This window comes from Elephas maximus, chromosome 3 (genome assembly GCF_024166365.1).
Source record: "Elephas maximus indicus isolate mEleMax1 chromosome 3, mEleMax1 primary haplotype, whole genome shotgun sequence".
Lineage (NCBI taxonomy): Eukaryota > Metazoa > Chordata > Mammalia > Proboscidea > Elephantidae > Elephas > Elephas maximus.
Genome location: NC_064821.1, coordinates 89698258 through 89842436, shown reverse-complemented (window position 1 = coordinate 89842436; position 144179 = coordinate 89698258). Strand labels below are relative to the sequence as shown.

Below are 144179 nucleotides of genomic sequence, written 5' to 3'. Positions count from 1 at the left end.
AGGGGAAGAGTGGAGTAACAGAGGGAAGGGCAAGCATGCAGGAGGCCCTGATATGGGAAAGAACTTTGCTCTTGTTGGGAAGTGACAGGCAGGCTCTGGGGGCTGGATGAAGCTGTAAAGGAGAGTAAAGACGGAGGAAAACACAAGCTAGTTGCTGCTGAGCTGTCTCTGACTCATGCATGCCCCGAGAGTGTCAGAGCAGAATTGTGCTCCACAGAGTTTTCAATGGCTGATTTTTTTGAAGTAGATCACCAGGCCTTTCTTCCAAGGTGCCTGTGGGTAGACTCGAATTTCCAAACTTTCGGTTAGCAGCGGAGCATGTTTACTGTTCACATCATCCAGGGACTGCAAAGGCAAACTGAAAGGGACCTTTCAAACTCATGCTAAGAACTTCAGATTTTAAAAGTGATTGGAAGCTGCCCAAGAGTTTAATGAGGATCTATTGAATGACTAAAAGAAGGGTTCTAGGGGCTCTCAGTGAAAAAAGCCTGTATCTTTGTGCTCTAAACCACTTGGTTGCAGATCTCTTTTGAGCATGTCTCCCTGCTTTTCTTCAGGCTAAACTCTCTGCCTGGAATACCTTCCCCAGGCTGTTTTTCTGCTCAGCCCAGCAATCTAGCTAACTCTTTTCCTAGCATCATCTGCTCCAGGATGCCTTCTTTAACAATTTAGTCACCCATGCTTCCTCACCTCACAGCCCTGGGCATGCCATATGCACAGTTATTAACTGTTCATACGTCAGTGTCCACCCTCTCTTCCTCCAAATCACCCCTTGGAACATGGCAGGAGTGAGGGGCTGGCACCAAAAAAAAAAAAACCAATTGCAGTCAAGTTGATTCCAACTCCTATAAGGGGGCTGGAGAGGGGGAAATTGCAGAATCTTCAGCAGCGAATTGGACCTGGACCTCCCCAATGTGGGACTGGAGTTGGGCACTACCTCCTGCCTGCAGCAAGTGGAATGGCAGGCAGAGCAGGAAGAGAAGAAGGGCTAAAAAAACCCAAACCCATTCATTGCCGACAAGTTGATTCTGACTCATAGCGACCCTGTAACATAGAGTAGAACTGCCCCATAGGGTTTCCAAGGAGCGGTTGGTGGATTCAAACTGCCAACCTTTTGGTTAGCAGCTGTAGCTCTTAACCACTGTGCCATCAGGGTGGAAGGAGACCCCTGGAAATAGATCAGGCCCACTTTGCTTTTTCTGAGATGCAAAGCACAGAAGGCTGAGCTAGAAGGAGGGCCTGTCCAAGGTGGCCTGATGTGCTGGGGTGGCGGAGCTGGGGTTGTGAACAGGAAGGAGGAACTGAGCGCTGATGGAGCCACTGCTCAGAGATGAGGACACAGGGTCCAGCTTTGTGGGGCCGCTGAGGCCTGAGTCCAGTCGCTGGGCCTAAGCCAGGCCAGCAGAGGGCCCCAGGCTGTGTCTGTGCAGCTGGGGAGATGAACACCCTCAGCTGGGTGAGGACTTCCAGGGGGACAGGGACCAGCCTCAAAGCCAAATGTTCACCCACACCCCCCGCCTTTTCCGGAACAACTTGTTTTGCTCTAAAGCTTGGGACTTTGACCCTGGAAGTGTGTTTCTCTCCTGTTGGTCACCTGATGTCCTTCCTGCTTATTCCGCCCCCCCTTCACTCTCCTCCCCAAATCATCATTCAGGAAGCCCTTGCTGTTTCCCAGGTTCTTTGGTTTTAGGGAAGATGGGGAGGCTTGAGTGAGGGAGGCAGAACTTGGGACTTGAGGACTGATGGGGGAGGCTGGGGGGGACTGGCTTGACTAGGGGGTTACAGCAGTGACTTCCTTACTTGCCTCTTCTTGGATCCCTCTTTCTGGGCTTCTGGGACACCCCACTCATCTGAGTTTCTTCCTTTTGCCTCCTCTTCCTTAGCGTTGGGGTTGTGTCCTTGTCCCTCCACTCCCCCCACCCCCCGCCTTTCCCTGAGCTCTTCCCACTGTGTACACACTTCCTGGGGAGGCCATGCACTCCTGTGCCTCAGTCCACCACCCCTGGGCCACCAATGACTCCTGATCTAGCTGTCTGCTCCAGATGGTTCCCTGAGCTCCAGATGCGTGGATCTGAGGACTTTCTGGACGTCTTCCTCTGGTGGGCCCACAGATATCACAAACAAAATCCATCTAGGCCTGTAGCTCACCAATCCTCCCCAGCCCCCAAATGTGCTCCAGCTCCTTCCAAGGCACTACATCCACCCAGGTGCTCAAGTCAGAAACCTGGGAGTCACCCTCAGCTCCTTCCTCTCCCTCACCACCCACTTAAGTGTCACCGTGTTCTAGCAACCACGTCCTATCTATTCTACCTCCTAAATAAAGCTCTAGTCCAGTCCCGTGCCACTCCCCAGGTGCAGGTCATGTCATTGATTGTGTGGCTATTGTAGCAGCCTCCCTTCTTTCTCCACTTTTTCCACTCCCCTTTCATTCTTTATCTACACTGTGTGCTGAGGCGTTTTCTCAAATGCCAATTTGACCAGGTGACTCCCCTGCTTAAAACCCTCGAAGAAGGCATCAGTGGGTGTTTGCAAAATTAAACCCTGTTCCTTACATTCCAGGCAGGAGCCCTGGTGTACCGTGGTTAAGAGCTTGGCTGCTAACCAAAAAGTCAGCAATTTGAATCTACCAGCCACTCCTTGGAAACCCTATGGGGCAGTTCTACTCTGTTCTATAGGGTCACTGTGAGTCTGAATCAACTAGATGGCAACATGTTTTTTTTTTTTTTTTTGGATTTACATTCTAGTCAGCGAATCCCTGGCTGTTCATTAACACCTACTGTGCCTACTCTAGCCAGACTTTGTGCCAGAAGATTCTGAGGACACCAAGTGGGGGGAGGGGGGCAGGGGGCAGAGGAGCAGGATATACATGCATGGGAGCCATCACTCAGTTCCAAGCAAAGTTCCCTTAGTTCAGCTTGAGATATCCCACCTTTGGATGGTAGTGGGCCCTCCTGCACACACGTGTGCATACACACACATACAGCAAGCAGGGAGGAGGTGTGATGTCTGAGCACTCCCACTGGCAGAACCATCCCAAATGGTAATTGGTGGCCTCCTGGTGGGAAGGCTGTGGAGGGGCATCCTGCTGCCCTTGGGCTACTGGCTTCTGGGAACCCTCCATCTCTGAGACTTTGCCTCTAGTCTGCCTGGCTCCTTTTTTCTTGGTGTCTGTGGAGCTGGACTTCCAGCATCTTTGGCCTCCCGTACTGCTGGGATGGGGTGGGGCAAGAGGACCCAGCATGACCCTTTGCCTTAGGCCTCCACAGGGACTTGGGTCATTCTCAGTTCCTGAGCTGGAGAGCCTGATAGGCTGTATGTGATCCTTGGAGATTTTTGCCTCTTCTGAAGAGTCTGACGCCAGGGCCTCCCATTCGAGGAATAGTGAGCCTTCCTCAAAGGTGCTCCCAGTTAGGAGGGTTGGGGACTTGGAGATTCTGGGCCACCTGGGGGGTTCCTTCCTTCACTTCAGCCTAGGCCTTCAGCAGCAGGGCTGAGCTCACTACTTCTCTGGCCTCTGATGGATGAAGATGGAACAGAGGGTATAAGCTGGGGTGTGGAGGCCTCTGACCAAGCCCTGATCTTGTCTGAGGGAGGCCTTCCTGGGGGACTTTATAGAGGGAAGCACGTGGTGCTTTCAGGGACCACATCTGGGGTCAAGAGGAAGATTTGAAGTGGGTAGAGTCTTGGTCCATCTTTGGGAAGGCTGGGGCTGGGATCTTCAGGCCCTCGGTGATGATCACCATGGGAGGTGTATTTTTGGAAGTACTGGGTTTGGCCAGGAGGGCACATAAGACAGGAATTGTGTCCCAGGTGGGACCCCAGGGCCTGGCTTGGCTAAGCAGCGACAGGAATTAGGTCAGGTGCCAGGGAAGTGGGCAGCTTTGAGCCTTCCTCAGGCTTCTGGGGTTTTCCCCATGCTCCCTGAGCCAGAGAACACATTTTTTTCATCCCATTGTCAGTCTTCCAATAGGCCGCGCCCACTGGGCTCATTCTAAACAGGAGGTACAAAGTGTCACTTCTTTTCCAGACCCCAGCCCAACTTCCAGGAATGGGGAGCTCAGACAGAAACACTGGGAAGGGCTGGGGCTTGGAGGTGAGGCCAGGACTCTATCCACATCTTCCTGGTCTGTGGACCCACCTCCTTAGCCAGACTCTGAAAGATGACCTCGAATGCCAGCTCTAGTGGGCTGGGCACCGGCCAGGGAAGGCCAGGCCCCAGCAGGTTATTACCATGGGAGGGAGGGCGGTTTCTCTCCCTCCTCCTCCCTCCTTCGCTCTCTTCCTTACTAGCTCCTCTCCTCCAGGGACAGACCAAGCCCTCGCTGAGCCCAAGCAGACACTGAAGACAGACAGCCACCTACAGCTACAGCTGCTGCCCAGACAAGGCGGCTGGACGGAAGGCCCCAGGAGCTGCCTGCAGCCATGTCAGCTCACAGCCTGCTCACTCTGGGTCTGCTCATGGTGGTGCCACCTGCCAGCTGTCAACAAGGTAGCACAGGACAGGGCCAGCACTGGTGCTGTGGTGAGGAGAGGGCTGGGCTGGGCACTGGTATCTCAGGAGTCCGTAGGGGTAGTCTTTTGGGGGTGACACCTGTAGTTTGGGGTAGGGGGAGGAGGAGCAGGGACTGAGATAGTGGGTAGAAAATCTTCAATGGTGGAGCCAGGTTTCTGTCTGAAATTTCTTTTCCATGTGTGAGAAACAGGGGCAGCAGGGAAAATGTCGGGTTTAGGATTTGGGGGAGGAACAGGAGCTGGGATCCAAGCCCCAAGAGCAGGAATTGCCCTAGAGATGGCTGGGTCCTGAGGACAGGAGTCAGGGGCTACAAAGAGGGTGGGAGTGAGGTCCCAAACAGAGTTCACGCAGCCCTTCAAGGTCATGGCTTGCCCCAGGGGAGGAGGCAGTGCTCTCAGGGGTTTCCTGTGGCTTTGATCTAAGTCTTTGTTATTTTAGCTTCCTGGGCTTGAGGGCCAGTGCCCCAGTGTGGCCCCTGCTATCTACCTTAGCTCTTTGTTCAGTTCTACTCTATCTTGCTGTGTGGCCTTCAGCAAATCACTGCCCCTCTCTGAGACTCAGTTTTCTCACCCATAAAATGAGGACAATAAACCCCACCCTGCCCACCTCCCAGGGCTGCTGCCCAGTCAAGGCCATGGAAGGGCTCTGTACATGGTGAGCACCACACGCTAAAGTCTGGTACCCATCCTGTGCTGTCATCTGCAGCCAAAGTCTGGGGACTGCAGGCGAGACTTGGGTCCAGGGAGGGTTGTAAAGGTGCTTCCAGAGCACCCTGTCTTTTGCTTAGGTGCCCTGAGCTCTCATGAATGTCTGCTTCCAGTCTTGGAAGCCATCTGGGGAATTGAAGACCAGAGGGGTTGAGTGATTTGTGCCCGTCACACAGCAGAACAACATGGGACAGGACCCAGGCCACCTTTCTCTTGCCTCAGGCTCTGCCCCTTGCTCCATGTGCTTACCCAGAGGCCACCTGGAAGGAGGAGCAGGGGACTGCGGTCCCTGGTGTGTCTGGAGGTAGTCGCTGCAGGGTCTGGAGGAAGCAGGGAGAGGTAATCCCTAACTCCCAACCCTTGAGCAACCACTGACCTGAGGAAGGATGGGTCTGAACCATTGTTTCCTTACAGAAAACAATCAATCCAAAATGCTGCTTTTTTGGCAAGTATGGAACCCAGGGTAACCACACACAGTAAGCTATGTTATGCCTGAAGATAAGTGAGGTGTGACCTAGCCACAGGGCAGAGCTTCCCAACTCCTTCCTCTTTCCAGTACCTGTGAAACTCAGAGAAGCTCAGAGAAGGGGCAGGACCTTCACTGCAGCAGGAGAGCTTTAGGGTAGACTTAAGGAAGGACTTTTGAGCAGGAGTGAGGCAGAGTGAGGTTTTTGGTCCTCATCCTGGGCCCTTCAAAGTATGGAATGCCGCTAGGGATGAAGGTGGTTTGGCCTGGAGGCAGGACCCCTAAAGAGCTTCCTGTTGGCCTCTGTCCTCTCCTGGGGCCTCTACCTGCTGCAGGTCTTTTCTCTTGAGCTGCCTCAGGCTCAAGAAGCACAGTGATGCCTGGGGAGAGAGAAGAGCCCTTTTGGGTTGTCAGTGGGCTAAGGGAGGAGACTTCTGGGAAACACTGAGGATTTTGGGTGGTATCAAGGGCTCAAGGATCAAAAAAGCAGAGAAAGGGCAAGACAAGGTCTTGGCCTGGTTTCTGCCCTGGTCCTCTGGGCACCCAGCTGGGGGAGCAAAAAGGGGCTCAGCTTTTGAAACTTCCTTCCTACCCCCAAGACCCAGAGGAGAGCTTGCCCCCATCCTGTATTCCCTTTCCAAAAACATCCTGCCCCACCTCTCTCTGGGCACGCTGGCACCCCAGCTGAGGAGCCCCACCTGCCTCACACTCCCACAATCTCCCCAGCACTGAAGGGACCTCTTGTTATAGAACAGGATCTCCCAGATGCCAGCTCAGTGTGTCAGCTCTGGAGGGCCCCTCAGCCTGCTGGGAGCCAGGAGGAGGAGGGGAGCCACTCTGGGCTGGCAGGCCTAGGACTGCCCTTTGGTCCATGGGGCCTGGGCGCTCCCAGGGGGGCCCTGCATGTGACCTGGCCAGTGTGGTCGGGAAAGAGGCTCTGAGTTGGCCTGGATTTCAGACAGTACCCTGAGGCCTGTTTCTTCCTGGAGCCTCTCAACCCTTCTTTGAAGGCCTGTCTTTCCTCTGAACCTCCTTCCTCCAAATCCCTGTCCTTTCTTAAGCTCAGTGGGGGTCAGATGGGCATTCATTCTCACCCTGTCACTCCAGAATGTCTCCTCTGGTCCTGGCAGCCTGCTGATGGCCTCCTCGGCCCTTGGGGTGTGAGGCCGCTCTCTCTCCCTGCTCTGCACTTGCAGTGCCCCCTGTGGCCTGCCTGCTGCAGCTCACCCTCTCCCCTCTCCAGGTCTGGGAAACCTAGAGCCCTGGATGCAGGGCCTCATCGCTGTGGCTGTGTTCCTGGTCCTGGTTGCAATTGCTTTTGCTGTCAACCACTTTTGGTGCCAGGAAGAGCCGTGAGTGCTCCCTGAGGGCCCTGGGGGCTGGCTAGCCCTGAGCAGGCAGGACTGGCCTCAAGACCAGCTCTAGTCGAAGTGGGCAGGGCCTCAGAAATCCCTGAGTCCAGTCCTCTCACTGTGTGGAAGGGACAATGAGGTCCAAGGTCACAGAGTGAGTTGGCGATAGTTGAGACAAGAGCTCAGACTTGCTGGCTTCCTGACCTGGGCCAGAGTGGGCTCTATGGTGCCCATTCACTGCAAGCTTTGGGGTAATGTCTTCTCTTCCCACTTCTATCTGTATAGTGGTGGTAACCTCTGGAAAGGGAAGTCCCACCCTTCTGGAGAGTCAGCTACTGTGTTGCATGCTGGGGGTACAGTGGGGTGATGGGACAGACACACCCCTGCCTCACAGGCTCTTAGCCTGGAAGGGAAGAGGGACATGAACGTGCAATCATGAGCACAGTTATTGCTGCTGAAGAACAAGTACAGAGTACAGTGGGGGGCCTGGCCTGGTCAGGTGGTCAGAGAAAGCTGTCCTGAAGGGTGAGGAGGAGCCAGTCCTGGGACAGAGCCAGGTGGAGAGAGTGTTGCAGTCCCGGGGAAGAGTACACCTGGGGTGCTGAGTTAGGGGCTCGGCTCCAGGGATGCTGAGTGCAGATGTGCAAGGATAGAGGGTAGGGGTGGGGCTGAAATCCAGCCAGGTGTGCTGGGGCAAGTTGCACCTATCCAGAGGGGAATCTTTCTAGCCCTCACAGCAGCCTGCATGGCTAGCTTAGAAAACCCTAAGCAGCTCAGTGTGGCTGGGGGTGGGGTGGGGAGAGGGATGGGAAAGGCCGAAGATGAGGCTAGCGATAAGGCAGAGTCCAGGTCAAGCAGGGCCTTGTATACCAATTACTCAAACTTTAGACTGTATTCTTAGTGCAACAGGAATCCATTGAGGTTTTTAAGCTGTTTCAGGATGAGATTCAGGATTTAGCAGAGCCACTCTGGGTGTCATGCGGTGGCTAAATAGGAAGGGCCAGTTTGCAGGCCGGGGGACCAGGGAGGAGGCTGTGCATGGGGCCAGAAGAGAGACGACTGTAGAGGTGGAGAGTGGCGGGAGAGAGGGAGACAGGTCTAAGAGCTGTTTAGGACACCCCGGGAGTTGGTGTATGCAGACCACAGAGGGCAGGAGGGGAGTGAGGGCAGGGGTGACATCCAGGTGTCTGACTGGGGAACCACTCATTGAGACACAGAACTCAAGAGGGGGAGCAGATCTGGGGGCAACTTCTGAGTTTAATTTGGAACATATAAAGTCTGAGGTGCCCACAGGTTGGCCAAGAAACATAAGGATCACCGGTGACCTTCACAAGGGCAGTTTAAGGGGTGGTGGGGGCAGAGGCCACACTGCAGTGGGCTTAAATTCAAGTATGAGGTGAGGACCTTTTGGTTGGAAAATGCTACCTTTTTCCACTGGGCCGAGCTCTGCCTTCAGTGGCCGCTAGTCTGTTGGCTCCTATTGCCCGAGGAAAGCCCTGCAGAAATTTGGGGCAGACACTGAGTCTGCTCTGGGAGCTGAGCTGAGGCCAAGATGGAAATAGCAGAGGGAGGCTGGGAGGAGGTTGGAGAGAGGCTATGGACTTAGGATAAGGCTTCTGCAAATCTTAGGCCCAAATCTGAGATGCCACCACCCCCATAAGGCAGTGGGAAAGGTGTGAGGTTCCATGGGAGTGGGTCCCGAATCAGGCTGCTGACAGGGGTCCTGCTGGAGAAAGCTGGTTCTATGAAGGGGTAGCTTCTGCCCCTTGGGTTTGTGAGAGCCAGTTCCTGGAACAGGGCCTGAGGGTGGGGTATGGTTGAAAGGTGAAGTCCCAGGAGTCCTACTGATGTGCCCTGTCCCCAGGGAGCCCATGAACACGGTCATGATTCTTGGAAACAAGGTGGATGGGATCCTGGCAGGGACAGATGGAAGGTACTCCTCGATGGCGGCCAGCTTCAGGTGAGGTGCTGGCACAGGGCTTACCACTCGTGCACCAGGGGCCCAAGGGGGTCCTCATACCAGGTGCTTCTGAGAAGAGGGCTGGGGAGGGTGGGGGCTCATGGTGGTGGGGGGCCAGTAAAGAGGGAGGGTTCAGTGAGGGAGGTGATTGGGCTTTGTGAGGACTATAGAACTCCAAGGAGGAGGAAATATCAGTTTGGGGACAGGGCTCAGTAAGGGCTTAGGACTTGGTGGGGGAGAGGCTCACTCAGTAGACTGGACTCAACAGGGGAGTGGGTACAGGGGTCAAAAAGAGGCTCAGTGGGGGAAGGGGGTTCAGTGAAGGGATGAGTGGGGGACAGGACTGTAAGTGGGGAGGGGACTCAATGAGGGGAGGAAGGTCAGTAGGAGAGGGGTCTTGGACGGAGATGGGGGTTTAGGGAGGTGGTGCTGAGAGGCCTCTAGCCTCAGGTCATAAGACTAGATGTGGTTAGGGGAATTCCCTTCTGGGAGTCAAACCTTTATTCTAGAAAGTACTGATCTCACAAGTGCAGGTTGGGGTAGGGAGAAGGGGATGAGATGGAAGGATGATGACTCCCTCAGGCCCTTGTCATCCTCTTTCAGGTCCAATGAGCGTGAGAATGCCTACGAGAACACCCCTGAGGAGGAAGGCAAGGTCCAGAGCACGCCCATGTGACCCCAGCTCTCCTGGCCCCCTGCCCTGAGGCTCCCAGGCATGTGTGATTGATGCTCAACTCCACCACCTTCTCTGTGCAGAAATCTACAGTAAGGGGCTGGCTCCCTCCAATCCCCATGCCAGCTCTACCCTCCCTGAGTTATAGCAGCCAACCTTGGGGCTCACACTGTGTTCAGGTTGGGGCTTGGCTGTGGCCCTGGGATCTCCCAGGGGGACTCCCACTCGATTCAGAAGAGCATTCTGAAGAGAACAGTCAGTCTAGCACCTTCCATTCTGCCTCACATCTGCCCAAAACTGTGGAAATGGCCCTTATTTCTATGAAATAAAGACTTTTGTACTTCTGGGGCTAAGGCTCCCAGAAACAGCCCCTCCAGCTGCCAGTGAGGCTGGGCTTTGCTTCCTAAATCTGAAATGGAGCGTCTGTCTCTTCTCATGTCTGAGCGTGCAAGTGCCCACGAGTAGGAGTGCCTGCTATCTCATGTGCATGGGATAGTTGGGGAGGCAGGAAGGCCAAGGACAGGTGAACCCATCCCTGACAATACAGTGATCCTCGCCATGCCAGGCCAAACCTGCTGTTTGGCCAGAGCAGTCCAGTGGTCCAGTCCAGAGTAGTCAGGAGAGTTTCCTGGTAGAAGGCAGGTCTGATGTGAGCTGATTCATCTCAAGAAGTGTCCCCAGGTTCTCTTTCACATAAGTAGGGCAGGAAAAGGCCATTAGAGGCTAGGGGACCTCTCCAGGAGGCCTCATGGGGCCTGGAACTCAGCTCCTCTACCCCTTGCTCCAGGCAAAGCCCATCTTACAAGTCCTCCCATCTCCCAAGACTGACACACTCTGCACGCCTGGCATTCTGGGCAGTTCCTCATGCTGCAAGTGCCCTCCCACCCCCACCATGCCTCCATGCTGCCTGGCATTGTGGTATAGTCTAGAATCATTTCTCATTGCTCCAATTCTATCTTCCAGCCCCACAGCCCTCTGGCTGGGCCAGAAGAGAAGAGTCTTGAGCTGGGACTCAGGGAGCCAAGATTTGAGTCCCAGGCTCCCTGCTGACTTGCTGTGTGACCTTGGGAGAGTCAATGTCCTCTCTCAGCCTCAGCTTTTCCTCTGTGGAGGATTTGGTCAGTCTCACCACAGTGCTGGAGTGCAAGCCAGTTCTGACCAACACTGCTGACTCTCAGTCTTGGTTGGGGTGGTGGCCAGGACACTGGGACTAGTGAGAATGAAGCAGGAGGGAGATGAGAGGGGAGTCATGATACCCCAGCTGGTGACATGGAGGCCCGTTGTCTCTCTGAGACTGTCGGTCTTACAGAAACAGCCTCTGTTTCTCTTTGGGGTGACAACGTGAGACAGACTCACCTAGGAGCATTCCCAGATCTGGAGGAGCAGAGCAAGAAGGTAGGAGACAGTCCACTTTATACCAAAGATCTCTTTCTGCCATCTGTCCCAACTGGTCACAGTGCCCACGCTTCACCACTATGGCCATTCCTTTGATGTTCCAAGGCTTTGACCATATACCCTTGGGGGAGATCCACCTTAAATCAGAATTATCCCCTCTCACCTCACTGGGAACTGGGGTGCAGACTGCAGCAGAGGGAAGACCCCTGAGCAAGGAAAGCGGGATCTTTGCCCAAGGCCTCCCCCTGCCTTGCTGTGTGACCTCAGGCAAGTCGCCTCCCCTCTCTGAGCCTCAACTTAAATTATGGCTGTTTGTCTTGTGATTCCTACTCTAAACTTTGGCTCACGTGGTTTTCTGTTACTGATGGCTTCTTCCCACCTTTGCCAGTTTAAACTCTGCCTATTCCTTTTTCTTGGCATAGCTAAGGCTCTTCTTTGTCTGTGAACTATTCCTTGTTTGGACTAAGAGTAGAGCTAGGCAGCCAGCCATCCCAGCTTCTCACTTACTGAAGCAGAGACAGAGGTTCCTGCTAAGGTGCATCCTCCCACCCCCCACTCCCCCCATTTCTTCCTTTCCAGCCTCCTGATGTGGACCTTTTGGTTTCCTAGATTTGATTCTTCTTGCCCCCTTCCCTCCCACCTCTGGCCCCTGTTGCTGGGAGGGAGTGGGGGATGTGGAGCCTGGACTCCTCCCACCCCACCGACACGACAGGGCCTGGCCTGACCTCAGAGCTACCACCCACCTCTTTCTTGCAGCAAGGTGAAACCCAGCCACCCACACCTGAGGTTTTACCAGGAGGGGCTTGCTCCTGCCCCTACTCACCTGTTTGCTAGTAGCCATCGTCCTGCCCTGGTTGCTGGGGCTGATCCTGTATCCTGTGTGTGCGGGGCCTCTAGGAGCCTCCTTAACCCCTCCTCACGCTGGCTCCCTCAATTTGGGCAAGACCAGGACGATAGGAAGTCTGGGGGTCCCTGCAGGGGTCGGCTTGGCCCCCTACCCCCACCCCAGCCGCACGCTCCTGCCCTGACAGGGGGTTGGGAGCACGGAGCTGCCAGCCCCAGAACCACCGGAGCCCCCTAGTCCTTATCGCTGGTTCCCACCTGCCAGCCCGGCCAGATCGGGGAGGGGAAAGGAGGCTGGGCCCCGGCCAGGGCGGCCGCCTAATGACCCTCCCGGGGCCTAATCTCAGACTGGCAGCCGCTGCGAGGCGCACGCTCGCTCCTGGAGGAGACTGATAACGCACCAGCTGGGCCCCCTACCATCTATCGGGGAAGAGCAGCCAGTCCCGAGGGGGCGGTGCTCAGGGGGCCTGGGGAGGAGGAGCCTCTCGGCCCCGGGCGGGGCGGGGAGGGGGCGGAGGTGAGCGCTCCTCCCCGGCCCTGGGGGAGGGGAGTCCCCGCTCCTTAAGTGACAGACAGAGGCGGAAGGACCTTGCAGGAGCCGAGGGCTGGGCGGGCAGGTTTTCTCTCCTTCACTCCTTTCTGCTCCTTCCCTGCCTTTTCTCTCCTCATTTAGAACCTCTCCCAACCAGTCCTGGTGTTTCTCAGCCTCTCTCCCTGCTTCCCAGCCTCCTTTGAGTTTGTCTCTTGGCCTGTCTTTTCATCTCTGTCCTCTCCTCTTTCTCCTCCTTCCACAGAGCTTGGTGCCCATGGTTCTCTCTCTCCCCTTGCTTCCCTTCTCTTTTTCCAGCTCATTCTCCCTGTTGCCCCTCCCTACCTCTCCCCGCCCTTCCAGGCTGCCCTTAGGCTCACAAGACTAAGGTTCAATCCCACCTCTGCGACAAAAGCCACCCCGTGGTTGGGAAGATCCCTTGCCCTCCCCTCACTGGAGTCTCACTTCTATGTGTTGTGCAGCAACTGTCTCCTGCTGTTCCCTTCCACCAGCTCCCTGGGAATTGTCCTCATGCTTCCCAAGGCCCAAGCTCTAGGACCAGGAGGTTGTCTTACTGTTAGAGGTCATTCTTGCTCTTCCTGGACCTTTCTTTCTTCTCTCCTAACTAAAGCGTGTGAATTTCACAGGGTTACTTTATAGGTTACACCCAAACTCAGTCATGGAAAGCCTCCACCCAGGGCTGCACAATTGAAGGTAGATTGCCGCACTGCTTACTTCAGCTAGACCTGAAGAGGAGCTTGCAGCCTGGAATTGGTTTCCAAAAGAGTGAGAGTTCTCTCTTATTTCCACAGTCTCGCTCATTTTAGGGCAAAGTATCAAGTGGTCAAGATGATTTTCAAAATTACTTCACCAATCCTCAGAGTAACATGAGCAGAAATACTGCTTGCTTATTGTGCATCAAGGAGCCAAGAGATCAGGACTCTTCTTCCCCAGCTTGGGGTGGAGTTGGAGATGAGACCTGAGTTACACACACTCTGCCTTGTCCTCTTGGACCAACCTCACAGATGAGTCAGATGGCTGGAGCAGTCAGAACTTGCTCTGCCTTCTCACTCCTTAGCTTGGCTCTCTGACTCCTCCTCAGTCTGGTCCCTGGCACAGTGGCTAAGAGTTTGAGAATCACACAGACTCTTGCAAATTCCAGCTCTGCATCTCACTAGCTGTGGGACCACCTAGCCTTCAGATCCTCCCTTCCCTTGTCAGTGTGTATCTTCCCCGTAGGGTTGTTGAGAAGAAATAGAGATAATATATGTGTTATTATCGCACCTGAGACTTGCCGGCAATCCCTTTATGGTCAGCTTAGAAATCTCTTTTTCCAGAAAGCTTCCCTCCCCTCATCCCTGGGCTAGAGACTTCCTCTGGGCAGCCGCAGCCTCTGCACTTCCATCTCTGTCGGCGCCCCCCTCCCCATCACGTTGTCTTTTTTCTTGTCTCTGTCCAGCCCCAGCCCCAGGTCTGGGAGCTCCTCAAGCATAGGACTCGGGTCACATCCCTCTGCATCACCAACACCAGGAAAGGACAGGGCTGGACTCTGAGGAAGGGAATCCCAGGGAGGGGTGAAGAGACCCAAAGGAAGGGGACTAAATGCCAGTCAGCTGTGCAGCTGTGTATCTGTCCATACTTCTCAAGCTTGCACAGGTGCACACACACGTATTCTCCGTCTCTCTTGGTTTGAAGGTTCTGGGGTCAGTGATGAGCCCCCTTGAGCATCACTGTTCCCTGCAGCCTTCAATTTCGAAGGCTTCTTTCCTTTTGTCTGCCTGTAGCCTTGGCTGCCACCTGGTGGCTACATACTCTGTAAAAAGGGCAGATTCAATAGTCTTTGAACTTGTGCTTCAGGTGGGGCTCTTCTTCCCAACTGCTGGGCCCAGAAACCTCTCTGTGGCATGGCCCCAGGCACTCCTCAGGTTGTACCAGCACCGCTGGTTGGTCTTCTCTTGGGCTTCAAGAGTAGCTGGGTCTGCAGTGTCCCCTCCTTGTGGCCCAGTGGTCAAGACATGAATATCACAGGACTATTTAAAAAAAAAAAAAAGTTTTTTTTATTGGTGAGGGCCAGGCTTGTGGGGGCTTAGGCATCCTGGATCTGATATCACCTCTCCTCTTTTCTCAGAAGTGTTCTGGGAGCCCAGTGGCTTCTGCCCTGAGCTCTGGGACCCTGTTTCCTGGAGAAGGTCCCTGGGTAGCACAAATGGTTTGTACCTGCCTACTAACCTAAGTGTTGGCAGTTCAGATCCATACAGTGGCACTTGGAAGAAAGGCCTGGTGATTTGACACAGTAAAGTTTACAGCCAAGAAAACCCCATGGAGTAGTGCTACTCTGTAACACGTGGAGTGGCCATGAGTCAGAATAGACTTGATGGCAATGGGCTTGGTTTGGTTTTGGTTCCCTGGAGAGCTGCCTCCCTCCCCGGCCACCCCCCACCCTTCCCCACCCCTGTGGAGAAGTAGAACGGAAAGATCTTGATGAGAGAAGGGAAGGGCCCAGTATGATCCCTTATTGCTCATGAGCAAGTAGGAAGATAGTGGAGCCGGGGACACACGTTGGGCGTGCAGGTGCAAAGGTGCCCCGCTTGCTCTCTGCCCACCAGGCTCTCCCTGCATCCCGGTTTGGGGTTGTATCCGCCTGGAGGAAGGGGTGTCTTTTTATAATTCTCACAAAGGCACTGTATGGACTAGTGGAGGCCTGGGTGAAGCCATCACTGAGAATGGCGGCTGCCAGGGAGGCACCAGGAGTGCGGGAGGATGGTGGTACGTTTGTGGCAATGTGGAGTTTAGGAGGAATTTGTGGGTGGTGCAAATGGTTGACGCACTTGGCTGTTAACCAAAAGGTTGGAGGTTCAAATCACCCAGAGGTGACTCCAGTGAACACAGCTCTGCTCCAACTCACATGAGGTCCCCATGAGTCAGATCTGACTCAACAGCAGCTGGTTTTGGGGGTTTAGAAGCACGTGGGACATCCGCAGGGAATGTACTAGAGGTGCAGTTCGATGTGCAGTTTAGGTCTGAAGCTCGGCTGAGCAGTAAGCAGCTGAGCCAGAGATTTTGCCTTAGAGTTAGGTGCCCACTGGGAGGCCATATAGCAGGGAAGCTAAGCGCCCAAGCCTGGGTCAGGCTGCCTGGATGCAGCACAGCTCTGCCACTTAATACTGTGTGACCTTGGGTAAATCACTTCAACTAGCAGAACTCCAGCTTCCTCATCTATAAATTGGGGCAATAAATGATATCTATTTAATACGAGATGTTGTGAGGATTAACAGAGATAATACACATGAAACACATAGAATAGTGCTTAGCACACAGTTGTTGTTAGGTGTTGTTTTTGACTCATAGGGACCCTGTGTAACAGAGTAGAACTGCCAACCTTTGCTTAACTCTTGCACCACCAGGGTTCTTAGCACACAGTTTGTTGTTGTATGCCATCGAATAGATTCTGACTCATAGTGATTCCACATTACAGAGTAGAACTCCCCCATTGGGTCCCTTAGGCTGTAATCTTTATGGGAGCAGATCCCTAGGTCTTTTCTCCCTTGGAGCCACCAATGGGTTTGAACTGCCAATCTTATGGTTAGCAGATGAGCACTTAACCATTGCACTACCTGGACTCCTAAGTACACAATGTTAGCTGCTGTTTCTGTTATTACTGCTACTACTATTATTATTACAGGATGAACTGAATTGGATGCAAGACTACAGTGTGTCAGAGCTAGCATGATCCTTAAAATCATTTAATCCAATTCACTAATATCACAAGGAATCTGAGTCCAAGGAAGGAATGATACCTGCCCAAGACCACATAACCAGTTGGAGTGAGAATCACGCTAGAGGCTCTTTGTGGCTGATGGGTACAGAACATCCTGGGTTTATGTGCTCTCCTGGACCTCCCAAGGCACCAACATAATGGAGCTGGTTACACCAGTTAGTTCTGCATTGTTGAGGTCGGGAGAGTTATACACATGGACATTGTAAATGAATAACTGGACACTTGGCTTGTCCTGGAGCCCTTGTGGGGTAGCATTTAAGAGCTATGGCTGCTAACCAAAAAAGGTTGGCAGTTCGAACCCACCAGCCGCTCCTTGGAAACCCTATGGGGCAGTTCTACTCTGCCCTACAGGGTGGCTATGAGTCAGAATTGACTCAATGGCAACAGGTTTTGGTCTGGTGGCTGGTTCTAGCTATGAGTTTGGGGGTGTAGGTTGGGGTTAGTGAGGACAGGTGCTAGAAATGTGGGAAAAGGGTCAGGGAGAAAAGGAAGCTCCAAGGAGGAGATGGAAAAGGGAGAGAGAGGCATGGGGAGAGGCTGGTAGAACGAGAGAATCCTCCAGGCCCAAGAGCTAGTGAGCTGGAACACGAAGCTGGGGGAGTGCCTTTCCTCAAACCCAAACACAGTGGAGATTGGGGTGGTTGGTGCTTTTTACATGGAAGCTGATGGCCTACAATATGGCATACAGGATACTTTGTGATCAGAACCTCACAGTGAATCTACCAGGTGATATAACTGGGTCCATTTTTTAAGAGGAGAAAATAAACGCAGACTCAGAGAGGGAGGTGACATGCTTAAGGTGACATAGCCAGTTAGTTGCAGAACTTGGATTTGAACCCTGGTCTTCGGTAATTCTATGCCAACACGGGCTTTTCTGTGGGGTGTGTGCATGTGCACGTGTGTGCGTGTACATGTGTGTACAGAGTGGGTGGCTGAAGAAGAAAATAGAGTGTTGGCCATTGTTGCAGAGCTCACGATCTATTTGGAAAGATATATCTGGGAAGATGGAGAGGGAGTCCATTGACTATCTAAGAGGAATGGTAGACCTTTGCTGTTTCCATCCTCATCCTTCCCAGTAGCTTCTAAACCACCTGCAGCCTTGTTTTGACCCCAACATTCTGTTGAGACTGTTCTGACCAAGGGCCCTGAAGTTCTGTCTTCTTGTTGTGAAATACAATGGTATATTTGACCCTTCTGCTCTCAATATAATAAGATAAGAGCCATTATCTCTGACCACTGGCCCCCAGCTCACCTGGATCCCACAGGCCTGTGGGCTTACCCCAGAGGTCACACCACTCTGAACTCCACAAAGCAGAGGCCACATCCTTCTTGTTTTATCATAGTGACCAAATGTCCAGTAGGCCTGGAATACGGGAGATGCCCAGTATTTGTTGAATGAATGGCATGGAGATATCATAGGGTTGATGTGAAGATTAAACAAGTTAATACATATAAGAATGTGTATAGTAGACAACGAATGAACAACCCAAAAAAACCAAAACCTGTTGCTGTCAAGTCGATTCCAACTGGCTGCTAACCAAAAGGTTGGTGGTTCGAATCCACCAGCTGCTCCTTGGAAACCTTATGGGGCAGTTCTACTCTGTCCTATAGGGTCACAATGATTTGAATGAGCAACAGCTGTCATAATTTTCCCCTTTGATTTGCCTGCAATTTCTTGAGAAGTCACAAGATGACCACACTTGAGGCTCCCTGTGACTTGGTCTCGTTCTTCCTTTCCAGCCCCTATTTGCCTAGTTCGTTGTCACACACTCGTTTGTGGTGGCGGTCAGGTGTAAAGCCATCGTATGAGGCCCGGCATGCTGTAGACCCAGGACCGTCGTGAACAGTTCATGTTCTGTCTACCGACCTCCGTCAGCTCACCCCTGCCATCTGGCCCAGCTGACAGCATTAAAAACTGGTTTGTTGTAGTTCGTTGCTGTTGAGTTGGCTCTGACTCATGGCCGCATTATGCATAATAAAACAAAATGTTGCCCTTTCCTGCGCCACCTTCATGAGTGTTGCTCTGCCTGAGTCCCACATTTCAGCCATCTCATCAAATCATCATCTCATTGAGGGTTGCCCTCATTTTTGCTGATCCTCTACTTTACAACTATGATGTTCTTTTCTAGAGACTGGTCTTTCCTGATGATGACTACAAAGTAGAACAGCTGAAGTCTCACCATCCTCGCTTCTAAGGAGGATGGTTGTATGTCCTCTAAGACTGTTCTTTCTTTTGGCAGCACACGGTATATTCATACTTTTTGCCATCACAGTTTGGATGTATTTACTCTTCTGTCTAAAAACCAGTTTACCTTCCCAAAGATGCTTCTTTAACTGGGAGAGTCTGGAATTAGTCTGCAACCTGGCTAACCTGGGTTGGGGCCTAGTCTTGGTTGATGGATCACTTGAACCCATGGGGCTCCCGTTTGCCTAGAAAGCACAGTCTCAGCCTCTCCTTCGCTGAAGCCCCTCTGTGCCCTTGGTCCTCTTTTTCTCTACCCCAGTTCTCACATCCCAGCTTGGGCTGGACTGTGACTGAGGGCCTGGTTCCTGGCCACTTCCCTTGGATCCTTGCACTCTGAAATAGCCTATAGTTGGGTGACCCTAGCCACTGTGCCCCTTCCATCAAACCTCTGAAGCAATTAACATTCCTTAGGACAAACTCCCAGGAGTGCGCTCACTTCATTGAAGAATATGAGCTTTCTGGGGCTCTTATAAGATACATGCTGTCTGTGTGTTTCCCTAAGGGTTAAATTCATTTATACTCCCTCAAATCCACTACAGTTTAAACAGTGCAGGGGATTCTGGTTTGCTTTGAGGCCAAACACTTTCCAAAAGCTTGCCCCTAAAAGTATGTATTCCTGTTCCTTAGCCTTTTCCTGCATTGCTTGGAATGTCTACAATAGCCACCAGATGGCAGAGCTTATACAGCCCCTGAGAAGATCACCGCCAGGCCAGCAACTCCCCCTTTTCCTGGGCAGAGGGGAATCTGCCATGGCTGGGGGCCTGAGTAGAGTGAACATTGATGGAAGCCCTGGAGAGATGTGGGGGTGACCCTAGTGGATAGAGCCCTGGGTGGAAGGTCGACTGGGGCTGCTTGTCCAGGGCTCATTGCTCAAGTGAAGGGTTCTGAAAAGGGGAGCCAATAAAATAAATTCAAGAAGGGGATGAACTATGTAACCTTGGGATAGTTGGTTTTTCTCATGGAGCCTCAGCCACAGAGGCTGCGTTGTGGGGAGGGTGTACTGAGAGAATGTGGTGTGGCAAAGAGGAAGGAATGGATGAAGGCTTTGGGCTGAACAGACTTGAGCTAAATCTCAGCCGTGCTGCTTAGTATGCAAATGATAGATTCCTCTTTTTAAAATAGAGTCACACTAGCCCAAAGCATTAAACCAACGTTTGCCCCAATCACAGGTCCACGCCTCTCTTTATAATGGCGTCTGGTGGAAACCACAGAGACCTGAGATTGAATATGATCAATCCTCAACCCTTTAAGTAGCCAAAGGATGAAGAAGAATGAATATCTTAGGTGCATATTGCTCTTTTGGGGTTGCTTCTTTTTACCTCTATAGCTACACTTGATGTTAACTTTAAAGTCACGTGTAAATGCTGATGGGAAGAAGGGGTGGGTGGCCTAGAAGGTGCACAATATGATTTGTTCTGGGATCCCAACTAAGCCCTACTCCATAATTTCCCATTTTTGCATTCTCAAGGAGCCCCCAGACACCTCTGACTTTTGACCCTTAGGCTCAGAAGACCAAGGTTCAATCTCACCTTTGCAACATGGTACCTGTCTGGCCTTGAGCGAGTCACTTCTCTCCTACGGCTTATCTCTGAAATGGTAATAATAATAAATATCCTAACCCTGTCATAAAACTAAAGGAGACTGGGTGGTGCAAGCTGTTTGTGATCGGCTGCTAAAGGTTGGCATTTCAAATCCACCCAGGAGCTTGGATGAAGAAAGGCCTGGTGAGCTGCTTCCACAAAGATTACAGCCAAGAACACCCTATGGAGCAGTTCTACTCTGTAACACATGGGGCCACCATGAGTCTAAACTGACTCGATGACAGCTAACAACAACATCATAGAATTGCTGTGAGAATTAAATTAAGATCATTTGTGTAAAAGCATATTGTAGATTTTAAGATGTTCCTCAAAATATGAGGTGTTTTAATCAACACCTCCTTTCTCCATGACCTTTAGAGTCCCCTAACCCTGTGCCTCTTCCTGCCTCCTTCTGCTGTCTGTAGAATCATATATTAAGTTACCGTGTACATTGGAACCAATGTTTGAATTTCCTGATTTTTCCCACTGCTATATTTATCTGAAACTACAGAGGTTGTTTAAGCTTTTTTTTTTTTTCTTATTAAACTTTGTTTTAATGGGTCTAAAAATTCTGTGACAGATTTTTAGTTTTCTTGTTTCTGTTTAAAAAGTACTGGTTTTAAAAACTAATAACTTAAAACTGCCACACAAAAAAAGAAACAAATTGTCCACAAAACATTCCTTTCCTTCTGAAGGTTTTATGATGTGTTATTGTCATTAACCAGTCTTTCACTATTAAACTTAAATGGCCAATTGAGATGAACAGTTCTGAGACCGTTCTTCCACCACTGATTAAGACTGGGGTGGCAGGTGTTATGGGTAACATTCATTTAGCCTTCTGAGCTTTCTGAGTAGGCTTGGTGACCTTGCCAGCTCCAGCAGCCTTTCTGTCCACTGCCTTGCTGACACCTACAGAAACTGTCTGTTTCATATTACGAGCAGCAAAACGACCCAGAGGAGGATAGTTAGAGAAACTCTCAACATACATCGTGCCAGGAACCATGTCAACGATGGCAGCATCACCAGAATTTGGGGCCATCTTCTAGCGTCTTACCAGAACGGTCATCAATTTTCTCTTTGAGCTCAGCAAACTTGCAAGCAATATGAGCTGTGTGACAAGCCAGCACAGGTACATAGCCAGCACTGATTTGACTTGGGTGAATCAGGATAATCGCCTGAGCAGTGAAGCCAGCTGTTTCCATTGGTGGGTCATTTTTGCTGTCACCATCCACAGTGCCGCAAGGAACATCTTTGACAGAGATGTTCTCGACATTGAAGCCTACATTGTCCCCATGCAGAGCTTTGCTAAGAGCTTCATGGTGCATTTCAACAGACTTCAGTGGTGATGTTGACTAGAGCAAAGGTGACCACCGCGCCAGGCTTGAGAACACCAGTGTATACTCTGCCCACAGGGACAGTGCCAATACCACCAATTTTGGGAGGGGCAGATGCAGGGCCTTGTCAGCTGGACGTGTTGGTGGCAGGATGTAATCCAGAGCTTCAAGCAGCGTGGTTCCACTGACATTGCCATCCTTACAGGTGACTTTCCATGCTTTGAACCAAGGCATGTTAACACTTGGCTCCAGCATGTTGTCACCATTCCAACCAGAAAGTGGTACAAATGCTACTGTGTCAGGGCTGTAGCCAATTTTCTTAATATAGGTGCTGATTTCCTTAAGGTTTCCTCATCTCTCTTCTGGCTGCAGGGTAGCTCAGTGGAATCCATTTTGTTAAGACCAACAATTAGTTGTTTTACACCCAACGTGTAAGCCAGAAGGGCATGTTTATGGGTCTGCCCATTCCTGGAGATACCAGCTTCCAATTCACCAACACCAGCAGCACCAGTCAGGACAGCACAGTCAGCCTGTGATGTTCCTATAAGCATGTTTTTGATGAAATTTCTGTGTCCTGGGGCATCGATGATGGTCACATAATACTTGCTGGTCTCAAATTCCACAGGGAGATATCAATAGTGATGCCTTGCTCACTTTTTGCTTTCAGTTTATCGAAGACCCAAGCATACTTGAAGGAGGCCTTTCCTACCTCAGAAGATTTCCTTCTCAAATTTTTTGATGGTTCTTTTGTCGATCCCACAACATTTGTAGATCAGGTGACCAGTAGTGGTGGATTTGTCTGAATTTACCTGTCCAATGACAACAATGTTGATATGGGTCTTTTCCTTTCCCATTTTGGCTTAGACTTTTCAAGTTTTCACCAACACCTGTGTTCTGGTGGCAAACCCATTGTGAAAAAGCAGATTGTACAAATTTTAACACTTGGTTACAAAACAGACCATTCCTTTTTTACTAGACTTTCTTTTAGTAATTTTCTTAATACTTTCAGATATCTATTCTTCCATATGAATATTTTTTACATTGACTTTATATGTATACTTTCGAATAATATTATTGAGGTATAATTTACAACCAATAAACTGCACACATCTAAAGGATAGCATTTGACATATAAAAACAAACAAGCCAGTTGCCGTTGAGTCAATTCCAACTCATGACCACACCATGTATGTCAGAGTAGAACTGTGCTCCACAGGGTTTTCAATGGCTGATTTTTCAGAAGTAGGCCTTTCTTCCACGTCACCTCCAGGGGGATTTGAACCACTAACATTTCAGTTAGTAGCTGAGCTTGTCAACCATTTGCATTACTCAGGGACTTCGTTTGAAGTAAACACCGGAGCAATCACTGCATAATCAGAATACAGAACACTTCCAACCACCTGAAGTTTTCCCAGCTATTTTTCATTAAAAATTTTTATTGTGGTAAAATATATGTAATAAAATCTCCATTTAAACAATTTTTATCAATTTTATTGGGTTTTAGGTGAAAGTTTACAGTGCAAATTAGTTTCTCATTCAAAAATTTACACACAAATTGCTTTGGGACATTGGTTGCGATCTCCACAATGTGTCAGGACTCTCTCCCTTTTTCCCTTTCCACCCAGGGTTCTCTGTGTCCCTTCATCCAGATTTCCTGTCCCTTCCTGCCTTCTCGTCTTTGTTTTTGGGCAGGTGTTGCCCATTTGGTCTCCTATTCATTTTTCTATTTTTTTAAATTAAAAGAATTTTTTTTTATTGTGCTTTAGATGAAGGTTTACAAAGTAAATTAGTTTCTCGTTAAACAGTTAATATACATATGGTTATATTGTTTTGTGACATTGGTTGCCAACCCCATGATATGTCAACACTCTCCGCTTCTCGACCTTGGGCCCCCCATTACCATCTTTCCTGTCACTCCTGCCTTCTTGTCCTTGCCCCTGGGCTGGTGCTCCCATTAAGTCTCTCTTTTTTTTTATGGTCCTGTCTAATCTTTGGCAGAAGGGTGAAACTCAGGAGTGACTTCATTACTGAGTTAAAAGGGTGTCCAGGAGCCATACTCCTGAGTTTTCTCCAGTCTCTCTCAGACCAGTAAGTCTGGTCTTTTTTTGTGAGTTAGAATTTTATTCTACATTTTTCTCCAGCTCTGTCCAGGACCCTCTATTGTGATCTCTGTCAGAATAGTCATCGGTGGTAGCCAGGCACCATCTAGTTCTTCTGGTCTCAGGCTGACGGAGTCTCTGGTTTATGTGGCCCTTTCTGTCTCTTGGGCTCATCTTTGCCATACGTCTTTGGTGTTCTTTATTCTCCTTTGCTCCCAGGTGGGTTGAAACCAACTGGTGCATTTAAAATGACCGCTTGTTGTGTTTAAGACCCCAGGCGCCTCTCACTGAAGTGGGATGCAGAATGTTTTCTTAATACATTTTGTTATGCCAATTGACCTAGATGTTCCCTGAAACCATGGTCCCCAAACCCCCATCCCTGCAACTCTGGCCTTCGAAGCATTCGGTTGTATTCAGGAAACTTTTTTGCTTTTGGTTTAGTCCAGTTGTGCTGGCCTTTCCTGTATTGTGTGTTGTCTTTCCCTTCACCTAAAATAGTTCTAGTCTACTATCTAATTAGTGAATACCCCTCTCCCTCCCTCCCCACCTTTGTAACCATCAACGAATTTTTTTTCCTGCATTTAAACTTTTTCTTGAGTTCCTATAATAGGGGTCTCAGACAATATTTGTCATTTTGCAACTGACTAATTTCACCATGTTATGAGACGTTTCACAGGTTCAATGTTGTTCTTAATCATTGTGTAGTATTCCATTATGTGAATATACCATAAGTTATTATCCATTCATCCGTTGCTGGGCACCTTAGTTGCTTCCATCTTATGCTCCTGTAAACAAATGTCTCACATACTTCTGACATGTTATCAGGAAGGATCAGTCCCTGAAGAAGGACATCATTCTTGGTAAAGTAGAAGGTCAGCAAAAAAGAGGAAGACCCTCAATGAGATGAAATGACACAGTGGCTGCAACAATGGGCTCGAGCATAATAAGGATTTTGATAATGGCACAGGACCAGGCAGTGCTTTGTTCTGTTGTACAAAGGGTTGCTATAAGTTGGAACCAACTCGATGACAAATAACAACAAAAAGGTGAATCAAGTATGGTGATAATTTTTTTTGGTGAAACCTTTTTGCTTTCTGAGTAAATGTCATGTTCAAGGTAATGAACAGACAGAGAGCAAAGTTGTATTTTATTCTTGGCCACCTTGTGACCCTTTTCTGCCAGAGCTCCAAGAAGATATTCTGTGTCCTTGATTGACTTGTAATAGCTGATGAACAGAGGAAACAGTCATCAACATTGTATAAGAGTAGAGTCACCTGGGAATTTTAAGCTTTTGAAGTTTGCCTTTGGGCTCTGGAAAAGCAGATGGGGGCTTTGGTCAAGCTCTGGGGTAGGGCTGTCCAAGTACACTGTTGATTGTTCCAAGTGAAAGCAAACAGGTATTCAGAGTCAGGTTGTAGTGGTATACTATTGAATGCTGAGTATAAGTCTATTACTGTGGAGTGGAATCAGTGGAATGGTAGACAGTATAGTATTATGGTTTGGCACTAGTGGATATTGAGGTTTGACAATCTTGCTTATGACCCACAAGTCTTGGATTAATCAGCACTTCTTGCCATTTGTCTTCTTTACTGCTAAGATTGGTGTATTATGGGGACTGGAAGTTGGGATGAGGAGCCCCTTTCCTAAAAGTCCCTAAATAATGGGTCGTAGGCCATGTAGGGCTTTAGGCTTGAGGGGACATTTGAGGAATTTAGGAAGAGGCATAGAAGGATCCATTTATATTTTTAAAGGTCCTGCACCTCCAGTATGCCCTACATCTGCAGAATTTCTTATCCAAAGCGGAGTTTGAAATCTTTGCTACAAGGCCATAGAGAGAGTAATCTTGGGTGTTATCAGGAATAAGGGACACAAAAATAGTCAATGAACACAGAGTAGACAGAGAAAAGAGGGAGAAGATCAGAAACTTCATGCATTAGTCCCTCAGGGGTACATTGCATGTGAACGCCCCATTTATAAGCAAATTGCATCCCACCAAGTTTACTGGGGGTAGTGGAGCTGTGAAGAAAGTTGTGAGGAGCAGTCAGAGGTTGTAGGGAAATGCCAAGGGGTTCTAAGAGGGACAAAACATGTGTTAAATTATTAAATTCCACCACTGGCAAGGTGAGGAGGGGGATGAGAAAGGATGTTGCATTGATAGTGGAGTGGGTTGCTCCTGTGTCAATTGGAAAGGTGACTGGATGTCCTTTCAGGGTAATTTGTACCTGAAAATTTGAGGACTGAGGAGAGCAACTTCCGTGGAGGGGAGTCATTGTTATTCCTTGGCATTCAGTGTCTTTCTTTCTTCCCTTTCCTTAAGAGTGGGGCATTCCCTAATCCAAAGTCCCTTTTCCTTGAGGTATCTACAAATGTCTCTATCAATATGAGCGGGTGCACCTTGAGACACTTGTGATTCCTTTTCAGGTTTCTCTGTTTTAACTGTAGAACCATAAGCTTGTGTTGTGTGTTTTTGGACATGTTATCCTCATAATGTTGGGCCCAAACCTGAGGTTCTATAATGGGGGCATTTTACTAATTGATATTATTTTTCTGGGGCGTGTCTCACAATTCTGATATTAATTCTTTGTTAGTCATTTGCAGTCATTATACTTTCTGATGCTTGGTTTAACAGCCGTACTTTAATTTTTCCTCCAGCTTCAGGGATGCATGAAGAAAATTTGATCCTTAGTATAGCTCCTTGAAATAATAACTGAGAGAAGGTGTCCACTGCAGATAAATGAGCATCGTTCAGGGGCTGTCATATGTTGCTTGCTAATCTAAGGATGATGCTGGCATGCTGGACCAGGTTGTTAGGACTGTTCATTGTATAAACTATAATTTAAGACCTGCAAGTGCACGGAAGAATGGGGGCTAGGCCTGTATTACCTTTTTGCTATTGATTCCTGACTTAACTGCATTGTTATTTGAGACCAGAACCTGTATAAAATCAATTTTTTGAGATATTTTGAAAATTGCTTTGCAGTATAGGATGTGCTCAACTTTTGTGAATGTTAATTGTACTTTGATAAGAATGAATTCTTTCTAATTTTTGGATACTTTGTTCTATATATGTCTTTAAGTCAAAGCTGTTAATTTTGTAGTTCAAATCTTCTACATCTTTACTAGTTACAGGTCTAATAATATTTCATCGAGATGCATTGAAATGGTGGATTTATTTCTGCAGTTTTATCAGTTTTGTTTTATATTTTGAGGCTATTTTTAATTTGCTTACATATTTAGAATTGTTACATCTTCCTGGTGAGTTGAATCTTTCATTTATTTATTTTTAAATGCAATGACAGTTTTTTTAAAATAATTTTTATTGAGCTTTAAGTGAATGTTTACAAATCAAGTCAGTCTGTCACATATAAGCTTATATACACCTTACTCCATACTCCCACTTACTCTCCCCCTAATGAGTCAGCCCTTCCAGTCTCTCCTTTCGTGACAATTTTGCCAGTTTCTAACCTTCTCTACCCTCCTATCTCCCCTCCAGACAGGAGATGCCAACACAGTCTCAAGTGTCCACCTGATACAAGTAGCTCACTCTTCATCACCATCTCTCTCCAACCCATTGTCCAGTCCCTTCCATGTCTGATGAGTTGTCTTCGGGAATGGTTCCTGTCCTGGGCCAACAGAAGGTTTGGGGACCATGACCGCCGGGATTCTTCTAGTCTCAGTCAGACCATTAAGTCTGGTCTTTTTATGAGAATTTGGGGTCTGCATCCCACTGATCTCCTGCTCCCTCAGGGATTCTCTGTTGTGCTCCCTGTCAGGGCAGTCATCGATTGTGGCCGGGCACCATCTAGTTCTTCTGGTCTCAGGATGATGTAAGCCTCTGGTTCATGTGGCCCTTTCTGTCTCTTGGGCTCATAGTTGTCGTGTGACCTTGGTGTTCTTCATTCTCCTTTGATCCAGGTGGGTTGAGACCAATTGATGCATCTTAGATGGCCGCCTGTTAGCATTTAAGACCCCAGACGCCACATTTCAAAGTGGGATGCAGAATGTTTTCATAATAGTATTATTTTGCCAATTGACTTAGAAGTCCCCTTAAGCCATAGTCCCCAAACCCCCGCCCTTGCTCCACTGACCTTTGAAGCATTCAGTTTATCCTGGAAACTTCTTTGCTTTTGGTCCAGTCCATTTGAGCTGACCTTCCGTGTATTGAGTATTGTCCTCCCCTTCACCTAAAGTAGTTCTTATCTACTAACTAATCAGTAAATAACCCTCTCCCGCCCTCTCTCCCTGCCCCCCTCGTAACCACAAAAGTATGTGTTCTTCTCAGTTTATACTATTTTGCAACATCTTATAATAGTGGTCTTATACAATATTTGTCCTTTTGCCTCTGACTAATTTCACTCAGCATAATGCCTTCCAGGTTCTTCCATGTTATGAAATGTTTCACAGGTTCGTCACTGTTCTTTATCGATGGGTAGTATTCCATTGTGTGAATATACCACAATTTATTTAACCATTCATCCATTGATGGACACCTTGGTTGCTTCCAGCTTTTTGCTATTGTAAACAGAGCTGCAATAAACATGGGTGTGCATATATCTGTTCGTGTGAAGGCTCTTATTTCTCTAGGGTATATTCCGAAGAGTGGGATTTCTGGGTTGTATGGTAGTTCTATTTCTAACTTTTTAAGAAAATGCCAGATAGATTTCCAAAGTGGTTGTACCATTTTACATTCCCACCAGCAGTGTATAAGAGTTCCAATCTCTCCGCAGCCTCTCCAACATCTATTATTTTGTGTTTTTTGGATTAATGCCAGCCTTGTTGGACTGAGATGAAATCTCATCGTAGTTTGAATTTGCATTTCTCTAATGGCTAATGATCGAGAGCATTTTCTTATGTATCTGTTAGCTGCCTGAATTTCGTCTTTAGTGAAGTGTGTGTTCGTATCCTTTGCCCACTTCTTGATTGGGTTGTTTGTCTTTTTGTGGTTGAGTTTTAACAGAATCATATAGATTTTAGAGATCAGGCGCTGGTCGGAGATGTCATAACTGAAAATTCTTTCCCAGTCTGTAGGTGGTCTTTTTACTCTTTTGGTGAAGTCTTTAGATGAGCATAGGTGTTTGATTTTTAGGAGCTCCCAGTTATCTGGTTTCTCTTCGTCTTTTTTGGTAATATTTTGTATTCTGTTTATGCCTTGAATTAGGGCTCCTAACGTTGTCCCTGTTTTTTCTTCCATGATCTTTATTGTTTTAGTCTTTATGTTTAGGTCTTTGATCCACTTAGAGTTAGTTTTTGTGCATGGTGTGAGGTATGGGTCCTGTTTCATTTTTTTGCAAATGGATATCCAGTTATGCCAGCACCATTTGTTAAAAAGACTATCTTTTCCCCAATTAACTGACACTGGGCCTTTGTCAAATATCAGGTGCTCATATGTGGATGGGTTTATATCTGGGTTCTCAATTCTGTTCCATTGGTCTATGTGCCTGTTGTTTTACCAGTACCAGGCTGTTTTGACTACTGTGGCTGTATAATAGGTTCTAAAATCAGGTAGAGTGAGGCCTCCCACTTTCTTCTTCTTTTTCAGTAATGCTTTACTTATCCAAGGCTTCTTTCCCTTCCATATGAAGTTGGTGATTTGTTTCTCCATCACATTAAAAATGTCATTGGAATTTGGATCGGAAGTGTGCAATGACACTTTTTTACCATAGATATTAGTTTGTCTAATATTAATATAGCCACTCAGATTGTCTGCAGTACTTTTCTGGCATATATTTATCATCCTTCTACTTTCAATGGAGTTCCTGGGTGATGGAACAGGTTAAGCACTCCATTGTTAATCAAAAGGTTGGCAGCTCAAGTCCATCCAGAGATGCCTTCGAAAGAAAGGCGTGGTGATACACTTCCGAAAAAGCAGCCATTGAAAACTCTATAGAACACAGCTCCACTCTGACACACATAAAGTCATCATCATTTGGAATTGACTTAGTGGCAACTGTTTTTTTTTGGTTGTTTTCAATAATTCTGTGGCCTTCTGTTTTGTTGTTGTTGGGTACCGTTGAGTCAATTTCTGATTCATAGCAACCCCGTGTGACAGAGGAGAACTGCCCCGTAGGGTTTTCTTGGCTGTGTGTAACCTCTACAGAAGCAGATTGCCAGGCCTTTGTTTTGCAGAGCAGCTGGGTGGATTTGAACCGCCAACATTTTGGTAAGCAGCCAAATGCTAAGTTGTTGTGCCACCGGAACTCCCCCTTGTGTTTTACAAATATCTTTTTGTAGGCAGCCTGTAACTGATACTTAAAAAATCCAATTTGATAATCTCTGAGTCTTAATTTGTGAGTTTATTCTACTCACACTCTTTAATTATTGATATATTTATGTATGTTCCTATCACCTTACTTTATGCTTTGAGTTTGTCCTACCTTTTAAATGCTTTTTTTTTTCTTGTTTCATACATGTTTTTGTGTGATGTATTGAGGTTTTTGCTTTTTTATGTTCTACTTTTCCTCTGCAGGTTTGGAATCTATACATTTTATTTCTATTCTTTAGTATCTACCCTTGAAATTTATTTTGCATGCTTACAGAGTCTAAAGTTATTTTGTGTCTTCACCCACCTGCCTCTCAAAAGATACATAGTCTTAAAAAAAAAAAAAAAACCAGTTACCATTGAGTTGATTTGAACTTGTGGCAACCCATGTGTGTCAGAGTAGAGCTGTGCTCTCTAGGGCTTTCAGTGATTTTTTGGAAGTAGATTGCCAGATCTTTTTCCAAGGTGCCTCTGTGTGGACTTGAACCTCCAACCCTTTGGTTAGCAATCTAGCACTGTTACAGTTTACAACACCCAGGGATTCCTACATAGCCCTTAAAAAAACTTAACATAGCCCTTCCAAACACTTTAATTTCAATCACTTAACTGTTTAACTGCTTAGCTTTGCTTAACCCAATGTTCCCCAAATGAATTTTATTATGAAACCCTTTCCCTTTCTAACTTAATACTGTATTTTATGCAAATAACTTTGTCTTCTACATTTGTTTGCTGGCCTTGCCCTCCCCCATGAGGTATTTTCATAAGTGTGCTATGGTAAATTTTTTTTTTTTTTTTTTTTTATAGCAGCTTGTGAAAGAGGATCGGCATGGTGACACTTGTATGGGTGCCTAGTGAGGGGAGGAAGTGGCCAGCAAACAAATGCAGAAGGTGCTCGTTATTTGCATAAAAACACGTTAATGACATTTTTTGTTCTTTCTTTAAAAAAAATGTGTGCTTCTGCATTTCTTTTCTTAATGCTTTGGCTTGGCCTCCAGAACAGCCTCACGGTTCTGACTGTGGGGGTCCTGCTTTGTGGGAGTCACGGATAAATATATTGTCAAAGGGTCAGCAGTTCAAATCTGCCAGGCGCTCCTTGGAAACTATGGGGCAGTTCTACTCTGTCCTGTAGGGTTGCTATGAATTGGAGTCAACTCGTCGGCACTGGGTTTGGGTTTGGTTTTGGTTTATAGGTGTGTAATGGGGGCAATGGTGGTTCAGTGGTAGAATTCTCACCTTCCATATGGAAACCCTGGTGTTGTACTGGTTAAGAGCTACGGCTGCTAACCAAAAGGTCAGCAGTTCAAATCTACCAGGCGCTCACTGGAAACCCTAAGGGGCAGTTCTGCACTGTCCTATAGGGTCACTATATGTCGGAATTGACTCGATGGCAATGGGATGTGGGACACCTGGGTTTGATTCCCTGTCAGCAGAGGCTTGAGTGTTGGTATGATGCTAAACAGTTTTCAGTGGAGCTTCCAGACTAAGACAGACTAGGAAAAAAGGCCTGGCAATCTCCTTCCAAAAATTAGCCAGTGAAAACCCTATGGATCACAATGGTTCAAACTGCAGTGGATCATGGAGAAGGTGCAGGACCAGGCAGAGTTTCATTTCACTGGGTTTTAATTTATTTCAACTCATGGGGTTGCCTTGAGTCAGGAGCTGACTGATCGGAAGCTAACGACAATAACACAATAGGTGTCTAGTGTACTCTTACACAGTCTAGAAATATTTCTTGCATCACTCACTCCTAAAGTGTTTTGAAATCAAGATTGACTGTTGATTCTTATTCAATTTATTTCAGCATATATTAATATCAACATTTGTCTTTTATACTTTAATCTGCTAATTAATACTGGATAATCTTTTCATGCCTAGGATAAAACCTATTTACTAATATTTTGTATATGTGTGTTTGTGTACTTGTATATTTATGTGTGTATCCATAAATAAAATCTGTACATTGTTATACGGTAGTTCATATCTGTGATTATAGTTGAAATTAGTATAAAACAAAATACTGAAAAGAAAATATCCAGCAATATATGGTAAGATAGTATACTCTTAGTTAAATTTTTTATTGATTTTTATAATTTTTCTTGTGCTTTAAGCAAAAGTTTACAAATCAAGTCAGTCTCTCACACAAAAACTTATATACACCTTGCTACATACTCCCAATTTCTCTCCCCCTAATGAGACAGCCCACTCCCTGCCTCCACTCTCTCTTTTCGTGTCCATTTCGCCAGCTTCTAACCCCCTCTACCCTCTCATCTCCCCTCCAGGCAGGAGATGACAACATAGTCTCAAGTGTCCACCTGATCCAAGAAGCTCACTCCTCACCAGCATCCCTCTTCAACCCATTGTCCAATCCAATCCATGCCTGAAGAATTGGCTTCGGGAATGGCTCCTGTCCTGGGGCAACAGAAGGTCTGGGGGCCATGACCACCGGGGTCCTTCCAGTCTCAGTCAGACCATTAAGTCTGGTCTTTTTATGAGAATTTGGGGTCTGTCACTACTCTCCTGCTCCCTCAGGGGTTCTCTGTTGTACTCCCTGTAAGGGCAGTCATCGGTTGTAGCCGGGCACCTTCTAGTTTTTCTGGTTTCAGGATGATGTAGTCTCTGGTTCATGTGGCCCTTTCTGTCTCTTGGGCTTGTAATTACCTTGTGTCCTTGGTGTTCTTCATTCTCCTTTGGTCCAGGTGGGTTAAGGCCAACTGATGAATCTTAGATGGCTGCTTGCTAGCGTTTAAGACCCCAGATGCCACTCTTCAAAGCGGGATGCAGAATGCTTAATAGATTTTATTATGCCAATTGACTTAGTTGTCCCCTGAAACCATGGTCCCCAAACCCCTGCCCCTGCTACACTGGCCTTCGAAGCATTCAGTTTATTCAAGAAACTTCTTTGCTTCTGGTTTCGTCCAGTTGTGCTGTCCTCCCCTGTATTGTGTGTTGTCCTTCCCTTCACCTAAAGTAGTTCCTATCTACTATCTAATTAGTGAATACCCCTCTCCCATCCTCCCTCCTCCCTCTTGTAACCACAAAAGAATGTTTTATTCTCAGCTTAAACTATTTCTCAAGTTCTTATAATAGCGGTCTTATACAATATTTGTCCTTTTGCAACTGACTAATTTCACTCAGCATAATGCCTTCCAGGTTCCTTCATGTTATGAAATGTTTCACAGATTCATCATTGTTCTTTATCGATGTGTAGTATTCCATTGTGTGAATATATCATAATTTATTTATCCATTCATCCATTGATGGGCACCTTGGTTGCTTCCATCTTTTTGCTATTGTAAACAGTGCTGCAGTAAACATGGGTGTGCATATATCTGTTCGTGAAAAGGCTCTTATTTCTCTAGGATATATTCCAAGGAGTGGGATTGCTGGATCATATGGTAGTTCTATTTCTAGCTTTTTAAAAAACCAAAAACCAAACCCAGTGCTGTCGAGCCTCATAGTGACCCTATAGGACAGAGTAGAACTGCCCCCATAGAGTTTCCAAGGAGCATCTGGCAGATTCAAACTGCCGACCCATTGGTTAGCAGCCGTAGCACTTAACCACTATGCCAGCAGGGTTTCCAAAGAAAGTGCCAAATCAATTTCCAAAGTGGCTGTACCATTTTACATTCCCACCAGCAGTGTATAAGTGTTCCGATCTCTCTACAGCCTCTCCAACATTTATTATTTTGTGTGTTTGGATTAATGCCAGTCTTGTTAGAATGAGATGAAATCTCATTGTAGTTTTGATTTGCATTTCTCTAATGGTTAGTGATAATGAACATTTCCTTATGTATCTGTTTGCTACCTGAATGTCTTCTTTAGTGAAGTGTCTGTTCATATCTTTTGCCCATTTTTTACTTGGGTCATTTGTCTTTTTGTAGCTGAGTTTTTGCAGTAGCATGTAGATATTAGAGATCAGGCGCTGATCGGAAATGTCATAGGTAAAAACTTTTTCCCAGTCTGTAGGTAGTCTTTTTACTCTTTTAGTGAAGTCTTTTGATGAGCATAGGTGTTTGATTTTTAGGAGCTCCCAGTTATCTAGTTTCTCTTCTGGTGTTTGTGCATTGTTAGTAATGTTTTATATACTGTTTATGCCATATATTGGGGCTCCTAGCATTGTCCCTATTTTTTCTTCCATGATTTTTATTGTTCTAGATTTTATATTTAGGTCTTTGATCTATTTTGAATTAGTTTTTGTGCATGGTGTAAGGTATGGGTCTTGTTTCATTTTTTTGCAGATGGATATCCAGTTATGCCAGTACCATTTGTTAAGCAGATTTTCATTTCCCCATTTAACCGACTTTAGGCCTTTGTCAAATATCAACTTCTCATATGTGGATGGATTTATGTCTAGATTTTCAACTCAGTTCCATTGGTCTATGTATCTGTTGTTGTACCAGTACCGGATGTTTTGACTACAGTGGCAGTATAAGATGTTCTAAAATCAGGTACTGTGAGGCCTCCCACTTTGTTCTTCTTTTTCAGTGATGCCTTTACTTATCTGGGAAATCCTGGTGGCGTAATGGTTAGGTGCTACGGCTGCTAACCAAAGGATCAGCAGTTCAAATCTGCCAGGCTCTCCTTGGAAACTCTATGGGGCAGTTCTACTCTGTCCTATAGGGTCGCTATGAGTTGAAATCAACTCGCCGGCAAAGGGGTTTTTTATGGGTTTTTACTTATCCGGGGCTTTTTCCCCTTCCATAAGAAGCTGGTGATTTGTTTCTCCACCTCATTAAAAAATGTCATTGGAATTTGGATTGGGATTGCATTGAGTCTATAGATGGCTCTGGATAGAATAGACATTTTCACAGTGTTGAGTCTTCCTAACCATGAGCAAGGTATCTTTTCCCAGTTATGCAGTTCTCTTTTGGTTTCTTGCAGTAGTGCCTTGTAATTTTCTTTATATAGGTCTTTTATGTCTCTGGTTAGATATATTCCTAAGTATTTTATCTTCCTGGGGGCTAGTGTAAATGGTATTGGTTTGGTGATTTCCTCTACAATGTTTTTTTGTTGATGTAGAGGAATTCAGCTGATTTTTGTATGTTTATCTTGTATCCCAATACTCTGCTGAACTCTTCTATTAGTTTCAGTAGTTTTCTTGTGGATTCTTTAGGGTTTTCTGTGTATAAGAGCATGTCACCTGCAAATAGAGACACTTTTACTTCTTTCTTACAATTTGGATGCCATTTATTTCTTTATTTAGCTAATTGTTCTCGCTAGGACCTCCAGCACAATGTTGAATATGAGTAGTGATAAAGGGCATCCTTGTCTGGTTCTTGTTCTCAGGGGGAATGCTTTCAGACTCTGTCCATTTAGGATGATGTTGGCTATTGACTTTGTATAAATGCCCTTTAATATGTTGAGGAATTTTCCTTCTATTCCTATTTTGCTGAGAGTTTTTATCATGTATGGGTGTTGGACTTTGTCAAATGCCTTTTCTGCATCAACTGATAAGATCATGTGGTTCTTGTCTTTTGTTTTATTTATATGATGGATTACATTGATTGTTTTTCTAATGTTAAACCATCCCTGTATACCTGGTATGAATCCCACTTGGTCATGGTGAAGTTTTTTTTTTTTTTTTTTGAGATGTTATTGAATTCTATTAAGCCATGGTATTTTCAATTGCAATATATGCATGCGAAAGCTAGACAATGAATAAGGAAGACCGAAGACGAATTGGCACCTTTGAATTGCGACGTTGGCGAAGAATATTGAATATACCATGGACTGCCCAAAAGAACCAATAAATCTGTCATGGAAGAAGTACAACCAGAATGCCACTTAGAAGCAAGGATGGCTACACTGTGTCTTACATATGTTGGACTTGTTTTCAGGAGGGATCAGTCCCTGGAGAAGGACATCATGCTTGGTAAAGTACAGGGTCAGCAGAAAAGAGGAAGTCCCTCAATGAGATAGACTGACACAGTGGCTGCAACAATGATACATAGGATTGCTATGAGTCGGAAGTGACTCGACGGCACCTAAAACAACAACAAGAATTCTGTTCTACCCCATGAATTCTATGGTTGACGAAATGTTTTGGTCTTTTCTCAGATAAACATTTGGTAACTCTTCTATATTTGTACTTTTTATTCAACAGCTTTCTTTTTACCATCTCATTAATATCTACGATGGGAGTCATTTTCACGATGATACTAAAACTTGCCTTTAGGGATGTTACTAATATTTACCCAAGTAGCTCAGACCCAACCCAGTGCCATTGTAGAGTGCTACTTAAATGCAATTGAGGGGAAAGTCGTTCTTTGGCAACCTTGCAGTCAATCTAATGGGAATTAAAAATTATCCCTCCTATGTCCTTTATGTGTGTTTTAATCAGTAAAGGAATGTTGGATTAGTAGAGATGAGCACTTAGCTACATAGTAACGGGCTGTAAAGATAAGTGTCACCTTCTCTGGGAAGCATTTTCCACCTGACTTACCCTCCCCATCACCACATGGCTGATTTAACAGGCATTTCTTTATGCTTCTATTGCAGACTGGACAAATCTGTATAGTAGCGATTTTCACAATATCTTATAAACATCTTCTTACCCACTACACTGAAAACTTCTCTTAATCAGGAACTACCTTTAATTAGCTTTTATATCCGTCATTTCTATCATGATTCCTAGGCCCCAATAAAGAGTCAATGAATGAATTAATAACTGAGTGTGTTGGAAATAAAGATGGAGAGGAGTGATTGAATTTGAGAGGCATTTAGAAAGCAGACTTGGTAACTATCATAGATTAAATTATGTCCCCCCAAAATACGTGTCAACTTGGCTAGGCCACGATTTCCAGTATTGTGTCATTTTCCTCCGTTTTGTGATCTGATTATCCTCCATTTTGTTATGTGTTGTAAATCCTAGTCTCTATGCCTATGGTTAGGGTCCCATTTGGGAGTTTACTGTCTGTTTAACTGATGAAGCAGGATTAGGCTATGTTAAGGTGGATTAGGATATGTTCGTTATCTTAATGAGGTAGCATTAGGGTGGGATGTAGTCTTAGGCTGGGTTCTCTGGAGAAGCAAAACCAGTAAAGCATACATAGCCACAGGGGCTGGTGAACCCAAAATTGGCAAGCTGGAGAGCAGTGATGCCATAGGCTGTGAAGACTGACAATCAGCAGGCAAGACATGTGCAAGTTGTTAGCCCAAGTCCCAAGAACTGGAGGCCAGATGAACCGAAGACAGCTGCAGGATCTGGAAAAAACAAAAGACCCAGCAAGGTGAGCAGGAAGGAACTAGGCATAGGGTGGGGAACGATGAAGGCTGAGGGGGCGGTGAGCTGCCACAGGCCCTGCCCCCTCTGGCTCCTCGCAGCAGATTCCATCATGAGGGTGATCTTGTATCAAATTTCAACAGGGAAGTGATCACAACATTATACAACTGCCAAAACACTGAGAATCATGGACTAAACAAGTCAACACACAATCTTAACTATCACAGATGTATCTTGGGTCACCTCCCTAAAAGAGATAAAAGCAGAGAGAAGTGAACACAGAGAGAGGGACCTCAGTACCACCAAGAAAGAAGACCCAGAGCAGAACATAGCCTTTGGACTTGAGGTCCCTGGGCTGAGAAACTCTTATACCAAGAGAAAGATTGATGCCAAGATATCTGGAGATCTCTAAGTGACTCCTGGCCCACAGATGTTGAGAGGAGACGAGAACCTTCCCCCAGACCTGACAGAGAAAGAAAAGCTTTTTCTAGAGCTGGCACCCTGAATTTGGACTTCTAGCCTCCTAAACTTAGAGAGACTAAACTTCTGTTTGTTAAATCCACCCACTTGTAGTATTTCTGTCATAGCAGCATTAGATAACTAAGACAGTAACAGACTGGATCCGGTGAGCGATGATGGGGGAAAATAGATGACTGTCCTGGCTCAACCCCAGTGGTTGCTGGAAACATTAATCAAGTTAAGAAAAGTTGGTTTTGTTTTGGTGGGAGGGAAGAGGCGAGCAGAGAAGGATAGAAATGTGATTGTGTACAGTCAGTTTAATGTGACTGCAATATATCCAAATACAGAAGTTCAGGTGCAGAATTCAAACTGAGGGAGAAGTCACAATAGGAAATGTAGACTTGAGAGATATTAGTGAAGTGACCATAGCATTTAGCCTTCCAATGGGCATATTTTTGAGAGCGAAAGGGGTTCTATTAATGACCACACCAGGAGAAGTACACAATTAAATATATGTTCACAGTGGATACAAACGCATTATTTATTTATGGAAGTTAGGAAAAAAGGTGAGGTTAGGCTAAGGAGAATGTGAAAAATGATAAGAGACTGAGGTCATTATCCTGAGGAACATCTTTGAATAGGCAGATGAAGGATAAAAGTCTAATGTAGGTGACTGGGTTATAATCACAGAGAATCAGGCAAGATGATGTTATGGAAGACAAGAAGAGCTTCAATGAATATGAAGTAATAATAGTTGTCAAACGCTCTAACAATCAAGTAATAAAAGAACTTGGCAACTAAAAGGACTTTGGTGAACCTAGAAAGAGCAATTTAGTAGTGGATGGTAGATGAGTCCTTAAAGTCAAATTCCAAAATACACAAGACAATTCAATACCATAAAAGGTAGTCAATAGACATAACAAATGGGATAATTTATAAGCAAGGAAAAATAATAGAATACTCTGAAAATAAATTAGAGCAAATAAATAAAAAGGCCACAAATTATTCCCTTCCCAGCATCCTCGTCACTGATACGTGATATTACAGGTCCTCCCACCAAGAGGTGGAGTCTATTTCTGCAAGCCATTGCATCTGGGTGGCCATAAGACACACTTTGGCCAATGGAACTTTGGCAAACGAAACAAATGCTGAAGGTGGAAATGTGTTTGTACATTAGAGGTTTTCTCTCCCTTGATTCTCTTATGAGCCCTGCAACTACCCCCATATGTAGAAACCTAGGCCAGCCTGCTGCAGGATGAGAGACATGTGGCCCAGGTGCTTCTATTGCCCTACCCAATAGCTTTGAACCATCAGACATGTGAATGAGCCATCCTATATCATTCAGCTGCCAGCCAATCCTGCAGCTAACCACAGATGCACGAGAATCCAGAAGATATCAACTGAGACAGCCAAGACCAAAAGGATTTTCTAAACTCTGATAAACAAACAGAAAACAACAAAAGTCAGCAAGGATGTGGGGAAACTGAAACCCTCATCCATTGCTCCTGGGACTGTAAAACGGTACATCCACTGTGGAAAGTAGTTTGGAGTTTCCTCAAAATGTTAAACATATAATTCCCATATAACCTGGAAATTCCATTCCTAGACATATACCTAAAAGAATTGAAAGCAGGAACACAAAAAAATACATATACACCAATGTGCATTGTAACATTATTCACAATAGCCAAAATGTGGAAGCAATTTAAATGTTCATCAACAGGCGAATGGATAAACAAAATGTGGTACATACATACAATGGGATATTACCCAGTCATAAAGAGAAAAGATGTCCTGATACATGATACATCATGGATAAAATTTGAAAACATTATGCTGAGTGAAATAAGTCAGCCATAAAAGGACAACTATTATACGATCACACTTATATGGAAATATCTAGAATAATCACATGTATAAAGACCAAAGACTACTAGTGCCTATCAGGGATGGGAGGAAAGGGGAAAGAAGGAGTGCTTGGGGACACTGAGCTTCTGTTAAAGGTGACAGAAAAATTTAGACATGGACAGTGGTGACCATTGCACACCATGATGAAAGTAATTAATGTCACTGAGTTGTACATGTAAAAAATGTTGAAATGGCCTTTTTTGGGGGGGGGTTATACATACTTATCACAATAAAAAAAAAAACAAGTTAATTAAAATAAAACAAAAAGCAACAAAACAGACCATGTCAATACCATGTCAGTAAAACACACGCGTCGTCAAACTTCATGATAGAGGATAAGCCCTACCCAAATCTAGTTCACCCAAAATTCTGAAACTAGTAATGCTTGTTAATAATTAAGAAGGCAATATGTAAATATTATATTAATAGTTGTAAAGTCTTTGGCGTCATATATCATTTCCGGTGCTTGGGAAACCGTTGAGTTTTTGAATTCCGTTTGTTCACACAAAGCCTTTCCTCTGTTGGACATTCTGGAGTCTGACTACACTTCATCCAACACTGCAAGCCAAGGAGAAGGACCTTTACTTGTAAAGCTGTGCCCTCCAATAGAACCACATGGCCCGTCAGGAAAATTATTTTTTTTCACTCTCCAGGACCTCAGATGGAAGCTGATGTCTCAGTTCTCAGTTTGTGTCATTGGCTGTGTTGCTTTGATTCTGTCCATGCATGTAAGGTTAGGGGCCCACACAAAGAGAGTTGGACAGAGTTAGGGAATCATCCCCTGACTCTTGCATATAGGATTCTGTCAGGGAATTTTAGTGTTTATGGGCACAGGAGGGATTGACTTGATCTTGGCAGAGAATTACCCAGTGGAGAAGTGCTTGGGGATTATAAGATGCAGGGATTTATTCCTCTATTCCATGCAGATAAGTAGATAAAATACAATCAGGGCACGTCTACACAAACTAAAAACATTTATCAAATATTAATATATCCAATGTCAAATGAGGAAATGCATTATGTTGAAAATAAAAACATCTTGGAGCAAATATATTACAAAATTTTTAAATGGAAAATGACCATCTAGGTAACCCATAAAATTAAATCTGTTTTAAGCCACTAAGCTTTTAGATGATTTGTTATGCAGCAAAAGAACATTAAAGCATAAATTTAACTTAAGTATGCCTTAAAGAAATAAAGAAGGGATAGAATTATGTAAACAAGAACAGAATATTATTAAACAAGAATAGACAGACATGAAAAATAAAGCTCAACTGGAAATAAAAATATATAGTCAACTCTGACGGGGATCACAATAGAGGGTCCCAGACAGAGCTGGAGAAAAATGTAGAACAAAATTCCAACTCAAAAAGAAAGATTTGCTGTCCTGACAGAGACTGGAGGAACCCTGAGAGTATGGCTCCTGGACTCCTTTCAGCTCAGTAATGAGGCCACTCCTGAGGTTCATCCTCCAGCCAAAGATTGAACAGTCCCATGGAACAAAACTAGACTAAAGGGGTGCACCAGCCCTGGGGCAGGACTGGAAGGTAGGAGGGAACAGGACAGCTGGTAATAGGGAACCCAAGGTTGAGAAGGGAGAGTGTTGACATGTCGTGGGGTTGTTAACCAATGTCATACAACAATGTGTGTACTGTTTGATGAGAAACTAGTTTGTTCTGTAAACCTTCATCCAAAGGCCAATAAAAAAAAGAAAAAATATATATAGTCATTAATACAGAACTAAAATGAATCTTACTAGACTTAACATGTCTACTAAGGCATAACATCATAAAACTACAGATATAAGGGAATAAAAATCTTAAAGCTTCCAGAGAGAAAAACCAAACCTTGTAACCAGTAGGGAATAAGTATAACAAAAACTTCTCAAAGCCTTGGACACTAGTATCTGAGGAAGCAATACTTTCAAAACACTGAGGGAAAAATATCTTCAAAATAGAACTCTATATAAAATCAAATTATCAGACAAATATGAAAGTATGATAAATTCAGTATTCAGAAATTTTTTCTCCCATACAGTCTTCCCTTCAAAGCCACTGAATATTTACCACCAAAAGAAGGGATTACACCAGAAAAGAAGAACTGGGACTTCCAGTTTTGGACATGATGGAGTAAACACATTTAACTCTATTTCTCTTGCTAATTACAGCTAACAACCCTGGACAAAATATATAATATAAACATCAGAAGATGGTAAAAGATGGAGGAAAAGAGGTAGACTAACTAGGTACCTTAGGACTCAAAGAAAAATATAGTGGTAAGTTCCCTGTTGTTACTGTTTCTGCTATTTTGTTTTTGTTTGACTCTTAAATGCTCTATTCTGGGCACTGGAGAAATCTGCAACATGAAAATGACAGTGGTGTAGACAATAAATAAATAAGGCCCCAAGTAAAACTTGCTCTTTCTGGTCATAGGACCAGAAAAAGGCAGCGAAGCAGGACAGAAGATTTAAAATACAGTGGATTTCTCATCAGAAACAATGGAATTTGGAAGGAAGTGGAACAACAATGTTCAAGTGCTGAAGAAAAAAAAAAGAATTATTAGGAATGAAGACGAAATAGAGACGTTCTTAGGTGAAAGAAAACTAAGAAAATTTGTCGTCAGCAGACATGTCTTAAAAGAATTGCTAAAAGAATTTCTTCAAACAGAAGTAAATGATGACAGAAAGAAATTTGAAACATCAGAATGAAGAAAGCAATGAAAAGATAAATATGTGAAAATATAACAATCTACCTTTTTCCTCCTGACTTCTAAAAATTATCTTGAATGGTAAAAAAAAAAAAAAAAGAATGGTAGAAAGCCAAAAATATAGCATTGTGTGATGTGATTCTCTACGTACATGGAGTGAATATTTAAAACAATTCTTTTATAAAAGGGAGAGGATAAAGGGACATAAATGATGGTAGGTTTTCTATGATCCACTTGAAGTGCTGAAATGTTGTAGACAATGATAAATTACAGATGTTTATTGTAATGTCTAAAAAAAAAAATTTTTTTTTATTGTAATGTCTAGAGTACTTATTAAAATGATTCAAAGACATATATGTATACAAAAACACTGTCGTTGTTAGGTGCTGTCAAGTGGGTTCCGACTCATAGCCACCTTATGTACAACAGAATGAAACACTTCCCGGTAATAGCCCATCTTCACAATCCTTATGCTTGAGCCCATAGTTGCAGCCACTCCATCTCATTGAGGGTCTCCCTTTTTTTCACTGACCCGCTACTTTACCAAGCATTGCGTCCTTCAGTAGGGATTGGTCCCTACTGACAAACTGTCCGAAGTACATGAGGGTAAGCCTTGCCATCCTTGCTTCTAAGGAGCGTTCTGGCTATACTTCTTCCAACACAGATTAGTTTGTTCTTCTGGCAGCCCATGGTACGTTCAGTATTCTTTGCCAGCACCGTAATTCAAAGGCATCAATTCTTCTTCGGTCTTCCTTAGTCATTGTCCAGTTTTCACATGCATATGAGGTGACTGAAAATACCCTGGCTTGGTTCAGCCCCACCTTCCTCCTCAAAGTGACATCTTTGTTTTTTAACACTTGAAAGGGGTCTTTTGGAACAGATTTTACCCAATGCAATATGTTCTTTGACTTATTAACTGCTGCTTTCATGGGAGTTGATTGTGGATCCATGTAAAATGAAATTCTTGACAAATTTAGTCTTTTTTCCGTTTATCATGGCATTGCTTATTGGTCCAGTTGTGAGGATTTTGTTTTCTTTACGATGAGGTGCAATCCATACTGAAGGCTGTAGTCTTTGATCTTCATTGGTAAATACTTCAAGTTCTCTTCACTTTCAGCAAGCAAGGTTGTGTCATCTGCATATCCTAGGTTGTTAATGAGTTTTTCTTCAATCTTGATGCCGTTTTCTTCTTCATGTAGTCCAGCCTCTCAGATTATTTCCTCAGCATACGGATTGAATGGCATGGTGAAAGGATACTACACTGACACACATATTTGCTGACTAAACCACAAAACATTCCATTGTTCTGTTCAAACGACTGCCTCTTGACCAATGTCCAGGTTCCTCATGAGCACAATTAAGTGTTCTAAAACTCCCATTCTTCGAAATGTTATCCACAATTTGTTATGATTCACAGAGTCAAATGCCTTTGCATAGTCAATAGAACACAGGAAAACATCTTCCTGGTATTCTCTGTTTTCAGCCAAGATCCATCTGACATTAACAGTGATATCCCTGGTTCCACATCCTCTTCTGAATCTGGCTTGAACTTCTGGCAGTCACTGTCGATGTACTGCTGCAACTGCTTTTGGATGATCTTAAGCAAAATTTTACTTGTGTGTGATATTAATGATATTGTTCAATAATTTCCACATTCTGTTGGATCACCTTTCTTTGGAATGGGCACAAATACAGGTCTGTTCTCGTTGGTTGGCCAGGTAGCTGTCTTCCAAATTTCTTGGCATAGACAGGTGAGAGCTTCCAGCACTGCACTCTTTTGTTGAAACATCTCAATTAGTATTCCATCAATTCCTGGAGTCTTGTTTTTTGCGAATTCCTACAGGGCAGTTTGGACTTCCTCCTTCAAAACTACCCTTTCTTGATCATGTGCTACCTCCTGAAATGGTTGAACATCAATTATTTTTGATACAGTAACTCTGTGTATTCCTTCCACCTTCTTTTGATGCTTCCTGCATAGTTTAATACTTTCCCCATAGAACACGTCTGTATTGCAACTCGAGGCTTGAGTTTTTTCTTCAGTTCTTTCAGCTTGAGAAATGCCGAGTGTGTTCTTCCCTTTTAGTTTTCTATCTCCAGATCTTTGCACATGTCATTATAATACTTTACTTTGTCTCCCTAAGCTGCCCTTTGAAATCTTCCGTTTAGTTCTTTTATGAGATCATTTCTTTATTTTACTTTGACGGCAGTGGGTACTCTATGTTCCATCGTCTCTTTCCACAGATGTAGTTGATTTGATTCCTAGGTATTCCATCTGAAGAGGTCCATATGTATAGTTGCCGTTTATGCTGGTGAAAAAAGATATTTGCAATGAAGAAGTCATTGCTCTGGCAAAATTCTAGTGTGCGATCTCTGGCATTATATTTATAACCAAGGTCATATTTTCCAACTACTGATGTTTCTTTATTTCCAACTTTTGCATTCCAATCACCAGTAATTGTCAATGCATCTTGATTGTATGTTTGATCAATTTCAGACTGCAGAAGTTGGTGAAAATCTTCATTTTCGTCATCTTTGGCTTTAGTGGTTGGAGCGTAAATTTGATAATAGACATATTAACCGGTCTTCCTTGTAGGTGTATAGATATTATCATATCACTAACAGCATTGTACTTCACAATAAACCTTGAAATGTCCTTTTTGATGATGAATGCAATGCCATTTCTCTTCAATTTTTCATTCCCTGCATAGTAGATCATACAATTGTCCAATTCAAAACGGCAAATACCTTTCCATTTCAGCTTACTAATGGCTAGGATATCAATCTTTATGCATTCCATTTCATTTTTGATGACTTCCAATTTTCCTAGATCCATATTTAGTACATTCCACATTTCAATTATTAATGGATGTTTGGAGTTGTTTCTTCTCATTTTGCATTGTGCCACTTCAGCAAATGAAGGTCCCAAAAGTTTTACTCCATCCATGTCATTAAGGTCGACTCTACTTTGAGGAGATAGCTCTTCCACAGGCGTATTTTGAGTGCCTTCCAAACTGAGGGGCTAATCTTCCAGCACTATATCAGACAATGTTTTGCTGCTATTCGTAAAGTTTTCACTGGCTAATTTTTTCAGAGGTAGACTGCCAGGTCCTTCTTCCTAGTCTGTCTTAGTCTGGAAGCTAGGCTGAAACCTGTCCACCATGGGTGACCCTGCTAGTATTTGAATTACGAGTGGAATAGCTTCCATCATCACAGCAACATGCAAGCCACCACAGTATGACAAACCGATGAGTTGTGGAAGAAGAACTGATGCCTTTGAATTATGGTTTTGGCGAAGAATATTGAATATACCCTGGACTGCCAGAAAGAGGAACAAGTGTGTCTTGGAAGAAGTACAGCCAGAGTGCTCCTTGGAAGCAAGGATGGTAAGACTTCGTCTCAAGTATTTTGAGCATGTTATCAGGAGGGACTTGTCCCTGGAGAAGGACATCACGCTTGGTAAGGTAGAGGGTCAGTGAAAAAGAGAAGACTCTTAAGGTGGTGGATTGACATAGCGGTTGCAACAACGGGCTCAAACATAGCAATGATTTTGAGGCTGGCACAGGACTGAGCAATGATTCGTTCTGTTTTATATAAAGTCGCTATGAGTCAGAATCAACCCGACAGTACCTAATAACAACAATGACAGTGTCAAGTCTGAACTCCTTATTTGTGTCTACCAAGCCCCTCATGGTCTGAGTTTTGTTCCTTATATGTGGTCCTGGCACCCACGCTTCTCTCCGAGAGTTGAAGTCCAGCTATGTTGAACAGCACCCAGTATCCAGTCAGCTCTAGGCTGTCTCGTTCTCTTTGTTCATTCAATTTTTTTCCTTCTGTGGACTGCCCTTTCCCACCTAGTCTACCTAGGGGATACCTTCTGGCATTTTAGGGCACAGCTCCACTAGATCGTAAGCCATGTATGTCAACACGGCAACCCCAGTGCTCAGAGCAGTGCCAGGTACATGGTTAGTGCCCAAAAAGTATCTGCTGAATGAATGAATGAATAGATGAAAACATCACCCGGGCTATGAAGCTTTTTCTGCATTTCTGCCTCACCTGAATTCCCCTCCCCCTTTCATCTTAGTGGAGTTCATTACTCTCTTCTTTTCTTGGTATAGATATCAGCATCATTTTGTATGTTGACTGCCTTAACAGTAATTGTTTTCTTGTCTCCCCACTACATGGAGGGTTCCCAGTATGTACCTAGCATAGGGTCTGGTACACAGTGGAAATTCAGTACTTGTGTACTAATTCAGTGAACAAGCAAAGCAGAGAGCAGCGGATCTCTGGAATCCCACATTTGGTGGACTCAAGACTGTCCTGTGCGCCACGTCCACAAACTTCTAGATTTTTATCCCAATGGTTCCATGTTCTGAAATATTTTATCTTTCAAATTTAATAATTTTCATTTTTCATTAAGTAATCATTAATCTCCACATTTTAATGGATTGAATGTATGTATATTTATTTCCTTTCATCATCTTGAGATAACTAGTGTTGCCGTACTGACTTATAATTTTAGTCAAGAAAGAACATTGCCTTGCACTGCCTCATTTGTAGACAAATGTATGGCTTTCTTTGGGCTTTGTGCAATATTGATGACTTCATTTCTCATCTCTTGTGTCTGACATAGCAGGGGTCATCAGGTGAGCACTGGAAGAGGTGCAGGGGCTACCTCTGGGGGCCTCATGGGTCTTGTCTCCACCATCTATGTTGCTGGGGCTTTTTCAGTGTCCTCTAGGACCTGTATTGCAGCAAAGTAAATTCAACACAGCAGACATCTGTGCAGGAATGCCAAGAGAAGGAAAGAGTCACTACTTTGTCTCTAGCACCCAAAATGGGACCTTTTAGTTGCAGCAAGTATTAAAAGCCAGTCTTCACCCAGAATAAACAATTCTCTGAATTTCTTTATCTGCCATTGGCATGTCTTGTTGGGGTATATGATAGACCTTCATTCTCAATCAGGGGTAAAGAGAACAGGCAACAACATAAGGAAAGTTTCTAGCACACAAGAAGGGGGGCTGTAGGAAAAGCTTGACTCCTCTAGCCTGCTGGACTAAGACTAGAAGTGGCAGGGGTCAGGTGTGTGAATCTGATTTTTCCCCTCTAGGATGAAATCCTGGGATGGGGGCGTTGGATAGATTGAGGGGAAAGTAGAGAGAAGAGGGGATTTTATTTTGCTTCCTTTTTAGAAGGAACCAGAGTGAAAATGGTAGTGAAGCAGAGAGAAGGTCTGAGCTAGAACCCTTGAGCCTCTCTTAGGCTCCTGGGTATAGTGTGAAAAGTCCCAAGTTTGTTACCCCAGGAAGGATATAGAATGATGGATGGGGGCAAACCGGCCTTGGATCAGAGGGGTTACATGATGGACAGTCCAGGCCTCAGAGGGATTCATACCATTAGCTACAGCCTGGATGGGACTGGGTCAGTGAGGGACACCCCTCTCCTCCATGTCCTGACCCTGTCAAGAGAACTAATCAGAAGTTTACCAACCATACCTTACTATTCATCAGCACAAGACATCCAAGGACAAATCAGACTAGATACCACAAAGCGGAGACTAGCTGAGGGCAGAGGGCAGAATATGGACCTAAGTTCTTTCCCCCCACTCCCCCGCCTCACCCCCCTCCCCCATCATCTTGTGGTTGTATGAGGTCCATGGTACACGCATCCTATCTGGGGAAGGAGCGTTGGCACGGGAGAGAAATATGACAAACTAAAATGCCATGAGTTACCCAGAGAGACTACATAAACTAGAAGATTCTGAGTCAAATAATGACTTCTGGCTGAAGGGTAGAGGTAGACAGTGAGCGGGAAGGTCTAGAAGAGGGGACGTGAATCACTTACTATGTGTGGCATTAACAGAACATTGGAGGAGGCCAGTACTCAGTCCAGATGAAGTCACTACCACTGAAGTATTAACCCCTTGTCTGATAACAAAATCTGGCTTGAGAGACTGGGGTGGGGGCTTGAGGAGTGGAGGGCAGTGAGGGGAGGAAAATAGGGAGCTGTAGAAGAGGCTGGGTCTACTGTTCAGGGCTGTAAATCCAACATCTAGTATATGCCTGTCTTAGCATAAATAAGTGAATAAATTGTGGGCAATGCCCATAAAAGAAGGCTGGGGAGCGAGGGCAGCAGTTTGGGAAGGTCAGGCTTGTAGATTCTAGTTCATGATAGATAATAAATACTAAAAACTCACCACTTTCTAATTATTTTACTACAGTTTACTATTGTCTATTCTCTTGAGGTTATTTACATCTATTGTATGAAAGCCTGACCTCGTGGACACACAACCTGTGCAGTCACACAGGGCCTGGTGCTCAGAAAGGCCCCTGCTTGGTTTAATGCTCTGCTGAATGGACTCAGTGGCAGCTGGTACTGGTCATCATCTTGAAACTCTTAATGATTTTTGGCTTGGGGGCCCCACCTTTTCATTTTGCACTAGGCTCAGCAAATTATGTAGCCAGTCCTGATTATACCCAGTTGTGAAAATACTATTTAATGGTATGCTACTTTGCATCTCTTCCAGTTTAGTGTTCAGAACCCTCATGTTGGCAGCTTGTATTAGGCCATGATGGATATTGAAAACGCTAGTGAGAATCGGTTGTTAAATGGTTTACCAGCACGCCACTGGATGGGCCACACCAAAGAAGCATAATGTTTACACACCCACCACCAACCTTCAGGCCCCTGAGATTTTTGATAGAAATCCAGTCTTATGTAGCAATTTACCATTTATTTTTGACAAAAAAAAAAAGAAAGCAATTACCTCAGCCTTGGCATTTTTTGGCATTATTTCAAAATCTAGATTCAAATCTTCCGTGATTAAAAACTGTCACATTTGAAACATTACATTCCAGGAGAATATTTTGGTATTAGATGTTCCGGCGGAATGAAGGCTTGCAGCAATTGATAACCGGTTCGAACGCGCGCCTGTCTCCTCGGTCCAGGCCTGAGCCGCCCCTCCCACCGCTCCTCCTCCTCCCTCTGCAAGCACGGAGCTGCCCCGAGGGACTCAGAGAAGCGGTGGGCTGGGGCCCCCGTCCGAAGAGCGGGGCTGGAGGAAGCTCATCCTCTCTCTGGAGACGGCCGGCGTTCGGCGCTGCGCTGAGCGATGGAGTCGTCCTGGCTTGAAGCGCGCTGGGCGCGGCCTTTCTACCTGGCGTTCGTGTTCTGCCTGGCCCTGGTGCTGCTGCAGGCCATCAAGCTCTACCTGCGGAGGCAGAGGCTGCTGCGAGACCTGCGCTGCTTCCCCGCGCCCCCGACCCACTGGCTCTACGGGCACCAGAAGGTAGACGGAAGGGAGGGTCGGAGGAGGATGCTGCAGAACAAACCGGCCGGGCACGGAGAGAGGCGATGGCTTCCTTCCCTTCTTCCTGACCACAGCCCTCTCGGCCCAGCCAGTGGCTCTTGGCATCTTTTCTTTACTCCCTAGAGACCTGGTCCCCTACAAGAAAAGGGAAACGCCCTGCTGTGGACACTGGAGAGGAAGCTTTGGCGGCTGGGAGGGGGCTGTTTAAAGGGCCAGAAAGTGAAGAAGGAAGAGAGGTGCAACTCAGATTTGTCTCTAATTGACTCACTAATCTCTTGCATTTAAAATACTGCATTTTAAAAGAGTTTTTCACATATGTTGTTTTTAAAATAGTATGTTATCCTACATAATATGTGTTAATTGCAGAAAATATGCAAAGTCTGGACATAATTGTTGCCACCCTTAATCCATTCCAACCAGTGAAAATTAACTTTCTTCTAAGATGCTTGTGAGATAGGGAGGAGCCCCCGCCAACCACTCAAGAAATATTTTTGATTTGTTGATGATTGGAATTTGTAGAGGAGTCCCTCACCCTTTTTTTCTTTCCTGTTATCCAAATCCACCCCCACCCCATTCAGTTTTTCATTCATTCTACCAATTTTCGGTGGCAGTCTTATGATAAGTACTAGGATTACAAAGAGAAGATGGATCTCTGGCCTCAAGGGGTTCAAGTCAGTTGCAGACTTAGGCCACAAAGAGAAAATGAAAATGAAAACAAGTGTAATGAGTGCTTTAGCAGAGGTTTAGGGGCAAGGGAATCCTGGAGGAAGGTGCAAGTCTCTGCTTATGCAGAAAGTCCTGAAGGGCTGAGCCCAGTCTTAAAGAATGGATGGGGTGGGAAGAGTGTTCTCAGGAGGGCATACAGCATGAGTCACCATGTGAAGTGAGAAATAGCATGCTCTGTCCAAAGAACTAAAAGCTTAAGTTTGAGAGTTGTGGGAAGAAATGTTACAGTGGCAAACATTGGGGCCTTCAGTGGTAGACAGCTGGGGTAGACAGTGGAGGTCTGCCTTGGGGATTCTTCCCAAAGAGAAAGTACAGGTATAATTTTTACCATGTTAAACCCTGTGATTTAACCCTGATCTTGTGGGTCTCATCAGGTAAGTTTCACATTTAAAATAAAAACAGACTTCTAGCAATATACTTTTTAAAAAATAGATTTGATTTTTTTCAAAGAGTCACAAAGGGCTTATAACAACAACAACAACAACAACAAAAAAAAAACAAAACAAAAAACTGTAGTCCTTTGGCTCTCTCCCAATACTCCCGCCACTTCCCCACTTCCTAATCCTTCTCCAAAGCAAACACTTTCAACTCTTTCATCTGTTTCTTCTGCTACTTAAATATTTGTAAAATAATATTACTGTATTGTATTTCTTAATAATTTTAGAGGCACTGGGTTGGGTCTGGGCATCACTTCCTTATGACAGTTACCATATTTTACACAAATAGCACGTACTTTATGCATTTTTGCCAACCACGCAATCCCCTCGCTCGTTATTTTCCTAGGTGCTATGCACTTTTTCTTTTTTATGCACGTTATGTGTAGGAGAGTTATTTACATAGGCATGTTATTTTTGCAAGTAGTCACACCTTGACTTCCACTGTCACAATATAGTTATCACGTATTTTTGTTTAAAAAAATTAGTATTTATATTATTTTGACTATATAAACATTTGCTGCTGATTTAAGTGGTTCCCTTTGATTTTTTTTTTTTCTGTCATAGAGCCCCCCTCCCGTGCATGTTAACTGCCTCCTTTTGTTATCTGCTTAGTTTTCAATATTTATTTGTCTTCTTTTTTTCCTGATTCATTTCATAATTTCTACGGGTGGCTTCCTGATAACTAATGAAGGAATGTCAGGTAAATTTTTTGAGCTTTGACTGGCTATAAATGTCTTTATTCTGTTTTTAAACTTGAATTATAGTTTAGCTGGGTATAGAATTCTACTTCGCAAATTGTTTTCTCTCAAAATTTTGAAAGTATTATTCTATTTTCGTTTAACTTTTGGGATGACTTTTGAAACTTCTGATAACCTTCTGATTCTTAATTCTTATCATATGACCTTTTCTCTCTCTTTAGCAGCTTTAAGGGCTTTACCTTGCTCTGGTGTCCTGAAATTTAATTTTAATATATATGCCTAGATATGGGCCTTATTTCATTTATTGTGCCTGACACTTGGTAGGCAAGCCTTTCAATCTGGAAATGAATGTTCATTAGTTTGGGGAATTTTCTATGTAAAATTTTTCTTTGTTTTAGGTTTCCCAAGAATCAGACACTGAAACAAGGATTTGAGAGCAAGTAGTTTTTTCTGGAGACAATGCCAAGAAACCTTGATAGAGAGCAAGGTGGTGAGATAGACAAGGGAAGGCAGCCAATATAGTGTTGGTTCTCAAGCAAATTACCACAGTGGATAACTGGGGCTTAATCCCACTGAGAAATCTGGCAGCCAGTATAAGAGCCTTAGGGTTATCCTGCCTGAAGAGCAGGGGAACTGGAGTATTTTTACACCAACTCCTCTCAGTTATTGGTGTAAGGCTGCTTTTGAGGGAAATTATTTTTCCAGCATGTCTGTCCTGTTATATGGGCAGCAAAGTAGGTTCCAGTGGCCAGGAAAAGCCCTCAGGTAAATAAATGTGGGTGCTGGTTATGGCGTGCAAAAAAGTGGTAAAGATGAAAGGTTATGGGCAGCCACTAGCAATGAATACTAAAATTTCTTTGATATTTCCTCCCCTCCCCTATCCCCAAATCTCTTTTCTGTCTTTCTGGAATGCCTATTGATTGGATATTGAACCTGAATTGAGCCTCTATTTTTTTTGAAATCCTTGTTTTTTTTAATTTTATCATTCTACCAAAAACATTAAAATTTTTCTGGCTACCGTAATTTTAATTTCCAGGAGCTCTGTCTTATTTTCCATTTGTTTTTGCATCAGTTACCTTATGATACATTAAAAAATCCCCCTGAAACTTAATGATTTAAGACCACAACCATTTATTTAGCTAATGATTCTGTGGGTTGGCATTTTGGGCCGGGCTAATTTTTTTTTTTTAAGCTAGGCGGTTTTGCTTTTATGAGCCAAGATCAGCTGATTTTGGCTGGGCTCACTGATGCATCTGCAGTCAGCTGCTGGGTCAGCTAAAGGCTGACTGTCATCTTGGGTACCTTAGGTCTCTTCCACCTGGTCTATTATACTTAAGCCAGCTGGCGCAGCCTTGTTCACATAGTGTCAGGGTCCCAAAAATAGCAAGAGGGCAAGCCCCAATGTGTAAATGCTTTTTAAGTCTCTGAGTCATGTTTGTTGTTCTCCCATTGACCAAGCAAATTGCATGGCCAAGCCCAGAGTCAGTGTGGGAAGACACTATCAAAGTGTATGAACACAGAGAGACCTTAATAAATCGGAGCAATTACTGCAGTCAATTTACTGCATTCCTCTTTGTTGTAGAATCCTGATTTTGCTTCATGAAATGCCTTATCATTTAAAAATAATAATAAAAAAAAACGCAAACCTGTTGCTGTCGAGTGGATTCCAACTAATAGCGACCATACAGAGTAGAACTTTCCCATCGAGTTTCCAAGGAGTGCCTGGTGAATTCGAACTGCTGACCTTTTGGTTAGCAGCCATAGCATTTAATCACTATGCCATCAGGGTTTTTTTTTTTTTATCATATCTTTTATGAAGTATTAATAACAGGTGTAAAAAAATTTTTTTTATGCCTTCTGAATTATCTCTGTTTTTTTCCAGTTTCTTTTCTGTTTATGTATTCGTTACCTATTACTGCCTAGCAAATTACCCCTAAACTTAGCAACTTAAAACAGCAAAAAGTTATTGCCTCACACAGTTTGTGAGGGTCAAGAATTTGGAAGTGGCATTAGCTGGGTGATTCTGATTCAGAGTGCCTCATGAGGTTGCAGTCAAGCTGTTGTTTGGGGCTGCAGTCATCTCAAGGCTAAATTGGGGCTGGAAACTCTGGTTCCAAGCTCAATTAGATGATTGTTGACAGGCCTTGTTCCTCACTGAATAATGGCCAGAGGCTTCATTTCCTCACCACATGGGCCTTTCCATAGGGCTGCTCATAACTAGGGTGACCAACTAATTCCAGTGTACCTGGTTGTTTCTGGTTTTACTACTAAAAATCCTGCCTCCTGGAAACCTCCTCAACCCCAGGCAAGCCAGAACAGTTGGTCACCTTACTCTCTACATGGTAGCTTGCTTCCCCCAGAGCAAGAGATGAGAAAGAGAGAGAGAGAGAGACAACACTTGAGAAAAGAACACATGAGAGCCTCAAACAGAAGCTATAGTCTTTTATAACCTAATGTTACGGTCTTGGAACTTTTATACCATTGCTTCTGCTATATGCATTTGGTCACACAGACAAATCTTGGTACGATGTGGGGAGGGGACAATACCAAGAGGTGGGAATCATTGGTACCATCATGGAGGCTGGCTACTGCAGTGTGTTTGTTTTGCTTTATGTCTTTCATGTTGGAGGCCGTCCTTAAATGTGTGATGATCTTTGGCTGTTGTTTTGCATTCTAGAATGAGACACTAAAGAGGTTTGGAAGCCTGTGTACATGGGGAGAACTTTCCTGAAGTGTGATCTAATAGCAAACCAGTTGGAGGACCTGAATTGTCAGTATCTGTAGACCTTTTTTCAGTTTATCCAGAGAAGGATCTGCCTATCTTCTATAGACGACTGCTGGCATTCTGGGAACAGGGAAAAGAATGGAGCTAGGGGTCTAATAATTTGTTATGCAGAGTTTCATTTAATCCCCCTGTTTTTTTTCCCCAGTGCTTCAGCCCTGTGTAGTAAATAATTAAATTTACCCAAAGAAAGGTCTGGCCTTTGACCCCAGTTCCTGGGAGGTAAATTCTAAATCCTAGAATTTCCTGAGTGATTGGAGTATCTTTGTTATACATTGTGGAACCCACATCTGTTTATGTCAAAAAGGTGACTTACGGTGAGTCCTTGTTGTTGTTAGGTGCCGTCGAGTCGGTTCCGACTCATAGCGACCCTATGCACAACAGAACAAAACACTGCCCTGTCCTGAGCCATCCTTAAAATTGTTGTTATGCTTGAGCTCATTGTTACAGCCACTGTGTCAATCCACCTTGTTGAGGGTCTTCCTCTTTTCCACTGACCCTGCACTCTGCCAAGCATGATGTCCTTCTTCAGGGACTGATCCCTCTTGACAACATGTCCAAAGTATGTAAGACGCAGTCTCGTCATCCTTGCCTCTAAGGAGCATTCTGGCCGCCCTTCTTCCAAGACAGATTTGTTTGTTCTTTTGGCAGTCCATGGTATATTCAATATTCTTTGCCAACACCACAATTCAAAGGCGTCAACTCTTCTTCCGTCTTCCATATTCATCGTCCAGCTTTCACATGCATATGATGTGATTGAAAATACCATGGCTTGGGTCAGGCGCCCCTTAGTCTTCAGGGTGGCATCTTCGCTCTTCAACACTTTGAAGAGGTCCTTTGCAGCAGATTTGCCCAATGCATTGCGTCTTTTGATTTCTTGACTGCTGCTTCCATGGCTGTTGATTGTGGATCCAATTAAAATGAAATCCTTGACAACTTCAATCTTTTCTCCGTTTAGCATGATGTTGCTCATTGGTCCAGTTGTGAGGATTTTTGTTTTCTTTGTGTTGAGGTGTAATCCATACTGAAGGCTGTGGTCTTTGATCCTCATTAGTAAATGCTTCAAGTCCTCTTCACTTTCAGCAAGCAAGGCTGTGTCATCTGCATAACGCAGGTTGTTAATGAGTCTTCCTCCAATCCTGATGCCCCATTTTTCTTCATATAGTCCAGCTTCTTGTATTATTTGTTCAGCATACAGATTAAATAAAAAAATTAGGTATGGTGAAAGAATACAACCCTGGCGCACACCTTTCCTGACTTTAAACCAATCAGTATCCCCTTGTTCTGTCCGAACAACTGCCTCTTGATTTATGTAAAGGTTCCTCATGAGCACAATTAAGTGTTCTGGAATTTCCATTCTTCACAGTGTTATCCATAGTTTGTTATGATCCACACAGTCGAATGCCTTTGCATAGTCAATGAAACATAGGTAAACATCCTTCTGGTATTCTCTGCTTTCAGCCAGGATCCATCTGACATCAGCAGTGATATCCCCGGTTCTATGTCCTCTTTTGAAACCGGCCTGAATTCCTGGCAGTTCCCTGTCGATATACTACTGCAGCCCTTTTTGAATGATCTTCAGCAGAATTTTGCTTGTGTGTGATATTAATGATATTGTTCTATAATTTCCACATTCAGTTGGATCATCTTTCTTGGGTATAGGCATAAATATGGATCTCTTCCAGTCAGCTGTCTTCCATATTTCTTGGCATAGATGAGTGAGCACCTCCAGTGCTGCATCTGTTTGTTGAAACATCTCAATTGGTATTCCATCAGTTCCTGGAGTCTTGTTTTTTGCCAATGCCTTCAGAGCAGCTTGGACTTCTTCCTTCAGTACCACCGGTTCCTGATCATATGCCACCTCTTGAAATGGTTGCATATTGAGTAATTCTTTTTGGTATAATGACTGTGTATTCCTTCCATCTTCTTTTGATGCTTCCTGCATCATTTAATATTTTCCCTGTGGAATCCTTCACTATTGCAACTCAAGGCTTGAATTTTTTCTTCAGTGCTTTCAGCTTGAGAAATGCCAAGTGTGTTCTTCCCTTTTGGTTTTCTATCTCCAGATCTTTGCACCTGTCATTACAATACTTTACTTTGTCTTCTCGAGCGACCCTTTGAAATCTTCTGTTCAGTTCTTTTACTTCATCAATTCTTCCTTTTGCTTTAGCTGCTCGATGGTCAAGAGCAAGTTTCAGAGTCTCCTCTGACATCCATGTTGGTCTTTTCTTTCTTTCCTGTCTTTTCAGTGACCTCTTGCTTTCTTCATGGATGATGTCCTTGATGTAATTCCACAACTTGTCTGGTCTGCGGTCACTAGTGTTCAGTGTGTCAAATCTATTCTTCAGATGGTCTCTAAATTCAGGTGGGATATACTCAAGGTCATATTTTGGCTCTCGTGGACTTGCTCTGATTTTCTTCAGTTTCAGCTTGAACTTGCATATGAGCAATTGATGGTCTGTTCCACAGTCGGCCCCTGGCCTTGTTCTGACTGATGATATTGAGCTTTTCCATCATCTCTTTCCACAGATGTAGTCAAATTGATTTCTGTGTGTTGCACCTGGCTAGGTCCATGTGTATAGTTGCTGTTTATGTTGGCACAACTCAAAATGAGAAGAAACAGCTGCAAACATCCGTTAATAATCGGAACCTGGAATGTACAATGTATGAATTTAGGAAAATTGGAAATTGTCAGAAATGAAATGGAACACATAAACATCGATATCCTAGGCATTAGTGAGCTGAAATGGACTGGTATTGGCCATTTTGAATTGGACAATCATATCGTCTACTATGCTGAGAATGACAACTCGGAGAGGAATGGTGTTGGATTCATCATCAAAAAGAACATTTCAAGATCTATCCTGAAGTACAATGCTGTCAGTGATAGGATAATATCATATGCCTACAAGGAAGACCAGTTAATACGACTACTATTCAAATTTAGGCACCAACCACTAGGGCCAAAGATGAAGAAATAGAAGATTTTTATGAGCTGCTGCAGTCTGAAATTGATCAAACACGCAATCAAGATGCATTGATAATTACTGGCGATTGGAATGCAAAAGTTGGAAACAAAGAAGAAGGATCAGTAGTTGGAAAATATGGCCTTGGTGATAGAAACAATGCCAGGGATTGAATGATAGAATTTTGCAAGACCGACAACTTCTTCATGGGGAATACCTTCTTTCAACGGTGAGTCCTGGATAGCTTATATTAATGAGGTGACTCAGATTGGGGGCTAGCCCTGCCAGAAAGCCTAACCATGTGATTAGAAGTTTGAAACTTTGAGCCGTGTGATATCAGCCTGACCTCTGAGGAGGGGTGGAGGGTTGGCGATTAAGTTCAGTCACGTGGCTAATGGTTCAATCAGTTATTGAACCATAATGCATAACGGAGCCTCAATGAAAACTTTGGACACTGAGGCTCAAGTGACCTTCCCTGATGAACAATATTCTGCTGGGAGGGTAGCATGTCTTGACTCCACAGAGACAGGATAATAGAAACTTAATGTTTGGAACCCTCCCTGACCTCACCTAACTTTCACTCTTTGCCCCATAATGCTGTTGTTTTTGGGTGCCACTGAATCAATTCTGACTCATAGTGACCCCATATGACAGAGTAGAACTGCCACCAGAGGGTTTTCTTCACAGTAATCTTTACATTTTCATGGAAGCAGAACACCAGGCCCTTCTCTCTTAGAGCTGCTGGGTGAGTTTGAACCTCCAACCTTTCAATTAGTAAATGAACAATTAACTATTGCACCACCAGGGCTTAGAATACTTTAACTCCACTTAGTCCCTTCATTCATTTTAATCGTGCATCTGTTTTAACCCTACAAGACACTATTACTATTTGGAATGGTGAATATTCGTTTATATTTACCCATGTATTTAAACTTTCAATTGATCTTTGCTCCTTTGTGTATTATCATGCTTCCATATTGGATTATTTCCTTCTGCCTGAAGTATTCTTTTAACTATTTATTTAAATGTTAGTGGTAAATTTACTCAGGTTTTTGTCTAAACATCTTTTATTTCACCTCACTTATTAAGGTTATTTTTTCTGAGTTTGTTATTCTAAATTGGAAATTATTTTCTTTCAGCACTTTAATAACATCATTCCACTGTCTTTTGGCTGCCAGTATTTCTGTTGAAATATCAGCTATCAGTCTTATTCCTTTGAGAGTAATAATAAGTTTTTTTTTCCCTCTAGTTATCTTTAAAATTTTGGTTTTCAGAAATTTTACTATCATGAGCTTATATGGCTTTCTTTGATTTGATCCAGTTCGAGTTTTGAATATGTGATTGGATATCTTTCATCAGTTTTCAGAAATTCTCAGCCATTTTCTTTTTAAATAGTGCTTTTGCCTCATTATAACTCTATTCCCTCCTTCTGGTATTCCAAGAACATGTATGTTAGACTTTTCATTCAGACCCATATATCTCCTTTGTTTTGTGTTTTCTATTCTTTCTTCCTTTCTGTACTTCAGGAACCAGCCTTCCAATTCACTAATGCTTTTTTCTGCCTTATCTGAAAAAAGTTTCCTGCGAAAGCAGTAAATGGAATTCTTAATATCAGTACAGGTATTCTCTGACTTACAGTGGGGTTCCATCCTGACAACTGAGTCGTGAGTCGATTCTGATGTAAGTCGAATACCTCAAATTTTTTTTTTTTTTTTAGTTTTCATTATTATTGCCTTTTATTATCAGTACTTTTATAAATCAGATCTTTATTTGTCTTTGGGGGTTGGAAACCTTACATATAAACTTACATGTTTAAAAATATACTCTGGTAGTGAAGAAGAGTTGAACGACATTGGCATTTTGTTAGTTGTGGTAATAACTCTACTTGTGGAAGATTCTGGATCATCTGGATTATTCCTGAGAGTGGGGATGGTGTTCTAGTCAGAAAATTAGTGAGAATTATTTGTATGATCCTTATCTTTTTTTCTTCATATATTTCACGGTAACATCTCACTTCTTACCAAATCTGTCTGTCAGCTTTGGCAAAGTGATCAGCATTTGGCTCTATGTTTTCAAGCAACTGAAACCCCTGATTAAATTTAGAAAACTAAATGTATACAACAGTGTTTTGAACAGTAAATCATAAAGTTGAACATCAACAAATGAACATCTGAGAATGATAACATGAGCAAAACTACACACTGCAACATTGTATGTAGTGCATGTTACTAAGGATAGGATGTACACAAAAAAAAGGACAGTTGTAATTGCAGCCATTGTAACTTGAATACTTCCTAAGGCAGGGATTTAGCTGTAATTGTATTTTTCAGCTCTAGAATTTTCATTTGATTATTTTTATGGAGCCTAAGTCTCTGGGAAAATTTTTCATTTTTTAAATCATTGTATCCTTCTTGCCTTCTATTTCCTTTAACACCTATAATGGTTATTCAGAAGTCCTTATCTAATAATTTCAGTATCTGGATCACCTGTGAGTCAATTTCTATTGTCGTCTTCTTTTTTTTTTTTTTTTAATGGTTTTCAGTCGTTTGGTCCTGTGTTTTGTCATGCCTTGTAGTTTGATTGAATGAGTGGGGCTCATTGGCTTAATCCAGTCCATTTAAGGCCTAAGTCTCCAGTGTTCTAGCTGAGAGGCTGGAGTCATTATGAGGGCTCTTCTTCCCTGCAGGGTCTGGAAGCCTAATCCTCATTTATGCAGCACCGCAAGGTGCCAGAAATTTCATTCCGATTCTCCAAGGCTTTCTTTCTGAATTTCTAGCTTCCCACCTAACCCAGCTCCCGAGAATTTGGCACATGTTTTGAGGGTAAAACTGGAAGAGTATTGGAGTCAATTTTCTGCCTCTCCCTTTTCACTAGGATCACAGATCCTCAAGCCTTTGTTTTTTGTTCCTTCAACCCTGTTAAATCCTGAAATTGCTGCTGGTTCATCTACCTCTTAGTAGTGGCCATCTGCCCTGTCCTATGCCTGGAACTGGCAAATTTTCTGAGGGAAAAAGCGGCGGCAGATTGATGGCTCTTCTCTCTGATAAGATCCCCCTGTCTCTAGCATTTTATCTACTTAAATCCTAGTTATCCCAACAGTTCTCTGATTTTTTCAAAGTTTTTTCTTCCTGCTATTTTACCTGACTATTCCAGTTGTTCTTGGTGATTGGAAATGGAAGTTTGTATATATCTCTCACACATAGGTGGAACATAGAAAAACATTTTTAATAGTTATGTGTTTTTCATGTGTACTAGAAAAATATAGATATCATATCAAATTTGTGATTTCACAGTGATATAAAATTTCCTTTGAAAATACATTGATTTATATAAATATGAATCAATTTAAATATTAATTAAATTAAATAATAATGCAGATTTAACTTGGCCCACAAATGACTGAAGTTTGGGGGACATTGAAGTGAACTATATTAACCCCTGCTTTTTCCCTTGGTCACCAGGTATTACTGTTTTTGCTGTAGAAGTGTCTATAAACAAGCCCCTTTTTGTTTCATGATCACTATTACTGTTGTTGCGTGCTGTCAAGTCAATTCTGACTCATAGCAACCCTGTATAACAGGGCAGGACTGCCCATAGGGTTTGCTAAGCTGTAACTTTTATTGGAGCAGATCGGCAAGTCTTTTCTGTCATGGGACGGGTGGTGGGTTCAAACCTGTGAGCATTAGGTTAGCAGCAGAGCAGTAAACCTTTATGCTACTAGAAATCTGCTTATCATCACTACCTTGAATTTATTAAGCACATCTATCCATTCAAGAAGCATTTGTTAAACATCACCTTTGTGCCAGTTGTCAGCACACAGTCCCCTGCCCTCGTGGGCTTATGAACCCTTGGGGAAGTAAAATAAGTGAGTAGACCATTATAATACAACACAATACATACAATTCAAAGGGCAATCATAAAGTTCTGTGGGAAAGGCACAGATCTGAGTAAAGTCTTGAGGGATTGGTTAGAGTAATCAGCCAGAGTGAAGATAGATTCAAGCTGAGAGTTAACACATTGCTGAAAAAGGAGAGGATAATTTTTAAAATATTGTTAAATTGATTGTCAGCACAGACCTTCTCACCATCTCCTGAATGTATGAGAAATTTCTATTTTTAGTTCTATTACATAATTGTTTCATTTTGAATTTTTTTCACATCTCCATTTGGATACTTTATTCATTTTCCAAAAACCAAGTTAAATATTACTTTTTCTATGAGGTCCTCTGGTAGCATTGGTTCTCTGTCCTTTATGCCCTTGGAGATATGTTTTTCTTATCTGTATTATAGCATGAATTATTACAATTCTGTTATAATGAATAATTTATACATCATGTGTGAAAGAATAATAGCACCTATTTTATTAGGTTGTTCAGAGGATAAACTTGTTTAATATTTGAACTCACATAGTAAGTGCTATGTAAATGTTTCTTAAATAAAACATAAGTTCCACTATTTGGTCTGTACAGGGTTAGGCAGGATCCTGTCTTAGCTCTGTGTCCTCAGCAACTGGTGCCTTGCTTCTTCCTCGTTCTAGTTCTTTCTCTACTGTTTGGTTTGGCTTGTTAGTCACACACCCATCAGTCCATTGTTAAAGCAAATCCCATTTTTTGCTGAAACCACTACTCTATTCTGTCATCTGGTAGACAACTTGCTTCATCGTATATGTAATTTTTTGATTACAGCTTTATTGAAATATACTTCACATATGCAATTCACCCATTTAAAGTGTACATTTCAGTAGTTTTTAGTATATTCACTGTGCAACCATTATCACAGTTTTAGAATACTTCCATCACTTCAAAAAGAAACCCCGTACCCATCACCCTTCAACCACCCACATCTCCCCAGCCCTAGGCCTCCACTAATCTACTATATACCTCTATAAATTTGCCTATTCTGGACATTTTATATTAATGCCGTCTTTTATGACTGTTTTCTTTCACTTAGGATACTATTTCCAAGGTTCATCTATGCTGTAGCATGTTTCAGTACTTCATTCCTTTTCATGACTGAGTATGCCACGGTATGAATATATCACATTTTGTTTATTCATTCATCAGTTGTTGCTCATTTGAGTTGTTTCTACCTTTTGGCTATTATGAACAATGCTGCTATGAACATTCATGTACAAATTTTTTGTGTAGACATGTTTTCATTTTCGTGTGTGTGTGTGTGTAGGAGTTGAGTTGCTGGGTCAAAAGGTAATTCTATGTTTAACTCTATGTTTTAGTTTATTTATTTTTTGGGGAATTGCCAGCCTATTTTCCACAGTGGCTGCACCATTTTACATTCCCATCAACAGTGTAGAAAGGCTTCAGTTTATCACATATCCTAACCAACACTTGTTATTATCTGTTTTTACTATTATTATTATTTTCGACATCATAGTGGATATGAACTGGTATCTCACTGTGGTTTTGATTTGCATTTCTCTGTTGACTAATGATCTTGAGTATCTTTTCATGTGCTTGTTGACTATTTGTATATTTTCGTTTGAGAAATGTCCATTCAGACCTTTTCCCTTTTTTGTATTTGGTTATATGTCTTTTTATTATTGAGTTATAATATTTCTTTATATGTTCTAGATATAAGTCCCTTATCAGACATGTGACTGGAAAATATTTCCTCCCATCCTGGAGATTATTTTTTATTTTCTTGATAGTGTCCTTTGAATTACAGAAATTTTCAGTTTTAATGAAGTCCAATTTACCTATCTTTCTCTTTTGTTGCCTGTGGTTTTTGTGTCAGATCTAAGAAAAAGAAAAAAAATTTTTTTTTTTTAATCTAAGAAAGCGTTGCCAAAATCAAGGTCAGAAAGATTTAACTCTATGTTTTCTTCCAAGAATTTTATAATGTTACTTCTTACATTTAGGTCTTTGGTACATTTTGAATTATTTTTTATATATGGTCTGAGGTAGGGATCCAACTTTATTCGTTTACATGTGGATAGTCAGTTGTTCCAACACAATTTCTTAAAAAGACTAATCTTTCTCCCTTGAATTGTTTTGGTACCTGTCTTAGTTATTTAGGGCTGCTATAACAGAAACTTCACAAGTGGATGGCTTTAACAAACAAAAATTTATTTTCTCATATCAGTCTTCCCCTGGATCTAGGATGTTCCCAATCAGGGATCCTGGGTCCAAAGGATGCACTCCACTCCTGGTTCTTCTTTCTTCATAGTTATGAGGTCCCTCTCTCTCTCTGCTCACTTCTCCTTCCTTTTATCTCTTGTAAAATAAAAAGTATGACTTAAGTAAGGGTGGTGACTTGAGTAAAGGTGGTGACTCTAGATATACCCGACACTAATCCTGCATCATTAACATATAGAAATTAGGATTTAAAACACATAAAATGGAAGAATAGTTATATAATATTAAAAATGGAAGACAGCTACATCTGATCACAGAAAGGAAGACAGTCACGCAATACTGGGAATCATGGCCTAGACAAGGTGACACATATTTTGGGGGGACACAGTCCAATGTATGATAGTACCCTTGCTAAAAATTAATTGACCATAAATGTGAGAGTTTATTTTTAATGGTCTACTATGCTGGAATTGACAAATTGAAGAGGAATGATGTTGTAATAACAACAACAACAAAAAATTCCAGGAATTATGCTGAAGTTCAAAGCTGTCAGTGATAGGATAATATCCATATGCCTACAAGGAAGACCAGTTAATATGACTATTGTTCAAATTTACACATCAACCACTCAGGCCAAAGATGAAGAAATTGAAGATTTTTAACAATTTCTGCAATCTGAAATTTATCGAACATGCAATCAAGATGAATTGATAATTACTGGCGATTAGAATGTGAAAATTGGAAACAAAGAAGGGTTGGTAGTTGGAAAATATGGCCTTGGTGATAGAAATGACACCAGAGATTCATGATAGAATTTTGCAAGATCAATGACTCCTTCACTGCTAATACCTTTTTCAACGACATAATCCATGACTATATACGCGGACCTCACCTGATGGAATACACAGGAATCAAATCAACTACATCTGCATAGAGAAATGATGGAGAAGCTCAGTGTCATCAATCAGAGCAAGGCCAGGGGGCAACTGCAAAACAGACCATCAATCGCTTGTATGTAAGTTCAAGTTGAAGCTGAAGAAAATGAAAACAAGTCCATTTGAGCCAAAGTACGACCTCGAGTATGTTGTTGTTAGGAGCCGTCTATTCGATTCTGACTCATAGCGACCCTATGTACAAAAGAACAAAACACTGCCCAGTCCTGCGCCGTCCTCACAATTGTTGTTGTGTTGAGTCCATTGTTGCAGCCACTGTGTCAGTCCATCTTGTTGAGGGGTCTCCCTCTTTTCCCTTACTCTCTACTTTACCAAGGATAATGTGCTTCTCCGGGGATTGATCCCTCCTGGTAACATGTCCAAAGTATGTGAGACGTAGTCTCGCCATCCTTGCTTCTAAGGAGCATACTGGCTGTACTTCTTCCAAGACAGATTTGTTGGTCCTCTTGGTGTCCGTTCTTCTTCGGCCTTCCTTATTCATTGTCCAGCTTTCGCATGCATATGAGGCAATTGAAAACACCAGGGCTTGGGCCAGGTGGACCTTAGTCTAAAGTGACATCTTTGCTTTTCAACATGTTCAAGAGGTCTTTTGTAGTGGATTTGCCGAATGCAATGCACCCTTTGATTTCTTAACTGCTGCTACAATGAGCTTTGATTGTGGATCCAAATAAAATGAAATCCCTGACAACTTCAATCTTTTCTCCATTTATCATGATATTGCTTATTGGTCCAGTTGTGAGGATTTTTGTTTTCTTTATGTTGAGATGTAGTCCATACTGAATGCTGTAGTCTTTGATCTTCATCAATAAGTGCTTCAAGTCCTCTTCACATTCAGCAAGCAGGTTGTGTCATCTGCATATCACAGGTTGTTAATTAATTTACCTCCAATCCTGATTCCCTGTTCTTTTTCATATAACCCATCTTCTCGGATTATTTGCTTAACATACAGATTGAATAAATATTGTGAAAGAATACAACCCTGAAGCACACCTTTCTTGACTTTAAACCACAAGGAATCCCCTTGTTCTGTTTGAACTACTCTCTCTTGATCTATGGCAGCCAACATTTTTCACCACTTGTGAGAGCAAGAACAATCACATAGCAAATGCTGTGTGATTGGTCACACTATGAAGAATTGCCAGCCTCAGGGTCGGGACACCCACTATCATGTCAATATGTGTAGATAGGCACATGCAGACACACATATTCAGGTACCCCTTCTCGAGAGGTGGATGTAAATGAATCTTATTTTCAGTGATGGAGAGGAACTGTTTAAATGAGTCATTAATAATCTGCTTATAAAAAATAAATTCCTTCTCTGATGGTAGTATTGTACTCTGATTTACAAATGTTGAAAACTGAGAGTTTTATATTTGGGTTTGATTCAAGCTTCACACCTCTCTGTTGTAGGGGAGAAGAATTGGATTTTCTTTGTAAATGGAGTCAGCAGATTTATAGAGAGAGGCATTTGCTGTTAAGTCATGGGCAAGAATCACTGATCAATAACTTGAGAGAGAAAAAGGAGATGCAACAGTGAGCTGAATATTGGGGATGTCATGCTTGATCTACCAACTACTTGGATTTCCCCATATGAAAAAAAATCCTGACCCCCTCCTAATCTAAATATGTGATGTTGGTAGATGAGACTTAGGAGTGTTGGTGACTCAGACGACTTCACCTTCTCTGTTGGTAGAACAGCTCACTGTATATGCCACTCAACAGTAACTTGGTCTGGGGGTACAAATATATTCATATTGAAAAGATAAATACACTAGGCTTGTTTAGGAAATTATACCCCAAGCTTAGAAATCCCAAAGAAAGCATGTTGACCGACTTCCAAAACAGGGTTCGGGTCCCTCTGCTGGTGTGACATACTCCAGGCTCTGAGTTCAGCTTGTATCTGTAAGAGAGACAAGTTTCCAGACTGGTGGACTTCTCTAACTTCCTTTATTTTTCTTACTGCAGTTTCTTCAGGAAGATGAAATGGAGAAACTTGAGGAACTTGTAGAAAAATATCCTTGTGCCTTCCCTCGCTGGGTTGGACCCTTTCAGGCATTTTTCTATATCTACGACCCGGAGTATGCAAAGACCTTTCTAAGCAGAACAGGTAAGAAAAGGGTCAAATCTCAGAGAACTAATCCTCCTAGGAGTGGTATGCCCAAAACACACAGGCAAAATTCTGAAGTACGCAAATGGTCCCGAAGCAAAGATTAGTATCAGGCGTTTAAGAGACTTCAAAGGAGGGATGGGGAGATTTCCCACCAATAATGAAGGAGATTCCCACATCATCCCCAATTTCTTGTCTAGCTCAGGGCTCCCCTTAAAGTCCAGTTGGCCATCACCAGATTTCCCGGGCCAGGGACTTCCTTTGCATCTTGGTTTTGTGACTTCAGTATCAGCAACAACCCCCAGTTTTGTCCCCTTTCTTGAGCATATGTCTCCAGTGGGTATCTAGAGTAGCTCTTCCTCTGCTGGTTCAGTATGTAAGCCTGAATGCTAGACTGCTAATTTATTAGTCTTGGCCCAATTTTTGTTTTTCTTTTCTGCATATTTCTCAACTATATTCCCTTTTGGGGTGTGAGTCATCTACCTTCCCCATCCAACCCTTTTCCATAGGTGAATTATACAGTAGCACAAAACTAAAATATCCATTTTTTGCTCTTTTGATTTTGTAAAACCAAGGTCCCATATTTGAATCTTTCTTTCCTAAGCCATTGTTTCCATCACGCTTAATAAAACGTAGTAAAATAAAATGGCCTTTTCTTGAAAGTCTCCATGTTTCCCAGTCCTCTGGCTCTGACTGGTCTCTTGTCTACCTCTTGAAGGACAAGAGCTGTAAAACACTTCCAGGTTTGGGTTTACAAGACCTCCAAGAAGCATTTGTATCTTACCCTCTACTGTCTGCTGGCCTCTGCTCTAATAGTTAATCTGCTGTCCAAAAAGGATTTGATATGCTTGCTGTCCCAAAGGTTCCTAGATAGCACAAACGGTTTGCATGTGACTGCTAACCTAAACTTTGGCAGCTCAATTTTACCCAGCGGTACCACGGAAGAAAAGGTCTGCTGCTCTGCTTCCACTAAGATTACAGGCAAAAAAAAAACCCTGTGGAGCAATTCTACTGGGTAACACATGGGGTCACTATGAATCAGAATCAACTGGACAGCAACTAACAACAAGAACATACTGTCCCAACTTCTGTGCTGGAAACTTTGCAACCTTCTGGAAACCTCTGTTTCTGTTGGAGGGGTATAAACAAGGGAAGAATCTGGGTTTGCCTACCTGCCTGCCTTGTGGGGATTGCTGTTCTCCGGTTCCTAAACCAGAGCTTGTAGTTCCCCAAGCCTGCCAACAGCTGCAGGGGGTGAGCACTGGGCTTCCTTTTGGTCACCTTTTGTAGTTTGTACAGGCAAATGCAGACTCTGACTGGTAGTTTCCTCCTAATGCTGTCTTTTGTTTCCTGCAGATCCCAAGTCCCAGTTCCCGAACAGGTTCTTGAGTCCATGTATTGGTATGTATGTGCAAATGAGAGGTGCAGCCCAAATAAAAGTGGTTTTCTCCTCTTGCCACAGTATAGCATTCTGAAGAAACTCAAATCTGAATCCAAAAGTATTAAGAGTAAGGTAGATCTAGACTGAAAGTTATCTAGAGGAAATGCCAGAAAGAAGGGAGCTCTAAGGTGTTAAAAATAATCAAAATGCAAAGAAATTGAAACATAAGGCTTATTCTGAACAGTTATTCTATATGCATATAGGGAAACCATTCTGATTCCAAAAAAAAAAAAAAGCAAATGGCTAAAGTAGGCTAGTTACAGTTAGGCTTATGAAGGGAAGAGGAGGGAGAAGTATAGAAGATCACCATTGGCTAATGACCTATTGAACTCTATACTCCCCATTTTACTGAGACCACCTGATAATCAGGTTACAAGATGGCCCTGGCCCTACACTCACCTGCAGCCAGGATACCTTTTGACATCTAAATTTAGTAAGCCTTTCTTCAAATAGGAAAAAAAAAAAAAGATTAACAATTTACTTTGGGTAAAAAAAAAAAAAAAAAAAGCTGCTGGCGGGATTAAATTTGGGTCAGGAATTTTTATGTTTAATATTTGGTTTTATGGTTAAGAAAAACCTTAAAATCAAAGTAAGATGTCTGTATTAATTCTCTGACAAAGGTCAATATAGCACAACTTCCTAGAAACTCTCTTCATCCATTTCTCTCTCCAAAGTCTCATTCTCAAGGCAGCAGAGGAGTGAATCTGCTCCCTCTCTTTAAACTGCAGCCTTGCCATCCCTTTCTTCATTCTGTCCTTCCTTCTCTCCTTTCCTGGATCTTTTCCTTTCTTTTGGGAGTTTTGTTTGTGTTTTTCTTCCATGAGCAAAATCAGTAAAGCTTTGCTCTAAAGTACATTTTGACAATACTCATTGATCAGATAAATTGAGCCCTGTAGTTACATAATGGTATTATGTTGGGAAGAATATAGACTTTGGATTTAGAGCCACTTATATGTGAATCCTGCCCCGCACTGATTAGTTGAGTGTGATCTTGGAGAAGGCACTTAATTTCTCTAAGCCTCAGTTCCTCAACTCTGAAAATGAGGATGAGAGTCATATTGCTGGACTGGTGTAAGGATTAAATGAGATACATATTTTCAGGACTTAGTATAATGTCTGGCATTGTACCAGCTTGCATCATGCATGGTGAGCCTGCCATGTTGTAAGCGCTCAATGAATGATGGCAATTATATATTAATAAACTTTAGAAGTCTTTTAAAAGCCAAATCCTTAATGATTTCTCTAGCAATAGAAGGTTGTGAAACCTTGGCTTTGATAAGTGTTTCTGCTTTCTGGCATTCACAGGTGTGAAACTCACAGACCAGGGCTCAGGGAGAGGATATCTGGTGACAGAGTAGATACGCTTGTCTAGCTCCTTGAGTGTTTTGTGTTCACACTGTAGCTTATGTCTCAGTTTGGGGTGGAGAGGAAATTAATAATTGTTGTATTTCTATTGTGAACTAAAGACTCAGCTGAGTGCCATATATAAGTGCCATAATTTAATCTGCACAGCAAGCAGTGAAGTATTTGTTTCATACTTTATAGCTGAGAAAACCAAGCTTCAGGAAGATTAAGTAGCTTACTCAATTACTACATAGATAGTGTTAAAAATAATCAAAACTCAATGAAATTTGAATATAAGGTTTATTCTGAGCAGTTATTCTATATGTATATAGGGAGACCATTTTGATTCCAGAAAAAGCAAATGGATCAAACAAGCTAGGTGCAATGAGGCTTATAAAGAGAAGAGGAGGGAGAAATATAGAAGACCAACCATTGGCTAATCTTAACATGACTGATTGAACCCTTCCCTCCTCCTTTTACTGAGATCAACGGATATCAGTTTACAAGATGGTCTCTGCCCCTTCATCCAGCTATTTCTTTTTAAATTCAAATTTAGTAAGCTGGCTTCCAACAGGAAAGAAAGGATTTGCAACTTTGGGTAAAAGGAAAGCTGATGACAGATTAATTTTTGGTCAGAGATTTTTTTTTTTAAGTGAATATTTGGTTGTAAAAGAAAACCCCAAAATCAAAGCAAGATATCTGCCATCAATTTCTCTCTTTGAGAGTAGCAATTGATTTTAGGATTAGCACCCCTGTTGTATCAGACTTCAAAACCTGGGGTATTTCTCACAATGTTAAATATACTCATGCCCAGATATAAAGCTCACCTCAATCCTAATATACCTACACTGCTCTGATATTTCACTACTTCACAACCACCCATGTATCATGGTCACTCTTTGCTGTCTGTGTTCTTCACCTCTCCTTCTTCATCTCACCTAAGTAAATGGCGTGAGGTTGTGTACCTTTTATTTCTCAAGGACAAGGACTATTGAATCTAGAGGGACCCAAGTGGTTCCAGCACCGCCACCTACTAACCCCTGGATTCCACTTGAACATCTTGAAACCATATGCTGAGGTGATGGTCCATTCTGTGAACACAATGCTGGTAAGTGAAGGGATGAGGGCACGCTGGTGCATTGCAAAATGCCTCCAAAAGGGAATGCATTAGGCATATGCTTAGTGGATAGTGAAAATCAGAAGAGAGTTATTTCTAGAAATTAATCAATGTACAAGTACTGATTGAGCAACAGGTGTCTATGATAGTTTTTGCCAAGTTCTTTGGGAGATAGAAATTGACGGTCTAGGTCTCTGTATTTTAAGATCAAGGCAGTAAACTGGTAAGATTCAGAAGGTAAGTGCATAGGTGAGAGGTAAGGAAATGAGGAACAGTATTGGCAACTTCAGATATGAGAGGAGACTCAAATTTACCACAAAACATGGGCAGGACTTCAATGCCTGGATAATAAACCCATTGCCAGCAAGTCGATTTTGACTATAGCAACCCTCTAGGACAGAGCAGAACTGCCCCATAGGGTTTCCAAGGCTGAAATCTTTAAGGAAGCAGACTGCTGCATCTTTCTCCCATGGAGTGGCTGATGGGTTCAAACCACTAACGTTTTGTTTAGCAGCCTAGAGCTTTAACCACTGCACACCAGGGCTCCTTGCATGAATAATATAGATGAGAGAATTGTAATTAGAATGAGTTGGCCTGAGCAAAGATTTGGAGGTTGGAATGGACACGGCTTCTATCAAGGCCGTAAAAGACCTAGCAAAGATTAAGTGTCTAAACCCCTGAGACCATTGCCCTGAGAGAATCTTTAAAACTTAAACCAAAAACATCCCCTGAAGTCTTCTTAAAACCAAACAATAGTTTACCGTAACTGGTAGAAAGTGTCTGCCTTGAGCGTTATGTTGTTTAAGAAGTATCTATACAGGATCAGGAAACCCTGGTAGCATAGGGATTAAGAGTTCGACTGCTAACCAAAAGGTTGGCACTTTGAATCCAGCAAGTACTCCTTGGAAATGCTATGGCACAATTCTACTCTGCCCTATAGGATCGCTATGAGTCAGAACCGACTCAACGGCAATGGGTTTGGTTTAGGTTTGTTGTTGTTAGGTGCTGTCGAGTCGGTCCCGACTCATAGCGACCCCATGCACAACAGAACTAAACACTGCCCTGTCCTGAGCCATCCTTACAATTGTTGTTATGCTTGAGCTTATTGTTGCAGCCACTGTGTCAATCCACCTTGTTGAGGGTCTTCCTCTTTTCCACTGACGCTGCACTCTGCCAAGCATGATGTCCTTCTTCAGGGACTGATCCTTCCTGACAACATGTCCAAAGTATGTAAGGCGCAGTCTCACCATCGTTGCCTCTAAGGAGCATTCTGGCTGTACTTCTTCTAAGACAGATTTGTTCGTTCTTTTGGCAGTCCATGGTATATTCAATATTCTTCGCCAACACCACAATTTAAAGGCGTCAGTGCTTCTTCCGTCTTCCTTATTCATTGTCCAGCTTTCACATGCATATGATGAGATTGGAAAAACCGTGGCTTGGGTCCGGTGCACCTTAGTCTTCAAGGTGACATCTTTGCTCTTCAACACTTTAAAGAGGTCTTTTGCAGCAGATTTACCCTTTGCTTTCTCGACTGCTGCTTCCATGGCTGTTGATTGTGGATCCAAGTAAAATGAAATCCTTGACAACTTCAGTCTTTTGTCTGTTTATCACAATGTTGCTCATTGGTCCAGTTGCGAGGATTTTTGTTTTCTTTATCATTTTTTTTTATGTTGAGGTGCAATCCATACTGAAGGCTGTGGTCTTTGATCTTCGTTAGTAAATGCTTCAAGTCCTCTTCACTTTCAGCAAGCAAGGCTGTGTCACCTGCATAACACAGGTTGTTAATGAGTCTTCCTCCAATCCTGATGTCCCGTTCTTCTTCATATAGTACAGCTTCTCGGATTATTTGCTCAGCATACAGATTGAATGGGTATGGTGAAAGAATACAACCCTGGCGCACACCTTTCCTGACTTTAAACCAATCAGTATCCCCTTGTTCTGTCTGAACAACTGCCTCTTGATCTATGTAAAGGTTCCTCATGAGCACAATTAAGTGTTCTGGAATTCCCATTCTTCCCAGTGTTATCCATAATTTGTTATGTTCCACACAGCCAAACGCCTTTGCATAGTCAAGAAAACACAGGTAAACATCCTTCTGGTATTCTCTGCTTTCAGCCATCATCCATCTGACATCAGCAATGGTACCCCTGGTTCCACGTCCTCTTTTGAAACCAGCCTGAATTTCTGGCAGTTCCCTGTCGATATACTGCTGCAGCCCTTTTTGGATGATCTTCAGCAGAATTTTGCTTGCGTGTGATATTAATGATATTGTTCTATAATTTCCACATTTGGTTGGATCACCTTTCTTGGGAATAGGCATAAATATGGACCTGTTCCAGTCAGCTGGCCAGGAAGCTGTCTTCCATATTTCTTGGCATAAACGAGTGAGCACCTCCAGCGCTGCATCTGTTTGTTGAAACATCTCAATTGATATTCCATCAATTCCTGGGGCCTTGTTTTTCACCAATGCCTTCAGAGCAGCTTGGACTTCTTTGTTCAGTACCATTGGTTCCTGATCATACGCCACCTCTTGAAATGGTTTAACATCGACTAATTCTTTTTGGTATAATGACTCTGTGTATTCCTTCCATCTTTTTGTGATGCTTCCTGTGTCATTTAATATTTTCCCCATAGAATCCTTCACTATTGCAATTTGGGGCTTGAATTTTTTCTTCAGTTCTTTCAGCTTGAGAAATGCTGAGCGTATTCTTCTCTTTTGGTTTTCCATCTCCAGCTCTTTGCACATGTCATTATAGTACTTTGTCTTCTCGAGCGACCCTTTGAAATCTTCTGTTCAGTTCTTTTACTTCATCAATTCTTCCTTTTGCTTTAGCTGCTCGATGTTCGAGAGCAAGTTTCAGAGTCTCCTCCGACATCTGTGTTGGTCTTTTCTTTCTTTCCTGTCTTTTCAATGACCTCTTGCTTTCTTCATGTATGATGTCCTTGATGTCATTCCACAACTCACCGGGTCTTCGGTCACCAGTGTTCAATGCAACAAATCTATTCTTGAGATGGTCTCTAAATTCAGGTGGGATATACTCAAGGTCATATTTTGGCTCTCGTGGACTTGCTCTGATTTTCTTCAGTTTTGGCTTGAACTTGCATATGAGCAATTGATGGTCTGTTCCACAGTCGGCCCCTGGCCTCGTTCTGACTGATGATATTGAGCTTTTCCATCGTCTTTTTCCATAGATATAGTCAATTTGATTTCTGTGTGTTCCATCTGGCGAGGCCCATGTGTATAGTCACCATTTACGTTGGTGAATGAAGGTATTTGCAATGAGGAAGTCGTTGGTCTTGCAAAATTCTATCATTTGATTCCCAGCATTGTTTCTATCACCAAGGCCATATTTTCGAACTACTGATCCTTCTTCTTTGTTTCCAACTTTTGCTTTAAAATCACCAGTAATTATCGATGCATCTTGATTGCATGTTTGATCAATTTCAGACTGCAGCAGCTGATAGAAATCTATTTCTTCATCTCTGGCCCTAGTGGTTGGTGTGTAAATTTGAATAATAGTCCTATTAACTGGTCTTCCTTGTAGGTGTATGGATATTACCCTGTCACTGACAGTGTTGTACATCAGGATAGACCTTGAAATGTTCTTTTTGACAATGAATGCAACACCATTCCTCTTCGAGTTGTCATTCCCAGCATAGTAGACGATATGATTGTCCGATTCAAAATGGCCAATACCAGTCCGTTTCAGCTCACTAACGCTTAGGATATTCATGTTTATGCGTTCCATTTCATTTTTGACAATTTCCAGTTTTCCTAGATTCGTACTTCATACATTCCAGATTCCGATTATTAATGGATGTCTGCAGCTGTTTCTTCTCATTTTGAGTCGCTCCACATCAGCAAATGAAGGGACCGAAAGCTTTACTCCATCCACGTCATTAAGGTCAACTCTACTTTGAGGAGGCAGCTCTTCCCCAGTCGTCTTTTGAGTGCCTTCCAACCTGGGGGGTTCATCTTCCAGCACTATATCAGACAATGTTCCGCTGCTATTCATAAGGTTTTCACTGGCTAATGCTTTTCAGAAGTAGACTGTGGGGTCCTTCTTCCTAGTCTGTCTTTGTTTGGAAGCTCAGCTGAAATCTATCCTCCATGGGTGACCCTGCTGGTATCTGAATACCGGTGGCATAGCTTCCAGCATCACAGCAACACAGAAGCCCCCACAATACCACAAACTGACAGACACATGGGAGGTTTTGGTTTAGTTTGGTTTATACGGGACCAAGTGACAACAGCAAGATAGGAACCTTAGGGGGCAGTGATTTTAGTTAATGATGGAAGAACAACTCAGAAAAGGAGGGTGAGAATGATTGCACAACTGAAAGAATGTAATCAGTGTCAATGAATTATACATGTAGCAATGGTTGAATTGGTGTATGTTTTGCTTTGTATATTCTCAAAAACAACAAAATAAAAAAGAATAAATGTCTAAATTAGAGTCAGCAGATGCAAGTTTCCTCCCATAGGTGATGAAGGATCATTAGGAGCTGATCTGCACCCTCCAAAGGGAAAGGTGGACATTGCAGAGGAACATCCCTATGGGCATGTTCTATTCCAAAACTCCACTTGTATGTTAGTTTCAATTTTTAAATCGTATTTATTTTAAAATTGGGCAAGTAATTCATTAATATGAATTCATCATAAACATTTCAAACGTCACACACAAAGCCAAAGCCTCCCTCCACTCTTTTCCATTTTCCCAAAGAGAATCACTGTTACCAGCTTCTTGACTGGGTTTTCAGCCAAGCTCGCAGAAGCAGATTTAACCTGAAGTCTGCTGGGTGGAATTGCAGTGACACTACCTGTGTGTATTCTCAACGCAGAGAGCTAGATGGTACAGGATAGAGAGGGAGGAGAGCATCCTCTTCCAATTCGGATGCTGTTCAACTCTAAGCACAATTTTAAAACATCCAGTGGTTGTATCTTTATTTCTATACCCCATTTCTGCCTTCCTCATTTCTCAGTCTCACACTTCTCTGAAATGCCTTTGACAGTTTCTTCATCTGCTGTATTTATTTCCAAGTGCCTCAAGCTTTAAATCCTGGCCTTTGCTTTCAGTTCTTCTAAACTCACCATTTTTATTCAATAAAACTTACCTAATTCAGGGTGAAAGGTATCTGATTAAACAATTGACATATGCTGTTGTTGTTAGGTGCCGTCAAGTCAGTTCTGACTCACAGCGACACTATGTACAACAGAACGAAACACTACCCAGTCCGGCGCCACTCTCATGATCGTTGTTGTGCTTGAGCCCATTGTTGCAGTCACTGTGTCAGTCCATCTTGTTGAGGGTCTTCCTCTTTTTTGCTGACCCTCTACTTTGTCAAGCATGATGTCCTTCTCCAGGGATTGATCCCTCCTGAAAATTTGTCCAAAGTATCTAAATCTAAGTTTTGCCATCCTCACTTCTAAGGAGCATTCTGGCTACACTTCTTCCAAGACAGATTTGTTCGTCCTTTTGGCAGTCCATGGTGTATTCAACATTTTCCGCCAACATTGTACATAATTTAAAGGTGTCAGTTGTCTTTGGTCTTCCTTATGCATTGTCCAGCTTTCACATGCATGTGAAGCTATTGAAAACACCATGGCTTGGGTCAAGTGCACCTTAGTCCTAAAAGTGCCATCTGTGCTTTTTAACACTTTAAAGAGGTCTTTTGTAGCAGATTTGCCCAGTGCAATTTGTAGTTTTATTTCTTGACTGCTGTTTCCACGGGCGTCGATTGTGGATCCAAGTAAAATGCAATTGACAGTAAATGTTTAAAAATATCTCTGCTTTTTATTGAGGGTCTCTGAGTCCTAAGTAACTAGCCAGTGCCTATAAGCCTTCAACGAATATAGGTTGAACAGAACATAAACATTTAGATTTATTTGTATTTTTACACCAAGTGCTTGTTATTGCAAATATATTTTCAACTGTGGACTTTATGGCAGCTTAATAAAGTCAAGCAAAACATTTCAGGTAGTATGAGTGAGTCTTTTTGTGGGTAGGTAGAATGGTCTTTACAGATTTCATTATAATACTTTCGTCTTCTTGAGCCACCCTTTAAAAATATTTTCACCTCTCTTATTTCATCATTTCTTCCATTCACTTTGGCTACTCTTCGTTCAAGAACAAGTTTCAGAGTCTCTTCTGATATTGTTTTTGGTCTTTTCTTTCTTTCCTGTCTTTTAATGACCCTTTGCTTTCTTCATGTAAGAAGTCCTTGATGTCATCCCACAATTCATCTGGTCTTTGGTGATTAGAGTTTGATGTGTCAAATCTATTCTTGAGATGGTTTCTAAGTTCTACCCAAGGTTGTACTTTGGCTCTTGTGTACTTGTTTTAATTTTCTTCAGCTTCAACTTGAACTTGCATATGAGATTTCAAAGGGTGGCTCAAGAAGACAAAGTAAAGTATTACAATGAAATGTAAGAACACGCTCAGCATTTCTCAAGCTGAAAGAAATGAAGAAAAAATTCAAGCCTCAAGTTGTAATAGTGAAGGATTCTATGGGCAAAATATTGAAGGATGAAGGAAGCATCAAAAGAGGGTAGAAAGAATATACAGAGTCATTACCGAAAAGAACTGATCGATGTTCAACCATTTTAGGAGGCAGCATACAATCAAGAACTGTTGGTATTGAAGGAAGAAGTGCAAGCTGCACTTAAGGCATTTGCTAAAGACAAGGCTCCAAGAGTTGACGTAATATCAATTGAGATGTTTCAACAAATGAATGCAACCCTGGAAGCACTCACTCAGCTATGCCAAGAAATTTGGAGGACAGTTACCTGGCCAACCAACTGGAAGAGGTCCATATTTTTGTCCATCCCAAGGAAAAGTGATACAATGGAATGTAGAAATTATTTAACAATATCAGTAATTTCTCACAAAAGTAATATTTTGCTAAACATAATTCAAAAACAGTTGCAGCAGTACATCGACAGGGAACTGCCAGAAGCTCAAGCCAGATTCAGAAGAAGCATGGAAAGAGGAATATCACTGCTGATGTCAAATGGATCATGGCTGAAGGCAGAGAATACCAGAAAGATGTTTACCTGTGTTCTATTGACTATGCAAAAGCATTTTGACTGTGTGGACCATAATAAACTATGGATAACATTGTGAAAAAATGGGAATTCCAGAACACTTAATTGTGCTCATGTGGAACCTGTACATAGACCAAGAGATAGTTGTTCAAACAGAACAAGGGAATACTGTGTGGGTTAAAATCAGGAAAGGTGTGTGTCACGGTTGTATCGTTTCACCATACTTATTCAAACTGTATACTGGGCAACTAATCCGAGAAACAGGGCTATATGAAGAAGAATGCAGCATCAGGATTGGAGGAGGACTCGTTAACAACCTGCGATATGCAGATGACACAGCCTTGCTTGCTGAAAGTGAAGAGGACTTGAAGCACTTCCTGATGAAAATCAAAGACCACAGCCTTCAGCATGGATCACACCTCAACATAAAACAAAAATCCTGACCACTGGACCAATAAGCAACATCATGATAAACGGAGAAAAGGTTGAAGTTGTCAAGAATGTCATTTTACTTGGATCCACAATCAACACCGATGGAAACAGGAGTCAAGAAATCAAAGGACGTTTTACATTGGGCAAATCTGCTGCAAAAGACCTCTTTAAAGTGTTAAAAAGCAAAGATGTCACCCTGAGGACTAAGGTGTGCCTGATCCAAGCCCTGGTGTTTTCAATCACCTCATATGCATGTGAAAACTGGGCAATGGATAAGGAAGACCAAAGAATTGATGCCTTTGTATTATGGTGTTGACAAAGAGTATTGAATATACAGTGAACTGCCAGAAGAACGAACAAATCTGTCTTGGAAAAAGTACAGCTAAAATGCTCCTTAGAAGCGAGGATGGCGAGACTCTTCTCATGTACTTTGGACATGTTATCAGGAGGGAACAGTCCCTGGAGAAGGACATCATGCTTGGTAAAGTAGAAGGTCAGTGAAAAAGAAGAAGACCTTCAACAAGATGGATTGACACAGTGCCTGCAAAATGAGTTCAAGCATATCAATGACTGTGAGAATGGCACAAGACCGGGCAGTGTTTTGTTCTGTTGTACAACAATATGTAGAATGGGCACAATAGTCCCTGGGTGGCACAGATGATTAAGTTCTTGGCTACTAGCCAAAAGGTTGGTGGTTCAAATCCACTCAGAGGTACCTTGGAAGAAAGATCTGGTGTTCCATTTCAAAAAATCAGGCATTGAAAACTCTATGGAACACAGTTCTATTCTGACACACGTAGGGTATGTCAGAATTTACTTGATTGCAACTGTTTTTTGTTGTCATTGTTGGTTTGTTTAGAGTGGGTATAGGCAGTAGCTTGGCTTAGAACCAAATCCCCCAAGTTGCTCTTTTTCACAGCTTCTCTCTGTCCCCCATTTCTGAACCCAAAAATGCCTTTGAAATGTTGCAAATTTAGTGTGATTTTGGTGGTTGAAAGTAGTAATAGGGTTTCTAGCAATGTGGGGACTGAAGCTGGAAGAACCCCTGAGGAAACTCCGTATAATTACGGGTCTTGTATCAAATCATCCCTTGTAATGAACTGTTTTAAAGCAGAGTTATGATAATAATTGAAAGGCCACAGATCCTTAACTCAGCCGTTTATAGGTTAGACAGTTTCCTCCATGCTCTTTCCCATCCAGCTGGGTATATTTTCCCCTTCCTCATGCCCAAAGTAGGCAGCTGACTTATTTACTTATATGACCTTTGGTTCCTGATGGGCCAGGTTTGTCTTCTTTAAAGCATAAGGCAGAGAACGTGGAGGAACCATCAAAAAAAGGCAGTTTGATGACAGTGATGATGCTGATCTTGACTTCCTGTGCCAGGATAAGTGGGAGAAGATGTTAAGCACTCAGCACGCAACTGTGGAGGTCTTTGAACACATCAACTTGATGACCCTGGACATACTCTTGAAATGTGCTTTCACCCAGGAGACCAACTGCCAGATAAACGGGTTAGTGACAGGAGAACAAAAAAGATACTTGTGAACCATTATTGAAGTCACTTATTAACACATTGTCTCAACTCTCTCTTCTAGCACCAATGACCCTTATGTAAAAGCAGTGTTTGAACTCGGCAAAATCATCTTTTACCGCATGTACAGCTTCTTGCATCACCATGACAGAATTTTCAATTTCAGCCCTGAGGGCCACCGATTCCAGGAGTTAAACCAAGTGCTACATCAGTATACAGGTATTTCTTGGATTTGGGCTGCCCAAGTCCACACACTGTCACGGTCATAGTGTGTCTGTCTAGAGGGTTAGGCCTCCATGTGAAAAAAGAAATAATTGTTGTTTTTAATTGAGCTTTTATATGGACACTGCTCAAATGAAAGACAACTTGAGTCCTTTGGAAGAGGACGCTGCATCCAGGGTAGTAGTTAATCTTATCAGAACTTTTCTATGTATTATAAAGTTTTGTTATCCACAATTGTTATTGATAGAAATATGATAAGTGGGCATTTAAGATTTCAAAACATGCATGACATAGGGCTTTTTGCACAGTGATTGAGGTAATAATGACAACATGGAATGAATAAGGGGACAGAGTAAACATGAAGGTGAATTTCTAAAGAACCTTGATTCAAAAATAGATTTAGCAAAACATAAACATAAAAATTGAAATAGATTAAGCTTTCCAAGCAATTCAACATTACTTTTCATGAATGCCATGATACATCCAGAGTCATCATTATTTATTAAAAAGCTCATCTATTCCAGTGATTTGAAATACTGTCTTTATCATATTCTAAATTGGCATATGTACTTGAATCTGTTTCTGGACTTTCTGTTCTATCCATTGGTCTATCTATTCGTGTGCTCAAATCACACTGCTTTAATTATAGAGACTTTGTAGTATGTTTTAATATACTACAGAGCTTGTTCTTTCCATTGTTTTCTTAACTATTTTACATATTTATTTTTCCATATGAACCTTAGTATCAACTTGTCTAGCTCCAGAAGAAAGTGTTTGGTATTTTTATTGGGAATACATTAACTTTATAAATTAACCTGGGAGAAACTGACATCTTGTTGATGCTGAGACATCCTATCCAAGAGCAAGGGTTATCTTTCATATACTCAAGTTTATTTTTGAATCTTTCAGGGTTTTTTTAGAAAATTTTCCTCATATAAGTATTGTACATTAATTAAGTTTATTCCTATATACTTTATCTTTTTTTGTTGTTGTTACTGTTGTAAATTGGGCTTTGTCTTCCATTAGATCTTCTAACTGTTTATTGTGCATACAAAATCTAATAATATTTGCATGGTAAAAGAGTTCGGCAAGGTAACAGAATATAAAATTATTGTTTGAGGTAGTTCTGTTATTAATTCTCTAGGGTTTTCCAGGTATACTGTCGTGTCATCTGCAAATAAAGATGGTTTTACTTCTTTTCTAATTCATATGTTTCTAATTGTTTTCTCTTGTCTAATTGCATTGGCTAATACCTCCAGTAAAAGATTAAGTAGAAATAGAAATCGTGGACAGCCTTGCCTTGTTATTGCCCTTAGTGAAAATATCTGGAATTTCCCCCCTTTAAGTAAAACAATGGGTTTGAACTGAGGTGTAAATGAATAAAGAAATGTTGTTGTTGTTGTTAGGTGCAGTCGAGTCAGTTCTGACTCATAGCAACCCTATGCACAACAGAACGAAACACTGCCCGGTCCTGAATAAATAAATGGATAGGTAAATTTACATTTATATAATATCATGTTAAGGAAGTATCCAACTGTATGAGTTACGTATTTCTAAAAAATAAAATAAACCACTCCCAAAACCTAGTAGCTTAAAACAACCATTTTATTTGTTATAATTCTGTGAGTTGGCTGGGCAGGGATCACCTGGAACAGCTAATTTCTTCTTCATACAGTGTTAACTGGAATGATTTACTTGGTCACAGTTTGGGCTGGAGGTTTAAGATGGCCTCACTCACATTTTTTATTCCTCAGCTGGGACAGTTGGAATGCTGGGTTCTTTCTCTTTCTTCTTATGGCCTGTCTCTATGTGCCCTCCCTCCACCTCCTACCCCCACCGTCCCGCAGAATAGCCTGGACTTCTTTAGATAATGGCTCAGGACTCTAGGCAAAAAAGGAAAGTCCAAGTCTTCTTAAGGCCTAGGTTCAGAAGTCTCAGAATATCACTTATGCTATATTCTCTTGGTCTGAATAAGTCATAAGACCTTCAAAGATGTGGAGAAATAGGCTCCACTTCCTGGTGGGAAGAATGAAAACATCACATTGTAAAGGAGCTAGGACACAGGAAGGCACAATTTATTGAGAATATTATTGTAAGAATCAACCTCACTATTTGTCTCTATTTTCTTTAGTGTTTTCATTAGAACTGGATATTGAATTTTGTCAAAGGCTTTTTCAGCATCATTGAAAAGAATCCTGGTTTTCCTCCTCAGACTTGTTAATACAGTGTATTATATTAACCGAGTTCCTAATATTGAGCCTCCTTTGCATCCCTGCTTGGTCATGGTTTATTTTCTTAATGTGAGTTTAGAAACTATGCATTAATATTTTATTTATGATTTTGCATAATATTCCTAAGTGATATTGGTCTGCTATTTTATCTTTTCTCTCTCTCTCTTTATTCAGACTTATATACCAGTGGTACACTTGCTTTATAAAAAAATTGGAATGTTTTATTTCCTGTGCTATGAAACAGTTCAGGTAGCATTGGACTATGTAGTCTCGAAGGTTTGGTAGACTCGCCCTTTGAAATCACCTAGGTCTGGTGCTTTTTTGGGGGAGTAGGGGATAAAATTACCTTATATCTTTCTCCATTTCTTCTGTGGAAATTTGAAGTTTGTTTAAGTTTTCTATCGTTGCTGGGGCTAGTTTTGGCATATTGAATTTTCCTGGGAAATTATCCATTTCATTTAGGTTTAAAATTTGTTTGCATAGAAGTTGACTTTAAAAAAAATTCTCTGTATTGATGTTTTTCCCATGTCATTTCTTATTTTGTATATTTTTGTGCTTTGTTCCTTTCATTCCTTTTTTAAATTAGGTAGTATTTTGTCTACTATTGAAGAACCAGGATTTTGATTTATTGGTTTAGTCTAGTGTTTTTCTATTCTTTAACTTATTAATTTTTGTTATTTTTTTTTTCTGCCTTGTGCTTTATTTGGCTTATTTTGTTGTTGTTCTCTAGTATCTTAGGGTTTAATGTATTTATTTTCATTTTTACTGCTATATGTATTTAAGGCTATGAATTTTCCCTTGGTCACTGATTAAAAATATCCCATATATTATGATAAATAATCTTTTCATTATCATTTTTTCAGAAATTATGTGATTTATGCTTGTATTCTCCTTTCACCCAAGAATTGTTTGATAGAAGATTTATGAATTTCTAGGTTTAAGAGCTTTTTGGTTTTGAATTTTTTTAATTTCTAGTTTTATCTCCTTATGATTAGAGTATTATTTGTAATATTTCTCCTCTGTGGAACTTATTAATGTTTTCCTCAGTTTAATATATGATTGACTTTTGTTGAGAAGAAGGTTTATTCTCTATGGTGCTTGATTTTTCTCCCCATATGCTCTACCTTATTGATTACTTTGTTTAGGTCTTCAATATACTTACTTACTTTTGTTCACTTTAACTGTCTTGTATTGAGAGTCATATGTTAAAGGCTCCTTTTGTTAGTGTGATTATGCCTGATCCTCCTTTCATCTCCTGTAGTTTCTGCTTTAAATGGATGCTGCTGTGTTTTTTGGTGTGTATATATTTATAACTATTATATATTGTGTAATTGTGGCTTTTAGCTTTAAAAAGTGACCTTGTTTGTCTCATTGAATACTCTTTTTGCTTGAATTCTGCTTTTTCTGATATAAAGATTGCAACCCTTGCTTTCTTATCAATTCCATTCGCCTAGGATAACTTTACCCATTTTCTTTATTTTTAGCCATTTTGAATTACTTTGTTTTAGGTGTGTCTCTTACATGCAGCATATAGGTGGGTTTCCCTTTATGGGTCAAAAGGAGAATCTTTTTATTTTGATAAGTGAGACATTCCCATTTCCAGTTTTTGAAATGACTGTTATATTTGGTCTCAGTGATTTCATATTATTGTTTTATGATTACTGTGTTTCTTTATGTGATATGTCTTCTTTGCTTTTTTCAGTATAATGTCTTTTGATATTTAAGGTTTATATTTTTGTTCTATGGGTACCATAGTATTTAGTTCTTTTGTGGGCTCATTAATCCCCCCTTTCCTTATTTAAAATGTTACTGTCATGTCAGTTTTAAATTGTGTCCTTTGGTTCCCACTTATTACCTATAGAATTAAGGAGCCCAGTGGTGCAGTAGTTAAGAGCTCAGCTGCTAATAGAACCTACTAGCCTCTCTATGAGAGAAAGATGCAGTAGTCCACTCCCAGGAAATCCAAGGGGCAGTTCTACTCTGTCAGCAATTTTATTCTACTTTTCTCTTTATTTCTCCCTATTTTTAGTTGAATTTACCTTTACTTTTAATATTTATGTATTATTCTTCCACCCAGGTTCCTGTTCTTAGATCTAGAATTAAATCTGTTAAATGCCCACTTCAGTTCTTTTAATGAAGCTTTTCTAGTAATCTCTTGGTTAGATGAAGCTCATTCTCTACAGATTCCTCAGGAAGGGCTCGTGAGCACAGTTCTTGCAAGTTTAAAAATGTTTTTATATAGCTTTGATACTTGCAGGATAGTTTGGTTGGCTATAAATTTTTAACTTACACATTTTTTTCCTTGAGTTTCTTGAAAATATGCTCTGGTGTTACCTTGGTTTTTTTATTGTTCTTGAGGATTATGATGCTAGCCTAATTTTCTTACCCTTGAAAATTATTTGGTCTTTTTGTCTGATGACTCCGAGGAGTTTTTTTTTTTTTTTTGCTGTCTTTAATGTCTAATGCTTTTACTAGGATATATTTTAGAGTTGGTCATTCTGTTTCAGTTTTTCCAGGCATAGGGCAGGCCTTTCAATATGTATATTTAAGTTTCTTATTTCCAGAAAGTTTTCTTGGATTATGATTTTAAATATTCATTCTGATTCGCATTTTTGTTCTGTGTTTTATTTCAGGCCCTTCGATTATGCATGTGCTGGAATTTCTTTGCCTGTTTTACATTTTACCCAATTTCATTTGATAACTTTTCCATGAAAATAAGGTATTTAGACTGAGGAAGAAATGAACGATTGATCACTTGCATCTAAATTTGAAATCACCTGTGTTATATTGTCTACCTAGTCATCTAAATAAAGGAACCCTGGTTGTGCAGTGGTTAAGCACTCGGCTGCTAACCAAACGGTCAGCGGTTCGAACGCACCACCTGCTCTGCAGGAGAAAGATGTTGCAGTCTGTTTCCATAAAGATTACAGCCTTGGAAACCCTGTGGAGCAGTTCTAAGTCCTATAGGGTTGTTATCATTCGGGATCGACCCTATAGCAATGGATTTAGTAACATAAACTATGTTTTTTGTCTCCTGTGTTTCTCTTTGGAGCTTTGATCACAGGGTAACCATTTGATGGGAAAATAAATACCTGTAAAAATTTAATCGATTTAAATATAATGTACCCACTCCAACCTTAGGAAATTAGGCAAAATCTGAAGCTATTCGTGGGCCAAGGTTTGCCATTTATTTGACTTTATTGACTTTGCTGTCACTTTGGTAATGGGGAACTGTTATTCTACCCCAGAAAAGATAGTCCAGGACAGAAAGAAATCTCTCCAGGATGAGAAGAAGCAGGATAATACTCAGAAGAGGAAGTACCAGGACTTTCTGGATATTGTCCTTTCTGCCCAGGTAAATCTGCCAAATTTTTGAGCTTCCTCAAATAGCTAATTAATTATGTAGGTGTGTGGTTCAGTAGGAGTGTGGTGGGGAGATGCGGCAAAATTGATTGACTAAATTTAACAATAATTTGAATTGATGAATTGGCTCCATGTGGTTTTGGGGAAAGGCAGAATTCTGCAATTCTATCACTGGAAAGAATCAGATAAGACTAAATTTTTATTTGATAGGATTTAGGTATGTCAAGGTAGATCAGAGAAACACAGGAAACTGGGTGACAGTATAAGCTGGTATAATGATGAGGATGAGGCACTGAAAAATCTAGATAAATCTGGAAGGCTGAAGAGCTTTTTAAGGCCTGATGATTGAGGGTGACTCTTTGCAAGGCCTGAATTTCTTATCCAACCTTGGTTTTCTTTATGCCCTAGCTATCGTTGTGGCTCATACAGTATATTTGTTGAACTGAATTAAAGTTGAAACTCCTATCTGAAACCCTAATTTTCTTTAAGACCATTATTTTGGTTGGAACTCCAAACATCTATAAACTGACATTGCAGAAAACTATCTCTACTGTATTTTCTAGGCTGAAAATGAAGACAGCTTCTCAGACACTGACTTATTGTCTGAGGTGAACACATTCATATTGTCAGGGCATGACACCACAGCAGGGGGCATCTCCTGGCTCCTCTACTGCCTGGCTCTGAACCCTGAGCACCAGCAGAGATGCCGAGAGGAAATCAGGGACATCCTGGGGGATGGGTCTTCCATCATCTGGTAAGATCTACATCCCTAAACATTTCAGCCCAGTCTTCTCCTGAGATTTTGCTTTATTCTTTCTTCTGGTACCTTGTGTATTAAGTTTTAATTTTGACCCAAAGGGAGTCTGTGGGTGTCTTGAATGGTCTGTCAGGTGCAGCATGTGGAAGTAAAACTCACATAGGAAGGCCAGGAAACAAATCAAATTTAATACTTATAGGTCCAGAGTGGAAACTACAGCACATCTCAGTGCAGGGCCACACAGAAGGTTGTACCCCAGTACAAGGCAACAAGTTGGAATTGTAGGAGAGAGTTCATGTATAGCATTCATGGTGAGGTCTCAGGGTTAGTGCATGGTAGTCTTATTGGTTAGTTTAAAACATTTTTCATGCATTAGTGCAGGAAAAGGGAGAAATTATAATTATGGGCATCCATATGAGGCATAGCCAGGAGGGGCAAGGAGTAACTGTGGCCATTGAGAGACTGAGTTACAAGATGACAACGAGTTCTCTATCATTGGAAATCGTATGGGGCATGGTTGGGAGGGTTAGTTAGAGACTACAACTGTTGAGAGACTGTGTGACAAGATAGTATTGGATATGTCAGAAACTGGGTGAAAGGGAAACTAGAAGGAATTAATGGATGCTGAGGCAACAAACGGTGTAAGTCACAGATTGACTTTATGACATTGGTAACCATAGAACGTCAAGACATATATAAGTGAAAGCAGAAGTATCCAGTTTTCAAGAGAGCCCAATATCCCTTTGTCTTTTGCTAAAGAAGTTCACCCATCCATAAATGACCTATTTCATTGTTTTTCTAATCAGTGGTGTGTAGATGACCATTTTTTTTCTTTCACCCAGGGTCTGCTGCATTGCAAATGGGGGCTTGATCCTGAGGCTTCCATTTAAAATTTGAGTAGGGTTTGATTCAAGTGGGACTTCTCTTCTGAGAGACCCAAATGAGCAGCTCCATCCGTGTGGACATCCTACCCTGACACCTGCTACCAACTTCAGTTATCAGGACTGGCTTTGGATTTGGTGTGGGCGTGCGTGTGTATGTGTGCGTGTGTGTTAGGTGAAAGTTTACATGCAAATTAGTTTTTCATTCAAAAATTTTTTATACAAAGTGTTTTGTGACATTAGTTGCGATCCCTGCAATGTGTCAGCACTCTCTGCCTTTCCCTTTCCACCCTGGGTTCTCAGTGTCCATTCATTCAGTTTTCCTGTTCCTTCCTGGCTTCTCATCTTTGCTTTTGGGCAGGTGTTGCCCATTTGGTCTCATATACTAGATTGAACTAAGAAGCACGTTCCTCACACATGTTATTGTTTTAAAGCCCTGTCTAATCTTTAGCTGAAAAGTGGACTTTGGGAGTGGCTTCGGTTCTGAGTTAGCAGGGTGTCCGGTGGCCATAGCCTCAGGGGTTCCTCCAGTCTCTGTCAGACCAGTAAGTCTGGTTGTTTTTTGTGAATTTGAATTTTGTTCTGCATTTTTCTCCCACTCTGCCTGGGACCCTCTGTTATGATCCCTATCAGATCCATCAGTGACGGTGGCCAGGTACCATCTAGTTCTTCTGGGCTCAGTCTGGTGGAGGCTGTGGTTCATGTGGTCCATTAGTCCTTTGGATTTATATTTTCCTTGTGTCTTTAGTTTTCTTCATTCTCCTTTGCTCTGAATGTGCTGGAACCAATAGATGTATCTTACATGGCTGCTTGCAAGCTTTTAATACCCCAGACACTACTCACCAAAGTAGGATGTAGGACATTTTCATTATAAACTATGTTATGTCAGTTGACCTAGATGTCCTCTGAGACCATAGTCCCCAGCCCTCAGCCCTAGTAACTCAGTCCCTCAAGGTGTTTGGATGTGTCTAGGAAGTTTCTATGACTTTGCTTTGGTCATGATGTGGTGAATTCCCTCATATTGTGTGTTGTCTTTCCCTTCACCAAAGTTAACACTTTCTACTGTGTACTTAGTGATTTCCCTTCCCGAATCTCCTCCCTAGTAGCCATCAAAGTTTTTTTTTTCTGTGTGTAAACCTTTTCTTGTTTTTTTTTTTTAAGTAGTCTCATATAATATTTATCCTTTTGTGGTTGACTTACTTCACTCAGCATAATGCACTCCAGGTTCATCCATACTGTGAGATGCTATGAGGATTCATCATTGCCCTTTATTGTTGTGTAATATTCCATTGTTTGTGTGTACCATAATTTGTTTATCCATTCATCTGTTGATGGACATCGAGGTTGTTTCCATCTTTTTGCTATTGTGAATAATGCTGCAGTGAGCCTTGGTGTGCACGTGTCTATTCGTGTGACAGCTCTTATTTTTCTAGGTTATATTCCTAGGATTGGGATTGCTGAATCATGTGGTATTTCTATTTCTAGCTTTTTAAGGAGGTACCTTATCCATTTCCATAGTGGTTGTAGCATTTTACATTCCTACCAGCAGTGCATAAGAGTTCAAATCTCCCTGCAACCTCTCCAACATTTGTTATTTTCTGTTTTTTTGATTAGTGTGTAATGTTGGGGTGAGATGTTATCTCATTGTAGTTTTGACTTGCATTTCTCTAATGGCTAGTGGGACCCCTGGTGGTGCAGTGGATAAGAGACCAACTGACTGCTAACCATAAGGTTAAAAGTTCAAATCCACCAGCTGCTCCTTGGAAACCCTATGGGGCAGTTCTACTCTGTCTTATAGGGTCACTATGAGTTGAAATCGACTTGACGGCAACTGGTTTTGGTTTAATGGCTGATGATGGCTAACATTTCCTCATGCATCTGTTAGCCACCTGAATATCTTCTTTGGTGAAGTGTCTGTTCATATTCTTGGTGCATTTTTTAATTGGATTATTTGTGTTTTTATTGTTGCAGTGTTGAAGTATTCTATAGATTTTAGAGATTAGACCCTCATTGGATATGTCATAGCCAAAAATCTTCTCCTATTCTGAAGGTTTTCTTTCTATTCTTTGGGTGAAGTCTTTTGATGAGCACAAGTGTTTACTTTTTAGGAGCTCTGAAGTTATCTAGTTCATCCTCTGGTGTTTGTGGATCTTTAGTTATGGTCTGTATTGTATTTATGCCATGTATTAGGGCCTCAAGTGTTGTACATAATTTTTTTTCCATGATCTTTACCATTTTAAGTTTTATATTTAGGTCTTTGATCCATTTTGAGTTAGTTTTTGTGTATGGTGTGAAGTATGGGTCATGTTTCATTTTTCTACAGATGGACATCTGGTTTTGCATGCACCATTTGATAAAAAGACTGTCTTTTCCCCATTTAATGCACTTTGGTCCCTCGTCAAAGATCACAGACCACAGGTGGATGGATTTACCTCTGGGTTCTTCATTCTCTTCTATGGTCTATGTGTCTGTTGTCGCACCAGTACCAGGCTGTTTTGACAACCATGGCTGTATAGTAGGTTTTCAGATCAGGTAGTGTGAAGCCTCCCACTTTGCTCTTTTTCTTCAGTAATGCTTTGCCTATCCTGGGCCTCTTTCCTTTCCATATAAAGTTGGTGATTAGTTTTTCCATATCATTAGAGAATGCTGTTGGTACTTGGATCGAGATTGCATTATATCTGTAGATCACTTTGGGTAGGATTGACATTTTCACAATGTTGAGTCTTCCTATCCATGAGCATGGTGTATTTTTCCATTTACTTAGGTCTTGTTTGGTTTCTTGCAATACTCTTTTGTAGTTTTCTTTGTATAGGTCTTTTATGTCCCTGTTTAGATTTATTCCTAAGCATTTTATCTTTTTAGGGGCTATGATAAATGGTATCATTTTCCTGACTTCCTTTTAGAAGTTCTTATTGTTGTTTCTAGGAATCCAACTTGTTTTTGTATGTTGATCTTGTATCCTACAACTCTGATGAATCTTTCTGTCAGTTCCAGTAGTTTTCTTGTAAAATCTTTGGGGTTCTCTATGTATAGGATCATATCATATATGAATAGAGATTGCTTTACTTCTTCTTTTCCAATTTGAATGCCCTTTATTTCTTTTCTTGTCTTATAGCTCTAGCTAGGAATTCCAGCACAATATTAAATAGGAATGGTAGTAAAAGCATCCTTGTTTTGTTTCCATTCTCAGGGGGAAATGCTTTCAGCCTCTCTATGTTTAGAATGATGTTGGCTGTTGGTTTTGTATAGATGCTGTCATGGATTGAACTATGTCCCCCCAAAATATGTGTCAACTTGAGTAGGCCATGATTTCCAGTATTGTGTGTTTGCCCACCATTTTGTCACCAGATATGATTTTCCTATGTGCTGTAAATCCTACCTCTATGATGTTAATGAGGCAGAACTCAATCTACAAGATTAGATTGTGTCTTCAGTCAATCTCTTTTGAAATATAAAAGAGAGAAGCAAGCAGAGAGACAGGAGGACCGCATATCACCAAGAAAACAGTTCCAGGAGCAGAGTGCATCCTTTGACCTATAGTTACTGGGCAGAGAAGCTCCTAGACCAGGGAAAGATTGATGACAAGGACCTTCCTGTAGAGCAAACAGAGACAGAAAGTCTTCCCCCAGAGCTGACGCCCTAATTCGGAATTCTAGCCTCCTGAACTGTGGGAGAATAAATGTCTGTTTGTTAAAGTCATCTACTTGTATTTCTGTTATAGCAGCACTAGATAATTAAGACAGAATTCAGTACTGAGAGAGTGGGGTGCTGCTCTAACAGATACCTAAAATGTGGTAGCAGTTTTGAAACTATGAATGGATACAGGCTGGAAGAGTTTTAAAGTGCCCAATAGTAAAAACCCTAGATTGCCTTGAGGAGACCGTTGGTGGAATTATGGAAATCAAAGACAATCCTGGTGAGGACTCAGAAGGAAGTGAGGAAAACTGTTACACTGGAAATGGTGCAGACAACAATAAGCAGAGAAACAGCAGCAGCAAAACCAGGAGACAAGTGCGAGAAAGCACTGGAGCCAACCCACAGAGTGAGAGAGCTGAGAGTCTTTGAGAGGAGGCTTCCTGGCAGAGTAGCATGCCTACAGGCACTTATCAGTGGAGCTAGGTTGCTGAACCACAGAGTAAGAGGGCTGAGTGCCTTTTGGCCGAAGTTTAATGGTAGGGTTGGGTGTCTCCAGGCACTTATCAGTGGAGCTAAAGAGCTTTGGAACACTTGCTCCAGCAGGGCAGACTTGGGCAATTAGCCCCAAGGGGCTGAGAGGCCACAGAGCCAGGAAACAGAAGACAAAGAGACAAGAACAAAGGAAGCAGAGCTGCCTCAGTCTCAAAGGGTAGGGCCACAACCTCTGGGGTCTCAAACAGTAGAGTCACCACTCAGATGGACTAGGAGAATGGGGCTGCCCAAAGCTGAGGGAGCAGAGTTGCCATTCCAGTGGGCCTGGAAGGTGGAGCTGAAGCTCAGGGCCAAAGTCCTCCACTTGGAATCTGGAGAGTATGGCCAATACCTAGAGTCTGGAGGGCAGGGCCATTGCATAAAGGGTCTCAGAGAACAGAAGATTATTTCAAGCCTTGAGGGCTAATGTAATGCGTTCTGCTGACTTGATTGGTACCTGTTATCCCTTCTTTCCCTCCAATTTCTCCCATTTGTAATGGAAATGTCTAGCTTGTGCCTGTTCCACCATTGTACTTTGGAAGCAGATAACTTGTATTCTATATTTCACAGATGAAGAGGAATTTCTGGATTTTGGACTTGGAGCTGTTTTAAGCCATTTGCTATGATACGATGGGGTGAATGTGTTTTACACATGGCAAGAACATGAATTTGGGGGGGGGCAAAGGGTAGAATGTCATGGATTGAATTGTGTCACTCAAAAATATATGTCCTTGGCAACGCCATGATTCTTGTATTGTGTGATTGCCCACAATTTTGTCATCTGATGTGATTTTCCTATGCGTTGTAAATCCTACCTCTATGATGTTAATGAGGCAGGATTAGAGGCAGTTATGTTAACAAGACAGGATTCAATCTACATATTAGATTGTGTTTTAAGTCAATCTCTTCTGAGATATAAAAGAGAGAGGCAAGCAGAGAGACAGGGGGACATCACACCACCAAGAAAGCAGTGCCCAGAGAAGAACATTTCCTTTGGACCTGGGGTTCCTGCATAGAGAAGCTCCTAGACCAGTGGAAGTTTCATGACAAGGACCTTCTTCCAGAGCCGACAGAGAGAGAAAACCTTCCCCAGGAGCTGATGCCCCAAATTCAGATTTCTAGCCTCCTAGACTGTGAGAGGATAAATTTCTGTTTGTTAAAGCCATCCATTTGTGGTATTTTGGTTATAGCAGCACTGGATGATAGGTAGTTGGAAAATATGGCCTTGGTGATAGGAACAATGCTGGAGATCGCATGATAGAGCTTTGCAAGACTAACAGCTTATTCACTGTAAATACCTTTTTTCACCAACATGAACAGTGACTGTACACATGGACCTCACCAGATGGAATATACAAAAATCAAATTTCCTACATCTATGGAAAGAGATGATGGAAAAGCTCAATATCATCAGTTAGAACAAGGCCAGGGACCGACTGCAGAACAGACTATCAATTGCTTATATGCAAATTCAAGTTGAAACTAAAGAAAATTAGAATAAGTCCTCGAGAGCCAAAGTATAACCTTAAGTATATCGCACCTGAATTTAGAGACCATCTCAAGAATAAATTTGATGTGTTGAACACTAATGACCAAAGACCAAATGAGTCGTGGAATGACATCAATGACATCATACATGAAGAAAGCAAGAGGTCGTTAAAAAGACAGGAAAGAAAGAAAAGACCAAAATGGCTGTCAGAGGAGACTCTGAAACTTGATCTTGGATGTTAAGTAGTTAAATGAATGGAAAAAATGATGACGTAAAAGAGCTGAACAAAAGATTTCAGAGGACTTGAGAACACAAAGCATTATAATGATATATGCAAAGACCTGGAGATAGAAAACCAAAAGGGAAGAACACACTCAGCATTTCTCAAACTGAAAGAAATGAAGAAAAAAAATCAAGCCTCAAGTTGCAATATTGAAGGATTCTACAGGGAAAATATTAACACATGAAGCATCAAAAGAAGATGGAAGGAATACACACAGTCACTATACCAGAAAGAATTGGTGGACGTTCAACCATTTCAGGAGGTAGCATATGATCAGGAACTGATGGTACTGAAGGAAGAGGTCCAAGCTGCACTGAAGGCATTAGCGAAAAACAAGGGTCCAGAAACTGACAGAATACCAGTTGCGACGTTTCAACAGATGGATGCAGCCAGCACTAGAAGTGCTCACTCATCTATACCAAGAAATTTGGAAGACAGCTAACTGGCCAACCAACTGGAAGAGATCCATATTTATGCTTATTCCAAAGAAAGGTGATCCAACCGAATGCAGAAATTATCAAACAATATCATTAATATCACGTGCAAGTAAAATTTTGCTGAAGGTCGTTCAAAATCAGCTGCAGCAGTATACCGACAGAAATTCAAGCTGGATTCAGAAGAGAGTGTGGAACCAGGGATATCATAGCTGATGTCAGATGAATCCTGGCTGAAAGCAGAGAATACCAGAAAGATGTTTACCTGTGTTTTACTGACTATGCTAAGGCATTCAACTGAGTGGATCATAACAAATTATGGATGACTTTGTGAAGAGCGGGAATTCCAGAACACTTAATTGTGTTCGTGAGGAAACTGTACATAGATTAAGAGACAGTCATTCGAACAGAACAAGGGGATACTGTGTGGTTTAAAATCTGGAAAGGCAAGTATCAGGGTTGTATCCTTTCATCATACTATTCAATCTGTATGGTGAGCACATGATCTGAGAAGCTGGACTATATGAAGAAGAATGGGGCATCGGGATTGGAGGAAGACTCTTTAACAACCTGCGTTATGCATGTGACACAACCTTGCTTGCTGAAAGTAAAGAGGACTTGAAGCACTTACTGATGAAAATCAAAGACCACACCCTTCAGTATGGACTACACCTCAATATAAAGAAAACAAAAATCCTCACAACTGGACCAATAAGCAATATAATGATAAACAGAGAAAAGATTGATGTTGTCAAGGATTTTGTTTTACTTGCATCCACAATCAACACCCATGGAAGCAGCAGTCCAGAAATCAAAAGACACATTGCACTGGGCAAATTTGCTGCAAAAGACCTCTTTAAAGTGTTGAAAAGCAAAGATGTCACCTTGAAGACTAAGGTGTGCCTGACCCAAGCCATGGTGTTTTCAATCGCCTCATATGCATGTGAAAGCTGTACAATGAACATGGAAAATTGAAGAAGAATTGACACCTTCGAATTGTGGTGCTGGTGAAGAATATTGATTATACCGTGAACTGCCAAAAGAACGAACCAAAATGTTCCTTAGCAAGAACAGGGAGATTATGCCTCACATACTTTGGGCATGTTATCAAGAGGGATCAGTCCCTGGAGAAGGACATCATACTCGGTAAAGTAGAGGGTGTTAAAAAAAAAACAACAGAATTCCCTCAATGAGATCGATCGACACAGTGGCTGCCCCAGTGGGTTCAAGCATAGCCACAGTTGTGGGGATGGTGCAGGACTGGGCAGTGTTTCATTCTATTGTACATAAAATCGCTATGAGTCAGGACCAAGTAGATGGCACCTAACAATAGATGACTACTACAGAGGCCTTTTATTATGTTGAAGAATTTTTCTTCTATTCCTATTTTATTGAGAGTTTTTCATCCGAAATAGGTGATAGACTTTATCAAATGCATTTTCTGAGACGATTGAGATGATAATATGATTCTTTTCTTTCGTTCTATTTATGTGGCAGATTACGTTGATTGATTTTCTAATGTTAAGCCATCCTTGCATACCTGGTATAAATCCCACTTGGACATGGTATATTATTTTTTTGATACAATGCTGAATACTATTGGCTAGAATTTTGTTGAGAATTTTTCGCCTATATTCGTGAAAGCTATTGGTCTTTAATTTTCTTTTTTTTGTGATGTCTTTGCCCGGCTTTGGGGTCAGGGTTATGCTGCCTTCACAGAATGAATTCAGGAGTATTCTTTCCTTTTCTAGGCTCTGAAATAGTTTGAGTAGTCTTGGTATGAGCTCTTATCTGAATGTTTGGTAGAATTCTCCAGGGGAGTCTCCTGGGCCAGGGCTTTTTTTGGTTGGGAGTTTTTTCTTTCTTTCTTTTTTTTAATTACCACTTCAATCTCTTCTCTTGTTATGGGTCTGTTCACATTTTCTATCTCAGCTTGTGTCAGTTTAGGTAGGTAGTGTGTTTCTAGAAATTTGTCTATTTCCTCTAAGTTCTCAAATTTGTTGTGGTACAATTTTCCATAGTAGTCTGTTATGATCCTTTTTATTTCAGTTGTGTCTGTTGTAATGTCCCCCATTTCAATTCTTATTTGGGTTATTTGCTTCCTCTCCTGTTTTCTTTTGTCACTTTGGCCAGCAGTTTGTCAATTTTATTGATCTTTTCAAAGAACCAACTTTTGGTCTTGTTGATTCTTTTCTATTATTTTTCTGTTCTCTGTTTATTTCTTCTCTTAGCTTTATTATGTCCATTCTTCTGGTGACTGTGGGCTTCTTTTGTTGCTCTCTTTCTATGTGTTTGAGTTGTAGGCCCATTCTAAAAAGAACGTGGCCCACTCTTTTTAGATGTGTGCATTTATTACTGTAAATTGACTTCTGAACACTGCTTTTGCTGTGTCCCTAAGGTTTTGGTATGATGTGTTTTCACTTAATTCTAGAATTTTTTTTATTCCCTCTTTGATTTCTTCTATTACTAAGTTGTTTTTAAGCATAGTGTTATTTCGATCCCATATATTTGATTTTTTTTCCTTGCTGTTCCTGTTATTGATTTCTACTTTTACGCCATTGTGTTCAGAAAGAAAACTTTGTATTTTTTTTGATGTTTTGGATTTATTTGAGGGTTGCTTTGTGGCCTAAAACTTGGTCTATCCTGGAGAATGTTCCCCATGTGTTGGAAAACAATGGATACTTTGCTGCTGTTGGATGGAATGTTCTATATATGTCTGTGAGGTCAAGTTGGTTCATTGTGGCCTTTAGATCTTCTGCATCTTTGTTGAATTACTTGATGTTCTGTCCTTCACCAAGAATGGTGTGTTGAAGTGTCCTACTGTTATTGTGGAACTGTTTCTCTTTTCAGCTATTAGAGTTTGTTTTATGTATTTTGGAACCCTGCTGTTGGGTGTGTAGATATTTATTAAGGTTTTGTCTTCTTGGTGGATTGTCCCTTTAATTATTATATAATGTCCTTCCTTGTCTTTTACAGCCTATTTTATCTGAGATTAGTATTGCCACTCCTGCCCTTTTTTGGTTACTGTTTTCTTTATATATTTTTCTATTCTTTCATTTTTAGTATATTTGTATCTTTGTGCCTAAGGTGTGTCTCTTTGAGACAGCATATTGATGGATCATGTTTTTTTATCCATTGTGCCACTCTCTGTCACTTTGCAGGTTCATTTAAGCCATTTACAGTCAGTGTGATTATTGATAGGTATAAATTTATTGCTGTCATATTGTTGTGATTTTTTTTTTTGTGGTGCTGACATTTCTTCATTCCTTTTACTTTACTGTGCCGAGTTCCTTTTGTTTGTGGATTTACTTTTCTTTTGTTATTATAGATTTTGTGTTTACTGAGACTTTGTGTTTTTCTTCTTCCTTATTACAATGAGTAGATTTGTTAACTTTCTTTGTGGTTACCCTGAAATTGAAATTTACCCTTACCTTCCTAAGGTCAAAGCAGTTTATTATTTGACATCGCCTTGACTTCCTTTCCATCTGAAAGTTCTATACCTACACTGTTTATTGCCCCTTTTTTTGTTTTGACATTGTCATCATTTCATCCCTGTTTTAAGTCTTTTAGCTTTGTTTTATTACTGAGAGTTCTTTAACTAGGTTTGTCCGTGGCTGATGCTGTCCTCTGTCCTAGACTCTGGTTGCTGTCTGTTGTTGGTTCTGTAACCATAGAACTGCCTTTAATATTTCTTATAAATTTGGTTTGGTTTTTACAGATTAGTTTCTGTTTATCTGGAAATGTCCCAATTTTGCCATTGCATTTGAGAGAGAGTTTTACAGGATATGTTATTCCTGGTTGGCAGTTATTTTTCTTCTTTCAAGGTTTTATATAGGTCATCCCAATGCCTTCTTGCCTGCATAGTTTCTGTTGAGTAATCAGAGTTTAGTCTTGTTTCTCATTTGTGACTTTTTGTTTTTCTTGAGCTGCTTTCAAAATTATTTCTTTGATTTTGGCAAGTGTGATTATGACTTTCTTTGAGGCTTTCTTTTGGGGCCTATCTTAAATGGTATTCGGTGAGCTTCTTGGATGGTCAGCTTTTCATTTTTCATGCTATTTGGGAAGGTTCCTGCAAGCAAATCTTTAACAATCTCTGTATTTTTCATTTTCTCCCCTTTTATGGAACTCCAAACACATGCTAATTTTTGCTCTTGATTGTGTCCCACATAATTCTTAGGCTTTCTTCGTTCGTTTTTCTGATTTTCACTCAAACAGAGTGGCATCCATGGATTTGTCTTCAGTCTTCCTGATTCTGTCTTCCGTTGTTTAAAATTTGCTCCTAAAACCTTGAGTTGTTCATTTCTGAAATTTTGTTATCTTTTGGGTTTCTAGTTGCTGTTTTTGTATGATTTTTAATTATTTGTTTATTTCGATGTTTTGTTCTTGTATTACTTTCCTGAATCTTTCTATTGCTTTGTCTGTGTTTTCCTTGATTTTGGCTGTCTTTTTGTTGGTTTTGTCTGTGTTTTTCAAGAATTTGTCCATTTTTTCCTTGACTTTGTCTGTGTTTTTCTTGATCTCTTTCCTAATCTTTTGAAGAGCCCTTAATATTAGTCTTTTGAATTCCATATCAGGCAATTCCACTGCCTTTTCTCCTACAGGAAGGTTAACTGACTCTTGATTTTGGTCACTTGCTGGAGCCATCTTGTCCTGCTTTTTTTGTATGTTTTGATATTGTCTGCTGTCTCTGAGACATTAAGGTGTTATTTTCTTTATTAATTGATGGCACGTTCATTTTCTTTTTTGTCTACTTCGTTTTGTTTTGATACATCAGGGAGGGCGCGCCAGGTGTGCTTTGCTGCTTGCTCATGTGTGGGCACAATAGCTCTCGCCATGTTTTCAGGGCAGCAGCATACATGGTGAGCCCACTTCACTGTACACTGATTTGGCAAGGTGTCTGAGGGCAGACTAGGTGGGCGTTATCTGCCTCCTGATGTTGGCCCAGTGGTGTGGGAGCATTCACAGCCCTTTGCCAGATAGGCAGGGGTGTCAGAAAAGGAGTGGTACAGGCTCGCTTGCCTCCAGCATTTGGTTGAGTGACATGGGGGGGCAGTGCAGGCCAAATGTGGCTGTAGGCCTGTGCCATGAATGCTGTAGCTGCAGCATGTCGAGAGCTGGTGGGTAGAGGGAGTGGGGTATGGGGCTAGGTGGAGGGATCAAACAAAAGAAAAGCAATAGAAACAACAAAAAAAGGGGGAGTAGCCTATGGATGGGGTCTGGGTGGACCTGGGGGCTAATGGGAAGCGGGGGAAGGTGGTATACAGGGCTAAGTGTGAAGTAGAAAGTGGAGGGCCATTGGCTCTCTAGCTGTGGCCCTGGGGGGGAAGCGGAGTGGTGGCTTATGGGGCTAGGTAGGAGGGAAAGAGAAAAAATGAAAAATGGTGTGGCTGGGGCTGATGGGAGGGGTGAATGAGATCCAGGGTATCCGTGGGCCAGTATATCTCTACCCACAGTGGTGCAGTGAGGCACAGTGGGAAAGGGTACAGGTGGCATACAGGGATAGGTGGGAGGGAGAAAGAAAAGGTAGAAAGGGGAAAAAGAAAGAAACAAAATGGTGCGACCAGGAGCCATTGGGTGGGAGCAAGGTGGGTGGGTGGGTGGGTGCCTCTCTAGCTAAGGTGGCATAGCGTGACCTGGAGCGAATGGGTACAGGTGAGGGTATGGGTCTAGGTGGGAGGGAGAAAGATAAAGAGGAAAGGGAAAAAATAAATAAATAAAATGGCATGGTAGGAGCCAGTGGATGGGGTCTGGGGGGTCCTGCACTGGTGACGGGCCAGTAGTTCTCTACCTATGGTGGGCCTGGCAGGAAGGGGTAGAGGTGATATATGAGGCTTGGTGGGAGGAATAAAGAAAAGGAGGAAAGGGGGGGAAATGGTGCAGTGGAGCTGGCAGGTGGGGATGGGGGGAACTGGGGCTAGTGGTGGGATGGTAGCCCTGTACTTGTGACAGTGCAGCATGGCCCCATGGGAAGGAGTAGAAGTGGCATATGGGGCTATGTGGGAGGCAGAAAGAAAAGGCAGAAAGGGAGAAAAAAATGGCATTGGTAGGACCCAGTGAGTGGGAGAGGGGAGGACCAGTGTTGGCATTGGGCCCGTGTCTCTCTAGCCAAGGTGGCATGTCATAGCTTGCTGGGAAGGAGTAGAGGTGGGGTACATGTCTAGGTGGGAGGGAGAAAGAAAAGGAAGAAAAGGAAAATAATAATAATAAAAAATATGGTGCAGCCGGAGCCAATAGGTGGGGTGGGGCAGACCTGGGCTGGGGGCAGCCAGTGTCTCTCTAGCCAAGGTGGCATGGCATAGCTTGGGAGGAAGCAGTAGAGGTGGGATGTATCGCTAGTTGGGAGGGAGAAAGAAAAGGAAAATATAAAAATAAAAGTTAAATTAAAAATAATGGCACGGCAGGAGCCAGCAGTGGAGGTGGGGCACACCTAGTTGGTGCCAGGCCAGTGTCTCTCTAGGCTTATCTAGCCCAGGCAGTGCAGCATGGCCCAATGGGAAGGAATAGAGGTGAGGAATGGGCTAAGTGGGAAGGAGAAAGAAGAAGAGGAAAGGAAAATAAAATTGTGTGGCAGGAGCCAGCAGGTGGGGGCAAAGCAGACCTGGGCTGGTGGCAGCCAGTGTCTCTCTAGTCAAGCCAGCATGGCATAGCTCAGCAGGAAGGGGTAGAGGTGGGGTACAGGGCTAGATGGGAGGGAGAAAGGGGGGAAAAAAAGAAAAGAAAAAAAAATGGCATGGCAGAAGCCAGCAGGTGGGGGCAGGGTGAACCCAGGCTGTCAGTGGGCGGGTAGCTCTCAAGACAAGACATCAGTGTGGCCTGTCAGGAGGGGCAGAGGTAGTGTACAGGGCAGAAGGGTGAGGTGTGGGAAAGCGTGTGCTCTGTCTCCTGTTGGGAGCTCTGTGAAGTTGCCTTCCTTTACTCCATATCCACGGTCCTTGATAGCTGTACTACAAGATGGTAACACTGTGTCGTGTTAGTTTGCAGGGGGCCTCCACGCTGTATCTCTCCTAATTCTCTGTTTTTCCTTAAGTTTTTTCTTTCATTTGGTGTTTGATCTATTTTTTTTATCCCTTCATTTGATGCTTAGGGTTCTAGGATTGATATTTGTATCTGTTTTAATTAGTTTTTTGGGTCTTTGCTAGAGACGCATGATGCGTCTGTCTAGGGTGCAATATTGGCTCTGCCTCCTGGACTTTGAACATAGTGCTAAATAATACACACTGTAGTTCAGTTTAGCAAGTAAATACTGAGGACAGTTTTTATTTATTTATTTTTTTTATTGTACTTTAGATGAAGATTTACAGAACAAACTAGTTTCGCATTAAACAGTTAGTACACATATTGTTTTATGACATTGGTTAACAACCAGTGTCATAAAACGACATGTCAACATTCTCCCTTCTCGGCCCTGGGTTCCCTATTGCCAGCTTTCCTGTCCCTTCCTGCCTTCGAGTCCTTGCCCCTGGGCTGTTATGCCTTTTTAGTCTCATTTTGTTTTATGGGCCTGTCTAATCTTTGGCTGAAGGGTAAACCTTGGGAATGACTTCATTACTGAGCTAAAAGGGTGTCTGGGGCCATACCCTCAGAGTTTCTCCAGTTTCCATCAGGCCAGTAAGTCTGGGCTTTTTTTGTGAGTTAGAATTTTGTTCTACATTTTCCTCCAGCTCCATCTGGGACCCTCTATTGTGATACCTGTCAGAGCAGTCAGTGGTGGTAGGCCGGGTACCGCCTAGTACTAGACTCAGTCTGGTGGAGGTCATGGTAGATGTGGTCCATTAGTCTTTCAGACTAATCTTTCCCTTGTATCTTTACTTTTCTTTATTCTCCATTGCTTCCAAAAGAGTGAGACCAGTGAAATGTCTTAGATGACCGCACACAGACTTTTAAAACCCCAGCCACTACTAACCAAAGTAGAAGGTAGAACACTTTCTTTATAAAATATGTTATGTCAGTTGAGCTAGATGCTCCCCGAGACCATGGTCTCACAGCCCTCATCCCAGCAAATTTGGTATCTCCTGGAGTTTGGATGTGTCTGTGGAGCTTCTGTGACCTTGCCTTGTATAAGTTTTGCTGGCTTTCCCAGTGTTTAATTTTTAGAAGATCCCAGTTATCTAACTTACCTTCTGGTATTTGTGTGTTGTTAGTTATGGTTTGTATCCTGTTAATGCTGTGTATTAGGGCCTCTAGCATTGACCCTGCGTTTTCTTCTGTGATCTTTATTGTTTTTGGTGTTATATTTAGGTCTTTGATCCATTTTGAATTAGTTTTTGTGTGTGGTGTAAGGTATGGGTCCTGCGTCATTTTTTGCAGGTGGACATCCAGTTTTGCTAGCATCATTTGTTAAAAAGACTGTCTTTTTCCCCATTTAATGGACTTTGGGCCTTTGTTGAAGATCAGGTGACCATAGGTGGATGGATTTACATCTGGGTTCTCAATTCTGTTCCATTTGACCTCTCTTATTCTTGTTTGGCTAAATGTGAAAACGATAAAGAAACCTTTGCCAGCTGAGAAAGATAAAGACCAGAGGATCTGTTAACAGTCATTTATTTTAATGAGAGAAATTGCCAGTAATATTAAACAGAATTTTTTTTTTTTTTACTTTATAATATGGTCTTATTTTTGAAGGAAATTTGTACATGGCACTCTGAGAACTTATAATTCTTCTGGACATAAAACCACATTGCAAAGAATTTCTGGAAAAGCTGGAAAGTTGTTCAGATTCTCCCATTTGGCTCCTCGTCAGCCCTTTTCTGCATTGGTTTAGAATTCTTCTCTTCATTTTGCACCAGGATTGAGATGGACAGGATTGTTTTTCTTAATTATGCAAAGTGCCAGGCTAACAGAATTACTCTTTTATTCCGGGCATAGGAGTCCCTCGGTGGTGCAAATGGTTCAGCGCTCAACTACTAAACAATTAGCAATTTGGACCAAGCCCGAGGGACCTTGGAGGAAAGGCTAGTGATCTACAGCCACAAAATCACAGAGTAGAAAAACCCATGTAACACAGTTCTACTCTGTAACACATGGGGCTGCCCTGAGTCGGAATTGTTTTTTTTTTTTTTTTCATCTTCTTCTTTCATTTTATTCTTGGCTTGATGTGGAAAAAGTTTAAAATTAAAATTTCACATTACTAACCAGCTAAAATCTGCATTCAAAATGGTAATCAGAAAAACATAGAAATAAAATAAAGCAAATAGAAAGGCTAAATGCACGCAGTCATTTTATTGAGCCAACCTAAATATGGAGCAACTTTATTCTTCTGCCACTGAAACTTCAAACTTACTCTGTGAGGTAAGTTTTTCTCATCTCTGGGATGAAATATTGAGTAAGTTTCATAGAGTTCGCACACACTTAAATCATAAGAACAGCCTCATTTCAGTAATTAAACTATATGGTCCAGTGTAATAATAAAAACTTATAATTTTTATCCACTTGGAGCTTCTCTCTCCATCCCAGCTGAGTATTTCTTTGGGCTTAGAAGCCAGCGATGGGTGAGAGGGTTGTTGTTGGCTTCTCCTTACTGACCAGCTGCCCTCTTACTCAGTAGCTGCTGTTTCTGACCCTTCCAGAAATGTTCCTAGGAAGAAGAAGGGATTAAAGATAAAGAGGCTGGTACTATTGTGATCTTGCCCTCTGAGCTCGGTGGATATTAAATGCTTATCTTTTCTCTCAAGGGGTACTTCTATAGGTTTCTTGGAGAGTCCCTCACTGGAGTTTCCAATGGTGATTCTCAGGACATGAGTGATGTTTCATTTGGTTGGCCACTTTTGACTCCCTTCCCTTGGCAACTTTCTGTCTCCAGGTTATTCCCTTAGACAAAGTCCTTCTTAAGCTGGCTGTGGAGCTCTCCCTCTTGCCAGTTCATTGGCCCTTAGGACAAACTTGCACGTTCTTACTTTGTCCCTGGGAAAAGGCTCCTCTCCCCCAGTGCTGTCTGGCCTCTCTCTGTTCCGCACCATTGCCTCTCATATTGGTATTGGTGCTCCCCCAACACCAGGGAACACGTGTCAGATCATCTGAGGGATCCTCTTGAAGCCCCTTGGCTTTAAGTAAGATGTGGAACACTTCCTCCATTCTCTGTGGCACTCCAGCATTCCAGCAATTCTCTTTAAAGGGATTTTTTTTTCTCTATCAAAAGTCTTAAGCCTCCTCTCTTCCATCCTTGCTGCTGCTGCTGTTGTTATCTGCCATCAACTCAGCCCTGACTCATGGCCATGATGACTTCATGCACAACAGAACAAAATGCTGCCCCATTGCCCAGTCCTGCACCATCCCCATGATTGTTTGAGGATCGGACTATTGTGATCCATACCGTTTCCATTGGCTGACTTTTGGAAGTAGATCACCAGGCCTTCTTCCTAGTCTGTCTTTGTGTAGAAGCTCTGCTGAAACCTGTTCAGCATCATAACAACACATGAGCCTCCACTTATAGAGGGATGTTAGCTGTGCATGAGGTACATTGGCCAGGAATCAAACCTGGGTCTCTACCATGGCAGGCAAGAATTCTACCATGGAGCCACCAGTGTCCCCCTTTAATGCTTAAGCATTCCTTATACACTCTTGACTTACATGATGAGCTAAGGGCTGAAATACTAGTTTTCGGAAATCTCCTTAGCAAGCTCTTTACCAGTAGTTTAGCACCTCACTTTATAATGAGTATATTTGGTATCTGCTTGGTTCCTCTAAATCTGGGGCATCAGCTGATCTTAAGGCAGAAAGAATCCCATTTTAATATTGTTAAATGAACCAGTTAGCAAACCATCTTTAACCTGAGGGTGATATTTCCCAGGAACAAACGTCTAATAGCAATTTGATCAAATTTACAAACATGACATGGAGTCTGAGTTCCCTCCCTCCCTCATCCTCACAGGGACCACCTGGGCGAGATGTCATATACCACAATGTGCATAAAGGAGGCGCTCCGATTGATCCCTCCAATCCCATCCATTTCCAGAGAACTCAGCAAGCCCATTACCCTCCCAGATGGACACTCTTTGCCTGCAGGTCTTTGTATTCTTTTCCTAAGCAGTTCCTAGAGACCATGGAATCCTGGGGACCACAGTGATAAAGATCAATGGGTTTCTTAGCTTTTGGAGAAGACAAAAGATAATGCTAAGTATATCTGGTTTAGGGTTGGGCACTTAAGAGCTCAGTTTGCCATGCCTTGATCAGATGGGAGTTTCAGGTATTTCCCTAAATTCACATAGCCAGTTGCAGTAAGGCTAGGCCCAGAAACTGTGTTTCCAGAATGCCAGCCCAAGGTCTTGTCCATTGTGGGACATTTTTTCTAAGATAATCTTTGTTTGGCTGAGTTTGAGACCCAGGTTAATCTTCATGGGAAAGGAGAACCATTACCTTTATTAAGGAGACCCAAGAGGTCCTTTGGGCTCGTCATCATCCTAATATTACCATTATATGTGTACAGCAGTTAATAGTTTAGATAATACCTTCACACACATTATTTTTTTTTTTTAAATATAGTGCTTTATACTTCACAAAGCACTTTCAAAATTCTTTTCAGTGTAGCCAAAAACCCACTGAGGAGATCCCAATGCACAGATGTGGTTAACTGACATGAACAGAGCTAGAACTGACTCAGAGGTCCCATGACTGGAGCCTAGTGCTCTTGCCAAAACACCACAGGTCTCTGAGCAGGGTGTGTGGGAGGCAGAGAGGCCATGTGAGTTGCCCTTTCCCTTGTCTGTTTCAATGTTCTGTTAAATATTGCCCTTGGAAGCAAGCCAACTGGAAAGCTTGTAGAAAACACAGCCTGTCAGCTATTGTGACTTTGTTAACAGATCTAGAATTCATTTACCAGAATTATTTCTGGTAACAAAATAACCCTCAGATTCTCTCTCTTCTGCTTATTTTTCCCCACCAAACTACATGGACATTTGCTAAAAATTTCCCACTTTCCGTATATGAACACCACTAACAGAAATTTGTCACTTAATCTGGATGATTGCAGTTCTGTTCTTATGTACCCCAACTGTCTCCATTGGGTTCTTTATAGTCCATTAACAGATGTTTTAAATAATTTCCGGAGGTAGCAGAAAATATAAGCATCACTTATCACTTTAACATGATGCCAACAGCTCCTTAAGACTGAATTATGAATGAAATAAATCATTGCTTTGAAAACTAAGGTACCAACCCAAGCTCATGTCCCCGTCACTGCTGGCATCAGTTATAGCACAGAGAGTTCTACCAGAAGCTAGCACCTTCCCTTCTAGAAGAAAAGGCATGCTGACGAGTGGTATAACAGTAGCCCACAACTTGCTCTTTCTCCTATAATCTTTTTTATTTCTCTTCTTTAGGGATGAATGTGGTTCTAAGTATTTGGGGTCTTCACCACAACCCTGCCATCTGGGAAAACCCAAAGGTAGGACTGTCTCACACAGAAATACTTTAAAGAACTAATGCTGTGAAATTCACTTTTTGGTGGTTAAGCATGGAAGTGTCTATATAATTAAAGAAAATGGCACAAAATAAATGTAAAAAATAAGAATGAAAACTTCCCGTAAAGGAAAAGTATCCTCTTCTATTCCCATTTTATATTTGCTTTGAATGAACAAATTGTCATAAGACCACACAATCCACCCTAAATTGTCACAGTCTGTATTTCATTCATCCACTTACCGAGCTCTACCAAGGACTTACCTAGAACATCTGCAAAGGTAGAGACTGTCAATATATTCAGCAAGTCAAACTCTCTTTTGCTGCATGTGTCAATCAGGATTCTAGAAGGAAATAGATGACACACTCAAGTTGGGAATTTGAGGAAGGTTTTATAAAAGAACTATTTGTAAAATTATGAGTGGAGTTTAGGAAAAGCAAAATGGGGCAAGTAGGTGCTAGGCATGCTTATACCAGCTTCGATGGGACATGAAAGGGAAGGTTATAGAACCCAGAGAGAGTGAGCTGTGGGGAGAAGGCCATCAGACAGGAGCTGTGGCCTTTGGAAGAACATGCAGCCATTCTGAGGCAGGCTTGTAGGGAGGAGCCTGGAGAATAAATACCCTGAACTCTCTTTCCTGCCCACCACATCTTCTGCCAATACCTTTTATTATCCAAACCCAACAGGAAACCATATGTGTCAGCTTCCTGGTACACAAAGCAAGGGGAAAAGAGGGGAAAGAGAGGATCTGGAGAGGCAAAAGGAAAATGTGCAGCATACCTGAGTTACTCAATTCAATGTCCTCTACACCCTAAACATTCACAACATGCTCCAGTGCTGCTTTTTACATAAGTGGCTAGGGTTTAAGATCTGTAACGTGTAATGAGGAGGCTGGCCACATGTCTCAATGACGATTAATTTTATAGTCATATTGGGCTTGTCTTCTAAATGGGTGCTCTCTTACCTCAGAAATGAAAATAATCTTACAGGCGGTAGTATCTGTTCTCTCCTTAGTCTGGGTAGTCAAGAAGTCAATTGGAAAGCCAGACAAGATCAGCAGGTACAGAGTGGTGCTGTCCAGTGTGGTAGTTTTGGCTACCGAACACTCGAAATGTGGCTAGTGAGAATTGAGATATGCCATAAGTGTAAAATACACAGTAGATTTTGAAGGTGTAGTATGAAAAAAATCATGTAAAATATTTTATTATTGATAAGCAGATGTTGATTACATGTTACAATGATAATATTTTAGACATATTGAGTTCAATAAATTAAATTATTGAAATTAATTTCACCTATTTCTTTTTCCTTTTTGAACTGTGGCCATCAGAGGATTTTAAATTACATACACGGATCACATTATATTTCTATTGAACAGCACTGAGTAGTAGCTTAAGAAACGTGTTAATGGTGTTTGTGGGATGGTAGTGGGGTTGCATTCTCATTTCAGGTCTTTGACCCTTTGAGGTTCTCTCCGGAGAATTCTGATCAGAGACACCCTCATGCCTTCTTACCATTCTCAGCTGGACCAAGGTGAGAACAATTTGAAATTGTTGAAAATACACGAAAATATTTATTCGGGAACAGCACATTCCCTTTAGACTCTCAGTTTGTAAATTCTTCCATGGAACCTCATCTTCTCACTTGATCATGAAGTAGATCTTGGTGCCTATTTGAGCTCCTAAAAAGGCCAGTTAGTTTCACAACGGATAGTGCCAGTCTCTGTCATCCTATGTAGCCATGCCTCAGATAGCTGTCCCACAATGCAAGCTGTTGGTTGAAGTTTGGCTCAATGCAGTCCACCCCTAATGCAGGAGAAACAGTCTATGAGTGTCTCCAACTGCCACCTTGTTACAGGAAGGGCATCACGTTGGAGCTTCCCAGCTCACTTTCTTGCAGGGAACTATGTAAGACCAAAGTCCAAAAGTTTCTATGACATTTAATGTAAAAACGTTGCTTTGCCTTGTACATTAGGCTTCTTTTTCCAGTATCAAGGCTTCAAAAGTAGGCGCATTTAAAGACTGAGAAGGAATACCATTTCTTCAAGTATCACTTTCTTTCTGCCAATGTCTGCAGGGACTGCATCGGGCAGCAGATTGCCATGATTCAGTTAAAGGTGGCCGTGGCCTTGATTTTGCTCCACTTCGAGGTGACTCCAGACCCCACAAGACCTCCCATCTTATCGCCCCAGATTGTCCTCAAATCCAAGAATGGGATCCACTTGTGTCTGAAGAAGATACCCTAATGATAGATCTCATGGTACCATGATTAAATATATTTTGTTTTTAAATTACAGCTAATGATTTAATCAAATGGAGAGGAATCCAAGTGTGGTGGAAGGGACGGGGTGGGTGAGGTGGGGGTCTCTGTGGAGCTGCAGATAATCCAAAAACATTTTTAAGTAACATGAGGAGTCACCTAGATCTATTTCTGTATGGCTTTGGAAGATTTTCAGATCTTTTCTGTTTGATCTGGCTATAATTAACACTACACACCAAACACGTTGCTAAATGACTTCCATGTTTTCTGTTGTTTTTTAAAACATTGTTCTCAGAATGCACAAATAGTATGTGAATGCATGGTCATTGTAAAAAAAAAAAAAAAAATCCAACACTAGGAAAGCATGTAGAGTAAAAGGTGAAAATCCTGCTTTACATAGCCTGTACCCCCTCCCCTGACCAGTCCCACCGTCTTTCCCAGTGTGGTGTGGGTTCGTTCAGATTTTTTCCTGTATGTTTTAAATGTATATATATATGTATGTATTCTTATAGACGAGATAGTATCCATATTGTTCTTACTTTTTTCACTTAATAAAATTTCTTCTCTTATCATGGCTTAATAATATTCTGTAATATAAAAAAGCTACATAAATTATTTAAATATTCTCCTATTGAGTATTTAAGCTTTTTGTGGTTTTTAAAACTTGCTTATTGGCTATTTGTGTTTCTCTTGTTTTCTCTGTGCATCATTTATGTTTAGTCTTCAGCGGGGTTGTCTTTTTCTTGTATGCATTCTTTATACATTTTAGGTAATAATACTTTGATTTAATTTTTCCCGTGCTTTTATTTTTTAAACAAAACTGTATTAAGTGTGTATTTTACCATACAGAGCTGTGTATGAACTCTTTTTTATGGCTCCTGAATTTTGACCCTTACATAAGAAAGCCTTCATTTTTAATATTATAAAGATATTCTACATATTTTCTTGGTGCTAAGAACTTTTGCGGCACCTAAACAGGACATTCTTAATGATTTCTAGACTCATCATTCATTTGATATTTAAATGTCTACTATATGTCAGATAAGGAGCCTTGATGGCATAATGGTTAAGTGCTCAGCTGCTAACTGAAAGGTCAGCAGTTCAAACCTACCGTCTGCTCCATGGGAAAAAAGACCTAGCTATCTGCTCCTGTAAATATTAAAGCCTTGGAAACCCTATGGAACATTCTACTCTGTCATATAAGGTCACTGTAAGTCAGAATCAACTCAATGGCACATGACTACAACAACATGTCAGATACTGTGATAGGCCTTAGGGATTCGGTGGGTTAATAGACATGGTCCTTGCCTGCTTAGAGCTTATATTCTAAGGGGGAAGATGGATAACAAACAGATAATTACAAATTGTATTAAATTCCGTGGAAGAAGTGGGCTGAGCCTAGATAGTAACCAGGGGAACTTCCTCTCAGTTGGGTTGTCTGGAAAATCCTGTTTATGAAGGTGACACATAAGTCGAGATCCGAAATTGAAAATGAGTCAGCCATGCAAAGGTATTTCCAGACAGAGGAAACAGTTGTGCGAAAAGCCCTGAGATGAAAAAGAACTTGGTGTGTCTTGGCCTGAGTTTCTCAAGGGTAGTGAGAAAAAGGGAGAGAGGCATGAAATGGAGCCAGATCACCACAACCTTGTAAACCACAGTCAGAAGTTTAGATTTGCTTTTAGGTGCAGGGGGAATCCTTTGAAGGGCTTTCACCAGAGGAAGGACTTGGAGGTTTGGATCTGGTATGTGGATAAAGAATAGGTTAGACAGGAGCAAGAGCGGAAACAAGAAGACAAAAGATTAGTTAGGAAGCTATTGCAGTAGTACGGATAAGAGATGACAGTGGCTTGCCAAGAGTTGTGGCCAAGGAGTTGAAGGGAATTGAATGGATGTGAGATATACTTTAGGGGCATGGTAAAGTAGATAGGACTTGTTAATCAAATTGGAATAGGGGGTGAGTGACCAAGGCTATCCCATCCTACCACGGAAACACTTTTAATAATGCTTGTGATCAGTTGGCTCTCACCATGTGTCCATCAGTACTTTGTCTTGCTGGACATTTTGAACATCCTCCTTAAAGGTGTTTGACAACTTCCTCCTTAAAGTGTGATGCCTGGAAATGAACAAAATAATCCAGGATAATGGTATAAGCCTATTTCTCCTGGCATACAAGTAGGGACATCAGTGACATTTGATGAAACTAGAGTGCATCTTTATTCAACAGTCTGGGAACCAGAGTGCTACTGAGAACAGCTACAGAAGTTAAAGGTCCCCGGCTTTCTCTCCAATCTCAAGAAGACTTCTGACAAGGCCTCAGCATTGCACAATTCAAGTAGAATACAATGTGAATATCGCCTCTTGAGTGTTGCAGTAACACTTCCCTGGCAACCTTCTCTAAAATATCTAATGACACTGATCTTTCCTTACCCCACCCCCATATTGTACGAATTGCTATCCTAGTCACCAGGTATTGCCCTAAGACCTCTATCCCTGAAATGTGCTGAGATCCACCTGCGGGAAGCAGCTGTACTGAGTCACCCACGCTTTCTCTTTCTCATTTGGAACCAGTGATATTTGTTTGTGAAAGCTATGTCTGCCTAACTAAATCTGACTGTACACTGGTCCCAGCTATCATCCCAGATTGACCCTCCATAATTCTGTGTACCCATGCCTGGCACAGTGCCTACCATATCATAGGCACTCAATACATTTATTTAATGAATGAATGAATTCATGGATGGATGAATTAACAAATGAACCAGGACCACAATTAACCTTTATCCTCAGCCATTATATTGACTCCCAACCAAAGAACAGTTATTTATGGTTGAAGAAAGCAAACATTTCAGCTCTGATTCACAGGCCCATGACATCAGTCTCAGTTGGAGTTCGTGACTTGGCCTAGCTCATCCCCACTGCTGGAGACATAGTTCAGTATTCGTTTATTCTTTACTCATTACATATTTATTGAACACCTCCTATGTGTCAGGGACTGTTCTATGCAATATACCAATGAAAAGACAGATTCTGACCTGATAGAGCTTATATTCTAGAGGGGGACACAAATAATAAAGAAGTAAATGAACAAATCAGTATACTAGTTAAGTTGATTCAAGCTGTTATAACAAAAAAAATTCAGTGGCATAACACAAGATAGTAAGAGAAGTTTATTTTTCACTCACTTAACTGTTCAGCACGCAACAGTTCAATACACAGCTCTTCCTGGTCAAATGGCAGGCTTTCCTGTGGAGACTTTGGGACCCAGGCTCCTTTCATCTTGTAGCTTGTCTATCCCCTAGGGTTTTGGGTCTTTCCATATTCAGCCAGCAGACAGAAAAAGAGAACGTGGAGAAAGCATACCTGCTTCTTAATTTCCTTAGCTCAGACTTAATGCATGTATATCACTTCCAAGCACATTCTTTTGCTGGGGAACAAGTCATGTGGATGGGACTAGAACTGGAAATGTGCTCCATGGCTGAACAGCAATGACTCCACATTATGGAAGGGGGAACACAAATCGTGCCACTGTCTGCACCAGTCTTTCTCTTTGGTCACCAAATATGTGTGTATACTTTTTTTCCAAAATTGTAGAACACATTGACTCCCTCCTCAAGGAAGACAACTGAAAGTTCTATCCAGCTCCATGTCCAAAATCTCTGAGTGATGCACATTTCTTTTCATCAGGCCTGGGTGTGAGTTCTTGGGCTCCAGGGACCTATGCACAAGTTATCTGCACTCCTTACCCATATACCGTGATGCATCAGAAACAAGATAATTGCAACAAGATTCCCAACTGTATCCCAATGAAACTACATTTCCCAGATGCCCTTGCTATTAGGTGTGGCTGTGTGATATGCTTGGACCCATGGGATATGAGCAAAATTGATGTGTGCAGTTCTCCAGCTTAAAACCAAGCTGCTTGCCCTAAATTTCCTTTTCCCCTTCCAAGGGCTGGAAAGCAGATATGGCAGCACCTCAGCTTTGACATACAGATGACAAGAGTATTGTAAGGGATGGTCGATAAAGATGGAAGGAAGCCGGGTTCCTGAATAATTTCGTGGAGCAGAGCTGCCACACCAGCCTAGACTATCCGGATGATTATGTGAGAGTGAAATAAATATGTATTTTTAAGCATTAATTTCGGTCTCTATTTCCACAGTTAGCCTTCACTCTAACTAACTCGTGCCTTCAGTACCAAATAACAAAAAACCTCTATTCAATTGTCTTAAACAGTAAGAACAATTTATTTCCCTCCATAAAATAACCCAATGAAAGGACACCCTCGGGATCGCTAATTCAGCAGTTCAGTGGTGTTATCTCAGATCCTTTCCATCTTTCCACTGTCTTCCATGTGTCAGTTTCATCTCTTATGCAAGACAGTAGGTACAGTTCCAGGTCTCATGTGTGTATAGAACATTCTTCAGAAATAGAGAAGGAGTTGTCTATTTCTTGGTATCTCTTTTTATATACAAGCAAAACTTTCATAAAAGACTCACAACAGACTCCTTCATATTTCATGGGACAGGACTGGGTAATATGGTACTTCCTGGACCAATAACTGGTGAGAGGAATGGAGTTGCAGTGATTAGCTTTGACTAATCTTATATTTAATCTTGAGTTAAATGGGTGAAGGGTGAATACTGAACAAATTCAGTTAACAAACTGATTTTATTGCCAGCATCATCAAATGACAGTGGCACCTGAAGCTGAGCCACATGGTATCCTTTTTCATAGTTTGACTCCTCAAGCATTCTTGGATTCTTACAGAATCCAACAAATTTTCTCTTTTGCCTAGTCTAACTTGTGTTTTTCTCACTTATAACCAAAATAGCCATGATTAAAAGAAAATTTGTTAGAGTTGCACTTTTAAAGGGGGAGCCTGTGGTGGTTCAGTGGTTAAAGAGCTCAGTTGCTAACTAAAAGGTGAGTGGTGTGAACCTACCAGTGGCTATGCAATAGAAAGATGTGACAGCCTGCTTCCGTAAAAATTTATAGCCTTAGAAACCCTTTCAGGTAGTTCTACTCTGTCCTATAGGACCTCTATGAGTCGGAGTGGACTCGACGGCAATGGATTTGGCTTTGTTTTAGCACCGTTCTAGGCACTGTGGGTGATTTAGAGACGGAGACTCTACTCTGATTTTGAGAAGAAGCTCAGAGTCCAACTGGACAAAGTGACTTACACATGCAATTGGTAGTCAATTGAATATGTTAATACGGCAGGATTCCAGGCCAGAAGCTACCTAGTATATCTGCTTTAGATCAGTCCTGCCTCCCTGGGAACAGAGAGGAAGATGGAAACTCCAGGGATGAATCAGCTGTGCTTAGCATTATTTAGTGTGAGAGGGGAAAAAGAGTGAAGAGAAGGAAGGCAAATATATAAGACTAGATCCCTTGGAGGAAAACAACAAAGCCGTAGGTTAATGTGGGGGAAGAAAGGGGAGAAGGTAACACACCTGCTTAAAGAGACCTCCAGAGTTTCTCGGAGGGCATCTGAGGAGTCCTTTACACCAAAAGCACCAGGGCTCTTCCCTGTACCTTGACTTCAATTTATATCTCTACCCTTTGCTAAAACGGTGTGTAGCCACAAACCAAGGAACAGCTGTTCTTTCTCTGTAACCCTCTCTTCCTAGAAGGTGTAGTATATCCCCTGGGGGTCTAGCCTCTATTACCCTCTCCACTTGGGTAAGATGAGACAAGGAATGCTAATTGTTAGGAAAGAATTCTGTGGCTGAGGGAGTGGGTGAAAGATGGGCAGGTAGCATAGGAAGAATGATACTAGAGCCAGTTGAACTAAGACTCAAACTACACATTTTGCAATGACATAATAGACCCTTCCTCACGTGCATCAAGTCCTCAGTTTATCAAAATTTCTGTTCCAGGTGCCTCAAATCTCAGCAAGGTTCATGTGTTATAAGCCTCATGATCTGGGCTCCCTAATCTCAGGTTGGATCCCCATTCCCTGCAGCCTCCAGCTTGGTGGAGCCTGGTTTTAGCCAAATCATTTCTGTACCTTCTAGAAACTTTCTTGAGTTCTTTTGAGAGCTTGCACATCTCTTTTCTGTTCCCAAGCTGTATCCTTTCCACTGGCATTTAAACATCAAGTCTGTCACATTAAAAACAAGTCTGTGATCTCTAAAATCTACATGATTCTGTCAAAACTCAACCACAAAAAGACAAACAACCCAATCAGAAGTGGGCAAAGGATATGAACACGCACTTCACTAAAGAAGATATTCAGGCACCTAACAGATACAGGAGAAAATGCTCTCGATCATTAGACATTAGAGAAATGCAAATTAAAACTACAATGAGATTCTATCTCACTCCAACAAGGCTGGCATTAATCCAAAACACACAAAATAATAAACGTTGGAGAGGCTGCGGAGAGATTGGAACTCTTATACACTGCTGGTGGGAATGTAAAATGGTACAACCACTTCGGAAATCTATCTGGCGTTATCTTAAACAGTTAGAAATAGAACTACCATACAACCCAGAAATCCCACTCCTTGGAATATACCCTAGAGAAATAAGAGCCTTCACACGAACAGATATATGCACACCCATGTTTATTGTAGCTCTGTTTACAATAGCAAAAAGCTGGAAGCAACCAAGGTGTCCATCAATGGATGAATGGTTAAATAAATTGTGGTATATTCACACAATGGAATACTAAAACTACGCATCGATAAAGAACAGTGACGAATCTGTGAAACATTTCATAACACGGAGGAACCTGGAAGGCATTATGTTGAGTGAAAGTAGTCAGAGGCAAAAGGACAAATATTGTATAAGAGCACTATTACAAGATCTTGAGAAATAGTATAAACTGAAAAGAACATATTTTTGTGGTTACGAGGCGGAGAGGGAGTGAGGGTGGGAGAGGGATTTTTTACTGATTAGTTAGTAGATAAGAACTACTTTAGGTGAAGGGAAGGACAATACTCAGTACATGGAAGGTCAGCTCAACTGGACTGGACCAAAAGCAAAGAAGTTTCCGGGATAAACTGAATGCTGCAAAGGTCAGCGGAGCAAGGGCGGGGGTTTGGGGACTATGGCTTAAGGGGACTTCTAAGTCACAAGGCAAAATAATTCTATTATGAAAACATTCTGCATCCCACTTTGAAATGTGGTGTCTGGGGTCTTAAATGCTAACAAGCGGCCATCTAAGATGCATCAATTGGTCTCAACCCACCTGGATCAAAGGAGAGTGAAGAACACCAAGGTCACACAATAACTATGAGCCCAAGAGACAGAAAGGGCCACATGAACCAGAGACTTACATCATCCTGAGACCAGAAGAACTAGTTGGTGCCCAGCCACAACCGATGACTGCCCTGACAGGGAGCACAACAGAGAACCCCTGAGGGAGCAGAAGATCAGTGGGATGCAGACCCCAAATTCTCACAAAAAGACCATACTTAATGATCTGACTGAGACTAGAAGAATCCTGGCGGTCATGGTCCCCAAACCTTCTGTTGGCACAGGACAGGAACCATTCCCCAAGACAACTCATCAGACATAGAAGGGACTGGACAGTGGGTAGGAGAGAGATGCTGATGAAGAGTGAGCTACTTGTATCAGGTGGGCACTTGAGACTGTGTTGGCATCTCCTGTCTGGAGGGGGGATGGGAGGATAGAGAGGGTTGGAAGCTGGCAAAATTGTCACGAAAGGAGAGACTGGAAGGGCTGACTCATTCGGGGGAGAGCAAGTGGGAGTATGGAGTAAGGTGTATATAAACTTATACGTGACAGACTGACTTGATTTGTAAACGTTCACTTGAAGCTCAATAAAAATTAAATATATATATATAAACAAGTCTGATCGTACCCCTCATCACATTCTACATACGCCTATCTTTCATATTTCATATTTTCACAGATAGACTGTGAATTGTATATAATCATGATCCCAGTCTTTTCAGTTCACTTTTTCCTCAGCTGACTTCAACCGACTCCTCTAAACCAGTTCTAGCTAAGCTCAGCATTGGCCTCCATGTGGCTAAATCCAAATGACATTTAAAAGCCTCATCTCCTGAATGAGTTGGGCTTTGGTCTAAAAGATAAAAAACTAAACAGCTCCAAATCTACCACTATAAGTTACCAGATTTCTTTTTATGTAAAAGGGTTAAAAGATGAGCAAGTGTCTCTCCCTTTAAAGTAGACTGCAAGTGGGAGGGAGAAGGCAGGAATCCTAGGATGTACTTATTTCTCAAGGATTCAGTTACTGGCTCTTTACTGGGGTACCCAAGTGCCAGGAAGTCATAAAGGCTAATGGCAGATACAAAATGTTATATGAATATAGAAGAGGAAGAGGTGGGGAGATATGGAGAGGCCAAGAAGGGTTATGAATACAGCCTTGAAGAGTAAGAAGGATTGACAAGTAAAGACTAATTTTGAGTTTGAAGGAAAGAATACTGAGGGCAAAGAGTCTTCCTGTCTGATGGGTTCCGTTTTCTCCATGTATTAGAAAACCAGATTACATGATTTGTGTTGGTTAAGATAGCTGTTTGAGGGCCTGTTCTCACAGCTGGCCTTACAGAGCTCTAATTTGTGTCACCAATAAATAGCTTTTTAATTAAAAAAAAAAAAAAAAAAAAAGCCTCATCTGGTTGTTGTCACTGCAGTATTTAACATATAGTTGAGTCATTTTTTTGTTTGTTTTAACCCGCTCTGCCCATCTCTGTCTTTCAATCGGTGTATTTAACCACTTACATTTCATTTAATTATTGTAATTTTGGGATTCAAGTCTGCTATTTTATTATTTGTTTTTGTTTGTTTCCTGCTTTTCATTCCTCCCTTTCCCTTTTTCTGCCTTCTTGTGAATTACTTGAAAATTTTTTAGCTATTCCATTTTTATTTATCCATAGGGTTTTCGTATACAGGTAATGCATCACTTAATGTCCACGATACGTTTTGCGAAATAGGACCTCATGTGATTTGGGAATTGTGCAAACACCATATTAAAACCATATGTGATCCCACTTCCAGTTATCCTCATTGCTGCTGCTGTCATGCTGCTGCAGGAACTGCTAGCAGAGGCTAGAGGAAGGGAGCAGGGTGGTGGCTGAGAGGGCAGCAGTGGGAGCTGAGCAAGAGGAAGAGAGTGAGGCAGGAGCAGAGTGTCCCCAGCCCCACCCACTGTGGGCCAGACAAAGCCCTAGAGCCTGTGCACAAAGCTGTGTCCTCACCTGCCTGTATTCCACCTATGGTCCTGTGTTGCAAGAGTCTAGGTTTGGGGTCTTTAAAACCATTGGGAGAAATAATAAACAAAAGGATAACTGCTTTTCCCTTTAAAAAATAAAACCTTATAGGAACAAGGACATATATGTGACGCATAACTGTATACCTATTTGACTCTTTGGTAGGTGCTCTAGAAATTACAAGAAACATCCATAACTTACCACTGTCTACAAGTAATGACATTTTACCACTTCTAGTGGAAGTGAAAGTAGAAAACTCACCATCATTTAAGCCCTTTTATGAAAGAATTGTCTTAAGTATTTCCTCTATGTACCTTGAGAACCACATCAGACAATGCTATATTTTTGGCTTTCAACCATCCAACATAATTTTTAAATCTCAGGAGGAGAAAGAAAGTCTATTACATTACACATATATTTATATTTTCATTGCTTTTTCTTCATTCTGAAATTCCAAGCTTTCTTCTGTTATCATTTCCTTGAAGAATTTCCTTTAGCAATTCTTTTAAGACATGTCTGCTGGTGACAAATTTTTAGTTTTCCTTCACTTAAGAATGTTTCAGTTTCATCTTCATTCTTAGCAATTCCTTTTCTTCAACACCTGAGAATCTTTGTGCCGCTTCCTTCCAAATTCCATTGTTTTTGATAAAGTAAGTAATCCAATGTTATTTGAACCTTCTATCCTTGTTAGCTTCCTTTTTTTTCAGCTCGTTTGACTAGAAAGAGCAAGCTTTTCTAGAAGCTTCTTTTTTTTTTTTTTGTCTACACCCACTGGCATTTTCATGCCACAAGTTTTTCCAGTGCCCAGGACAGAGTATATAGGGGTCAAAACAAACAAACAAAAAAACAGCAAAAACAATAACAACAAGGAACTCACTATTTGGTATTGTTCTTTAAATCCTAAAGTCCCTAGCCACCATTTGTCTGTCATTTTGTTATAGTGTGATATCTTGCATGTTGCTGTGATGCTAGAAGATATACCACCGGTATTTCATAGTGGACAGGTTGCAGTGGAGCTTCCAGATTAAGTCAGACTGGGAAGAAGTATACCTTGCCATCTACTTCTGAAAAAATTGACCTGTGAAAATCTTATGGATAACAGTGGAACGTTGTCTAACATAGTACTGAATGATGAGCCCCTCAGGTTGGAAGACACTCAAAATACTACTGAGGAAGAGCTTGGCTCATCAAAGTAGAGTCAACCTTAAAGACATAGGAGTAAAGCTTTTGAGGCCTTCATTTGCTGACGTGGCACAACTCAAAATGATAAGAAACAGCTGCAAACATTCATTAATAATCAGAACATGGAACATGAGATATGAATCTACGAAAATCAGAAGGTGTCAAAAATGAAATATAATGCTTAAAGATCAATATTCCAGGCATTAGTGAGCTGAAATGGAAGGATATTGGTCATTTTGAATTGGACAGTCTTATGGTCTACTATGCCAGGGATGACAAACTGAAGAGAAACATCACATTTATCATCAAAGAAGAACACTTCAAGACTATCCTGAAATAAATGCTGTCAGTGATAGGATAATATCCATATACCTACAAGGGAGACCAGCCAGAGTGCTCCTTGAAGTGAGGAGAGTGAGACTTAGTCTCATGTACTTTGGACATGTTATCAGGAGGGACCAGTCCCTGGAGAAGGATACCATACTTGGTAAGGTAGAGGGTCAACGAAAAATAAGAAGACCCTTGATGAGATGGATTGACATGGTGGCAACAATGGTGAGCTGAAACATAGCAATGATTATGAGGGTGGTGCAGGAACTGACAGTGTTTCATTCTATTGTACATAGTGTCTTAGTCAGAACCAACTCAATGGCACCTAACAACAACAACAACAATAAGGAAGACCAGTTAATAAGAATTCAAATTTATGCTCCAAGCACTAAGGCCAAAGATGAAGAAATTGAAGATTTTCACCAACTTCTGCAGTCTGAAATTGATCAAACATGCAATTAAAATGCATTGATAATTAGTGTTGATTGCAATGAGAAAGTTGGAAGCAAAGAAGAAGGATTGGTAGTTGAAAAATATGGCCTTGGTGATAGAAATGATGCTGGAGAAAGCATGATAGAATTTTGCAAGACCAATGACTTCTTCATTGCAAATACCTTTTTCAACAACATAATGGTGACTATGCACGTGAACATTGCAGACGGAATACACAAGAATCAAATCAACTATATCTGTGGAAAGACATAAAGAAAAGCTCAATATCAACAGTCAGAACAAGGCCATGTGCCAACTGTGGAACAGACCATCAACTGCTCTTATGCAATTTCAAGTTGAAGCTGAAGAAAATTAAAACAAGCCCTTGAGAGCCAAAGTACGACCTTGAGTATATCCCACCTGAATTTAGAGACCATCTCAAGAATAGACTTGATGCAGTGATGCTAATAACTGAAGATCAGATGAATCATGGAATAAAATCAAAGACATAATACATGAAGAAAGCAAAAGGTAGTTTAAAAAAGAGGAAATAAAGAAAAGACCAAAATGGGTGTCAGAAAAGACTCTGACTCTTGCTCTTGAACATGAAGTAGCTAAAGTGAAAGGAAAAAATGAGGCAGCAAAAGAGCTGAACAGAAGATTTCAAAGGGCAGCTCAAGAAGACAAGGTAAAGTGCTATAATGAAATGAGCAAATACTAGAAGTTAGAAAACCAAAAGGGAAGAATATGCTCAGGACTTCTCGAGCTGAAAAAACTGAAGAAAAAATTCAAGCCTCGAGTTGCAATATTGGAGGATTCTATGGGCAAAATATTGAATGAAGCAGGAAGCATCAAAAGAAAATGAAAAGAATACAAAGAATCACTGTACCAAAAAGAATTGGCTGACATTCAACCATTTCGGGAGGTACCATAAGATAAAGAACTGATGGTACTGAAAGAAATTTAAGCTGCACCAAAGGAATTGGCAAAAAACAAGGCTCCAGGAACAGACAGAAAATCAGTTGAGACAAATGGGTGCAATGCTGGAAGCACTCCATTGTGTATGCCAAGAAAATTGGAAGACAGCTACCTGACCAACTGACTGGAAGAGACCTATATAAGTGCCTATTCCAAAGAAAGCTGATTCAATAGAATGTGGAAATTATTGAACAGTATCATTAATATCATATGCAAGTAAAACTATGCTGAAGATAATCTTAAAAGGTTGGAGTACATAAACAGGGAACTGCCAGAAATTCAAGCCAGAGCCAGAAGAGGACATGGAAAGAGGGATAACATTGCTGATGTCGGATGAATCTTGGTTGAAAGCAGAGAATATAAGAAACATGTTTACATGTGTTTTACTGACTATGCAAAGGCATTCAATTGTGTGGATCATAACGAATTATGGATAACTTTGGGAAGAATAAGAATACCAGAACACTTAATTGTGCTCATAAGGAACCTGTACCTAGACCAAGAGGCAGTCATTCAAATAGAAAAAGGGGATACTGCACGGTTTAAAATCAGGAAGGGTGAGCATTAGGGTTGTATCTTTTCGCCGTACTTATCCAATCTGTAGGCTGAGCAAATAATCCAAGAACCTGGACTATATGAAGAAGAATGCAGCATCAGGGTTGGAGAAAAACTCATTAACAACCTGCATTGTACAGATGACACAACCTTGCTTGCTGAAAGTGAAAAGGACTTGAAGCACTTACTGATGAAGACCAAAGATTTCAGCTTTTGGTATTTATTACACCTTAATCTTTTTTTTCTTTAACATAAAGAAAGCAAAATTTTGCACAACTTGTGCCTACAAGAGACACATCTTAGAAACAAAGACATAAATTTACCAAAAATCGAAGGTTGGAAAAAAATATATCAAGCAAACAGCTACCAAAAAAGAGCAGAAGTGACAATAGTAATCTCAGATAAAATAGATTTTAAAACAAAACCCATCATAAAAGACAAAGGAGGGCATTTTATAGTGGTTAAAGAGACAATTCAACAGGAAGACATAACTATAATAAATATCTATATACCCAATGGCAGTGCCCCAAAATACATAAAACACACTCTAATAGCACTGAAAAGAGAAATTGACAGATCCACACTAACAGTAAGAGACTTCAACACACCACTCTCAGTAAAGGACAGAACATCTAGTAACTCAACAAAGATACAGATCTAAAGGCCACAATCAGCCAACCTGACCTCGTGGATATATATAGAACACTTCACCCAACAGCTGCAAAGTATACATTCTTTTCCAACTCACATGGAATGTTCTCTGGAATAGGCCACATGTTAGGCCACAAAGCAACTCTCAACAAAATCGAAAACACTGAGATAATACAAAGTATCTTCTCTGATCACAACACCATCAAAGTAGAAATTAACAACATGAAGAGCAAGGAAAAAAAAAATCAAATACATGGGAACTGAATAACATCCTGTTTAAAAACCACTGAGTAATAGAAGAAATCAAAGATGGAATAAAAAAATTCCCAGAATCAAATGAGAATGAAAACACATCATAAAAAAAACCTTTGGGACACAGCAAAGGCAGTCCTCCAAGGTCAATCTATAACAATAGATGCACACAGGAAAAAACAAGAAAAGGACAAGACCAAAATGTTAGCTATACAACTCAAACAAATAGAAAGGGAACAGCAAAAGAAGTCCACAGCCACCAGAATAAAGAAAATAAATACAGATCAGAGCAGAAATAAATGAAATAGAGAATAGAAAAACAGCAGAATCAACAAAACCGAAAGTTGGTTCTTTGAAAGGATCAATAAAATAACCAAACAGACAGAAGAAAAACAGGACAGGACACAAATAACCCAAATAAGAAATGAAATGGGGGACATTACAGCAGACACAACTGAAATAAAAAGGATCATAGCAGAGTACTATGAAAAACTATACTCCAACAAATTTGAAAACTTAGAGGAAAAGGATAAGTTTCTAGAAACACACTACATACCCAAATTAGTAAAAGCTGATGCTGAAAATCTGAACAAACTCATAACAAGAGAAGAGATTGAAAGGTAACTTAAAAAAAAAAAAATCCCAACAGCAACAACAAAAGAACAGCCCTGGTCCAGATGGCTTCACTGGAGAATTCTATCAAACATTTACAAAAGCCCTTACACAGTACCTCTCAAGCTATTTCAGAGCTTAGAAAAGGAAGGGATACTTCTGAATTCATTCTATGAAACCAGCGTAACCTTGATACCAAAACCAGGCAAAGACAACACCAAAAAAGAAAATTACAGACAGATACCACTCATGAATATAGATGCAAAAATTCTCAACAAAATTCTAGCCAATAGAATTCAGCATCATATATATATATCTTGGTGTATTTTTTTTTCATATAATATATATATACATATATGAAAAAAAAATACACCAAGATCAAGTGGGATTCATACCAGGTACGTAAGGATGGTTCAACATTAGAAAATCGATAAACATAATCCACCACATAAAAATAAAATAAAAAGATAAGGAAAGACACTATATAATGATTAAAGGGTCAATATACCAGGAGGACATAACCATAATAAATATTTATGCACCCAATGACAGGGCTCCAAAATACATAAAACAAACTCTAACAGCACTGAAAAGAGAGATAAACAGCTTCACAATAATAGGAGAGTTCAACACACCACTTTCAGTGAAGGACAGAACATCTAGAAAGAAGCTCAGTAAAGACACAGAAGATCTAAATGCCACAATCAACTAACTTGGTCTCATAGACATATACAGAACAGCACTCTACCGAAAGGCAGCTAGGTATACTTTCTTTTCCAATGCAACTGGAACATTCTCCAGAATAGACCAAATATTAGGCCACAAAGCAAGCCTTAACAGAATCCAAACAATGAAATATTACAAAGCATCTTCTCTGACCACAAAGCCATAAAAGGAGAAATCAACAACAGAAAAAGCAAGGGGAAAAAAAAAATCAAATATATGGAAACTAAACAACCGCTTGCTCAAAAACTACTGGGTTATAGAAGAAATTAAGGATAGAATAAAGAAATTCACAAAATCAAATGAGAACAAATACACATCCTACCTGAACCTTCGGGACACAGCAAAAGCAGTGCTCAGAGGTCAATTTATAGCAATAAATACACACATCCAAAAAGAAGAAATGGCCCAAACCAAAACATTAACCCTACAATTCGAACAAATAGAGAGCAGACAAAGAAGCACTCAGGCACCAGAAGAGAGGAAATATTAAAAATGAGAGCAGAATTAAATAGAGAACATAAAAACAATTGAAAGAGTTAACAAGACCAAATCTGGTTCCTTGAAAAGATCAACAAAATCAATAAACCATTGGCCAAACTGACAAAAGAAAAACACAAGAGGAAGCAAATGAGCCAAATAAGAAATGAGATGGGTGATATCACAACAGACTCAGCTGAAATTAAAAGAATCATAACAGACTACTATGAAAAATTGTACTCCAACAAATTTGAAAATCTAGAGGAAATGGACAAATTTCTAAAAACACACCGCCTACCTAAACTAACACAAACAGAGGTAGACAACTAAATAAACCTACAACAAAAGAAGAGATTGAAAAAGTAATTAAAAAACTCCCAACGAAAAACAGCTATGGCCCTGACGGTTTCACTGGAGACTTCTACCAGACATTCAGAGAAGAATTAACACTAAAGGTATTTCAGAGCATAGAAAAGGATGGAATACGCCCAAAATGGTGCTATCAAGCCAGCATAACCCTGATACCAAAACCAGGTAAAGACACCACAAAAAAAGAAAATGACAGACCAACATTCCACATGAACATAGATGCTAAAATCTTCAACAAAATTCTAACCAATAGAATTCAACAACATATCAAAAAAATAATTCACCATGACCAAGTGGGATTCATACCAGGTATGCAGGGATGGTTCAACATTAGAAAAACAATCAATATAATCCATCACATAAATAAAACAAAAGACAAGAACCACATGATTTTATCAATTGATGCAGAAAAGGCATTTGACAAAGTCCAATACCCATTCATGATAAAAACTCTCAACAAAATAGGAGTAGAAGGGAAAATCCTCAACATAATAATGAGCATTTATACAAAGACAACAGCTAACATCATCCTAAATGTAAAGAGCATGACAACATTCCCCTCAAGAATGGAAACCAGAAAATGATGCCCTTTATCACCACTCTTATTCAAAATTGTGTTGGAGGTCCTAGTGAGAACAATTAGCTAAATAAAGAAAAAAAAAAAAAAGAAATAAAGGGCATCCATATTGGTAAGAAAGAAGTAAAAGTATCTCCATTTGCAGGTGACATGCTCTTACACACAGAAAACCCTGAAGAGTCCACAAGAATACTACTGAAACTAATAGAAGAGTTCAGCAGAGTGTCGGGATACAAGATAAACATACAAAAATCAGTTGGATTCCTGTACATCAACAAAGAGAACATTGAAAAGGAAATCACCAAATCAATACCACTTACAATAGCCCCCAAGAAGATAAAATACTTAGAAATAAATCTAACCAGAGACATAAAAGACCTAGACTAAGAAAATTGCAAGACACTACTATAAGAAACCAAAAGAGACCTACATAAGTGGAAAAACATACCTTGTTCATGAATGGGAAGACTCAACATTGTGAAAATGTCAATTCTACCCAAAGTGATCTACGGTTACAATGCATTCCTGATCCAAATTCCAATGACATTTTTTAATGAGACGGAGAAAAAATCACCAACTTCATATGGAAAGGGAAGAGGCCTCAGAAAAGTAAAGCATTACTGAAGAAGAACAAAGTGAGAGGCCTTGTAGTGCCTGATTTTAGAACCAGTTATACCACCACAGTAGTCAAAACAGCCTGGTACTGGTACAACAACAGATACATAGACCAATGGAACAGAATTGAGAATCCAGACATAAATTCATCGACCTATGAGCAGCTGATATTTGACAAAGGCCCAGAGTCCATTAAATGGGGAAAAGACAGTCTCTTTAACAAACGATGCTGGCATAACTGGATATCCATCTGCAAAAAAACCCCAAAAATAAGTCACAAAAACTAACTCAAAATGTATCAAAAACCTAAATATAAAATCTAAAACAATAAAGATCATGGAAGAAAAAGTAGGGACAATACTAGCAGCCCTAATACATGGCATAAACAGAATACAAAACATAACTAACAATGCACAAACACCAGAATAGAAACTAGATAACTGGGAGCTCCTAAAAACAAAAGGCTTATGTTCATCAAAAGACTTCACCAAGAGAGTAAAAAGACAAACTCCGACTCACAGTGACCCTGTAGGACAGAGTAGAACTGCCCCATATGGTTTCCAAGTAGCGCCTGGTGAAATCAAAGTGCTGAATTTTGGTTAGCAGTCATAGCTCTTAACCACTATGCCATCAACCTACAGGCTGGGAAAAAATTTTTGGCTACGACATATCTGATCAGGGTCTAATCTCTAAAATCTTCAAGATACTGCAAAACATCAACAATAAAAAGACAAATAACCCAATTAAAAAATGGGGAAAGGATATGAACAGGCACTTCACCAAAGAAGACATACAGGCGGCTAACAGGTACATGAGGAAATGCTCACGATCATTAGCCATTAGAGAAATGCAAATCAAAACTACAATGAGATACCCTCTCACCCCAACAAGGCTAGCATTAATCCAAAAACACAAAATAATAAAATTGGAGAGGTTGTAGAGAGACTGGAACACTTGTATGCTGCTTTTGGGAATGTACAATGGTACAACCACTTTGGTAATCAATTTGGCACTTCCTTAAAAAGCTAGAAATAGAAGTGCCATATGATCTAGCAATCCCACTTCTTAGAATATATCCTAGAGAAATAAGAGCCGTCACATGAATAGATAAATGCACACCCATGTTCATTGTGCACTGTTCACAATAGCAAAAAGATGGAAACAATCTAGGTGCCCATCAACGGATGAACGGATAAACAAATTATGGTATATTCACACAATGGAATACTATGAAACAATAAAGAACAATGAATCCTCGAAACATAACATGGATGAAACTGGAAAGCATTATGCTAAGTGCAATTAATCAGTAGCAATAAGGACAAATATTGTAGGAGACCATTATTGTGAGAATTCAAGAAAAGGGTTAAACACAGAAAACATTTTTTCATGGTTACAAGGGTGCAGAGGGAGGGAAAGAGATATTCACTAACTAGATAGCGGACAAGAATTATCTTAGGTGAAGGGAAGGGCATACAATACAGAGGAAGTCAGCACAACTGGACTAAACTAAAAGCTAAGAAGTTTCCTGAATACAACCAAACACCTCGAGGGACAGAGTATCAGGGGCAGGGGTCTGGGGACAATGGTTTCAGGGAACATCTTGGTCAATTGGCATAACAAAGTTTATTAAGAAAATGTTCTGCATCTCACTTTGGTGAGTGGCATCTAGGATCTTTAAAGCTAGCAAGCAACCATCTAAAATGCATCAATTGGTCCCAACCTCCCTGGAGCAAAGGAGAATGAAGAACACCAAAGACACAAGGAAAATATGAGCCCAAGAGACAAAAAGAGCCACATAAACCAGAGACTCCATCAGCCTGTGATCAGAAGAACTAGGTGGTGCCTGGTTACCACCAATGGCCGTCCCGATGGGGAACACAACAAAGAGTCCTTGACAGAGCAGGAGAAAAGTCGGGTACGGAACTCAAATTCTAGTAAAAAGACCAGACTTAATGGTCTGACTGAGACTAGAGGAACCCCAGAAGACATGGCCCCCGACTTTCTGTTGGCCCAAAACTAAAACCATTCCGGAAGCCAACTCTGCAGATGTAGGCTGGACTATAAGCCGTAAAATAATACTAGTGAAGAGTGTGTTTCTTAGTTCAAGCAGCTACCCAAGACTAAATGGGCAGCTCCTGTCCAGAGGCGAGATGAGAAGGCATAAAGGGATAGGAGCTGGTTGAATGGACATGGGGAGTCCAGGGTGGGAAGGAGGAGTGCGCTGTCACATTATAGGGGTAGCAACTAGGGTCACGTAACAACGTGTGTAAATTTTTGTAGGAGAAACTAACTTGAGCTTTAAACTTTTGCTTAAACACAATTTAAAAAAAAAAAAAAAAGAGCAGACTTACTGGTCTGACAGAGACTGGAGAAACCCGAGAGTATGTGCCCTGGGTACCCTTTTAGCTCAGTAATGAAGTCACTCCCGAGGTTTACCTTTCAGCCAAAGATTAGACAGGACCATAAAACAAAATGAGACTAAATGCGCACACCAGCCCAGAGGCAAGGAGAAGGCAGCAGGGGACAGGAAAGCTGGCAATAGGGAACCTAAGGTTGAGAAAGGGAGAGTGTTGACATGTTGTGGGATTGCAACCAATGTCACAAATCAATGTGTGTACTAATTGTTTAATGAAAAGCTAATTTGTTCTGTAAACCTTCATCTAAAGTACAATAAAAAAAATACAAGCAAGAAAAAAAAAAAAACACACACACACACAGACATAATGTAATCATATCCAGATGAGGTCTGATATAATGTGGTCAGCTAAATGATGAGATCTGATGTAATGTAATCATCTCCATAGTAAGATCTGCTACGAGCAGCCGATCAGTTGAAAAGGGAGTTTCCTTGGGGGTGTGGCCTGCCTCCAGTATATTAATGGATGTTCCAGCAAGGCTCCTTCTCTTTCTCTGGGTTGCTCACTGGCTCTGGATTCTGCACCGCGCTTATCATCTTCTAACCTCCAGTTTTTGGGATGTGGGCCAGCAGCCTGCCATCTGATTTGCCGATTTTGGGGTCAGCCTCTGCAACGACTAGAGTCAGGAGAAGCCTCCAGCCTGTCGTCTGACCCATGGATTTTGTGACTTGCCAGCCACCACAGCTTCCTGAGCCATTTCCTCAAGATAAATCTCTTTATATATATAAAGAGATTCACTGGTTTTGCTTCTCCAGAGAACCCAGTGGAAGAACACTCGCCTTGCTAAAAAGAGTCCCTGGGCATAATGACGCAGCATGACTTTTGTTCCTCGTTGGCTAAATATCTCATCGCCGCAGTCAGCTAAGTCACCTGTAGTTACCTTTGAAAAACATGGACAGCACCTATCCCTAGGGGAAGGTAGATTTCGAGTAAGTGAAAGTGGACATAACAGCTTTAACAATGGAAGTTCCTGGCACTGGTCCTCCTTGCTACTCTACTATTCCGTGGGCTCTGGCCTCACTAAGGGAGGGGCATATGCTGGAATCACAGGGAGCCCACCTGGCTGGCATGGCTGTTCTCTGGGTCATGACAGCATGAGCCAGCATGGCAGGGGTGAGGCAGGGAACCATCCTCACTGCAACAGCAGCATCCATGCCTACAGCTCAAGAAAAACCACCCACAGAGAGGAGGAAAGAAAAGGAAGAAGACAAGATGGAAAAGGTGAAGTTTCGACAGAAATGCTTTCCTTCTTTGAATCCAGAAGCTGGCAAAAAAGCATCAGCCATGCAGACCTGCTGGGACCCCTTCCAGAGTGTGGAAAAGCCCACCAAGTGCCAAGCAACACTCCAAGGTGCTGGTCATCAAAAAAGTTTCCAAAGAGGATCCTGCTGCTGCCTTCTCTGCTGCTTTCACTTCACCAGGATCTCACCGTGTAAACAGAAACAAATCATCAGCCACACTCCCAAGTGTCTATAGGAACCTAGTTCCTAAGCCTGCACCACCTCCTTCCAAGCTCAGCGCATGGAAAACTAACAGGATGGCGTGCAGTTCAGGATCCCTTTGCTCTAGGCGCAAGTCTGTGTTGACCAGTCTGATCTCCGTTTCCAAACCAGTGGCACTGGGTCTTGGTACAGTTCTCAGCTCCCCCAAAGAGAGGCCTTCTGGCACCACCCCGCCTTATTTGGAGACCAGTGCCTCACATCTTACCAAGTTGACCTGCTGAAGTACCCACGGAAGGAGTATGTCCCTGAAGTCTGAAGAATAAGTGGAATGGAGACTTCTCAGAGAACAGAGGCAGAGACAAGCTGGAGGATTTGGAGAACAACAGTACACCCAAACCAAAGAACAGAGAGGAAAGCTGTTTTCAGTAAGCCCTCGCTCTCCCTGTAGTACAGGAAGGGAAGGTCCTCTCGCACTCTGGAAGCTGAGCACTGGTTATTGTAAGCAATGGGATGGCAGGAATACCAGGAAAATGATGAGGATTGCCTCCCCCTCACAGAGGATGAGCTCAAAGAGCTCCATATGAAGACAGAGCAGCTAAGAAGAAACAGCTTTGAGAAGAGCAGCTTCTTACAGGGCCGCAGTTCCAGCATGTTCTCTCCTTGGAAGAGCACTCCTGAAGTCGAGGACTCAGAAACCAGAGGCACTGAAACATCAGATGATGAGGCCTGGAAGTGGGAATACCAACACACAAGGTTAAATGTGACCCTGTGAACTCCGCTTGTGTGTTTAGGGAGTGTACATAATAAATCCTTCTTTTCCTTTTCTTATGTTGTTGCTGAATACTTTGTGCACAATGGAAATAATCATATCCCAAAGAGAGAACGTTTGGCTTGTTTAGCTTTTGTTGCTCTTCCCTGTTTTGTGCTTAATAGAGAGAACTTCCTGTGTGGGCGATGCACAGGTAGAAGCTGGTGGTGCTGGGAGGGGACATGGGTCGCAGCAGCAGCTTCTATTTCCAGCCCTCAGGGCACCCACTGCTGTGTCAGGCAACCATTATCATTGACAGAGTGGCTATTGGAGTTATAATTGCATTAAATTAATGCTAATAATTTGGATATTTTGTTTTTGGCTACATGGGTAACTTTAGTGCTTAACCAAGCAAATATGCCTTTCTTTCTTTTTTCCCCCTTTTCAGTACAGCTGTAAAATATTTGGATATAGGAAATATGGTATTCTTGCAGCCTTTATATTCAGAGTGGATTGTAAAATAAAGATATTTGTGAGATTGCAAGGGAAAAAAATTCATACAACTGGACCAATAGGCAACCTAAAGATAAAGAGAGAAGATACTGAAGTTGTCAAGGATTTAATTTTACTTGGATCCACAATCATTGCCCATGAAAGGAGAAGTCAAGAAATCAAATGATGTAGTGTGTTGGCAAATCTACTGCAAAAGACCTCTTTAAAGTGTTAAAAGTCAAAGATGTCACCTTGAGGACTAAGCTATGCCTGACCCAAGCCATGGTATTTTCAATCACCTCATATGCATGGAAAAGCTGGACAATGAATAAATAAATCCAAATTGAAACTGATACATTTGAATTATGATGTTGGGGAAGAATATTGAATATACTGTGGACTGTCAGAACAAAGAGATCTGTCTTAGAAGTACAAGAATGCTCCTTAGAAGCGAGGGTGGCTTTGTATCTGTTTTCAGGAGGGATCAATCCCTGGAGAAGGATATCATGCTTGGTAAAGTAGAGGGTCAGCAAAAAAGAGATAGACCCTCGATGAGAGGGATTGACACAGTGGCTGCAACAATGAGCTCAAACATAGCCAAGATTGTGAGGATAGCCCAGGATCAGGCATTATTTCTTTCTGTTGTACATAGGGTCTAACAACAACAAGGTTTCTAGCCAGTCCATCTCCTTTTCTCCACCTTTTACAGTCTTCTTTGAGAAGTTATTGATACCTATTCCCTATTGGTTACAAGGTTTCGTTTTTCTCTCTGGACACTTTAAGATATTTTAATCCCTTGTATCTGTAGTTTTATAACGTTAAGCCTTAGTAGAGATGTTCAATCCGGTAATATTCATTTTAGTGCTCCACATCGATGACTATATATTTTTATATCCAGTTGAACTTTATTTTTTTTAAATAATTTTTATTGTGCTTTAAGTGAAAGTTTACAAATCAAGTCAGTCTCTCACACAAAAACCTCTATACACCTTGCTACACACTCCCAATTACTCCTCCCCTAATGAGACAGCCCACTCTCTCCCTCCACTCTCTCTTTTCGTGTCCATTTTGCCAGCTTCTAACCCCTTCCACCCTCTCATCTCCCCTCCAGGCAGGAGATGCCAACCTAGTCTTAAGTGTCCACCAGATCCAAGAAGTTCACTCCTCACCAGCATCCCTCTCCAACCCATTGTCCAGTCCAATCCATGTTTGAAGAGGTGGCTTCAGGAATGGTTCCTGTCCTGGGCCAACAGAAGGTCTGAGAGCCATGACCACCGGGGTCCTTCCAGTCTCAGTTGGACCATTAAGTCTGATCTTATGAGAATTTGGGGTCTGCATCCCACTGCTCTCCTGCTCCCTCAGGGGTTCTTTGTTGTGTTCCCTGTCAGGGCAGTCATCAGTTGTAGCCGGGCATCATCTAGTTCTTCTGGTCTCAGGATGATGTAGTCCCTGGTTTATGTGGACTTTTCCATCTCTTGGGCTCGTAATCGCCTTGTGTCCTTGGTGTTCTTCATTCTCCTTTGATTCAGGTGGGTTGAGACCAACTGACGCATCTTAGATGGCTGCTTGCTAGCGTTTAAGACCCCAGATGCCACTCTTCAAAGTGGGATGCAGAACGTTTTCTTAATAGATTTTATTATGCCAATTGACTTAGATGTCCCCTGAAACCATGGTCCCCAGACCCCTGCCCCTGCTACGCTGGCCTTTGAAGCATTCAGTTTATTCAGGAAACTTCTTTGCTTTTGGTTTAGTCCAATTGTGCTGACCTCCCCTGTATTGTGTGCTGCCTTTCCCCTCCCCTAAAGTAGTTCTTATCTACTACCTAATTAGTGAATGCCCCCTCCCATCACCCCTCCCTCCCCCCTCTCGTAACCATGAAAGAATGTTTTCTTCTCAGTTTAAACTGTTTCTCAAGTTCTTATAATAGTGGTCTTATACAATATTTGTCCTTTTGCAACTGACTAATTTCACTCAGCATTCCAGGTTCCTCCATGTTATGAAATGTTTCACAGATTCCTCACTGTTCTTTATCGATGCATAGTATTCCATTGTGTGAATATACCATAATTTATTTATCCATTCATCCATTGATGGGCACCTTGGTTGCTTTCATCTTTTTGCTATTGTAAACAGTGCTGCAACAAACATGGGTGTGCATATATCTGTTCGTGTAAAAGCTCTTATTTCTCTAGTATATATTCCAAGGAGTGGGATTGCTGGATTGTTGAACTTTATTTTTCATATCTGTTCTGGTTTAATACAGCGTTCTATCCCTTCTCTATTTCTCCGAGGATTTGAGGCATACTTACATTAAGTTTATGCTTTAATATGTTCTTCCTGCATAACAAATCATCTCAAAAGTTAGTAGCTTAAAACAGTTTAGATTCTATGGGTAAGCTAGATGGCCCTTTTTATATTTAAAAAATTTATAATATATTTGCTCCAAGATGCTTTTATTTTCAACATAGTGTGTTTCTTCATTTGATATTAGTATTTGATAGATGTTTTTAGAAGTGTCCTGATTTATTTAATCTGCTTCTCAGCATGGAACAGAGGAGGAAATTTCTGTATCTTATAACCCCCAAGCACTTCTCCACTGCGTAATTCTCTGCCAAGATCAAATCAATCCCTCTCGCCACCATAGACACTAAAATCCCCAATAGGATCCTGTGTTGGGAAGAGCCAGGGGGTAATTCCCTAACCCAGTCCAACATCTGTTTGTCTGACCCCTGAATCTTACGTGCATGGACAGAATCAAAGCAACAGCCAAAGACACAAACTCAGAACTGAGGCATCAGCTTCCATCTGAGGTCCTGGAGAGTAAAAAGAAACAATACCCTGGCGAACCATTTGGCTCTGTTGGAGGAGGCAGCTATGCTAGCAAAGTTCCTTCTCCTTGGCTTGCAGTGTTGGACAAAGGGTAGCCAGAATGCCCAGCAGAAGAAAGGCTTCATGTGAATAAATGGAATTCAAAAATTCTACTCTTCCCAAAACACATGAAATCTTTCATGACACCGAAGACATCATTGCTGTTATTGTTCTTAGGTGCCATCAAGTCAGTTCCAGCTCATAGCATCCCTGTTTACAACAGAAGAAAACACTGCCCAGGACTGCACCATCCTCACAGTCATTGCTATGCTTGAGCCCATTGCTGCAGCCACTGTGTCAACTGGTCTCTTTGAAGTGCTTCCTCTTTTTCTTTCGCTGACACTCTACTTTATCAAGTATGAATTCCTTCTCCAAAGACTAGCCCTTCCTGATAACATGTCCAAAGTATGTGAGATGAAGTATCGCCATCCTTGCTTCTAAGGAGCATTCTGGCTGTACTTCTTCCAAGACAGGTTTGCTCATTCTTCTGGCAATCCATGGTATAGTCAATATTCTTTGCCAACACCATTATTGAAAGGCGTCCATTCTTCTTGGGTCTTCCTTATTCATTGTCCAGCTTTCCTACGCGTGTGAGGCGATTGTAAACACCATTGCTTGAGTCAGGTGCACCTTAGTCCTTTTAGAGACATCTTTGCTTTTTAACACTTTAAAGAGATCTCTTGCAGCAGATTTGCCTAATGCAATGCATCATTTGATTTCTTGATTGCTTCTTCCATGGGCATTGACTGTGCATCCAAGTAAAGTAAAATCATTGACAACTTCAATATTTTCTCCATTTATCATGGGGTTGCTGATGTCGTGCGGGTTTTTGTTTTCTTTATGTTGAATTGTAATCCACACTGAAGGCTGTAGTTGTTGATCTTCAACAGTAAGTGTTTCAAGTCCTCACTTTCAGCAAGCAAGATTGTGTCATCTGCATAATGCAGATTGTTAATGAGTCTTTCTCCAATCCTGATGCCCCGTTCTTCTTCACATAGTCCAGCTTCTCAGAATATTTGCTCAACATACAAATTGAATAAGTATTGTGAAAAGATAAAACCCCAACGCACACCTTTCCTGATTTTAAGCCACCTAGTATCCCGTTGTTCTGTTTAAACGACTGCTTCTTGGTCTATGTACAGGTTCCTTATGAGCACTGTCTTAATTATCTAGCACTGCTATAATAGAAATACCTCAAGTGGGTGGCTTTAACAAAGAGAAATTTATTTCCTCACAGTAATAAAGTAGGTTACAAGTCCAAATTCAAGGCGTCAGCTCCAGGGGAAGGCTTTCTTTCTCTGTTGGCTCTGGAGGAAGATCTTTGTCATCAATATTCCCCTGAACTAGGAGCTTCTCTGCACAGGAATCCTGGGTCCAAAGGACGTGCTCTACTCCCGGCACTGCTTTCTTGGCGGTATGAGGTTCCCCTCCCCCGCCCCTGCTTGCTTACTTTTCCTTTTATCTCTTGTAAGATAAAAGGTGGTACAGGCCACACCCCAGGGCAACTCCCTTTACATCAGATCAGGGATGTGACCTGAGCAAGGGTGTTTCATACCACACTAATCCTCTTTAACCATAGACAGAGATTATGATTTATAACACATAGGAAAATCACAAAATGGAAGACAATCACACAATACTGGGAATCAAAGCCTAGCCAAGTTGACATATATTTTTTGGGGGACACTATTCAGTCCAGGACAAGCACAATTAAGTGTTATTCAGCATGCATTCTTTGCAATATTACCCATAATTTGTTAAGGTCCACATAGTCTAACGCCTTCGCATAGTCAATAAAACACAGGTAAACATCTTTCTGGTATTCTCTGCTTTCAGCTAGGATCCATTTGACATCAGCAGTGATATCCCTTGTTCCATGTCCTCTTCTGAATCTGGCTTGAGTTTCTGGCAATTCTCTGTTGATGTACTGCTACGACCACTTTTGAATAATCTTCAACAAAATTTTACTTGTGCATGATATTAATAATATTGTTTGATAATTTCCCATTCTGTTGGATTAACTTTCTTTGAAATAGGCATAAATATGGATCTCTTTCAGTCAGTTGTCAAGGTAGCTGTCTTCCAAATTTCTTGGCATAGAAGAGTGGGCACTTCCAGTACTGCATCCATTTGTTGAAACATCTCAGTTGATATTCTGCCAATTCCTGGAGCCTTGTTTTTCATCCATGTCTTCAGTGCAACTTGGCCTTTTTCCCTCAGCACCATCAGTTCTTGATCATATGCTACCTCCTGAAGTGGTTGAGCGTCGGCCAATTCTTTCTGGTACAGTGACTCTCTGTATTCCTTCCATATTCTTTTGATGCTTCCTGTATTATTCAATATTTTGCCCATAGAATCCTTCAATATTGTAATTTGAGGCTTGAATTTTTTTCTTCACTTCTTTCAGCTTGATAAATGTAGAACATGTTCTCTTTTGGTTTTCTAACTCCAGGTCTTTGCACATGTCATTATAATACTTTACTTTGTGTTCTTGAGTTGCCCTTTGAAGTCTTCTGTTCAGCTCTTTTACTTCATTTCTTCCATTCACTTTAGCTACTTGACATTCAAGGGCAAGTTTCAGAGTCTCTTCTGACAACCAATTTGGTCTTTTCTTTTTTTCCAGTCTTTTTAATGACCTCTTGCTTTCTTTGCATATGATGTCCTTGATTGATTCCATGACTCCTCTGGTCTTTGGTATTAGTGTTCAGTGAGTCAAATCACAATTCTTGAGATGGTTTCTAAATTCATGTGGGATATACTCAAGGTCATACTTTGGCTCTTGTGGGCTTGTTCTAATTTCCTTCAGATTCAACTTGAATTTGTGTAAGAGCAGTTGATGGTCTGTTCCACAGTCAGGCCCTGGTCTTGTTCTGACTGCTGATATTGAGCTTCTCCATAGTTTCTTTCCATAGATGTAGTCAGCTTGATTTCTGGTATTCCATCTGGCAAGGTCCTCCTGTATAGTTGTGGTTTATGTTATTGAAAAAAGATATTTACAATGAAGAGGTCGTTGGTCCTGCAGAATTCTGTCATGTGATCTCCAGCATCATTTCTATCACCAAGGCCATATTTTCCAACTATTGATCCTTCTTCTTTGTTTCCAGCTTTTGCACTCCAATCACCAGTAATTATCAATGCATCTTGAATGCATGTTTAATCAATTTCAGACTGTAGCCGTTGGTAAAAGTCTTCAATTTCTTCTTTTTTGGCCTTAGAGATTGTGGGTGAATTCGAATAATAGTTGTATTAACTGGTCGTCCTTTCAGGCATATGGACATTATCCTATCACTGACAGCACTGTACTTCAGGATAGATCTTGAAATGTTCTTTTTGAAGATGAGTGCAATGCCATTCCTCTTCAATTTGTCATTCCCAGCATAGTAGACTATATGATTGTCTCATTCAAGCCCAGGAGCAAGGACAAGAATACAGGAGGGGACAGGAAAGCTGGTGATAGGGAAGCTAAGGTTGAGAAGGGACAGTGTTGACATATCTTGGGGTTGGTAACCAGTGTCATAAAACAATATCTGTACTGCTTAATGAGAAGCTAGTTTGTTCTCTAAACCTTCATCTAAAGTGCAATAATAATAAAAAAATTTAAAAAGGAAGAAAGATCCAAACTTGAAAACTAACAAAAAATTGAACAAATATAAAAGGAAGAGAGAGAGAAAAAAAAAAAAAGCCAAAAGCTACCAGAAAAAAGGAAACAATAAAGATCAGGACAGAAAAAAATGAAATAGGAAACAATAGAATCAACAAAACTAGAAGTTCATTTTTTGAAAGGATCAATAAAATAGGCAAGCCACTGGCTAGACTGACAAAATTTAAAAAAACAGAAAAGGCAAATAACCAAATTATGAAATGAGACATTACAACCGATCCAACTGAGATCAAGAGGATCATAACAGAGTACTATGTAAAATTGTACTCCAACAAATTTGAAAACCTGGATGAAATGGACAAATTCCCAGAAACACACATACTACCTAAATTAACACAAATAAAAGTAGAAAATCTAAAGAGACGCATTACAAAAGAAGAGATTGAAGATGTCATCAAAAAACTGCCCACAAAAAATTCCCAGAACCAGATGGCTACACTGGGAAATTCTACCAAGCATTCAGAGAAGAGATGACACCAATTTTACTCAACTTCTTCAAAAACATAGAAGAGGAAGGAATGCTACTGAACCCTTTCTATGAAGCTGGCATAACCCTGATACCTAGAACAGGCAAAAATGCCACAAAAAGAAAAAAGTGACAGACTTATATCCCTCATGAACATACCCCATTGCCATTAAGTCAATTCCGACTCATAGCAACCCTATAGGACAGAGTAGAACTGCCCATACAGTTTCTAAAGAGGGCCTGGTGGATTCGAACTGCAGACCTTTTGGTTAGCACCTGTAGCACTTAACCACTACACCACCAGAGCTTCCAGATTTTTCAGCTAAATTCTAGCCAAGAGAACTCAGTAACATATCAAAAAAATCACACACCATGATCATGTGACATTCATACCAGGATTACAAGGATGGTTTAATACCAGAAAATCAATCAATGTTTTCCACCACATAAATAAAACAAAGGAAAAGAGCCATATGATCATACCAATTGATGCAGAAAAGGCATTTGATAAAATGCAACATCTTTCCTGATAAAAACCTTCAGCAAAATAGGAATAGAATGGAATTTCTTAACATAATTAAAGGCATATATGAAAAAACAACAGCCAACATTATACTCAATGAAGAAAGACTGAGAGCCTTTCCTTGGGAACAGGATGACCATTAGCACCACTGTTACTCAGTATTGTATTGGAAGTACTAGCCATAGCAATAAGGAAAGAAAGAGAAACAAAAAGATCTAAATTGAAAAGGAAGAAGCAAAAATACCTTTATTTTCAGATTAAAAGAGCCTATACATGGAAGACCCTAAATAATCCACCAGAAAATTGCTAAAACTAATAAAGAATTCAGCAAAATTGCAGGGTACAAGATCAACACACAAAAAGCAGTTGAATTCCTTTACACAAACAAAGAGTACTCTGAAAAAGAAATCAATAAATGACACAATTTACAACAGCCTCCAAAATAATAAAATACCTAGGAATTAACCTAACCAGGAACATAAAAGAATTATACACTGAAAATTATAAAACATACTTAAAAAAAAAAAAAAAAAAGCTGTTGCCATCTAATAAATTCTGACTCATAGCAACCCCATAGAACAGAGTAGAACTGCCCAATGGGGTTTCCAAGGAGAGGCTGGTGGATTCGAACAGCAAACCTTTTGGTTAACAGCCAAACACTTAAAACACTACTCAAAGAGATTAAAAGAGATCTACAAAAACAGAAAGATAATGTGCACTCATAAATTGGAAGACATAATATAGTGAAAATGTAAATTCTACCTAAAGCTATCTACAGATACAATGTAATCCCAATACAAACCCCAGTAACATTCTTTAATGAATGGACAAACCAATAACCAATTTTATATGGAAAGTAAAGAAATCCCAAATAGCCAAAGCAATATTGAAGAAAAAGAAGAAAGCAGGAGACCTCACATTGCCGATATCAAAAGATATTATACAGCTACTGTAATCAAAACAGCCTGGTATTGGTTCAGAGATAGATACATAGACAAGTGTAATAAAATTGAGAACTCAGAATTAAACCCAGCCACCTTTGGACAACTGATTTTTGACGAGAGGTAAAAATCCATTCAACGGGGCAAAAACTGTGTCTTTAACAAATGGTGCTGGCAAAACTGAATATCCAGTTTTGCAGAAAAATGTAACAGGACCCATATCTCACATATACATAAAAACTAACTCAAAATAGATCAAAGACCTAAATGTTAAACCTAAAACCATAAAATTCCTGGAAGAAAACATAGGGAGAAAATTATGGGACCTAATCTTTTGTAAAAATACAATAACAAACATAACAAGAAATGCATGAATAGAAGAAGACAAGATAGATAAATGGGACCTCACAAAAATTAAAAACTTATGCTCATTAAAAGACATAATCAAAACAGAACCTACAGAATGGAAAAAATATCTTTGGAAATGACATATTTGATAAGGGTTTAATCTCCAAAATTTATAGTAAACTTCAACACAACACCAGAAAAACAAACAACCCAATTATGAAATAAACAAAGGACACAAACAGAACCTTCACCAAAGAAGACAGCCAAGCAACCAACAAACACCTGAAAAGATACTTAGGTTCATTAGCTGTTAGAGAGATGCAAATGAAAACAAGGAGACACCATCTCATTCTGGCAAAAATGGCACTGATTAAAAAAAACAGATAACCAAATGTTGGCAAGGATGTGGGGAGATCAGAACTCTTATCCATTGCTGGTGGGACTTTAAAATGGTACAACCACTATGAAAAATGATATGACACTTCCTCCAAAAGCTAGAAATAGAACTATCCTGCCAGCCAGCAATCCCACTCCTGGTGATATATACTAGAGACCTAAAAGTAGTGACATGAACAGATATATGCACTCATATATTCATTACAACTGTATTCACAGTAGCAAAAAAATGGAAACAACCAAACTGTACATCAGCAGATGAATGGATAAGCAAGACGTGGTATATACACACAATGGGATACTACGAAATTGTAAAGAACAATGATGAGTCTGTGAAACATATTATGACTTAGATGGATCTGGAGGGTAAAATACTAAGCGAAATAAGTTAAGCACATAAGGACAAACATTGTATGATCCCCCCTTAATAAGGTGACAAGAGTAACCAAAAAAAAAAAAAAACCCAAACCCATTGCCATTGAGTCAATTTTGACTCATAGCGACCCTGTAGGACAGAGTAGAGCTGCCCCATAAGGCTTCCAAGGAGCACCTAGTGGATTCAAACTGCCGATCTTTTGGTTAGCAGCCGTAGCTCTTAGCCACTCTGCCACCAGGGTTTCCCTGAAAAGCACAGGCATATATAAAGAGACCAATGTTCATTAGTAGTTGACATGTGAAGGAAAGGAGGAGGGAGCACACTCTATATCATAGATACTTGTTATTATTGGTGTTGGGGAAAGTGGCACCGAATGTGCGTGTAGAGAACACAGCATGACCAAAGGAAATGATGCCTCTGAGAAGCACTCGTGATAAAAGGAGTCCTCTTCCAAAGAATTTGACTTGTATGAGACAGCAACAACTCCAACAAAGAACAAAGATCACATGGGTGATGGGTATAAGTGTATACACACAAGTGTATAAGACCATAGTCTCATGGGACAACTCAGTCAATTGGCATAATATATCTCATAAAGTTCATGTTCTGCACCCAGTGAAGAGAGTAGCATCTGAGATCTTAAACAAGTTTGTGAGTGGTCATCTAAGACACAATTATTGGTCTTTACTTTTCAGGAGCAAAAGAGTAAGAAGGTAACAAAAATCACAGAAAAGAGACAAGTCTACAAGGCTGATAGCCTACGTGAGCCACAACCTCTACCACCCTGAGACCAGAAGAACTAGATGGTGCCCGGCTACAACCACTGACCTATCTGACTGGGAGAACAATAGACGATCCCACTCGGAATGGGAGAAAAATGCAGATCAAAACTCAGATTCTTAAAAAAGCCCAGTCTAATTGTACCACCTGAAACCAGAGAGCTCCCCAAGACTATCATCCTGAGACACTCTCTAAACCTTGAACTAAAACTATATTCTAAGATCACCTTTCAGCAGAAAAGCAGAGTGACATACAAAATAAAGACTTTGACCCATTAGATTGGTGCTGTACTAAAAAAAAAAAAAATCCGTAGGAGTCACAAAGGTCAACATTTAATCCAAAGCAAAGATGAGAACAGAAGGGAGCTGGAAAACTAGAGTACTAGAAATGGAAGAACCAGAACACAAAGAGAACGTTGATGCAATGTGGGAAATGTAACTAATGTCATTGACCAATTTGTGTGGAAATTGTCAAACAGGAACCTAATTTGCTGTGTAAGCTTTCACCAAAAACCTTTCAGCAGAAAAGCAGAGTGACACACAAAATAAAGTCTATTACCCGTTAGGTTGGAGCTCTACTAAAAAAAAAAAAAATTCTGTAGGAGTCCAAAAGGTCAACATTTAATCCAAGACAAAGATGAGAAGAGAAGGGGGCTGGAATACTAAAGCACTGAAAACGCAACCACCAGAACACAAAGAGAATGTTGATGCAATGTGGGAAACGTAACTAATGTCACTGATCAGTTTGCATGGGAATTGTCAAACAGGAACCTAACTTGCTGTGTAAACTTTCACCAAAAACCCAATTAAATATTATTTAAAAAAAGAGAAAGAAATCAAATGATGTATTGCATTGGGCAAATCTGCTGCAAAACACCTATTTAAAATCTTTCAAAGAGCAAAGACGTCACTTTGATGGATAAGGTGTGCCTGACCCAAGCCATCATATTTTCAATTGCCTCATATATATGCAAAAACTGGGCAAGAAAGAGGAAGTCTGAAGAAAAACTGACTCATTTGAATCACGGCATTGATGAAAACTATTGAATATACCATGGACTGCCAGAAGAATGACAAAATTTGTCTTATAAGTGCAGTCAGAATGCTCTTGTGATGGTTAAGGTTGTGTGTCAACTTGGCTGGGCCATGATTCTCAGTGTTTTGGCAGTCTTGTGATGTTGTGCTCACTACCCTGTTGAGATTTGTTATGTGATCATCCCTGTGATGGGATCTGCTGTGAGTAGCCAATCAGCTGAAGGGGAGTTTCCTTGGGTGTGTGGCCTGCATCTGCATCTGAATTTAAGCAGACATTCTGTCTTTTGCCTGTGCTGGATCCCGCAGCTGGCTCCTGTTTGTCTGACCTCCGGTTCTTTGGATGTGTGCTAGCAGCTTACCTGCAGCCTTGCCTGCCAATCTTGTCCCTATTGCCGATCTGGAGTTTGTAAGCCCTTTCAGCTATGTGAATCAGGAGAAGCCTTGTAGTCTTGCCTGCCAATCTTGGGATTCATTGATCTTCACAGCCTGTGAGCAAGAGCCCTGCTCTCCTATTTGTGAATCTTGGGTTCACCAGTCCTTGAAGCTACGTGAATCAGGAGAAGCCTCTCCCCAGATCCACAGACTTGGAATATTCCAGCCTCTACAAACACATGAAACATTTCCTTGATATATATCTATATATTTATTTATATGGAAACCCTGGTGGCGTAGTGGTTAAGTGCTACAGCTGCTAACCAAAGGGTCGGCAGTTCAAATCTTCTAGGAGCTCCTTGGAAACTCTATGGGGCAGTTCTACTCTGTCCTATAGGGTCGCTATGAGTCGGAATCAACTCGAGGGCACTGGGTTGGGTTTATATATTTATACACTTTACTGGTTTTGCTTCTCTAGAGAACCCAGCCTAAGATACCACGTATGTAAGGATGTTTCAACATTAGAAAATCAGTCAGTGTAATCCACAATATAAATAACATAAAGGAATCACATAATCATCTCAATTGACACAGATAAGGCATTTGACAAATCCAACACACATTCCTGATAAAAACTCTAAGTAAAATAGGTATAGAAGTGAAATTCTTCAACATAATAAAGGACATCTATACAAAACCAACAGCCAACATCATTCTTAATGAAGAGAGGCTGAAAACATTCTCAAGAACAGGAACATGACAAGGATGTCCTTTATCACCACTCCTATTTAACATTGTGCTGGAAGTCTCAGCTAGAGCAATAAGGCAAGAAAAGAAATAAAGGGCAACCCAGTTAGTAAGGAAGTGCGGATAATATGATACTATCATAGAAAACCCAAAAGACTCCAGGAGAAAACCACTGGAACTAATAGAAAGATTCAGCAGAGTGGCAGAATACAAGATAAACAAACAAAAATCAGCTGGATTCCTATACACCAATAAAGAGAACTATGAAAAGAAAATCAGGAAAACAATATCATTTATAATAGTCCCTGACAAAATAAAATACTTAGGAATAAAACTAACCAGGGATGTAAAAGATCTATATCAAGAAAACTACAAAACACTACTGCAAGAAAACAAAAGACCTACATAAATGGAAAAACATACCATGCTCATGGGTAGGTAGACTCACCATTGTGAAAATGTCAATTCTACTCAAAGCAATCTACAAGTACAATGCAATCCTGATCCCAACACCAACAACATTCTTTAAAGAGATGGAAAAACTAATCATTAACATTATATGGAAATGGGAGAAGCCCTACATCAGTAAGGCACTACTGAAGAAGAAGAATAAAGTAGGAGAACTTGTGCTACCTGACCGCAGAGCATACTGCATGGCTACCATAGTCAAAACAGCCTGGTACTGGTATAATAGACACACTGATCAATGGAGCAGAATTGAGAACTCAGATGTAATTTCTTGCACCTATGGTCATCTGATCTTCGACAGAGGCCCAATGTCCATCAAATGGGGAAAAGACATCTTTTTAACAAATGGTGCAAAAAAACATGAAACAGGACCCATACCTCACACCATACACAAAAAATTATTCAAAGTGGATCCAAAATTCAAAATGAATCAGAGACCTAAATATAAAGCCCCAAACTATAAAAATCATAGATGAAAAAATAGAGTCAGCCCTATTGCTCCTAAAACATGGGATAAATGGGAAACAAACCATAACTAACAATATACAAACTCCAGAAGATAAGCTAGACAATTGGAATCTTCAAAAAATTAAAAAACTTATGCTCATTAAAAGACTTCACCAAAAGAGTAAAAAGAGAATCTACAGACTGGGGAAAAAATTTTGACTATAACAAATATGACAGAAGTCAAATCTCTATAATCCAAAGGAAAATACAACACCTCTACAACAAAAGCCCCACATGTCTGTCAGTTTGTCATATTGTGGGGACTGTGTGTTGCTCTGATACTGGAAGTTATGCCACCGGTATTCAGATACCAACAGGGTCACCCTGGCAGACAGGTTTCAGCTGAGCTTCCAGACTAAGACAGACTCAGAAGAAAGACCCAGCAGTCTACTTCCAAAAAGAATTATCCAGTAAAAACCTTATGAATAGCAGTGGAACATTGACATAGTGCCGGAAGATGAGCCCCCCAGGTTGGAAGGCACTCAAAACACGACGGGAAGAGCTGCCTCCTCAAAGTAGAGTTGACCTTAATGATGTGGATGGAGTCAAGCTTTTGGGACCTTCGTTTGCTGATGTGACAAGACTCAAAATTAGAAGAAACAGCTGCAAACATCCGTTAATAATTGGAACATGGAATTTACAAAGTATGAATTTAGGAAAATTGGGAATTGTCAGAAATGAAATGGAATGCATAAAGATTGATATCCTAGGGATTAGTGAGATTAAATGTGCTAGTATTGGCCATTTTGAATCAGACAATCATATGGTCTACTATGTCAGTAAAGACAACTCGAAGAGTTGTATTCATCGTCAAAAAGAACATTTCAAGATCTATCCTGTGTACAATGCTTTCAGTGATAGGATAATATCTATATGCCTACAAGGAAGACCAGGTAATATGACTATTATTCAAATTTATGCACCAACCACTAAGGCCAAAGTGAAGAAATCGAAGATTTTTACCAGTTTCTGCAGTCTGAATTTGATTGAACATGTAGACAGGATGCACTGATAATTACCGGTGACTGGAATGTGAAAGTTGGAAACAAAGAAAAAGGATCGGGAGTTGGAAAATATGCCCTTGGTGATAGAAACGATGCCAGAGATCTAATGATAGAATTTTGCAAGACCAACAACTTCTTCATTG

General features: G+C 41.5%; 2 protein-coding genes and 2 pseudogenes across 5 annotated transcripts; 3 read left to right on the top strand and 1 right to left on the bottom strand.

Annotated features, from left to right (window-relative positions):
* The first annotated feature begins 4135 nt into the window (after positions 1-4135).
* On the top strand, positions 4136-18230 carry PDZK1IP1 (PDZK1 interacting protein 1). 4 transcript variants are annotated; one of them, XM_049879213.1, is made up of 5 exons: positions 4136-4222; positions 4305-4522; positions 6930-7038; positions 8903-8998; positions 9602-10164. In XM_049879213.1, the coding sequence occupies exons 2-5, from the start codon at positions 4423-4425 to the stop codon at positions 9672-9674; spliced, it is 378 nt and encodes a 125-aa protein (XP_049735170.1). In that variant the 5' UTR covers positions 4136-4222; positions 4305-4422; the 3' UTR covers positions 9675-10164. The 4 variants fall into 4 exon arrangements, with proteins under 4 accessions (XP_049735170.1, XP_049735171.1, XP_049735169.1 ...); XM_049879214.1 differs by lacking the exon at positions 4136-4222 and adding an exon at positions 17957-18230 and having other exon boundaries at positions 4260-4522; positions 9602-9711; XM_049879212.1 differs by lacking the exon at positions 4136-4222 and having other exon boundaries at positions 4261-4522.
* Positions 18231-20809: 2579 nt separating this feature from the next.
* On the bottom strand, positions 20810-22229 carry LOC126071729 (elongation factor 1-alpha 1-like; annotated as a pseudogene).
* A 26819-nt stretch (positions 22230-49048) lies between these two features.
* LOC126071728 (cytochrome P450 4X1-like) lies at positions 49049-107470 on the top strand. The gene is made up of 12 exons (XM_049875963.1): positions 49049-49313; positions 65953-66094; positions 67451-67495; positions 69860-69987; positions 78857-78984; positions 79069-79223; positions 84706-84812; positions 85384-85574; positions 103699-103832; positions 105146-105210; positions 106676-106758; positions 107302-107470. The coding sequence occupies exons 1-12, from the start codon at positions 49137-49139 to the stop codon at positions 107468-107470; spliced, it is 1524 nt and encodes a 507-aa protein (XP_049731920.1). The 5' UTR covers positions 49049-49136.
* A 20198-nt stretch (positions 107471-127668) lies between these two features.
* Positions 127669-129077, top strand: LOC126071320 (vasculin-like protein 1; annotated as a pseudogene).
* Positions 129078-144179: the final 15102 nt, after the last annotated feature.

Coding starts and splice junctions, on each gene's coding strand:
- PDZK1IP1 (XM_049879214.1), top strand. CDS start 4,423: ATGTCAGCTCACAGCCTGCTCACTCTGGGTCTGCTCATGGTGGTGCCA. Junction 7,039..8,902: donor TTTTGGTGCCAGGAAGAGCC/GTGAGTGCTCCC, acceptor CCCTGTCCCCAG/GGAGCCCATGAACACGGTCA. Junction 8,999..9,601: donor TCGATGGCGGCCAGCTTCAG/GTGAGGTGCTGG, acceptor ATCCTCTTTCAG/GTCCAATGAGCGTGAGAATG.
- LOC126071728 (XM_049875963.1), top strand. CDS start 49,137: ATGGAGTCGTCCTGGCTTGAAGCGCGCTGGGCGCGGCCTTTCTACCTG. Junction 66,095..67,450: donor GACCTTTCTAAGCAGAACAG/GTAAGAAAAGGG, acceptor TGTTTCCTGCAG/ATCCCAAGTCCCAGTTCCCG. Junction 106,759..107,301: donor CCATTCTCAGCTGGACCAAG/GTGAGAACAATT, acceptor CAATGTCTGCAG/GGACTGCATCGGGCAGCAGA.